The sequence below is a fragment of the Rhinolophus sinicus genome, chromosome 13, assembly GCF_057876585.1.
Source record: "Rhinolophus sinicus isolate RSI-liver-muscle chromosome 13, RSI-T2T, whole genome shotgun sequence".
Taxonomy (NCBI): domain Eukaryota; kingdom Metazoa; phylum Chordata; class Mammalia; order Chiroptera; family Rhinolophidae; genus Rhinolophus; species Rhinolophus sinicus.
Genome location: NC_142513.1, coordinates 41,991,882 through 42,136,060, shown reverse-complemented (window position 1 = coordinate 42,136,060; position 144,179 = coordinate 41,991,882). Strand labels below are relative to the sequence as shown.

General features: G+C 37.6%; 2 protein-coding genes and 1 long non-coding RNA gene across 4 annotated transcripts; 1 reads left to right on the top strand and 2 right to left on the bottom strand.

The window, feature by feature from the left end:
* Positions 1 to 40,976: 40,976 nt before the first annotated feature.
* Positions 40,977 to 50,190, bottom strand: LOC141568131 (uncharacterized). The gene is made up of 3 exons (XR_012491159.2): positions 49,396 to 50,190; positions 49,081 to 49,240; positions 40,977 to 41,269 (listed from the first exon to the last, which is right to left on the bottom strand). It is a non-coding gene; the product is annotated as an uncharacterized LOC141568131 (long non-coding RNA).
* Positions 50,118 to 53,370, top strand: NKX2-4 (NK2 homeobox 4). Its single transcript, XM_019717478.3, has 2 exons — positions 50,118 to 50,698; positions 51,041 to 53,370. The coding sequence occupies exons 1-2, from the start codon at positions 50,233 to 50,235 to the stop codon at positions 51,649 to 51,651; spliced, it is 1,077 nt and encodes a 358-aa protein (XP_019573037.3). The 5' UTR covers positions 50,118 to 50,232; the 3' UTR covers positions 51,652 to 53,370.
* Positions 53,371 to 57,987: 4,617 nt separating this feature from the next.
* Positions 57,988 to 143,781, bottom strand: XRN2 (5'-3' exoribonuclease 2). 2 transcript variants are annotated; one of them, XM_019717479.3, is made up of 30 exons: positions 143,605 to 143,781; positions 125,313 to 125,440; positions 125,117 to 125,228; positions 123,114 to 123,225; positions 121,549 to 121,607; positions 121,383 to 121,472; positions 120,158 to 120,230; positions 119,962 to 120,012; positions 119,318 to 119,475; positions 118,409 to 118,483; positions 118,189 to 118,322; positions 118,033 to 118,090; positions 117,845 to 117,952; positions 113,389 to 113,433; positions 111,821 to 111,952; positions 108,341 to 108,459; positions 104,969 to 105,104; positions 103,143 to 103,250; positions 102,967 to 103,056; positions 102,247 to 102,319; positions 98,101 to 98,184; positions 96,872 to 96,969; positions 96,139 to 96,218; positions 94,835 to 94,891; positions 87,007 to 87,075; positions 86,781 to 86,912; positions 84,618 to 84,745; positions 67,891 to 67,954; positions 63,069 to 63,207; positions 57,988 to 58,531 (listed from the first exon to the last, which is right to left on the bottom strand). In XM_019717479.3, exons 1-30 carry the CDS (start codon positions 143,677 to 143,679, stop codon positions 58,466 to 58,468), a joined length of 2,853 nt encoding a protein of 950 aa, XP_019573038.3. In that variant the 5' UTR covers positions 143,680 to 143,781; the 3' UTR covers positions 57,988 to 58,465. The 2 variants fall into 2 exon arrangements, with proteins under 2 accessions (XP_019573038.3, XP_074174105.2); XM_074318004.2 differs by lacking the exon at positions 117,845 to 117,952.
* Between the last annotated feature and the right edge of the window lie 398 nt (positions 143,782 to 144,179).

Genomic DNA, 144,179 nt, shown 5'->3' with positions numbered 1-144,179 from the left:
TTATCACACCTTGTATATCTTTGGAAAAATATTCATTTTTTAATCAGATTGATTTTTTTTTCATGTTGAGTTGTTTGAGTTCTTTATGTATTTTGGATATTTACACCTTATCAGATATGCAATTTGCAAATATTTTCTCCCAGGCTATAGGTTTCTAGTCACTTTTTTTTTGAGATACCTTGAGATTTTCTACATACACAATTCTGTAGTCTGCAAATACATACAGTTTTATTTCTTCCTTTGTAAGACATATGCATATTTCTTTTTCTTGCCATATTGCACTGTTTAGGATCTCCACTACAATGCTGAATAGGAGTAGTAAGAGTGGACTTCTTTACCTTGTTCCTAATATTAGGGAACAAGGAAATCTTGCAGTCTTACCAAGTTTGATGTTAGCTGTAGGTTTTTTGTATATACCCCTTTTCAGGTTGGGGAGAGTTTTTATCATGTTTTTGAGAGGTTTGGGGTGTTTTGTTTGTTTGTTTGTTTGTTCGTTTTTGTTTTTTTTTTAATCATGAATGGATATTGAATTTTGTCAAATGCTTTTTCTGTATCTATTGAATTACCTGCTTTTTCTTCTTTCAATTGTTGATAGTGAGTTCATTAGGTCGACTGGACAAAATAATTCTCCAGGTAGTCCACCAAAAGAGCAGTTTATTCAGGAAAACAAAAAGAAACAAAACCACCACAGCAGTGTAGGAATGCAAAACTCTGGCCGGGGCTCTAATCGGCCACACAAAAAGAGAGAGAGAGTTCCCAAGATGACCTCCCTATATATAAATCCCTCCCCTGGAAGTTACCACACAGTTTAACAAGAAGTCAGGACAAGAGAGTTAACAAGGGGCCCAGCTCCACCTATAGTTCTCCCAGCTCTATGATTAGTCATCCTAAGATGCCAGTTCGCTTTTATCATTTCCCCCTTTTGATAATCATTTTTCTCTAAAAGCATCATTGATAAACAGTCAGGTCTTCTAGTCTCAGGTTTTCCAGTGTCCAGCCTTTTGTCCCTCAATGTCTGTTCAGGCTTTTGTCCCTCAATGTCAGAAGGGCCTCCTCTGACCCTTACATCAAGGGAAGAGTGCATGGATTGGGAAACAGCTGGAGTCCAGTGTCAACTGGCATCAAAAGCAGAGCTTAAATAGATCAACGTTAAAGGAAGAATTAGAACAACATAGTAACCTAGCTTATGTATCAAGGGCTAAATGCATAGGACGTCCTGTAATTATCTCAAAAGGTGAGAGCTTATGGATCCCAAAAGTGATACACCTGAGATTTAAAAGGACTAATGGCAATGCTTCTGGCCAAGGTATTTGAAGAGTTTCTGTAAATTTTGCCAATTGAGTCTTAATAACACTACCATGTTTCCCCGAAAATAAGACCTAACCGGAAAATAAGCCCTAGCATGATTTTTCAGGATGACATCCCCTGAACATAAGCCCTAATGCATCTTTTGGAGCAAAACTTAATTTAAGACCTGGTCCTGTTTTCTGGGAAACACAGTATTAGTGCCTTGAACCAATCCTGAAGATTGAGGATGGTAAGCTCAGTGAAAATGTTGTAGGACTAGCCAACAGCACAGACTTACTTTAGTCCCTGACCAGTGAAATGGGTTCTTTGATCACTGTGGAGTTCAAGAGGAGTTCCCCAAGTAGGAATAAGCTTCTCTAATAGTGCTTTAGCTACTGCAGATGCATTAGCTTGTCTGCAAGGGAAAGCTTTAGTCCAGCGAGAAAACATACATATCATAACTAAAACATACTTGCATGCTTGAGATCGGGGAAGCTGTATAAAGTCTTGTTGTCAAACCTTAAATGGTCCATTTGGCAATTTAAAATGTCCAATGGCAGTGTAAATAGGCTTCCCTGAGTTATACTTTGGACAGGTGGGACATCTGAGGTAGGCAGTTTTTGCAGCCTTATTAATATTTCCCCACCAATATTGGTGCATGAAAGCTACCATTTTTTCAGTTGACCAATGGTTCAATACATGTACAGTGGTTAAGAGAGGGAATTTTAGAGTTTCTGGTAGGACTGGGTTGTTATTTGGTCCGAACCAGAGTCTCTTCTCCTTATTAAACCAATAATTGTTGGATTTCCAGTTACATTTTTCTTCTTCAGAAGGTCATTGTTAGGCTTCTCTGGCCAGTTTTTCGAAGTTATCAGCTGGAGAAGATTCTCTCTGGACCATGACAGAGGTCTGATCACTGCTGAGGATTTAAGGGCAACATTTTTAGCAGAAATGTCATACAGGTGATTCCCTTTGTCTTCCAGGGAGTCAAGTTTAGAATGCTCTGGAATCTTAATAATGGCTAAGGCATCAGGTAAAAGTATAACATCCAATAATATCTGTACATATGGACCATTCTTAATTTTATCTCCATTGGTGGTAAGGAAACCACGTTGTTTCCACAGCATCCCAAAGTTATGAGCCACCCCAAAGGCATATCTGTTATCAGTATAAATGTTGACAGATTTACCCTTTACTAAAATGCAAGCTCCTGTGAGGGCATACATTAGGTTGGTGCAAAAGTAATTGCAGTTTAAACAGTTGAAAATAATTGCAAAAACCACTATTACTTTTGCACCAACTTAGTAATTCAGCCTGCTGTGCTGATGAAGTGGCCAGAGGCAAAGGTGTTGCCTTGATGACTTCAAAGGGAGTTACAACAGCATAACCAGCTAAGTACTCACCATTGTTGTTTTTTTAAGTACAAACCATTTGGTAAACCATGAGAAATCAGCTTTACCAGAGGAGTTTTCTGCAAATTGTCATGAGGAGTCAGGAGGTGAACTGTTAATGTCAGGCAGTCATGAGGGGCTTCCTCAGTCTCAGAAGGAAGAAAAGTAGCTGGATTAAGGTTATTACAATGTGAAAGGGTTATATGGGAAGCAGTTAACAAAAGGATTTCATAGGAAGTAAGGCAGCTGACTGAAAGATGCTGGGTATGACGAGAATTCAGGAGAGGCAAAAAGATGGTTAGAGATCCCACAACAATCTTCTCTGTGGCCTTAACTAAGAGGGCAGTAGCAGCTACAGCTCTGAGGCAAGGTGGGTATCCCTGAGCCATGGGGTCCAGTTGCTGACTATATTTCCTGGGGTTTACGTTGATCCCCATGTTCCTGAGTAAGCACCCTGAGGGCATTTCCTGCCTTTTCATGCAGAAAAGGGAAGAAGGGAATCTGGTAGTTAGGATGCCCAAGAGAAGGTGGGTTTATTAAACTCTCCTTCAAGGCTTTGAAGGCCATGTCATCTTCTTCCTATGAAATTGGGTCAGGACTGTCATTCCTTAATAGGACATATAGGGGTTTTGCCAATGGAGAGAGATTTGGGATCCAGTTCTGGCAATAGCCAACTAGCCCAAGAAAACTTCCCAATTGGCACTTAGTCTTGGGCCTTGGGAAACTTAGGATGCCATTGTGCTTGTCTGGATCCAGGTACAGACCTTGTTCCAATACTAGATGTTCCAAGTATTGAACCTGAGCTTGGGCAAATTGTAATTTCTCTTTAGAGACCTTATGTCTCTTTAAGGCCAATAGTGTCAACAAATGCATGCTATCATCCTGCAAGAAATCCGAGAAGAAGAGCAAAGAAGTAAGTCATCCACATATTGTAACAAATTGGAGCCTTTAGGGAAAACTATATCATCCAAATTGGTCTTCAGAATCTGTGAGAAATAAGAAGGGCTGTCAGTTAATCCCTGAGACAAGGTAAATTACATTGTTTTCCTTCCCAAGTGAAAGGATGCACTGCATACATCAATTACTGTAAAGAATTGCTTTACAGTTGGGATGGATGCCAGCAGTGTACGAAGGTCAGGAACGACAAGATGTCGAAGGATAACAATAGGGCTTATTGCTCAGAGGTCCTGGACAAACCTCCACCCTCATCCCTTTGGCTTTCTCACAGGTAGACTAGGAGTGTTACAAGACTAGTGCAAGGAATAATAAGACCCTGAGTTACATAATCTTCTGTTATGGGCTTTATACCTTGGAAGGCCTCCTTACTGATAGGATATTGATTAATTCTGGGCAGAGGATTTGAAGGATCAATTTGAACCTTGATAGGAGGTGCACTGTGAATCTTGCCAATATCAGTTGAAGATTTTGCTCATACAGAAGATGGTAGTTAGTCCAACAAGGACCACTGATCAGTATTTTCAGATTCAGCTACTGTACCATCAGAGACAACACAAATAAAAGATGCTGAAAGGTCATGTACTTCACCTGATTGGTGATTCTGACGGTTACCATTCAAACTCTAACATTATTTCTCCTTTTCAAGAAAAGGGTATTTCAGCATGCTACTTCTCTAAGAAGTCTCTGCCTAATAAATGGGTAGGGGCAGAAGAGCTAAGAAGAAAACAATGTTCATCTCTTAAGGGACCTAGACAAAAGGGAATAGGTTCAGATATGTGAACCTGTTAAGGTTTATTTGAAATCTCCACTATGTGAAATGTCTTATTAATCTGAGGCAGGGGCCAGTTTATAACCACGGGGTTGAGCACTGAGAGTGTAGCACTGGTGTCAATAAGAACAGAAATAATTTCCTTCCCAATTTGAAGAGAAGTTTCTCCAAGATGATTAAGGGGAAGGACTGGAAACAGCCCCCATATTTCCTTGGAGCCCCTTCACTGGGAATTAGGAAGGCCTGAAAGAGGTTGGTCAGATGGCAGAGAACATCTTGTATGCTTACAGTTACGGCAATCCCCTTTCCAGTGTCTTTGCTCCTTGCAGTAATGGCAAAAAGCTGGAGTTCTCTGGTTTTCCACAGGACCTCTCATTTGCCTCTGCTGAAAATCAAATGTCTTGGCAATCTTACTTCTAGGCGACCTGCCTATGGTATTAGCGAGCTCATCAGCCAAATTTCTCAAGTCTAATTAGGCATTTTTTCCCCATCTCATCCTGGATCTCTTAACCAGGAGGGAAAGGTCTTCATTCAGCCCACTGACAAACAAAGAATTAAAAGCTACCCGTGTGTAGCCAACATCTGAAGGAAGATCAGAACTTTTCTTAAAAATGAACTGAAATCTTTCTTTCTTTCCTTTTTTTTGATATCTTTCATAATAGTCATGAAGAGATTAATCAGGCTTTTGTGAGCAATCCTCAATTTTGCTCCAATTGACAGCCTTTGGAAAAGCCTCAGGAATTGCTTGATGTAGTTTCTGAGCAAGTTCCCTGGCTTCCTCCCAATAATTGGGGGTTTGCTTTTCTAAATCACTTTCAGGATGCTCCCATCCGCAATCCTCATCCAATGTCTAGCTTAGCCTTCACCAATCAATATATGGATTATCTGGTACAAATCAGAAAACCCAGGTTGATAAGCTGGAATAGTAATATCAAATTCCTCAACAAACTTACTAGAATCCCTAGTTACTTTAGGAAATTCCTTTACAATAGCTTGAAACTCAGCTTTGGTCCAGACATGGGGTTTATTAAGATCTCCACAGAGTTTAATCTTAAATGGAAAAGTACTGATAGGTTCCAAGGAAGGAGAGAGTGGAGAAGATTCAGGAGAAGGTGTCACTGGGGGCTGAGTTGAAAGCGGAGGCGGTGGCAATGAGGATCAAGATGGCATCAGAGGTGGAGTTTGAGACAAAGGAGCAGTGGGCGAGGGCAAGGCAGTGCTGTAGAGGGATGACAAGAGGTTTCAGGTGCCATTTTTGTCTCTTTTAGAATTTTTTTTTGAACTTTTATTTATTTAAGTGTGTTTTTCCAGGGCCCATCAGCTCTAAGTCAAGTAATTGTTTCAATCTAGTTGTGGAGGGTGCAGTTCACAGTGGGGATCAAACTGGCAACCTTGTTGTTAAGAGGACTTTGCTCTAACCAACTGAGCTAACCAGCTGCCCCCTCTTTTAGTATTTTTAACAATCTCTATTAACTTTGAGACTTTTCTTTGTAAAAAGACAACTTTAGATTTACAGTCTTGTTTAGAAACCTCAATATACCACTCCAAATAGGCATGCCCCTCCTATTTCTTAGTTACAGCGCTGTTACTATCCAATTTCATTTTCAGAAAATCAAGTTTGGGAATCTCAAAAGTTCCCAAAAGTGGCCACTGAGTTTTTAAATTACTCTCAGTCAGATCTGTCCATTTAGTTAAATACATTCACGAAAATTCCCTGTGGGTTTTAAACATATACTAGGCTCGTGTCCCTGGAGGAGGGTCAGTTTTAGAAGGCTTAGACAGCAGGGATCTCATTTTCAATACTGAGCCCCAAACAATTAACTACTTCAACAACCTGCAGGCCTTCAGCTCGCCTTACTCTCACTTTGGAACAGTCTGATCACTACGACCAAGCCCAAAGGCTAGAGCCAGTTTCAGGCAAATAACCAAATCTTAGGAAGTAAAATTACAGGCAGAGCTGGCACCAGACCCAAACCACTTCACAATTCACAACCCATAGGTCTTCAGCCCGCCTCCCTCTGAAACAATCTGATCACTGAGAATCAGGCCGAATGGTAAAAGCCAGTTCCAGGGAAATAGGCAACTCTCAGGGAGTTAACCTATAGGCTGAGCTGGGTGGCACTCTTCTCACTTTCTCAATGAGATGGCACAGTCTAACACCAGCCAAGACTGACCAATTTCAGTAGAAATAACCTCTAACCCCAAAGGGACTTTAGGCGAAGGCCAGTCTTTGTCTCAATTTTTCAGAACAATTCAAGCTGACGTGCCACAAGCTGAAGTACTCAGACAACACAGACAAACAAATAGGCCTTTAACGCATTCACACACATGCACAGCAACAAATGAACAAACAAAAATTTAAAACAATTCCTGAATAAAGCCTGGAGAGCTCCAGACTCAACGGTCCTTTGGCTCAGATCTAGGAAAGAGCTTTCCTGAGGCTTCGAAGCCAGGTAGCAAAGAATCGAGCCTGAACAGCTCAGTTAGGTGCCATAGTTTGCTCACCGGTCAGAAGCCACCAGAGTTCTGTCCTCCTCTGGATCCCAGACAAGCGCCCAAAATTTCAACTGGACAAACTAATTCACCAGGTAGTCCACCAAAAGAGTGCTTTATTCAGGAAAAGAAAAAGAAACAAAACAACCACAGCAGTGTGGGAATGCACACCTCTGGCCGGAGCTCCAACCGGCCATACACATGCAAAATGAGAGAAAGAGAGTTCCCAAGATGACCTCCATATATAAAAATCCCTCCCCTGGAAGTTACCATAAAGTTTAACAAGAAATCAGGACTAGAGAGTTAACAAGGGGGACCAGCTCCACAAAGTCTTTCTAGCCTGCTTTGTCATGAGGTATTATAACGATGGAAAAGGAAGAATTAAAACTGTCCATATTCACAGACAATATGATTTTGTGTAGAAAGTTCAAAATAATCTGCAAATAAATTACTAAAATAATTGTATTCAGCAATTTTCTGTATTTAAAGTATTTCTATTCAGCTATAGTTCTATAAATGAGCAGCCATTAGAAAATGAAAAATTTTAGACTTCCGGAAAAATGGCGGCGTGAGATGAGCCTCTGTAAAGCTCCCCTGGAATTTACAAAGAATCGAACAACAAAAACTCCACAAAGGACTCCCTGCACAGCAGACAGGCAAGACGAAGAGGCCCACTACCAACTGAAATCACCTACAGGTGGGAGATTCGCGCGAGTGGAGGGAGGAGGAAAGGGAGAAGTGCGCGGAGACGGAGCCGCGCGGGTGCAGGACGCAGACCTGGCTCAGTGCTCTGAGCTCGCTGCTTCCCGAAACTACCGCAGCTGCGAGTGAGGGAAGAACTCGAACTGCTAGGGCTCCGCCAGGGCTCCACAGGGCTGAGGGGACAGCATATAACACGGCAGAACCCAACGCTCACGGCAGAGACCTCGGAGAAAAGACTGAGAGAAAAAGGCTGAAAACGGTAGTTTAAGCCCGCACTGCCGAGCAGAGAACGGAGCCTTAGGCACTGAGACTAGCCGCCCCCTCCCTACCCTCCCAGAGCTCGCCCCGCCCCCACCTTCCCGGTGCTAGAAGTGAAACAGTAGCAGTGTCAGATCAAAACAACAGAAAATTTGCCATTTTGAAAACTGTGGACCGCAGACACAAATTCACAGCCCAACTAGTTCCGGCAAAGGGGAGAGAGCTGTGGAAGCAGGACCGCTGTGGTGGTGGTTGCCGCCATTGCTCTGGGCCACCTCTCACAACTCACCCCGCCCCTGACCCCACATATCTGGGCGGATCCCTGCAGGAGTAAACAGAACTGCTGAAACATACGGGCTCTGAATCAGGAGCTGGAAGAGCTTTGGAACATCAAAAGCTCTCTGCATACCCACCGGGACACTGCGCCCTGTGACCTAGATGAACTATTAACACAGGAGAAGCCCGTCTCCCAGGGAATCCCCCCATTGTGTGAGAAGTTGGAATAGTGCAGAGAAAACATAGCACTACTGTGTGGGAGAAGAAAAATAAGTTGCAGTTGGAGAAATAATAAAACATTCTACCAACAAGTACTGACAAACAAAAGAAAGACCGCTTTCTATCAACCTGTTGCAGAAGTCACTCCTGTAGATGTCTAGGAAGAGAAATAGTAAACCAGTAATTGCCATGAATAACCAAGGCAACAAGATAGCTCAGAAAGAAAGTGAAAAATCTCCAGAGAAGGCACTTAAAGATACAGAAACATGCGACTTAAATGACAGAGAATTCATGATTGCAGTTCTATAAAAACTCAACACGATGCAAGAAAACACAGAAAGGCAGTTTAATGAACTCAGAAACACAATCAAAGAACAACATGAGCATTTTACGAAAGAGATTGAAATTTTAAAAAAGAACCAAATAGAATTTCTGGAGATTAAGAACTCAATAGAAGAAATTAAGAATGAAATAACCAGCTTAGGTAGTAGAGTTGACCAGATGGAGGAAAGAATCAGTGACATCGAAGATAGAAACCTGGAAATTACACAGATGGATGAAGAAAGAGACTTGAGACTTAAAAGAAATGAAAGAACTCTACAAGAACTTTCTGACTCCATCAGAAAGAGCAATATAAGAATAATGGGCATACCAGAAGGAGAAGAAAGAGAGAAGGGAACAGAGAATATATTCAAACAAATTGTCGATGAGAACTTCCCAAATTTGTGGACAGAACTGGACCCTCGAAGCCAAGAAGGAAATAGAACACCTAGTTACCTCAATCCCAACAGGCCTTCTCCAAGGCACATTGCATTGAAGCCGTCTAAAATCGATGACAAAGAAAGAATCCTCAAGGCAGCCAGGGAAAAGAAGACGGTAACTTACAAAGGAAAGCCCATTAGATTATCATCAGATTTTTCAGCAGAAACTCTACAAGCCAGGAGGGAGTGGAACCAAATATTCAAACTATTGAAAGAGAGAAATCATGAGCCAAGAATAATATATCCAGCAAAGATATCCTTTAGATATGAAGGAGGAATAAAGACCTTTCCAGACATACAGAAGCTGAAGGAATTTTCTAATACACGACCTGCACTACAAGAAATACTAAAGGAGGCTATTCGACCACCATCAACCTGGACAATTTGTGGCACCCAAAACTCAAAAAGGGGGAGAGTAAAGGCCTGAACCGGAATATGGGAATGGAGAAAGTAAGCGTGCTGAAGAAAATGGAATACTCTAAATATCAAACTTTATTTTACATAAACTTAAGAGTAACCACTCAAAAAAACATCCAGAACTGAAATATATACTGTAATAAAAGAAGAAACAGAGGGAAACATCATAGAATACCACCACACAGAACTAATAGACAACAACAAAAAGGCAAAGAAACAATGGAGACACAGCCTTACCAGAAAACTAAAGATAGAATGACAGGAAATCCTCACATATCAATAATCACCCTAAATGTAAATGGACTGAACTCACCAATAAAAAGGCACAGAGTAGCAGATTGGATCAAAAAACTAAACCCAACCATATGCTGTCTCCAAGAGACACATCTCAGCTACAAGGCCAAGCATAGACTCAAAGTGAAAGGGTGGAAATTGACACTCCAAGCAAATGGTACCCAGAGAAAATCAGGTGTAGCCATAATGATATCACATGAAACAGACTTCAGGGTGAAAAAGATAACAAGAGACAAAGACGGACATTTCATAATGGTGAAGGGGACTGTACAACAAGAAGACATAACAGTCATCAATATTTATGCCCCCAATCAAGGAGCACCGAAATATACCAAGCAACTACTAACAGAACTCAAGGGAGAAATTGACCAAAACACAATTATACTAGGGGACTTAAATACATCATTGACAGCTATGGATAGAGCATCCAAACAGAAAATAAATAACGAAATAGCAGCCCTAAATGACACATTAGATGAAATGGACATAATTGACATATATAGAGCACTTCATCCTAAAACATCAGACTATACATTCTTTTTTAGTGTCCATGGAACATTCTCAAGGATAGACCATATATTGGGACATAAAATCATCCTCAGCAAATTTAAGAAGATTGAAATCATACCAAGCATATTCTCTGATCACAAGGCTTTGAAATTAGATATCAACTGCAAAAAGAAAGCAGGGAAAACCACAAGTACATGGAGATTAAACAACATACTTTTAAAGAATGACTGGGTCAAAGAAGAAATTAGAGGAGAGATCAAAAGACACATAGAAACAAATGACAATGAAAGTACATCCTACCAAAATTTTGGGGATGCAGAGAAAGCAGTTTTAAGAGGGGAATTTATATCATTACAGACCTAGCTCAAGAAAAAAGAAAAATCCCAAATAAATAACCTCATGTTACACCTTAAAGAACTAGAAAAAGAAGAACAAGTGAAACCCAAGGTCAGCAGAAGAAAGGAAATAACAAAAATCACAGCCAAACTAAATGAAATAGAGAACAAAAAGACAATAGAAAAAATTAATGTGACATAGAGCTGGTTCTTTGAAAAGATTAACAAAATTGACAAACCCTTGGCTAGACTCACTAAGATAAAAAGAGAGAAGACACTGAGTAACAAAATCAGAAACGTAAAAGGGGAAGTTATCACGGACACCACAGAAATACAAAGGATCATCCAAGAATACTATGAAGGACTATATGCCACCAAATTCAACAACCTAGAAGAAATGGACAAGTTCTTAGAAACATATAGCCTTCCAAGGCTGAACCATGAAGAACTGGAAAATCTAAACAGACCGATCACCAGTAACGAAATTGAATCAGTCATCCAAAAACTTCCCAAAAGCAAAAGTCTGGGACCAGATGGCTTCACTAGTGAATTCTACCAAACCTTCTAAGAGGGTCTAACATCAATCCTGTTCAAACTCTTCCAAAAAAATTGAAGAAGAGACAATACTCCCTAACTCATTTTATGAGGCCAACGTTATCCTGATACCAAAAACTGGTAAGGACAACACAAAAAAGAAAACTACAGACCAATATCTCTGATGAATACAGATGCAAAAATCCTTAACAAAAATTCTAGCAAATCTAATACAACAATGCATTAAAAAGATTATTCATCATGACCTAGTGGGGTTCATCCCCGGGCACAAGGATGGTTCAACATCCGCAAATCCATCAACGTGATACATCACATAAACAAAATAAAGGACAAAAATCATATGATTATATCAATTGATGCAGAAAAAGCATTTGACAGGATACAAAATCCATTTATGATTAAAACACTTAATAAAATAGGTATAGAAGGAAAATACCTTAACATAATACAGGCCATATATGACAAGCCCTCTGCTAATCTCATAATTAATGGTGAAAAACTGAAGCCCTTTGCTCTACATTCAGGAACACGACAGGGCTGTCCCCTATCACCTCTGCTTTTTAACATAGTGTTGGAAGTCCTTGCCAGAGCAATGAGGCAAGAGAAAGAAAAAAAAGGCATCCAAATTGGGAATGAAGAAGTTAAATTATCACTCTTTGCAGATGACATGATGCTATATATAGAAAACCCTAAAGATTCCACCAAAAAGCTATTAGAAACAGTCAACGAATATAGTAAAGTTGCTGGCTACAAAATCAATCTACAAAAGTCCATTTCTTTCCTATATACTAACAATGAAAGCTCAGAAAAAAATATAAAAAACAATTCCTTTTGCAATTGCAGCAAAAAAATAAAATACCTAGGAATAAACTTAACCAAGGATGTGAAGGATCTATATGCTGAAAACTATAAGACATTTTTGAAAGAAATTGAAGAAGACACCAAGAAATGGAAAGACATTCCGTGCTCATGGATTGGAAGAATCAACATAGTTAAAATGGCCATATTACCCAAAGCAATATACAGATTTAATGCAATCCCCATCAAAATCCCAATGGCATTTTTTAAAGAAATAGAACAAAAAATCATCAGATTTGTTTGGAACCATAAAAGATCCCGAATAGCCAAAGCAATCTTAAGAAAAAAAGAACAATAATGGAGGTATCACACTCCCTGACTTTAGCTTGTACTACAGGGCTACAATAATCAAAACAGCATGGTATTGGCAGAAAAACAGACACATAGACCAATGGAATAGAATTGAGAACCCAGAAATAAAACCACATAAATATGGACAGATAATTTTTGACAAAGAAGCTAAAAACATACAATGGAGCAAAAACAGCCTCTTCAATAAATGGTGCTGGGAGAATTGGAAAACCACGTGCAAAAGAATGAAACTGGACTGCTATCTGTCACCCTGTATCCAAATTAATTCAAAATGGATCAAAGACTTAAGCATAAGACCTGAAACAATAAACTGCATAGAAGAAAACATAGGTACTCAACTTATGGACCTTGAGTTCAAAGAGCACTTTATGAATTTGACTCCAAAGGCAATGGAAGTAAAAGCTAAAATAAACGAATGGGACTATGTGAAAGTTAAAAGCTTCTGCACAGCAAAAGAAACCATCAACAAAATAAAGAGGCAACCAACTGAATGGGAGAAGATTTTTGCAAACAGTGCCTCCGATAATGGGCTAATATCCAAAATATACAAGGAAGTCATGAAACTCAACAACAAAAAAACAAACAACCCAATTGAAATATGGGCAGAGGACCTAAAGAGACAGTTCTCCAAAGAGGACATACAAATGGCAAATAGACATATGAAAAAATGCTCAACATCACTAATCATCAGAGAAGTGCAAATAAAAACCACAATAAGATATCACCGCACCCCAGTCAGAATGGCTATCATCAACAAGACAAATAGTAACAAGTTTTGGATAGGCTGTGGAGAAAAAGGAACCCTCATAGACTGTTGGTGGGAATGCAGACTGGTGCAGCCGTTATGGAAGGCAGTGTGGAGGTTCCTCAAAAATTCACGAATAGAATTACCATATGACCTAGCAATCCCTCTCCTGGGTATCTACCCAAAAAATCTGAAAACATTTATACACGAAGACACGTGTGCTCCAATGTTCATTGTAGCTTTGTTTACGGTGGCCAAGACATGGAAATAACCAAAATGCCCTTCGATAGATGAATGGATAAAGAAGTTGTGGTATATGTACATAATGGAATACTATTCGGCGGTAAGAAAAGATGACATAGGACCATTTGTGACAACATGGGTGGATCTTCAGAGTATGATGCTAAGCAAAATAAGTCAGACAGAAAAAGCAGAGAACCATGTGATTTCACTGATATGTGGTATATAAACCAAAAACAACAAAAGAACAAGACAAACAAATGAGAAACAAAAACTCATAGACACAGACAATAGTTTAGTGGTTACCAGAGGGTAAAGGGGGTGGGGTTTGGGAGATGAGAGTATGGGGGATCAAATATATGGTGATCGAAGGAGAACTGACTTTGGGTGGTGAACACAGAATGGGATTTATAGATTATGTAATACAGAATTGTACACCTGAAATCTATGTAATTTTACTAACAATTGTCACCCCAATAAATTTAAAAGAAATGCTGGGAGATCCAAGATGGCAGAGTAAATGCTGTGCTTGCCTCATCCCATGAACAGATCAAAATTACAACTAAATTATAGAACAACCAACCTGGAGAACTATCTGAAGACTAGCTGAACAGAAGTTTTATAACTAAGAATATAAAGAAGAATCCATGTTGAGACTGGTAGAAGGGTAAAAAATGTGAAATGCGCTGCCCCAAACCTCCATGTGGTGGTTAAAAATCAAGAGGGATATCTCAGCCACAGAGATTCCCCTTGGAGTAGTGAGGGACTTCAGCACCACATCACGCTCCCCAGCCCAGAGTTCCAGTGTCAGGAAGAGGAGCACCCACTCACCCTGGGCACTCAACCTGGGCTCTGGCAGAGGGATGGTGACTCAGAGGGCATCAGAGGCTTATGGGGGCAGACTGACGTATGTGGCTTTGGGACAAGGGCTGGAGGACAGTTGTCATTTTCCCTGTCTGTGGTCCTACTCCTGTACAGCCAGCAGGCAGATGCCATCTTTCCTGTGTTGAGCCCTATCCCTAGGACCACGGCCAAATCTGAATCTGACTTGGTCTTGTAGCTCTGCTTGCTCCACCCTGGTGATTCATTGAAACCCCACCACACCCAACACCTTACTGTAGGAGGCTTTATCAGTAGCTGAACCTTATGGCAGCCAGCATATGGCAACAAGCATCAGAGTGTCCTGGATTTTTGTGGTTCTACCTCAGACCTGGTATTGGTGGCAGCCATCTTTAGTTCATAGCATGGCCTCTCCCATGGGACCCCAGGTTCGGCACAGGCAGTGACCACCAACCATTAATTGCTTTGTGGCACCTACCAGATAGTCTGTGGCTGGTCACAGGCAGTGGTTGATCTGGGCATGCACTGAAGTCCCTCCTCAAAGGCCCCATAACCAACATACTTGGAGGATGGCTTCAGACCCCAGCAAAGCACAAACAAATTAGCCCCAAACATGGCACACACAAAGGGTGGTCTCAATAGGCACCAGGCCCACAGGGGTGAATCCCACTCCATGGGGTAAGGCCCCCACACAGAGGCCCTTAAGCTGTAGATGTGGCCAAACTGCACAACCAATCATTCTGAGGGTCAATCCCACCCACTGATGTGCAAGTAGCACTCAGGCTCAAATATAACAGGAGGACACACAATCCACACAAGGGATACTCCTGGATCACATGGCACAGGTGACTAGGGAGACAGTGCCACTGGGCCCCACAGGGCACCTACAATATAAGGCCTCCCAGCCAAGACTGAGACATAGTGGGTATATATAATACAGAGAAACAACACACAGAGGCAGCCAAAATGAGGCAACAAAAAAAAAACATCCCAAATGAAAGAACAGGAAAACTCTAGAAGAAGAACTAAACAAAATGGAAGCAAGCAACCTACCAGAGACAGAGCTCAAAACACTGGTTATAAGGATGCTTAAGGAACTTAATGAGAACTTCAACAAAGAGATGGGAAACATAAAAATAGGCACAGAAACCATAAAAAAGAACCAGTCAGAAGTGAAGAATAACCGAAATGAAGAAGGTACTAGAAGGAATAATCAGAAGACTACATGAAGCAGAGGATCAAATCAGCTATGTGGACGACAAGGTAGCAGAAAACACACAATTCAAACAGCAAAAAGCAAAAAGAATTCCAAAAAAATGAGGATAGTTAAAGAGAACTCTGAAACAACCACAAGTGTAACAACATTCACATCATAGGGGTACTAGAATGAAAAGAGAGAAAGCAAGGGACTGAGAACTTATTTGAAAAAATAATGACTGAAAACTTTTCTAACCTTGCAAAGAGAAGAGACATATTAGCCCAGGAAGTGCAGAGTCCCAAACAAGATGAACCCAAACAGGTTCACACCAAGACACATTATAATTAAAATGGCAAAGGTTAAAGACAAAGAGATTCTAAAAGCAGCAAGGATTCTAAAAGCAGCAAGAGAAGGTAACTAGTTACTTACAAGCAAGCTCCCATAAGATTGTCTGCTAATTTCTCAACAGAAATTTTGGAGGCCAGAAGGGATTGGCGTGAGACATTCAAAGTGATGAAAGCAAGGACTTACAACTAAGACTACTCTATCCAGTAAGGTATCATTTAAAATCAAAAGACAGATAAAGAGTTTTCCAGACAAGAAAAAAGCCACCAAACCAGTATTACAAAGAATGTTAGAGGGACTTCTTTAAAACAGAATAAATAAATAAATAAATAAATAAATAAATAAATAAATAATAAAATGCCAATAACTACATATTTATCAACAATTACTTTCAATGTAACTGGATTAAATGTTCGAATCAAAAATGTAGGGTGGCTGAATAGATAAGAAAACAAAACCCTTGCATATGCTGCCTACAAGAGACTCACTTCTGCTTGAAAGACACACAGTGACTGAAAGTAAAGGGATGGAAGCAGTTATTCCTGAAAATGGAAACAAACAAAAGCTTGGGTAGCAATACTTACACCACACAAAGTAGGCTTTAAAACAAAGGGTGTAGCAAGAGACAAAGAGGGATCCAGTAATCCTACTTCTGAGTATTTGAAGAAACCCAAAATGCTACTTCAAGGGGATGTGTGCATCCATATGTTCATTGCAGCACTGTTTACAATGGCCAAGATGTGGAGGCAGCCTGGGTATCCGTCAATGGATGAATGGATAAAGAGGAGATGGTACATATATACAAAGGAATATGGCTCGGCCATAGAAGTGAATGAGTTTTTGCCATCTGTGGAGACATGGATGGACCTGGAAGATGCTGTGCTAAGTGGAGATGTAAGGCAGAGAAAGACAGATGCAATGTGATTTTGCTTACATGTGAAATCTAAAGACCAAAATAAACAAACAAACAAAATAGAAACAAACTTATAGATACAGAGAACATTTTGAAGGTTGCCAGATGGGAGGGGGGTTCAGGGTGCAGGTGAAAGGGGGGAAGGGATTTAGAAGTACAAATTGGTTGTTACAAAGTAGTCATGGGGATGTAGGTTATAGCATAAGAAATATAGTCAATAATATTGCATAACTATGTATCATGTCAGATGGGTACTAGATTCAGGGTGATAGACAGGTGGGGAGTTGGGGGACAAGGGTGAAAAAGGTGAAGGGATTAAGAAGTACAAATTGTTAGTTACAAAATAGTACTGGGCATGTAAAGTAAAACATAGAGAATATAGTCAGTCATATGATAATAACTATGCATAGTGTTAGGTGAGTACTTGACTAGACAGGGAGATCACTTCTTGTATTATACAAATGTCTAACTACTATGCTGTACACCTGAAATTAATATAAAATAACATGGAATATCATCTGTAATTGAAAAATTTTAAAAGAGGGGGGAAGGTGAAGGAAATTAGTAGTCCAAATTTTCATGTATAACAAAAAAGTCATAGGGAGGTAATGTACAACATAGGGAATATAGTCAATAATATTATGATAGTGTGGTATGGTGTCAGATGGTTATTGGACTTATGGTGATCACTTCTTCAGGTACATAAATGTTGAACAACTATGGTGTATATGAGGTGTGATTAAGCAATACAGTGAATGTTTAAATTTAAAAAATTATTACAGTAAAAGACACATTGCCATTAATCCCCCTCAACATATTCCCCCTCACTTCGAATATATTCATCCCATTGTTCTTGCCACTTTCTGAAGCAGTTCTGGAAGTCTTCTTTCGTGAGTGTCTTTAGTTGTGCTGTCATGGCTGCTTTGATGTCCTGAATCATTTTGACTTTGGGGAAGAACCAGAAGTCACATGGTGCCAGATCTGGTGAATAAGGTGGATGAGGACACACCATAATGTTTTTATTTGACAGAAATTGTTGTATACCAGAAACAATGTGTGACACGGAGGATTGTCATGATGGAGGATGATTTATAGCACACTTTAAATCACACCTTCTCTCAACCATTGCTCACACCCGCCTGACTGCACCGAACAAGTTGAAACTTGTCACTCACTGTTACTAAGGTTCAACGTGCTGCATCCTGTATTGAAGATACCTGCCTTTCCATTGGATGGTACTTGGCAGCAGCATTCACCAGATCTTTTGATCACAATGCAAAGGCTCCATGTCACACATCACTCCTGGTACTGCAATTTCTATCAAATAAAAATATTACAGTGTGTCCTCATCCACCTTATTCACCAGATCTGTCACCGTGTGACTTCTGGCTCCTTCCCCAAAGTCAAAATGACCGTGAAAGGTAAACATTTTGAATCAATTCAGGACATCCAGACAGCCATGACTGTGCAACTAGAGACACTCACAAAAGAAGACTTCCAGAACTGCTTCAGAAAGTGGCAAGAATGATGGGATAAGTGTGTTTGAAGTGAGGGGAAGTATTCTGAGGGGGATTAATGGCAATGTGTCTTTTACTGTAATATTTTTTTTAAATTTAAACATTCACCATATGTTTTGATCATTATATGCATACACACACACACACACACACACACACACACATATATGTATGTATGTATTATATGCAGAGAGAGAGAGAGATTCTAAGGAATTGACTCACATGATTGAGGGAGGCTGGCAAATCTGAAATCTTTAGAGCAGGTTGCATGCTGGAGACCCAAGAAAGAGTTGATGTTGCAGTCTTGAGTCCATAGGCAGTGTGAAGGCAGAATTCCTTCTTTTGGGGACCTCAGTCTTTATTCTTAAGGCCTCCAACTGATTAGATGAGGCTCAGCCACATTATGGAGGGTGAAATGCTTACCTCAAACTATTGATTTAAACGTTAATCACATCTAAAAAATACCTTTTCAACAATACCTTGAGTAGTGTTTAACCAAACAATGAGCACCATAGCCTAGCCAAATAGACACATAAAATTAACCGTCACACCAGTGGAGTTTTAGAATTCTTAGTATGGATTTAAATACTAGAAACATACAAACATCATGTTACTCCTAATTCCAGCCTCTCCTAATGATTTAAGATTCCACAGCATCATAAGCCAGAATCTGATTCACTGACAAGTGGAATATGTAATTATTCACTAAGATAGCAGCCCCTGAAAAATGCTCCACGATTTATTCAGACTTCTTAAAAGACAATATGAATGTTCTAATGGTGAATGATTTGACAATATTTGTTGTTGCCATACTACCTTACAATTTAGGCATCAATAAGAACATTTAATAGTAATGTTGGACAATAATCATATTGTATTAAAGTTTAACATTTTAGACAACTTTTCTTAGAAGCTATTTCTGATAACATCATGATTATACCTTTATAGCATTATTTCATCATCATATTAGTAGTATGTTTATTTTCATAGGGAACAATCCAGTTATCTTTCAGTAATTAATGTGTAGGTAATTTTGATATCAAATTATAATGATCATGTTGGTCCTATTATAGTGTAGGTTCTGTTAGGATTGCCCTTGCTGAAATTTTTGCTGAAATTTTTCTGAGCTCTGAGTTTAGTGATTTAATTTCATTTGATTTAAGAAACAAATCTAATCCATGTTAATGCTGGTACCACAATCTCTTTGTATTTCATTACTGAGTTTCTAGTTTTAAATATAGGGAACCAACATTTAACCAATTTTCTAATAGGATTAGAAAATTACTGTCCCTATTTTAAATGAAAACTTGTTCAACATTTTTCAGGAAAGCTGGACCAAGGACTGTTACTTCCCTATTTTTAATTTTTGAGGTTTCTATATTAACACTTTTTATAATTGTCAAATACGTCTAGTATAGAAATTCCTCAACCCCATGAACTTGATCTAAGTGTGAAATTCCTGTTGATCTCTCAGAAATCTCTGGTTTGGAATTCCAACAAGCAGAAAAATGGAATAAAAGGATCTGTGCAGTGAAAGACACAAGTACTACCTTGCAAAAGAAAGCAGATCATTTGTAATTCAATAAAAACCTATATAGGAAGCATGGATCAAAGGATTAAAAAAGATGTAGTACAAAAACAACAGGGCAGAATACAATTCTTTAAAAACAAATAACTACAAATGGAATTTATGACTCAAGAGCCTGGCATATGATAGCTTTTACAGAATGCAAAATTTAATCACATAGCATAGCATTAAGTGGTGAAAAAAATGAGTAATATTTGATTCTTCAGTTTTCCCAACCAATCGTTCAGGCCTTGGAAATTATTATTGAAGATGAAGCCCAAGTTATCTCAGAACTAAATATGTTCACAAAGATACGTGTAACTAATCTAAGTCGAAGAGCCCACCGAAATCAAATGGCCATTTACACTCTCAACAAAAACAGGAATATCTAAAAAATAAATGCTCCACTATGTCAGTTTGTACTATTGAAAGTGGCTATAGAAAATCTGAAAAGCAAGCAGTCAAGGACAGTAACTGCTGCCTAAAGAGAGAGAATAAAATTACTGACAATGATGGAATGATTTCAGAAGGAAATGAGAAAATCACATATCAATGAATAAAATTTTCACAACGGAAAACAGCCACAGTTACTCAATCTTTGATACTCAGCATTCTAGAAAAAATGCATTGCTCACATCTGATTCATACGACATTAATAACTAATTCACCATGCAATGGAAAAACTCAGGACTAAGGCATTATTTTTAGAAAAGTATAAGGTCATATACACCCATGTGGCTGAGGCGTAATTTAAAATCTGTCTCAACATAAATGTCTGGGCTATCAAGGGGCCTCAGGTTAGGGGTGGTGAACATCCACATCACGATTATTTGGAGTTCCTGACACAAATATATATATTTTTAAGGTGTTTGGTTGGTTGTCTCTGGCTATTAGCAACTACATAAACACCGTTGGGTGTAAACTAGCATATTGGGAAAGTGAACTCTTCAACATCCTGGGTGCTCCCACCTTTCAATACTTCCAGGAGCCCAAGGATATGTAAGTGTAACTGTTCAGTGATTCATGGTTAATAAGGACTCTGACTGCTATTACTTTTTAAGTCACAACCCTTCCTCTGCCTTCCAATTCCACATCTGGGCAAGCTGATAAGAAAGCCTGTGTGCTCCCTCTTTTGATACCAGAACATTTAAAGTAGGAAAGTCCCTGCCCACACATACGACCCCTCTCCTACCCCAACCACAATAACAATGCCAGTCTCTTTTTGTCACTCTCTCAAGCCACTTCACACTGACTTCCTTGGATGCCTACCCTTCTCTCCCTAGAGACCTCTATTATGGACATAGTTAACCTTTTCATACCTTCTTGGTGTATATGTGGCATCATCAATCTCAACATCTGAAACAAATTTTGAGAGGGTGTTCATTCTGTTTCTCAGAATGGCTACAATAGTAATTAATAACATATTGCTTAATCAGTCTTCTTTCTCCTTATACAGAAAAATTTAGGTCAACTGGTTAGTGTTCTAAAAAGTACAAAGCTGGCATATATTTGGTCAAGTCTGGAAACCAAAGATTTATTCAACTTAATAACAAGAGAATCATTCTAGCTTTCTTTTACATATGAAACATTTGGGGCAATTATGTAAACAACTGCATAGACACAACCAACATCATCAAACTGGACTCTTGGTTCTACTCAACTTCTATGGTGCTCATAAGATTACATTTCACCAGACCTATCAAGTGACTTCACAGTACCCTTCTCCATTCGGCATGGAAGTCATCCTACAATATTCCGTCCCTTAACAAAACAGATTTCTATGCTTAGAAGATTTTTAAAAATCATTAGAAGCAATAAGTACATTTAAATATTTTCATAATCTTTGATTGGAAAAAGAGTGAAAAATAAGAAGACACAAAGGAAAATACCAACACATTTGACTACGTAAAAATTTTAAAGTTCATTTGGCAAAAGACACTAGAATCAAAATTAAAAGACCAACAACAAACTGGGGGAAATATCTGCAATATACACATAAGACAGAGTTAATATCTTTACTATATAAAGAACTCTTACAAACCAATATGGAAAAAGATGAACACTGCAGTAGAAAAAAGATATGAATAGGCAATTTATAGAAAAATCCAAATGATACTCAACTCCACTAATAATCAAAGAGATGCAAACTGAAATAATAAAATACAATGTTTCCCGTGGTATGGGAATGGTCTGAGATAGATGAAAAGAAGTGGTGAAGCCCAATGCTGGCAAGAGTGCAGGAAAAAGGTGGCTCTTACATACTGCTGGTAGCATCATAAATAGTGCTGCTTTTCTGAAGGATAGTGTGTATCAAAATATAAACTCCACCAATTCCACTTCTAAGGTTGCAGCCTAAGTACGAAGTATGACAATTAAGTTCGTGAACTTGTTGCAATGATATTGCTAACCTTTTTTTTGATAACAGAGGGATTATTCATTATGAATTGTACCAACTGGACAGTTAACCAAGTTTACTATTTGGAAGTGCTGAAAAGACTGCGTGAAAAGTTAGATGACCTGAACTTTTCGCCAACAATTCCTGGCTCTTGCATCACAACAATGTACCAGCTCACATGGCATTGTCTGTGTGGGAGTTTTTAGCCAGTAAACAAATAACTGTATTGGAACACCCTCCCTACTCACCTGAGCTGGCCCCCAGTGACTTCTTTCTTTATCCAAAGATAAAGGAAATACTGAAAGGAAGTCATTTTGATGACATTCAGGACATCAAGGGTAATATGATGACAGCTCTGATGGCCATTCCAGAAAGAGTTCCAAAATTGCTTTGAAGGGTGGACTAGGCACTGGCAGTGGTGCACAGCTTCCCAAGGGGAGTACTTCAAAGATGACCATAATGATTTTCAGCAATGAGGTATGGAGCACTTTTTCTAGGATGAGTTCACGAACTTAATTGTCTGACCTCATAAATCATTGTTCAGGTGCACAAAGATGTATAAATATGGATGTTCATGGGACCATTGTTCACAATATCTGAAAATTGAAGCAACATGAACATCAGTCAGTAAGGGACTGGTGAAGTAAACCATGCTGTAACTATACAATGGAATTTCATGCAGCTGAGAGCATGGAAAATGCTATCAACGTAGGAGTAAATAAAGAAGACTACAATCTGTGTATATCACCCCATGTATGTTTTTTTAAAATGCATAAAAGAATCTAGGGGCGGCTGGTTAGCTCCATTGGTTAGAGCGTGGTGCTTTTAATAACTGTTTGCCAGTTTGATCCCCATGTGGGTCACTGTGAGCTGTGCCCTCCTCAAATAGATTGAAACAACTACTTGACTTGGAGCTGATGCGTCCTGGAAAAACATACTTAAATAAATTCAAGTTAGAAGAAGAAGGAGAAGGAGAAGGAGAAGGAGGAGGAGGAGGAGGAGGAGGAGGAGGAAGAGGAGGAAGAGGAGGAGGAGGAGGAGGAAGAGGAGGAAGAGGAGGAGGAGGAGCAGGAGAAGGAGAAGGGGAAGGGAAAGGGGAAGGAGAAGGAGAAGAAGGAGAAGAAGAACCTAGACAACATACCAAATTTTTAAATGGCTGTCTCTGGGAGTTACATCTTGAAAAAGAGAGCAAAGGGAGACGTGACCAAAGGCCCTGGGATCATTTGCACAGGTGCCTCCCTAAAAATCTGAAATTTGGAAAGAAAAATGGGGTGATTAAGCCTGCAGATAAAAATCAGCTTCTCCTCTGGCCCCAGCTGGCTGCTGCTCCAATTGTTGGGTCATTAAGGCTACCGGGAGATATCCTCCAATTACAGCAGTCCCTATAAATAAGGTTCCATGAGAACAATGAGGGCGGGTGGCTCAATCAGGAGACTTAGAATACATTTTCATGTTAGCAACACCCAGCTAGTTATTCCTGGCTTTAAAAAAGGACGATGAAGGGTCTGTTGTAATACTGGGGTTGGGTAGGGGTGGAAGAATATTGCAAAGTGCTGAGGAACTCTGTTATCCCTGAAGGCTGGCTTACTGAGTTTTGCTGTGAATTAGACAGAGGAGATGGTAAGGAGGGCTACTCACTTTATCAGGGAGGGAGGGGAATGACATCAAGAAAAGGGCAGTGGCCTGATTTCTGGGAGCTGTCAAAGCATATTGGGGCAGAGGCCCTTCAGAGGCACACTCTGCATGCTGTCAGTTGGAAGAGAGGGAGCCAGAGCTTTGGCAAGGAGGAAACCCCACAGTATAGTAAAGGCAGCCTAGTGCAATCCTTAACAGTTGCTGTGACTGTCTGTATCTGCAAGCCCAGCTGCAATTTTCTGGAATCTGGTGCTCAGTCATGTGCATGATATGGGGTAGTAGGGAGCTGTAACTTCTGAGTGACCATGCTCATATAGTGAACATTTCCAGGGCTAACCCAGTGGTAGTTAGAGAATAAGAGTCACTGGGGAAGAGAATAGACTAGATCAGTTCTCTGAGTCACAGTAAAAAATCTTCCCCCTCATTCCTTTCCCTTCCACAGTCATTGCTATCCACAGGAGTGAGAGAATAATTTAGAAGTGAAGACCCTAGGTGTAGGGAGGAGCACAGTTTTTTACTGGTTGGTACTCCATCCCTTGTTCCCTGTACCCCCACCCCACCCCAACAAGAGAAACAAAATGTACCTACAGAGAAATTTGGGCTTGGAGAGAGAACCAGAACATTTAGTGGAACATTAGAACCAGAACATTTAGTGGAATACAGCTATTGTCAAAGGAACTAAAGAAGTCTTGTTTGGATGTAGGCAAGGGAGAAGCTGGGGTTCCCCCAGTCTTGATGTACACTCTGTAACTCAAACTCAGGCCAAGTAAGATGAACTTAGACAAAAACAGACTTTTACTAGGAGTTCACAGAAAGAAATATCTCAACTTCCTTAGTAATGTTTTACTCTTGAATAAGTTTAATATTGAAATAGATTTTCTAGAAAATAGAAAGTAATTATGGGACCCGATACAACCAGGATGGCATAAATTGTTTCATCACCATATTTGAAAATTTTTCACATGACAGGTTTAAACATGTTAACATTTTCATTTCATTATACTGGCAACATAATTACTTTCATAATATAAGTACCAAAGGTGTTGATCCAAATGTAATCTCTATATTTTAGCTCTGAAATATAAATGTCTATGAATTACAGTTGCCTAAGACATTTTTTAAAGTAAAAAGAAAAATACAGAGAGAGAGAGAGAGAGAGAGAGAGAGAGAGAGAGAGAGAGAGAGAGAGAGAGAAGAGAGAGTGTGCTTTGTACTTTTTGGCATGTCACAGCTTAAGTAATGAGATAATGATGGCAGTAAGCATTAGATCTTAACCACACTGCTGAATTTAAAATTTGAGTATTACAGATGTATAGATCAATGAAATAGAAGTGAGAGCTCAGACATTTTAGATATACACATATATGGTAAATTGATTTTCCACAAAAACAAAAAGGCAATTCAACAATTGGTTCTAGAATAATTGGATATTCATTTGCAAACAGAGGAGGGACGAAAGGAGGAGGGAAGGACAGAGGAAAAGGAATTTTAAAAAGTAAAATAACTAGATCCATACTCCCTCACAGCCTGACTGAAATGGGTCATAGACCTAAAAGTAAAATCTAAAACTTTGAAAGGCACAGTTGAATTTTTTGAGTTAATGGAAATATTCCATGTTTTGACTGTGGTGGTGGTTACATAACTGTATGCATGTCTGAAAGCTCACAGAACTGAACAATATATAGGGTGAACTTCAATATATGTAAATTACACCTTAGTTTAATTATTCTTTTTTAAATGTGTGCTAAGAAAGATGACTTTAGTGGGGATAAGGGGAAGGTGAGAGGTTTTGAAAAATAGTCGGTAACCACAAGATGGTCATGGGGGTTTGAAAATTAATTTGGGGATCGTACAGAGGGATAGTGGATGGGGGGAGGGGGGTTCACACAGTGTGAGGGATATAAATGATAAACGTCTAAGTTTTGCTTTGTCTTGTGCACCTGAAACTAATAATAAAAAAATAAAAAAAGAAAAAAAAAGAAAGATGACTTTACATAAAATCTATCAACTCTGCCACTAACCATCATATGTCACTTGGACAAAACCTAAATTTTCTGGGCTCAGCTCTTTAATAAGAAGTCAGTATAAGTGGTTCCTGGAACACATAAAAATATATTCACAAATACAGCTTGGGTTGACCTGAGTGGGGAAAAAAAACAATAAATTGTACAAAGTTCAGAAACCATGAATTATAAAATTAAGAAATACTGTTATTTCAAAATAGTATTTCTTAGTGCTTGAAAACAACGTTTAAGAGACTTGGTTTATTTTTTAACCTTTGGGAACATAAATATTTCTTTAAAAAAAAAACCAGTCAGATGTAAAACAACGAACCAAGGTCTTTCTCTCTTTTACATTAGCAATAAAGTTTTTAGTGTAAAAGCAATACAACGTAGTCATTCCACACACAAGCTTTATATTTTCAGCAAGCTTGCCATATATAGCAGTTTTCCAGCAATGGAGATAAATCCTAAAACATTTTGAACCCATCTCAGACAAGAACTTTAAAAAAAAATAAAAATAATTGTGAGTAGTATGTTAAGAGCACTAAAGGAAAAAAAATAGACAACAAGAATGGGTAACGTAAGCATAGAGATGGAAACTCTAAAAAATACTCCAAAGGAAATGTTAGAAGTCAAAACCATGTAGAGGGTTTAAAGAGATTTCAACAGAAACTTCCAAACTGAAACGCAAAGAACAAAAGAGAATGAAGAAGACATGAGCATACAAGAACTATGGGATAATTTCAAAAGGTATAACATTCACATAATTGGAATACAAGAGAGTGAAGAAAGAGAGAACAAAAGAGAAACATTTGAAGTAATAATGGCCAAAAATATTCCAAAATTAATTACAGACATCAAACTAAAGATCCAGAAATCTCAGAGAATTCCGGTAGGATAAATACAAAAAAATCTACACTTAAGCATATAATATTCAAACTGTAGAAAACCAAAGATGAAGAGAAAATTTTAAAGAAGATGGCGGGGCAGGTTGAGGTGGGGGCTGATGGGGAGAACCTTACTATAGAGGAATTAGGATAAAAATTACAGCAGACTACTCATCGGAAACCATACAAGCAAGAAGAGAGTAAAATCAAGTATTTGTATGACCAGTATTATGATGAGGAAGAGATGACGTTATCCACAGCCAAAAAGTTAACTAATTGGGGAGATAAGAGTAATGTATTAAAAGCAGATAATCCCTAACAATCACAGCCATGTTTAAAAAGTAAAAATTCCTCCCTTCCTTCCCCTATTCCTGCGCCCTAGGGGTAGATCTTTGTAACTGGTGTGACTCCTTCTAAATAATATTCTAGACACACAAACAGATTAATGAAGTTTTAAGTATATATTTAAATACAAGATACTTTCTCTCTCTCTCTCTCTTTTTTTTTTTTTTTTTTACAAAATCAGATCATACTGTATGGTTTTGCAACTTGCAAAATCACTGATATCAATACATGTTCATGGCTATGAATGCAGCTGAATGCAGCCCTCCCTCTCTTTTTGGTAACTACTTAGATTTTCCTATTGATGGGAATTCACATTATTTGTAATACTACAAATTGTGCTATCAGAAATTTATATATATAGAGGGTGCCAAATAAAATATACAAATATTTTAAGAAAGGGAAAAACTGTATTAAAATTATGCTGCTGGTAACCACTTTGAGCACCTCTTGTAATTGCAAAAGTCAAATGTGACTTTTATTCATCTTTTATTATTGGTACATATTGAGTATTACAATTTTAATACAGTTTTTTCTGTTCTTAAAATGTGTATACATTTATTTGGCACCCTGTATATGTCTGTATGAGGTCTGTCAATTAAATTAGAGAATTTGTTGCAACGATGTTGCTAACCTTTTTTTGATATCAGAGGGATTATTCATTATGAACTTGTACCAACTGGACAAATAGTTAACCAAGTTTACTACTTGGAAGTGCTGAAAGGCTGCATGAAAAAGTTAGATGAAAATGACCTGAACTTTTCACCAACAATTCATGGCTCTTGCATCACAACAATGCACCAGCTCACATGGCACTGTCTGTGCGGGAGTTTTTAGCCAGTAAACAAATAACTGTAGTGGAACACCCTCTCTACTCACCTGATCTGGCCTCCAATGACTTCTTCCTTTACCCAAAGATAACGGAAATATTGAAAAGAAGACATTTTGATGACATTCAGGACATCAAGAGTAATATGACGACAGCTCTGATGGCCATTCCAGAAAAAGAGTTCCAAAATTGCTATGAAGGGTGGACTAGGAACTGGTGTCAGTGCATGACTTCCCAAGGGGAGTACTTCAAAGGTGACTATAGTGATATTCAGCAATGAAGTATGTAGCACTTTTTCTAGAATGAGTTCGTGAACTTCATTGTTGGACCTTATATATGATCCAAGTACGAGTATTTCTGCAGAATACAGTTCTGGATATGAATTTGATAAATCAAATGTATGGACATTTCAGGCCAAAGAGGCTGTATCACTTTATACTCTAATCAACAATGTGTCCTGGTGGTCCTATGTTCTCCAAATTTAGATAGAATGTATATCTTCCTGGGGGAGAGGAAAGCCTCCTCATGGCTATTTTAATTTGCAAGTCCCTAATATTACTGGGGACTTTTACTGGTGTGTTATTTCTTTTGTGAACTGTCCATTCTTTACTGGCTTATTTGTTTGAAGGCCCTTTTATAACAGCAATGTTAATCTTTCGCATAAATGGAAAGGCTCTGTGTCACACACAGGTACTGGTATAATAAAAGCATTTCTACCAGTCAAATAAAAACATTACAGTGTGCCCTCATCCACCTTATTCACCAGATCAGGCACCCTGTGACTTCAGTTTCTTCCCCAAAGTCAAAATGACCATGAAAGGTAAACATTTTGAATCGATTCAGGACATGGAGGCAGCCATGACAGCACAACTAAAGACACTCACGAAAGAGGACTTTCAGAACTTCTTCAGAAAGTGGCAAGAATGATGGGATAAGTGTGTTTGAAGCAAGGGTGATTAATGGCAATGTGTCTTTTACTGTAATAATTTTTTTGGGGGATGAAGGGCAACAGGAATTTTATTGGGGAACAGTCAAGTTGTTGTCCTTTCAATCTTAGTTGTGGAGGGCGCAGCTCAGCTCCAGGTCCAGTTACTATTGTTAGTTGCAGGGGACACAGCCCACCATCCCTTGAAGGAGTCGAACCGGGAACCTTGTGGTTGAGAGGACACACTCCAACCAACTGAGTCATCCGGGAATTCAGCGGCAGCTCAGCTCAAGGTGCCATGTTCAATCTTAGTTGCAGGGGGCAGAGCCCACCATCCCTTGAGGGAGTTGAGGAGTCTAACCAGCAACCTTGTGGTTGAGAGCCCGCACTGGTCCATGTGGGAATCCAACTGGCAGCCTTCGGCATTAGGAGCATCGAGCTCCAACCACCTGAGCCACCAGACCGGCCCCTGCAATAATTTTTTAAATTTAAACGTTCACTGTATTTGATCATTCCTCATATGTTATATACATTGTCCCCAGTCATGCATCTTTTAGCCATGCTTGTGATGTCTTTTGCCTCACAGGATTTTGAATCTCTATGGAATTAAATCTATAACATTTTCCTTTGTTTTTCAGAACCAAGTCAGTGCCCTTCATTCTACACATGTATAAGCCAATTCAAAGAGGTCAAGTTACCTGTGCAATTTTATATTCTTAGCTACTATTAGAGCTGGCATTAGACTTCAGCTCTTTCCACGTAATGCTCACCAACAATGACAAAATAACAACAAAAATGCAGTTGATAAATGTAATCATGTAATGGAAACTTTAAATTGGCAAGATCAAAAGTGCTGGAGTAGCTGGGAAAATCTTTATGGAAGAGAGAATTTAAACTGGGCCTTGATGCATGGCTAGTATGTAGATTGTTGGGAGAAGGACAGGAACAAAGGCAGAAGGTAGGACTATGGTTGGAGACCATGGAATAAGACAAACAGCCTGACTAGATCACAACATGTATCCTAGAAGTAGAATGGTTAGGAAATAGTCTTCACAAAGAGATGTTACTGAAGCCATAAGAACAATGAATTTTGGAATGCAAAGCAATGGGATAGAGTTCTACTGTAAAATATTGGCTCTTTACATCCCTCCTCCCATGACAGCAACAGAGATATGCGCTGCGCTGGTGGGAGTGTCCAGTGGGGTCTGGAGGAGAAGTGGCACAGCCAACTGCACTCTTCCTCTCCCTGCTGGAATATTCAGAATGAGTGAACAGAGGTGAATATGGTAACATCAACCAGTTGGAGGTAAACAACCCAAACTTTGAGATCTGTTAATCAGAATAGCAAGGACTGAGTTTTAAATATCATTAACTGTGAGGAGCAAGAAGAGGAAAGGGAGCCAGTATAGGAGTCATAGAATGTCGCGTCCAGCGCAACACAGGCAGTGAGAGAACAAGAAGGGGTGGCGAAGGGTTAAGAAAGAAACAGAAATCAAAAAAGTTATGAAACGGGGCCAAGGGTTTCCCAGCCTTAAAGGAATGAGTCCCCCGAATCGGGCCACCTTGTGGCTTTTATTGACGTACACACAAGGAAGTAGCATTGTTTTCTCTACGCTCTGTGAGTCTCATGCATCATACCAGAAAACTGATTCAAACCAATCACCCTTGCCTGCAAACAGGCAGAATCGAAAGTCCCATGATGTCTTAACAATTATGGTATGTGCCTCCCCAGGACAAATCTTTCATGTTGAAACTTATTGATAAGAATGGAAGGAGAACTGAGTGACGTCATAGGAATGGCGGCAGCGGGGCACACTTTTTGAGTTCTCCTCCGGATCTTGTCACAAACGGGACATCTATAACCCATCTGTGGGGATAGAGCCCCAGAAAGTAGTTTACAGGCTCTTGGCCTCACGTGGAAGGGTGCTAGCTCCGGTGGTGGATGGCCGTCAGTTGTGGCTGATTGGCCATTGGCTGTGGCCGGTTAGCAGATTGACTGCTGGTATAACTGCTGCAGCTACAGAGGAGAGCCGAGGACTGCCGAGGACTGCTGAGGAGCTGAGCAGAGCCGAGCAGAGCCGAGGAGAGTGGAAGAGGACAGCCGAGGAGAGCGGAAGAGAGAGGAGAGGAACAGAGTCGAGAGAGTGGAGGAGAGTCATCGGTCGGTCAGCGGAAAGGCGGATGGCAGGTCGCGCGTCAGTCCGGTAAACCCAGCCTCCAGTGAGACCGTGGTGGTATGGCTCCCCTACCTATGGCTCCGTGGGTGTTCCTTTTTGGCCTCACCATATCCTGCGTTCTTGTGTGGGGAGCGGGAGCAGAGACCCTGCAGGCCGCCCCGCATGACAAATGGCGTGGCGAGCAGGGTCTCCCGCACGACAAATGGTGCAGCGAGCAGGGTCTCCCGCATGACACCATCAAAGGACTCTCTGCTCACCAAACAGAGAAGCTAAGAGACTCCTACGAGGATTATTTGAAGGTGGGTAAATTGGGAGAGCAGGAGAAGAGGGAAGGGAGGTGAGTAGCGACGAGGCCTGCATCTGCGGCTGTGGTAACGCGGCCCGCATCTGCGGTTGTGGAAACGTGGCTGGCATCCGCACCTGCAGAGACGCAGGGGACCCCAGGACAGAACAGAGAACACAAAAGCCAGGAGGTGGGCTCTTTCCCTGCATCCCACAACTGATCTCTCCCGCCGAGGGGGCATCATATCCAGCATTTGAGGCAATAACCTCAGTGAAACCTCCAGTTGGGCCCTAGGCCGCACAAAGGACACAAACACCATACCTGGGCCTCTCCCCCTGCTCTTCCAATCCTACCCCTGCCCTTCCAGAGACTTAAACTGGCCCCTGAACTGAGGAGTAGTGTCAGATTACAGAGGAGCCTTAGTGCTCAGGCTCTGGGAAGACTGGCATGCAGCTCTGACCCAGGGAAGAGGCTGGGAAGAGTGTGATTTTTGATGGGCTAGGAGAGAAGAGACGCCTCCACCCCCAGCCCCCACCTTTTCTGGCCTGTGGGAAGAGTGTGATGTGGCTGGGCTGGGAGAGAGAAGACCCCTCCATCCCCAGCCCCGTCCCTTTCTGGCCTGCCTAGGGCAGGGCAGTTACAACTGCAGAGGCACTCCCAGGCATCAGCAGTAAGCGGCAGATGCAGCTCTGGGCTTTCAGCAGCTCAGAAATCTCCCACCCGCCACACAGACACACACACACACGGAAGAAGTGCCCTAAGACTCAGGAGAACTGGACACAGGGCTGGTGGTGCTACTCTCAGTGTGCATATGTGCAGGCAAGGGCAGAAACTGCACTGACTTTGTAGATACTACCATCCAGACCACTCAGCACCACGCATCAAAATCTGCAGTTCCAACTCCATTTTGAGCACCAGGTGACCGGCTCTGCCTGCACAATACGCAGAGGACTCTTTGGTAGAGCAGAGAACAACCTGGAGATTACTTGATGGGCTTAAGCCAAGACTGGCGCGCTTTTTGTTTTGTTTTGTTTTGTCTTTATATCTTTGATATCTTTGCCTGTGTTGAGTGGGGGTTTTCGGTTGTTTTTATGTGAAGGTATTTGATTTTTTCTTTGTTGTTTTTGTTGTTGTGGTTGGTGACTTGCTTTGCTCTGAAATTGCCCTATATCAGGGACCAGCTTAAGAGGCACATGACTCAACATACCCAGAGGCCAACTCCAGACCAAACCAGAGTACTATCGGGTTTGACCTACAAGTGACACACCAGAGGGAATTCTCTACAGGCACAAGAACCCATAGAGGCCAAACCACATTTAAGTGGTCAACCCTCACGCACCAGAACACCCTGTGGTGGGCAGAGCCAAGTCTCACAACTAATCAGCCTAGGAGTTAACCCCACCTACTCACAAGCGAAGAGCAATTAAAGATCTTCTTTAACAGGACAATATACACAACACAAGTGTCACCTTTGGAGCACACGCAGAGGAGAAGAACGAAGTGGTGCAAGTCAAATGTAAAGGACACATACTACATAAGATAACCCAGCAAGAACTAAGAACTCTAGGGGATCTACCTAATACATCAAGAGACATAGGGTGGCTGAGTGGATAAGAAAGCAAGACCCTTGTATATGCTGTATACAAGAGACTCACCTCAGATCAAAAGACACACACAAGCTGAAAGTGAAGGGTTGGAGTAAGATATTTCATGCAAATGGAAATGAGAAAAAAGCTGAAGTTGCAATACTTACATCAGATAAAATAGACTTTAAAATGAAGAACATATTAAACGACAAAATGGGCACTATATAAAAATAAAGGGATTGATCCAACAAGAGGACATAACCCTAGTAAACATTTATGCACCAAACATAGGAGCACCTAAATATATAAAACAGATATTGACTGACATAAAGACAGAGATCAACAGTAACACTATCATAGTAGGGGACTTCAACACACCTCTGACAACTAGGGACAGGTCTTCCAGACAGAAAATTAATATGGAAACAACAGCCTTAAATGATACATTGAACCACTTGGATTTAATCGATATTTTCAGAGCATTTCACCCCAAAGGTGCAGAATAAACGTTCTTCTCAAGCGCACATGGAATATTTTCCAAGATACACCATATGTTAGGCCACAAAATAAGTCTTGATAAATTTAAGAAAATTGAAATCATACCAATTGTCTTCCCTGACCTCAGTGCTATGAAATTAGAAATGAACTACAGGAAAAAACTGGAAGACACACCAATTCATGGAGGCTGAATAATATGTTACTAAATAATGAGTGGGTCAACCAGGAGATCAAGGAAGAAATGAAAAGATATCTAGAGACAAACGAAAATGAAAACACGACGACCCAAAAATCTATGGGATGCTGCAAAAGCAGTCCTAAGAGGAAAATTCATAGCATTGCAGGCCTACCTAAAGAAAAAAGAAACATCACTAATCAACAGTTTATCTTCACACTTAAGGGATCTGGAAAAAGAACAGCAAAATAAGCCCAAAGGGAATACAAGGAAGGAGATAATAAAGATCAGAGCGGAAATAAATGAAATAGAAACCAGAGAAACAATACAAAAGATCAATGAATCCAAGAGTTGGTTATTAGAGAAGATAAACAAAATTGACAAACCTTTAGCGAGACTCATTAAAAAAAAGAGAGGACCCAAATTAATAAAATCAGAAATGGAAGAGGAGAAGTGACAACAGACGTCACAGAAATGCAAAAAAATTTAAGAAATTACTACGAGCAACTATATGCCAACAAATTTGACAATCTGGAAGAAACGGACAATTTTCTAGAGGCGTACAACCTTCCAAGGCTATCTCAAGAAGAAACAGAAAACCTGAATAGACTGATTACCACCAGGGAAATTGAATCAGTAATCAACAGTCTCCCAACAAACAAAAGCCCTGAACCAGATGGCTTTACAGGTGAATTTTACAAAACGTTCAGAAAAGAATTATCACCTATTCTCCTCAAACTCTTCCAAAAAATCCAGGAGGGAAGACTCCCAAACACTTTTTACGAAGCCACTAACACACTGATCCCAAAATCAGACAAAGACACCACAAAAAAAGAAAACTACAGGCCGATATCGCTAATGAATGTAGATGCAAAAATCCTCAACAAAATATTAGTGAACAGAATTCAGCAATACATTAAAAAGATCATACACCACGATCAAGTGGGACTCATCCCTGGTATGCAAGGGTGGTTCAACATCCGCAAATCAATTAATGTGATACACCACATTAATAAAATGAAAAATAAAAATCACATGATCATATCAATAGACACAGAAAAAGCATTTGATAAAATCCAGCATCCGGGGCCGGCCCGGTGGCTCAGGCGGTTAGAGCTCCATGCTCCTAATTCCGAAGGCTGCCGGTTCAATTCCCACATGGGCCAGTGGGCTCTCAACCACAAGGTTGCCAGTTCAACTCCTCGAGTCCCGCAAGGGATGGTGGGCAGCGCCCCCTGCAACTAAGATTGAACATGGCACCTTGAGCTGAGCTGCCGCTGAGCTCCCGGATGACTCAGTTGGTTGGAGTGCGTCCTCTCAACCACAAGGTTGCTGGTTCGACTCCTTCAAGGGATGGTGGGCTGTGCCCCCTGCAACTAGAAAACGGCAGCTGGACCTGAAGCTGAGCTGTGCCCTCCACAACTAAGACTGAAAGGACAACAACTTGAAGCTGAATGGCACCCTCCACACGTAAGATTGAAAGGACAACAACTTGACTTGGAAAAAAAAGGCCTGGAGGTACACAGTGTTCCCCAATAGAGTCCTGTTCCCCTTCCCCAATAAAATCCTTAAAAAAAAAAAAAAAATCCAGAAGCCATTTATAATAAAAACCCTTAAGAAAGTGCGAATAGAGGGATCATATCTTAACATAATAAAGGCCATATATGATAAACCCACAGCTAGCATACTCAATGGGGAAAAGTTAAAATCATTCCCCTTAAGATCAGGAACAAAGCAAGGTTGCCCACTTTCTCCACTTCTATTCAACATAGTGCTGGAAGCTCTAGCCACAGCAATCAGACAAGAAAAAGAAATAAAAGGCATCCAAATCGGGAAGGAGGAAGTAAAATTGTCATTATATGCAGATGACATGATACTGTATATAGAGAACCCTAAAGACTCCACCAAGAAACTATTAGAGCTGATAGACGAATTTAGTAAAGTAGCAGGATACAAAATTAATATTCAGAAATCAGCTGCATTTGTATATACCAATAATAAAACATTAGAAGGAAAAATTAAAAAAACAATCACATTAATAATTGCTCCAAAGACTATAAAATACCTGGGAATAAATTTAACCGAAGAAGTAAAACATCTGTACTCAGAAAATTATAAGACACTGAAGAAATGAAAGAAGATACAAATAGATGGAAACACATACCATGTTCATGGATAGGAAGAATTAATATAGTTAAAATGTCCATACTGCCTAAGGCAATATACAGATTCAATGCAATTCCAATGACATTTTTCACAGAAATAGAACATATAATCCTAAAAATTATATGGGACCACAAAAGACACTGGATAGCCTCAGCAATCTTGAGAAATAAGAACAAAGTGGGAGGTATAACAATACCTGACAACAAATTATACTACAAGGCTACAGTAATCAAAACAGCATGGTGCTGGCATAAAAACAGACACATAGATCAATGGAACAGAATAGAGAGTCCAGAAATAAATCCATGCCTATATGGCCATTTAATCTACGACAATGGAAGCAAGAATGTACGGTGGGGTAAAGACTGTCATTCAATAAATGGTGCTGGGAAACCTGGACAGACACATGCAAAAAAATGAAGCTGGACCACCTCCTTACACTATATACAAAAATAAATTCAAAATAGCTTAAAGACTTAAATGTAAGATCTGAAACCATAAAATTCCTAGAAGAAAATATAGGAAGAAACTTCACAGACATTACCCGGAGTAAGATTTTTACTGATATATGCCCTCGTGCAAGGGAAGTAAGAGAAAAAATAAACATGTGGGATTACATCAAACTAAAAAGTTTTTTCACAGCAAAGGAAACCATGAATAAAACAAAAAGGGATCCTACTGAATGGGAAAAGATATTTGCCAATGATATATCTGATAAGGGGTTAATATCACAAATTTATAAAAAACTCACTCAACTCAACTTCAAAAAAACAAACAACCCAATTAAAAAAGGGGCAGAGGACATGAAGAGACATTTTTCTGAAAAGGACATACAGATGGCAAACAGACATATGAAGAAATGCTCAACCTCACTAACCATCAGAGAAACGCAAATAAAAACCACAATGAGATACCACCTCACCCCAGTCAAAATGGCTATCATCAATAAATCAACAAACAAGTGCTGGTGCGGATGTGGAGAAAAGGGAACTCTTGCTTGTGCACTGTTGGTGGGATTGCAGATTGGTGTAGCCACTATGGAAAACAGTATGGAGGTATCTCAAAAATCTGAAAATGGAACTACCTTATGATCCAGCAATTCCACTCCTAGGTGTCTATCCGGAGAAATCCAAAACTCTAATTCAAAAATCTTTATGCACTCCTATGTTTATTGCAGCACTATACACAATAGCCAAGGAATGGAAACAACCGAAATGCCCATCAGTAGATGACTGGATTAAGAAACTGTGGTACATTTATACAATGGAGTATTACGCAGCCATAAAGAAGAAAGAAATCTTACCATTTCCAACAACATGGATGGACCTAGAGAACATTATGTGAAGTGAAATAAGGCAGACAGAGAAAGACAAATACCATATGATCTCACTTATATGTGGAATCTAAAGGAAAGAGTAAGTGAATGAACTAATCACTAATCAGAAACAGTTTTGGAGACATAGAGGAAAAACTGAGGGCTGCTAGATGTGAGGGAGGTGGGGATAAGCAGGAAGTTGAGGGGATTAGAAAGCAGTCAGTAACCACAAGATGGCCACGGGGTTCTGAAAATTAATTTGGGGAACGTAATAAATAATGTTGTAAAGATTTTGTAGGGTATCCGATGGACACGTGTCCCATTTGGGAGACCACTTCAGGGATGATGTAGATGCCTGATCACTGCACTGTACACCTGAAGCTGAACAATAATGAATGCCAACTATAATTTTATATATATATATGTATATATTTGTATGTATATACTTACAAGAAGCAGAGTACAGCATTAGGAATAGAGACAGTGGAAATGTAATGGTTCTGTGCGATGTCAGAGGGATAGTGGATGGGGGGAGGGGGGTTCACACAGTGTGAGGGATATAAATGATAAACGTCTAAGTATTACTTTGTCTTGTGTACCTGAAACTAATAAAAAAAAATTTAAAAAAAGAGAATGAAATCTTGCCATTTGCAACAACATGAATGGATCTAAACAGTATTACGTTAAGTGAAATAAGTCGAACAAAGAAACATACCATATGATTTCACTTATATGTGTCATATATATATAAAAAAAAAGACAAAACAAATGAACAAATGAAATAAAACAGAAGCAAACTCATAGGTACAGAGAACAAAGTGATATCAGCCAGAGGGAGTGGGATGGGGGATGGTCGGAAAAGAAGGGGAATGAGAGATACAAAACTTCCAGGTGTAAAATAAGTCATGACGATGTAGTGTACAGCATAGAGAATATAGTCAATATCATAACTGTGTATGGTGACAGATGGTTACTGACTTACGGTGATCACACCGGTACATAAATGTTGAATCACTATGTTGCACACCTGAAACTAATATAATTATTGTATGACAACTATAATTAAAAATAAGTTTAAAAAAAAAGAAACAAAAAAGAATGGAAGAACTGATGTTATCACACTGACTTACTTCCCAAGCAGTTTGTGGGAAGGAATATAGCCACATAGGCAAAAGCTCTCCTTAGCAGGGGGAAGATGGGGGGCTGTGCCCACCTCTATCGACCCCGTGAATTCTTCTGGTGGTCCCCACTCAGCTGCGCCTGGCTTGGGTTGTTCCTTCCGTGGGGAATCTTACCCGTCATAGGCTGATCAGCCATCCCCTGGGGCCAAACAGAGAGACATGAGGTGTAAGCACAAAGGTGAAGCAAAGTCCCTGAAAGGATTAGTCTCACAGACTCTCCTTTCTTTAGGGATAGGCACGAGGGGACAGATGGTTAGGCTGCTGTGTGACAACAATAGAACGAAGGGAAGGAGTAACAGAAACTAAGGAAGTTTTCCAGAAGGCAAAAATGGTCAGTAGCATCAGTTGTAGCACAGAAGTCAAATAAAAAGTACTGGATGAAAACTATTGGGTTTGATAACAGAGTTTTGGTGGCCATGTTTTATTTTCTCTATACTGACCCTCCCTGTTAGGGATGTTCTATCCAGCTCCTCTTAAATACACACATAGCTTGACTCCAATGGTTCTAGTGGTAACTTCCTATCATGGAACTGTGACCACAGTGGGTGAGCCAATCAGTGCTTTTTAGGATTAGAGAGGAAGTCACTCTCTAAGGAGGGAACCACAGAATGGGAGGCCCAGAAACTGTTGCAGGCCACTTCTTGCCACATAAAGGAAGTGAAGAAAAACTACAAATATGCACAGACACGTCAGGAGATGAGTGTCCTGATGACATTTGAGTTTCTGGGTCCGTTTGTCCCTGACATCAAGCTGCATGCTTATCCTTCTCTGGTCTATGAGACCAAACCCAATATCACTTAAATAAGTCCCCCTCTTCACACAAACTACTTCAAGTCACGTTCCTGTAATCTGCAACCAAAAATAGCTATGAATAATATAATACAGGTTTAAATGTAAAACAGTGCCCTGAATTTCTACCTGGGACTGTGTGCGTGCATGTGTGTATTAACATATTAATAGAACTAAAACTTCTAAAGGGGATTAAGGGAGAGAGATTAATACATGATAACTCCTAGGTTTCTAGACCTACCTATTCCACCTCTTGAATCTCTCTCAGATCTGTCCTCCATTTCCATGGCTGCTGCTTTAGTTTAAGCCTTCATTCTTGCATGTGTTTTTATAATAGCCTCTTCATTGGATGCTCTGCCACCAATATTAGTATTCCTGACTTCATTCCCTGTACTGATGCTAGTATGGCTCTCCAGAACAAAAATCTAGTCTTGCTCTCTACAGATAAAATCCAAGTTATTTAGCGTGGTATACAAGGCTTTTGATGATCTGGCTCCTACTGAATTTTCCAATCTCACCTTCTACTAACTCCCAGTTTGTATCTTATGCTCCAGTCACATGTGGCCACTTGCCCTTTCCTGCACACGCCGTGCTTTCTTGGGCTTGGCACATGGTAGACATTCAGTAAATGTTCATTCACTTGAATTACTTCTGTGCATTTGAACTTGCTCTTCCATCTGGAATACGTTTTCCATCTTCTAACTCCCTGATTTATAAAATTCATCCGTATCACTTCAACTAGGTTATCTTCCTTGATGCTCCACATCCCACATCCTCTCCTCAGACTGGGTTAGGGGCCCCTCCTTCGCACTTCCACAGTTCCTCATGCTACTATAGCAACTTTTTAAAATAAATGGTAAATGTTAGCTCACTTATCTCTCTTTTCTTCCTCCTTCCTTGCTCCCACCAGGTGTGTGTGTGGGGGGGCGGGGGGCTTCATTGAGGACAGAGCCTGTCTTGTCTCTCTGTATCTATAGCTTGGCATGTGGTGGACAGTCCACAAATGTTTATTGGATGAGGGATTGAGTGGATAGAGCACATATTCATGTTGATGTTTTCTCCAAGGACTAAAAGCCACTCCATCTCTAGACACAGATTCTGCAGTGGTTAGTTTAGCAGTCAAACAATACTGGAATAAACTTATATGCAAAATATTGTGCTAGTTGCAGAGGTGTCCTTCAGTAACATACAGTATGTTAAACATTGAAGAGTTCCCATTAGGATTTTCCAAGACATAACCTTCAAGATGTTTCTATCTTGGCATAGAACTTTCAAAAGCAAATTATCTGCCTGAGAAACTTTTCTGTTTGGTTGATTCCAGAATTATCCAGTTGATTTTCTTCCAAAAGAGAAAGGTTCTTCCTTTATGCCTGAAGATTCATCTTTTCCCAAAAGGGAGGGGTTGTAGAATGTCATGGGACAAGAGGACATTAAGTGAAGGGGAGGTGTCGGGATGGTGAGGAGAGGACTCAGTCCTCAAAGGAATAAATCTTTCTCTGCACAACTCCAGATCCATTACTATATTAGCAATACTTCTTAGCTAACTCCTTTGACATATTGTGGGGCACCAACTTCTGCAATAAAACATGGTATTTTAGGAAATATGTCCTTTTGTTGTTCTCAGAAAAAAAGCAGTGAGAGCAAAAGAAAGGAACAATAAACAAACATTTTATGGAACAGCAATCATAGGTGATTTCATCTATTACTGAAACCTATTTAATATAACCTTCACAGTTTTACAGATGAGAAAACAGAGATTCTGAAAGGTGAAGTAAAATTTACCTCAAATATATAGTGATGGGAGAACTGACTTTGGGTGGTGAACACATAATGCGATATATAGATGATATATTATAGAATTGAACACTTGAAACCTATGTAGTTTTGTTGACCATTGTCACCCCAATAAATTTTAATTAGAAAAAATAAAATTTGCCACCAAATAACAAATGCTTAGTACAAAAAAAAAAAAAAAACCCAGTAATTTTTATGTTGGTTATATATTGAAATATTTTAATATACTGGGTTAAAGTATATTTTTATTTATTTTCACTTTTTTTTTAAATTTGTCTAATGTAGCCACTAGAGATTTATTTTTATTTTTATTGGAGAATATTGGGTAACAGTGTGTTTCTCCAGGGCCCATCAGCTCCAAGTCATTGTCCTTCAATCTAGTTGTGGAGGGCACAGCTTAGCTCCAAGTCCAATCGCCGTTTTCAATCTTCAGTTGCAGGGGGCACAGTCCACCATCCTATGTGGGAATCGAGCCGGCAACCCTGTTGTTCAGAGATCACGCTCTAACCAACTGAGCCATCTGGCCACCCCTAGAAAATTTTAAATTACATATGTGACTCAATTGTATTTCTACTGAACAGCATTGCTCTACATACTTCCACGTGAGTTTGAATTGTTTTGCAAGAAGCTTCTATTTATTACTTCAATAATTTTAATATTGAGCTGATATCTATAATTAATGTCTATGATATACAAATGAAAATATTTATATTCATTATGACCTGAGAAATTATAGTTTCTCTAAGGAAATTATTTTACTACTGTAGTAAGTATAGGAAAGAAACATCTTTTAATTTTACTTATTGCCACTTGAAACTTCCAAACTTTCTGATGTCTCTATAAAGAAAATGTATGCAAAACAAATATCCAGTTGAATAGTAAGTTTGTAAACTTTGTCTAGATAACCATCAGAATAGTCTAACAATGTAACAATAGTTTCATTAACAGTAACTACTTAAATACCCCTTAAATCCTGATTTATCAACTTTGTAGAGATGCAGGAAAGCAGTACATATAAACAATTTTGGGATCTCCTTCCCACTCCTTTTCAGAATATTTTTGTCACTTGAATTCACTGTCAATGTCGATCACACTTTAAATTCTCTTCTATTGTAACTATTAAATGAGATACACACCTAAAGCTCATGAATGTTCCTAGTACATTAGTAAAAGATTAATAAATGTTTGCAGGTTTTAGGATTTTAGCCTTATCTCCATATTACAAATGGAATATGTTCTAAAAAGTTCATTACTAAGTCAATTATTTAGAACCTGGCATGCATTTTCAGATAGATAGATGACAGATGAAAAGAAATATTCATATACATTCACATGCATATATATACACACATACACGATTTTAAATAATACATAAAGTAATACACATACATACAATTTTCAAGATCAGGATATAGATGCCAAGAATAAATTTATTCTCTCTGGTATCAGAGGGGCTCCCTTCCCAATTTTCTAAAGCACTTAGGATACTCTGAAGCATATAATAATCACTCGATAATCAATTCTTGGTTCATACAATTGTATGTGTTCATTCCAGGTCTTTTTGTTCTGGAGGTTTTTTATATGAAAAGGAGAAAACACAAGTAGGATAACATAATCTTTTTATATTACCGTGTTCCCCTGAAAATAAGACCTAGCTGGACAATCAGCTCTAATGTATCTTTTTGGGGCAGAAATTAACATAAAACCCAATCTTATTTTATTATAAGACCGGGTATAATATAAGATGGTCTTATACAAGACCGGGTCTTAGATTAACTTTTGCTCCAAAAGACGCATTAGAGCTGATTGTCCGACTAGATCTTATTTTCAGGGAAACAGGGTAGGTTGGTGCAAAAGTAATTGCGGTTTAAAAGGTTAAAAATAATTGCAAAAACCACAATTACTTTGCACCAACCTATTTAGAGAGTTTTATGGGAAGGGACTAAACTTATAATTTGGCATCAAAGGACTGAACAAGTACTAATACCTGCAAATTACAGTGACATATTTAGCCTCAGTATAAGAACTTTCTAATAGTTTAGACTGCAGAATAATGTGGCATTTATGAAGTCTTTGAAATGTATGCTGTTTTCATTCCTGGAATCAGCAGGCTACATACCTGGACGCTATTATTTTGCTCCCACCCCCAGAATTACCTTAATCGAGCTGATTTGGTGTTAGGTCTCAAGTTTTTGAGGAATGGCCACTATAATGAGCCAACTTTAGGAAATAACTTCATCTGCTATAAAACTATTGCGAAGTTTACATTCAGTCCTCACTATGTGAAGCCCCCCAACCCACCATGAGAAATTTCTTTTAGAGCCAAGTGTTAGGAAATGCTTCTTTCCCTGAGGAATCAGGGTTTTTTTTCCTTCCTAAAAATAAGGAAAGTGTTCAACAGTTTTCAATTGACCATTAGGAAGCTTAGAACTAATTTGAGGTTCATCTATAGCAATTTGGTAGGCTTTGTGGTCTGTATAGTTGATGTTTTGTTAACCCATATCTTAACTTCCTACTCTTTTAATAAAATCTTTATTTATGAGGTCCTGATTCTTACTAAATGTTTAATGTCCACACATATATTTATTTATAAACTGCTGTATATCCTTTATGGATCAAGTTAGAGGAAGAACAAATGTATAATTAAGCTATTCTTTTTTGCTTCACATATGCGTAATTATTTCCTCATGAGTCTCTATTTCAAAATATCTATGTGAGATACAACTTACTTGCTTGAACACAGGAAATGTGGCAGTTGCTACGTAGAAAACTAAAGACAATTCATGATTAGACTTTCTTAGGTATCGAAAGTGTTTGATTTTCATGAGTATTTATCTATATTCATTTATTGCCTGTGCAGTTCAAAGCAACCACATATGGCATATTGAATATTCAGAACGTTCTCCATTTCTCTTTTGAAACGGGTATAAGAATTGACACTCCAGTTTGTTCATTTAAGACCCATGACCAAATAATTTCTTTATGCCACATAATTTTTTTTTTTTTTTTTTTGTCATGAGCAAAGCACTTAAGCAACACTTGTACCTACTAAACATGGGTTTTCTGTTAAAATGATTTCAGAGGGCACTGGAAATCCCAGATTTCTTTTTGATCCTCTAGTGTCTTTAGAAAGCAATTCCTGAACCACATTTCCACCACCCTTTTAATCTCTGGAAACTGTTGATAAGAGCTGTATCAAGGCAGTCTGCCATCAATTATGTTCACAATGGTAGCTCAATCATATATGCATTATCACTGATTATCTAAAGAAATACTTCATTAAAGAGAATCAATTCTAGAAGAAATCATCATACATACCAGACTATTTATAGAAAAACAAAATTTAATATGTGTAATGATTTTTACTCAGATCTTTCAGAGTACTTTATAAGTTTATAATAGTAAACGTATGAAGTATATAATGAACATATTAAAACCATTACCTTGCAAAGTATTCCATTATCTAATTCCGAACAACTTATGCATAACATTCAACCTTAATATACCCTTCACAGTCCAAGATTTACTTATCTCATTAAAGAGTGAACTTTAAACAATCATAAATTCGATTTCAAATCTTTTTTTTTTACTGTGTAATTTTTAAAAATATTTCACACATTGAGGTTTTCCATTTATTCTTATGGTTAATTTTTTTAAACTTATTTTGGATATGTATGCTTCTTATTTTGGAAGAGATGATCTCCAAATGGTATATATTATTTCTTCTGTTAGATGATTACATATTTTTTAAGACAGATTGTATACCAATGATAAGCTGCTTTCATTCAAGCTGGTATTGATTTTCTCAAGCAATTCTTATTTCCCCAGCTTGATGTTTTTGGCTCAATTCTAATAGCTTGTAGCTTGTCGCACTTTTGTGAAATTTCCTTTATTTCTAAAAGCAAAAAACCAGTTTGAATTACTATTCCAGTATGACCCTTGCATAATTCCCTATACAGTGACAAGATCAAACTACCTTTGAAATTTAGAACTTCATTTTCAAGAATTTAATAAACACTCGATTTACTGATGAGTCAGATCCCATTATTAGTTTACTTCACAAACTGGATACTTGAAGGGCTAATTAGTAATTTTCAAGTCCATCTGACAGGTTTGTTGTGGTTTAAGACTCATTAGATTTTGTTTTTGTCTTTTTTTTAAGGAAACTTTATGAGGCAACTTTTATCAGTCATGTTCTCCTTATGACACTCAATGTCTGTATAAAGTGGACTAATGAAGTTATTTCATATTAAGCTTTTTAATGCAAAATATTGAATCAGTAATTAAATTGTTTAAAATCTACCACAACTGATATTCATTTATGAGGTGAACACTAACTAGCCAACTGTTTCAAACACAATTCTCAACCTGAAATGCAGACAGATACATACATATATCTGTCAAATATCTCAACATTAGCAGTACACAGTAGAATAAAGGACAAAATTGTGCAAATTATTCTTTATATTATTATCATAGTTATTTATTTTTAAATATATAATTTATTAATAAATGCAACAAATGATCCATTTATCAAAATGTCAAAAATTGGAGTTTCTCCTTTAAGTGATGAAGTGATGGCAATGAATAACCTAATTAACTGACTCAGGTGTAAAGACTGATACCTCCTTGATAATTACAAATTAATCTGTAAATGTAAGGTAATACATGGAACTTGTAGGAGAGGAAGAGGCTTTACATTAAATTAACTGAACCTCTTAGATTTGGAAAAATTTAGAGCATGTGAAAAATTTATAAATATATATATATATATATATATATATATATATATATATATATATATACATATATTTTTTTTTAAAGCTGTAATGTATGTATTCACTCTAATCAGGTATGTGTAGAGATATGGTAGAACCTTAAGAATGACTAGCTCCTCACACAAAATAATAGAAATACGGTTTTGCCTAAAATTCAAAGAATTGTTTTCCTATAAGTCATTTAATGACATTCCAAAACATGTGAAAAATGTCAAAGATATTGCTCAATGGAAATGCCATTATATTCTAAAAAGTTTTAAACTTTCTGTGTAAGCAAGAAAGATAATACAAGTAAACGTGTTCAGAAATAAAAAAAATTATTTCAATATTGCCATTGTTTTCCCATGTCATGTATTTTATTACTCTAAAAAACAATTTTCAAAACAGAAAAATTAAATTTCTAGTTCAAGCTCACAATCCTAGGGTGAGAGAGTTGTAACATAACAGGTAATTTTCATAGTTTTAGGCCTCTGCTATATAGCCTAATATTATTCTTTACCTTGACTGTAAAAACTAGTATTACATCTTGACTCTAGAAAGGGAAGCTTCTAGTTGCTTCTGTCTTATAGGAATCATTTAATTGGACCTCATTATTATGATGACTTCAACAATAATACTGTCTTTAATACCTACCATTCATTTTCACAGTGTACTAATCATGTTAATTTAAAATAAATTCATTGGTCCAAAATGAGAAAACTACTTTCAGTCTACAACATCTGAATCTCAGGAAAGGATGACTTCAGAGTTTTTTTAAATAGGAGTTCAGTTACAAGGAGAGAATTGCATTTTGTGAAGAAAATATAAAAGGATGACTGTGTCACACAGAAATAACAAAATCATATAAATAAAAGTATGAAATTATCATAAGAGAGTCAAAAATAATTGAAATGAAAAAACAAAAAGCTTTTAGGAGGAATAAAAAGACATGAGAACCAGATTTTAGGAACTGGTGAAATTAGCAAAAATTTAAAAAACAAACTTTCTTCTCTATAGCAGTTTTATTTCCTCTTTATAACCTTAAAATTTGCTACAAAACACTACTATCCTGACGTATTTTTTTATTCCTTCCCAAATGCAAAAATGACATTTTAAAGCTACGTCCACAAAATGAAGATTTTATTAATCAAATTATGCAACTATTTTAAACTAATCACAACTGCATCAAGTCTCTCATTTCATCAAGCAGAAAGTTGTATTTTCAAACACAGTTTGTTTTTATAAAGAAATTTGTTACACATTAGAAATCTGTTTGCCACCCTAGAAAAACGGTATTTCCCATAAGTACTGGCTGGATATGTTAGAAGGTTTCTCAACATCTCTCAGGCCCCTTTCTCTGAGTTTCTGTCTGACAACAGCAAATCCCAAATCTAGGGAAGGCTCCTACTTCAGAATTTTTCTGCCAAATATCTTTGGCCCTAAGGTTAACTAACACATCAGAAATTTTTAACAAATACCACATTTTCTGATTGAGAGCCAAGAAATTTTACTGAATCTCTTTGTCTAGGAAAATTTTCTGTATCTGCCACCGCCCATTTATTAAGTTTTCAAAGCTAAGTGTGCTATGTAAACTACAAAAGCCTAAACTATGAAAAAAGCAAGGTACCAAACCACGTAGAATATGCTACCCGTAGTGTGTAAAATGGTAGTATTCTTCCAGATGTATATCCATCCCAGAAGAAACAGGTAATGATGCCTCTGAGGAGGGAAATTGGGAGGATAGAAGATGGAATGGGAGGGACATCTCTTTTCTCTGTATTCTGTATTTCTTTTGGTAGTAGTAGTAGTTGCTTTTTATTTATTTATTTACGCATATTTATTTATTTATTTATTTATTTGCTAAGTGGCAGTACTGCTTTTAAGAAAACATTCCTTAGGAAAACATTTCCTGTGAAATCCAATTTAGTCAATAGTATAAATTTCCATACATAATTTAGGCAGACAATAATCAGATAAAATTAATTTAAATGTAATGAAAAGCTTTAATGAAATATCAGTTGAATTATTTTAATCTGTATCTGTACATAAATGTACATAGGCATCCTCCAGACTACATCTGTGTTCAGAATCATCTGCACACATCCAAATAGTGTTTCCAACATGGAAAAAGATAATTTTCAGAATGAAACCCAAATAATTGATAGGGAGAAATTGTTGAAGGTTGTGGATTTTTTTTTTTTTTCCAGAACTGCCCACCCACAGTGAAGGAGTACTATTTAGGGTATCAAGTTCCCAAGCAGTTAGAAAGTGACTCTCTGGAGAGCCTCCAGATATGATAAAATGCTATTTTATTTAAAGATGGGAGCCTTCTAGATGTAAATGCACCGGTAGCAGGACTAAATACAGTTGAAAAACAAAATAAGCAACGACTTGATGTGAACTGCTACCTCGAAGTTGTAAAAAAAAAAAAAATTATATGAGATGAAATGTATAGCCTGAAAACACAGTAAATAATAATAGTCTGGGGGGGAAAACTATATTTTTCAATTTGGATAACTAATTTTGAAATATGATAAACATATTTTCAATTTGGATAACTAATTGACATGAAGATTATGATAATGGGTTTCATTTCTGAAACATGTTTGAACTTGAAAAATGTAATGGTTTGTAAGTGACTTTTATATCCACAGATATTATAACAACTATTTTTACTTACCCTGTTATCTCTGAGGAAAGTTTGAAATGAAAGATTTTCTAGTATTTTTTTTATTTAAGCTAACACAAGTAAATAATACAATTTGAATTAACCCAAAACTTAGAAGCCAAACTACTGTTTTCAGGATTCCAGCAACTACTTAAATACATTTGTAAATGCTTCTTTGTGTATTACTAATATAAAAAAATAAGTAGGCAGTTCCAGTGCAGGTGAGAATGAAGAACTAACTAGCCCGCCTGTTTCAAGCTCAGGAAAGACCTGTAAAAGTAACATCATGTTAAAATTGTAGCAATACTAATCTTGCTAAGTCAATAAATGATGTTTGCAAACAATTCACATAATCTTGTTTTGTTCTTTTAGTATTCTAAAATTCAACTCTACACACTTGCCTTGTTGATACGTTCTTCCCATAGGTGACCATATTAGTCCCACCCCCACACCCCAAGGGTAGATTCTTTGCAAAAGTACACTGAAATGAACAAAACAATGGTTAAAACAATAAGAACAAAATCACGGAGGACATTCCAACCAAAGGACTGAAACCAAGCAGGAAATGGAATAGGTAACATTGTCTTGCCTTCAAGACATGTACTGTTAGGTTAAACTGAAATGACTTGTACACATCCTTTCCTTCTTTTTAAATAAAATCTTGCTTTAGAAAGCAGTTTCCTTGTTTTTCTTCTCTTGCCCAGTCTCCAGAAAAAGTTAAAAACTCTATCTTCATTTCCCCTTTATCATTTTTTTAACTGTTTGTTTTAAAATTTTAGTTAATATGCTTTGCACACTTCTTTTGTCTTATTCTTTGTCACGTTCAGCATTTGGTGGAGAGATCACAATGTCTAAATTCTTCTTGGCTATGCAGGTAAATTTGCAAATTGATAACATTTTTTATAAATCAATTTACCATTTTCACCTGATTTCTGCATCCACTTCATATTCCTTCCTTGAACAGATTATATTTTTCCAACAACAAAAGACCCATTTTGAACAACCAGAAATATCTGTATTTTCGGGTTTTTTTTTCCTTTCTCTTCTCTTTTACCATGGTTATGATAGAATAACTCCTAAATTGGATGAGAGAGAGAGAGAGAGAGAGGAGGAAAAGAAAGTGTAAAGAATTTTGCAGGTGCAAATTGAAAAGTAACATTCTAGCAAATAAAAATTACCCTCTTTCCCTTAACCAATCTCCATCCCCACAGAGTAAAAGCAGAATACTTACAGGTTAGCATCTGTGTATTTGTGAGTGTCTCTCTGCGTGAGTTTTCTATCTTCTTTGGATGTGGATACTTTGAGCTAATTTGGAAGTGCCCGTTTGGTTGCCCACAAAACGATGCTTAAGGGTCTAAAGATGCATAAATTAGGAACCCTACAATGGCAGAGGACGGTCATTGTACCTCTTCTCTTTATGCGCTCTTATGGTGGGACCCAAGAGCCGTTTCTTTCTTTCTTTTTTTTAACACTTTAGATGATCAAGCGAGTGAGGAGCTGGTAACTGGAGAGGAGGAAGCGAGCCCTGCACGCTCTCCCCCTTTACCCCCCAATTTAGCACCACATCTCCCCTCTACAATTATACTGGACTTTGTTACTAAGTCACTTTAGGAAAATGGGAGTTTGGATGGGGAGAAGCTCCGAGTCCTTCACTTGAAGCCTAGACGCGGCCTTGGAGTTTCTGTTTCTGGTGCTCGAGGATTGGGGTAACTGCCTCGGACAGAGGCAGGAAGGATGGAGAAAGCAAAGGCGGGGGGTGGGGTGTGATTGTTCAAAACAATCCAACTGCCCCCGTTACCATTTTTGCCTCCGTTATGGGGAGGAGGGCGAGAGAAAAAGAAGTCAATGACCATTGTTTGCTCGTTTAGGATGTTGCTCCGCCCCCCGAGTCTGTCGTAAACCTGGCGCCGGACTAAAACAAACCCCAGATCCACAGCCCTGGGGGCTCGCCGCGCCTCCGAGTCCTCCTCACAGGCGTTGCGGCCGCGGTCGAGGAGGCGGTGACGAGCGGCCGCCGCGTCCGGCCTGTGCCCGCCCCGGGCCCCCCTACCTGGCAGTCCGCCGCGCCATGTCGTTGAGCCCCAAGCACACGACGCCCTTCTCCGTGTCCGACATCCTGAGCCCCATCGAGGAGACCTACAAAAAGTTCGGCGGCGGCGCTATGGACGGCGCGCCGCCCGGCCTGGGGGCGTCCCTGGGCGCCGCCGCCGCCGCCGCTTACCGCGCGCCGCCGCCCGGCCCTTCCTCGCAGGGGGCGCCCGCGGCGGGCACGCAGCCGCCGCACACCATGGCGGGGCACAACGCGGCGGCGGCGGCGGCGGCGGCGGCGGCGGCGGCGGCGGCGGCGGCGGCCGCCACCTACCACATGCCCCCGGGCGTCTCGCAGTTCCCGCACAGCGCCATGGGCAGCTACTGCAACGGCGGCCTGGCCAACATGGGCGACCTGCCGGCCTACACAGACGGCATGCGGGGCGGCACGGCCGCCGCGGCCACCGGCTGGTACAGCGCCAACCCGGACCCGCGCTACTCCTCAAGTGAGCGGGGCCAGGAGCGCGGGGCCGAGGGCAGGAGGAACCCGAGGCTCCTCCCGTGACGGCGCGGGGGCGGCTTGCTGGAACCCCGTTTTGGGGCGCGCGCGGGGCGTCCTGGGACGCGACTGCGACTGGGTGGAGGGTCCCGGGTCCCGGGACCCGGCTGGGGGCGCGCGCGCAGTGCTGGGACCCGGCTGGGGGCGCGCGGTGGGGGTGCTGGAACCCAGCCGCGGTCCCGTCGGCGTCGCAGTCGCCTCGGTGTGAAGCAAACGGGGCGGCGGTGGTGCGAGCGGGCTCCCAGGAGGCTTGGCGTTCACCGGGTTTCCCCTTTGGGCTCCTTCCCAGTTTCCAGGTTCATGGGGCCGTCGGCGGGCGTCAACGTGGCCGGCATGGGGTCGCTGACCGGCATCGCGGACGCCGCGAAGTCGCTGGCGCCGTTGCACACGACGGCGGCGGCGCCGCGAAGAAAGCGCCGCGTGCTCTTCTCGCAAGCGCAGGTCTACGAGCTGGAGCGGCGCTTCAAGCAGCAGAAGTACCTGTCGGCGCCCGAGCGTGAGCACCTGGCCAGCATGATCCACCTGACGCCGACGCAGGTCAAGATCTGGTTCCAGAACCACCGCTACAAGATGAAGCGGCAGGCCAAGGACAAGGCGGCGCAGCAGCTGCAGCAGGAGGGTGGCCTGGCCCCGCCGCCGCCGCCGTCCCCGCGCCGAGTGGCCGTGCCGGTGCTGGTCAAGGACGGCAAGCCGTGCCAGAACGGCGCTGGCACGCCGACGCCCGGACAGGCCGGTCCGCAGCCGTCAGCCCCGACGCCCGCGCCCGAGCTCGAGGAGCTATCGCCCAGCCCGCCCGCGCTGCACGGTCCGGGGGGCGGACTGGCTGCCCTGGACGCAGCCGCTGGGGACTACGGCGGCGGCGTGCTCGGCGCCAACCTGCTCTATGGCAGGACGTGGTGACCGCGCGGATGCCCCGGGGCGGGGTCCTGCCTACCTACCGCCCGTAGGGTTTGCAAAAAACTGCCAGAGTAGATGGGGCAAACGTACCCAAGCTGACTGTTGTGTATACGGCGATCAAAACGAACGGGTCATGGAGAAGGGCAGGCTCTGAACCTCTTTACTGGGGGCGGTAGACAGCAACAGCCCCAGGACCGAACCATGTAACATCATGCCAGGCAGAAGGCTTTGAGGTGGTGATTTCCTTCTTCCAGAAGTTCCAAATTATGCGAAAAGCTAGCTAGCTAAGTCCCCATCTACCGGTACCAAGTTCCAAGCCAAAGCTCTCAGAGTTTTAAACGTTGGAAACTTTGTTGGTGTTTGTAGCTCTAAAAGTCAACCCAGCTTTAACAATGAATCTGTGAAAAGTGGAATTTATCTTGGGAGATTAATTTTCAAAGAGCCCCCCCTTAAGTGCAATTTCATTAATGTTTGATTGGAAGTAAATTGAATTGTAGCTGAAGATGGATCATGCACATAGCAACATTATTGCAGAGGAATTATTGCCATTTAGGTAATAAATATAATAAAAATAATCAAAACTGCTTATATGGATTGACATACCTTTTTAAATTTAATGCTGATTTTAAAATGTTTGATCGTTATTTGGCAAATGAGTGTTTGTATATTACCCTAAAAGAGGATACCCCCCCACCTCACCAAGCAGTTCATTATAAGAAGGGTTGTAAACTAATTTCTATAAGGAATCTGGTCTCCCAAATCAACTGATAAAATACACCCCGTCCTTCTGTAGACATGTTATTTACTCTTTCTAAAGTATTTACTTGTCTGATTTTGAATACCTTGATGATATACTAGAACGAGCAAGCAAAATTGCAAAAACTGACATCAATCTATATTTCAAAGCATGTCAGGAAGAAAGAATAAGGTGATTTATTGAATTGTAATCAGGATGTAAAGAATAAACTAAAATATAATTTTTCATCATATTTAGAACTTAATGGGGGCTGCACACCGATTTGTTGGTGTTTTATTGTACAAATAATGTATTTACTTTTTAATATGCCAATTTATATTTCCTATGTTTCAAATGGATATTTAAATATAACTTAAAAGAAACTTAAGTACTTTTTTTGTGAAAGTCAAGTGGTCATTTCTTTTTCACTAAGTTGTATAGATTTTGTTTTGGTTTGTTGTGACAATACAGCTCAGTTTACTCATGATTTGAAATAGCTGGCATTGGAGTAAAAATACTAAAAGCTAAAGAACGTGAATTTATAAAATTAATGAAAATTAAAGACATAACATGGGTAAAGCGTGATTTATATAAATGATCAAAAGTTGCCAGAGATCCTAAACCTCTTCTACTTTTGAAGTTTTAGAATTACAGTTTGAGGCTGAACCATTTTATTTTACTTACTTTTTGTTGGGTGTTTTTCTGAATGTGTAAAGTGAATCCTTAGGAAGGTGTTTTAGAAATTAAACTTTCATTTTCTCTAAACTGTATTTTATATAGTAAGTAACAATAAACTTCAGACACTTTCACAGAGGAAATAAAAACACTAAAGAAGCAAGGGAATCAACCTTAATTATTAAGGGGCTGTGAATGCATTTTTGAAAAATGAGAACTAATTTTTAAAACATTTTACATAAAAAATAATTTGACCTGAAAAGTTAGTATAAAATGGTGCAATACCTATAGAAAATTCTCCCAATTTGGGTTTTTGCATGTTAATGAATTGACTTTCAAAATTTTAACCAAGCAAGCATAACTATTACTGATGTGCCAAATTTCAAAATGCTTGTTTATATTGAATTAATTCCCTCATAGTGTACCAGAATTCTAAAATTTTATTCTAGAAAACATTCCAAAAATCTTTATAGTTTTATATGTATATACATACATATATATACACATATATATGTGTGTGTGTGTGTGTGTGTATATATATATATATATATATATATATATATATATATATATATATATTTATTTATTTTTTTTTTTTAACAGCCCAACACTCAACAAGAACAATAATAGCTTATGGACCAAGGGCTCCAAGTAACATAAGAAAATAAATCTTCATGAACAGTTTTTCCCTTTGTAATTATTTCCAGAACAAAGGATCCCTTAGACTAAGTAAACTATCAAAAAGATCATTAAGACGAAACAGCTTTCTTTATACACTATTTTCTGAAAGTATATTTGGTACAGGCATGTCTTTTTTCCTTTCAGCATTCTTTTAAGTAAAGGACCCAAGCCAGAAGTAATTGTTGCAGAGGGCTTAACATTCTATACCCAGAAATTACTGAGTTTATGTGTGCACATCCTGAAATTAGGATAAGGTTTAATTCTTGAAACATGAAAATAAAAAATTTACTATAGAAGTCCACATTCTGATTAATGCAAAACAAGAACTTTTTTTCTTCTTTTGCAATTAGTGTTTTGCAGATCTTTTGTAAAAACACAAATGGCCAGACTAGGTGAAACTCATTAACTGAAGAGGAGGATAAGTGTCTTCACAACCAAGAGGGAGGGCTGGCACAGGGTCTGAGTGGAACAAAGCCCCCTCAAAGTTTAGCAGAGGCCACAGCCAAACTCGGTTTCAGAAATGCTAACTGCAGATGTAACATTTTCCTAAATGTTTTCGGGTTTTATCAGTCTAACTTATCCTTTCCAATTGAGACACAGAAACCAAAATCCAGAATCAAAGTTGCAGAGAGGAATGACAGGGATTACAGGTACTTTTCTGTAATCTGTTGGGGTGTAGATTAAAGTGATGTATGTGTGAGTGTGCAATGTTGAAGAACACAGGAAGGGTGTTTTGTATATGGAAGGGTGGGGGTGTAACCCAGTTGTCTTCTATTTAAGGCTTTGCTTAGAACTAAAAAGCTAATGGTCAGAACAAGTAGTCAGACTTATCAACAGATGTTGTGTTCAAACTCCATTCTGCTAGAGACTGTTTAAATTTAAAGCAAATCAGAGACTCAATCCTGTTTACTAAATGCCAAGCACCTTCCAAACACTTGCTTTGTTAGTTCCATTGAATACTGATGAGTTAGAAAGACTCTTACAATAAATTTGTGAATCATAATCACATAAAAACCCATTGATTGCGTTTTTAGATATGAATTTGTACATAAGAGAAAACAATGAATTATAGTGGCAATATAAATTTCAGATGTAGTTCAAAGTATGAATGATATTGACCAAATACTTAACGTTAACACTAACGTGTGGATAAAACCCTGTACGCTGATCATTTCACGGCTACTTGCCATGCCCAAAACCAGCAAGACAGGGAACTAGGATACATTTTATTAAAAAACTTTTACTGCTAGAATTGATGAGCATCTGGAGATTCAAAAACTATACTCAGACTATTCACATTTAGTCAGTGACTCCATCCCTCCAGTAAATATTGAGATAAATTTATGATTTCAAGATCACTTGCATTTTATTATTTTTAAGTTAGGAGGTAGTGGAATCTTCTGGGAGTGGTATTTTTGGTTTCATTTGTTTTTGCTTTAGAAGTTTACCTCCAATTGAATGAAATGCTTTTTATTTCAGTTTTATTTTAAATTCCATGTAACCTCCTTTCAGTAATTGTTTGGATGACTTCTAATAAGAGTTTAACCACAAATTCGCCTAACTAAGTTGTGCAAACTATTTTGTAATAGTGAATGGCATCATTCCCATGTTACACAAATCAAAGCATGTTGTCTCTTGGCCCTCATTCCATCAATGCGGTAATGGGGGAACAAGCAGCACAAGCATTCATTCAACTTAACCCTGAGTAGTAGGATGTTATTTTATTGTTATTTTATTAGTTTGTTGACTTTTTTTTTCTGGTTAGAATTAGTAGAGCTGTCAATCGTCAGGAATTGTCTGGCATCTCAGCTCCACGACTTCAGGGTGGGCAGGAAGAGTCGTCCGACGAGCACGATGGAGCCAGGCAGTCACACTCTGCCGGCTGGGAATGGGAAATCTTAGTAGACTCTCCGGAGAATGTCTACATTTTAGATCTTTAAGCATAACTAAATTCGTTTACGTCCAGGCTCAGAACTTAAAAGAGCAGCCTCAGAAGACAGAACATTTCCGCTCTTCCCTTACAGTTTCGGTGCCTTGGTGCAGGGAGTTGAGATGATGAAACTGGGCAGGTTGAGAAGCTGCGGCACCGCGTCCGGGGAACCGAGGGATGACGCTGCAATGTTCCGGCTTGCACACGACCACCCAAGGAGCCGGAGGTCGGAGCTTTCCCGCGCCCATCCTGCTCGACGCCCGCAGCTCGCAAGGCTCCGGGGCGGTCAAGCGGTGGGGGCTGTGACGGGACTCGCGGAGCGCGGGCCGCGCCCGGCAGCAGACGCGCGAGGAGCTGGAGCCCCGGCGCAGGGTACGCCCCACGTGCACCGAAGGCCTAGCGCTTCCGGGCTCTGCGGGACGGTGACCGGCAGTTGGCTGGGCCCGCGGACCCAGAACCTTACCTCTGAAAAGCAGCACGTAAGTCCCCGCCGCGCCAGGCCCGAGGCTCCCGGGCATCGCCACTACCAAGCCCCCTCTGCGAAGTCGCCGCGCCCCGGGGCCCGACTAGGTAGCGGTGAGCCCGACCTCCAATGCGCCCCAAGGAAAACGCAAGCTCGGGACCCCCAGCCCCACCCCAGCCTGTCCCCGACGTGCCGCGTCATCGCGCAAAAGTTAACCTACCCGTCTTTATCCCCAATTTGCCTAAGGCTAAATGGCAATCTAATAGTCATCTGTAGATGACTTTGCACTTTAACGTGCATTATCTCATTTGATCTTTAAAGAAAAGACAACTGCTCATTAAGAGCCCTTAGCACCACAATAAAATCCTGCTGTTTCCAGGTTCTAAGATTTTTTAAAGATTAATCTTTAATACGAGACCCTCAAAAACTTTGCCCTACTTAAAGATAACATAATACAGTTATTTTAAATTGGCCCCTTAACTATTTAATCTGAATATAGAGGAGTATTTGTAGCCTTGAACATTCCACTTAAAGTTCTAAAAATCTTTTGCTTGTTGAAATAACAGGACATTTCTGGAACACTCAGACATGCGGACAAGTTGGAAAGAGATGGAGGTAGAATAGAGAGAGATGGAAGCAAGGGTGAAGGAACGGAGGCCCAGAAGTAAGGGTTCAGCTAGCTGGCAGATGTCCTTTAGAGCACACCACCTGTTAGAGGGAATCCAGCTGTCTTAATTTTTCCATCAGGATTTTTGTTTAGGCTTCTTCAAAACACTTTAAACATCAATTTTCAAATTCAATTTGAACAGTTACATGTAATTGTGAAAAAAAGCCAAGTCAAAACGGAAATATTTTACAGACACACTCATGACAGCTTAAAACAAAACTAAAGGTCTGACAAAATACAGGTTCTGTAGAAGTGTGCGCTTTGGGTACCTAAGAAGCTATACACAGTTAAGATATTTATATGGGCTTTGGAGTTTGCAGTACTTGATTAGGTGGCAATATACATTTTTAATATTTTGGAAGATAAATTAGAAAAATTTAGCAGAAGGCATTATCAGTTTAATGTTATTGTGAAGATAACATGTAATGGTTGTGTAATTCCCAGTGGAGACTGTCTTAATAAAGGACCCTGCTCTATTCACCCATTACCAGCAATGAACCTAATAGCTTCAAAATACCTTCCTATTTAAGGTTAAGGTGGGATCCCCCACCCCCACATATACTATTATTAACAAGTGTGCTTTACTTGAATATTAAAGCAAAAATGTCCTAAGTCAAAAGGTCAAAGAGAAATCTTATTTTATAGTCTTAGGCTAGAATAGAAAGAAGGAAACAAAGCAGCAAGAGTCTTTATATGTGTGTCTACATTTGTTGTGGTAATCAAATGAAAATGCATATGGAAGTGGTGTGTGTGAACTCCAAGCATAAATTTAAGGAATTATAGTGTGCTTAGTAGCAATGAAAAAAATGAGTACAAATTGGAATCTGTTATGAAACAATGCAAAACATATGCTAAGGAACTATGAATTCAACTTTTCTTAATAATTTTTTAAAAAGTCCTTAAAACTGGAGCAGGAGTCTACATGAAATTTGTAAAATGTAAATAATTTATTCTCACAAATAAATAAAAGTTAGCCAAATCAGTAGCTGACATACATACTAACATATGGGTTGGCTGGGTTATCTTGCTGAGCATATTCTCTTAACATCTACTTATTCACTGATTTTCTTTTGACATCTATTTGTAGAAATGAATTGTTTCCTGAAAAATTGATTAAAAAACCCAACATGTTTGGCCAAGATTTTCAAAGTTGAAATACTGTAAAAGAAGAACACAAGAGACCATAGTTTTAAGTTGTTGTTTTTTTAATAAAGTCCAGAAATTTCCATTAAGACAAGTACATTAATGAAATGTTTCCAAAGAAATACTGAACAATATACTCTAGTTGGCTGAAGGTTTCAGCTCAAGAGTTCATACCTAATTCTTGTGCATTAAAAATCAGCATGGATCTTAGATGATCTAGAATACACTGTGTTTTGAAATCCACAGCTGGTTTGATTTTCAACCATAATGAAAAACCAGTATTCCTATTCCATCAAAGTGTTTTACAAGCAATAATAAATTCAGATCCACTGTATTATGCAACACACATCTTTGGAAAGCAACATAAAACAGTGAGATCATATCAGTAGAAATATACACAGTTAAAAGAAATACACAAAGTACTGTAGTTTTCTTAAAAACTACTACTTGAGAAAGAAATCTTTCCACAAATAGCATAAAATTGTAGAATGATGAAAGGATTTGGGAAATTTTTACAAAAGCCTAATTCCAACTGTATCTTCCTGAGGGTGGTGGCAAAGGGTATTTCCTTCCTTCTCTGGGATATCCCTGAAAATAAGCAAAAGAAAGACTTTATTTTCTGGATTAATACCCCTGCAAAGAAATTAATTTTACATCTCTAGAGGAAAACACACCATAAAGAAGGTAAATATGTCTTAAAGGTGTATCACATGAAACATCTCCATAAATACATAGATGCTTTTGGTCTGCAGCTTTATATGTACAAAACCTGTTGCAAAGTGAGACGTTAGTACAAGTGCTACTACTGACAACTAACAAAACAGCCTTAACAAACAATTAAGAAGTTTCTTAACATGAACACAAATGAACTGTAGTTAGGTGTTTTGTGTAAAACACTTGCGGGTCTCAATCATCTCTATCAACCCCAGCAATAATTCAATCCATATTGTAATAAGGTGCCCACATTATCTTTAGACATATTACACTATGAAAGTCAGTTTGCTTAACCAACGCAGAGCTTGCTAAGTCAGTAAAGGCCTACTTAACTATTAATTTTAGGGATTTTTTGTTTGTTTGTTTAGCTATAAATAGTACAGCATTAAGTAGCACATTAGGTTATTACATATCAATTACTGGTGACATTCATAACATGTCCTAGTATACTTGCAAATAACATTTCTGTACAACGTAAGAGAAATGTAACATTTCTTCCATCTCAATACTGTTTCTAGGCCTCCAGGATTCTGAAATGGACCCTGTCCCTGCCCCCTTGGTGTCACTCAGAGCAGTACAGTAAATTATAATATGAATATGTGTAGACCATTCAAGGACACAATGTAGGCTAAGGCCTTGTTTAGTCATATAAACTTCACTAAAGATATAGTGAAGTCATAATCATACTGTTTTTTAACAATGAACTACTACAACAGTGCTTCAAAAATTGCGATTTAATAAAAATCAGTGGAAAAGAGACTGAGAAAAAAATGTATTTCCAAAAGATCCTAAAAGAATTATAAATTTACCAATTGGTTTTTATCTCCTAAGTGAATAAGAATTTCACCTCCTGTAACAGCAGAGAGCTTCTTCAAAGGGAAGAGCTCCTCTGAAGGAGGAAGGAAAGATGATGATGAACTGGGGTCAGAAATACTGAAGTCCCAGCTCTGCTGCCGAACTGCAAATGTTTTAGGGTTTTAGTTCCTGACTGTGAAAATGAGGTGACTGAACTAAACAATCTCTGAGATGTCTTCTAGTTATAAGTATATCCTCATTTCAATAATACTCATTATTTAGATTGCCTAGTATCATCCACTCTAGTAACATAAAGTCTTAATCTGATAGTTAAAGAGTTCTTGGGCTGATAGTATTCAGGCCTGCAGGCAACACCAGGTAAGCAATTTAAAACCAGTTCATAGCACTGCAGGTACCAAACTCCACAAACACCACACACTCTGCATCACAGCATTCCGATCCTGTTCTCTGGCAAGGATTTTGATTAAAAGGCATATAAATACGGAACAGGGTGTCAAATGTCTGAGGGACAAACAGAATGAAGCAAACAGACCTCAGTCTTACATACTGCTAAAACCGGATGCTATAAAGAGAAGGAATGAAGCTTACATCAAACTAAATTTGTCTAGGAATTATTATACTCATTCAATGTTCAGCTGTTTAAATTTGGTAGAAAAACATGTAGAAAATTTTTTGATGAAGGAGAGATTTCTTTCCATAAGAGAGATCAGATGAATCAAGACAGGAGACTTCTCATTATATGCAGATGACATGATACTACCGTGGTTCCCTGAAAATAAGACCTAACTGGAAAATAAGCCCTAGCATGATTTTTCAGGATGACATCCCCTGAACATAAGCAAGCCCTAATGCGTTTTTTGGAGCAAAAATTAATATAAGACCTGGTCTTATTTTCGGGGAAACCCGGTATATAGAGAGAACCCCAAAGACTCCACCAAAAAACTATTAGAACTGATAAATTAATTTAGTACAGTAGCAGAGTACAAAATTAATATTCAGAAATCAATTGCACTTGTATACACCAATAATAAACTGTCAAAAGGAGAAATTAAGAAAACAGTCTCATTTACAGTTGCTTCAAAAACTATAAAATACTTAGGAATAAATTTAACCAAAGAAGTAAAAGATCTGTACTCAGAAAATTATAAGACACTGACGTGAAAAATTAAAGAAGATACATATAAATGGAAACACATACCATGCTCATGGATAGGAAGAACTAATATAGTTAAAATGTCCATACTGCCTAAGGCAAAATATAGATTCAACGCAATTCCTATCAAACTACCAAGTACATTTTTCACAGAAATAGAACATATAATCCTAAAATTTATATGGAACCATAAAAGACCTCGAATAGCCACAGTAATCTTGAGAAATAAGAACAAAGTGGGAGATATCACAATACCTGACATCAAATCATACTACAAGCCTACAGTAATCAAAACAGCTTGGTACTGGCATAAAAACAGACACATAGATCAATGGAACAGAATAGAGAGCCCAGAAATAAATCCATGCCTATATGTCATTTAATCTACGACAGTGGAAGCAAGAATTTACAATGGGGTAAAGACAGTCTACTCAAGACAGTCTACTCAATAAATAGTGCTGGGAAAATGGACAGACACATGCAAAAAAATGAAGCTGTATCACCTCCTTACACCATATACAAGAATAAATTCAAAATGGATTAAAGACTTAAATGTAAGATCTGAAACCATAAAACTCCTAGAAGAAAATATAGGAAGTAAATTTGCAGACATTACCCTTTGTAATATTTTTACTGAGATAGCCCCTTGGTAAGTGAAAAAATAAACATATGGTATTACATCAAACTAAAGGTTTTTCACAGCAAAGGAAACCATCAATAAAACAAAAACACATCCTACTGAGGGGAAGAAGATAATTGTCAATGATACATCTGATAAGGGGTTAATATCCAAAATTTATAAAAAACTCATTCAATTCAACACCAAAAAAACAAACAACTCAATTAAAAAATGGGCAGAGGACATGAAGAGACATTTCTCTAAAGAGGACATGCAGATGGCCAACATACATATGAAAAAATGCTCAACCTCACTAATCATTAGAGAAATGCAAATAAAAACCACAATGAGATACCACCTCACTCCAGTCAGAATGGCTATCATCAATAAATCAACAAACAACAAATGCTGGCGAGGATGTGCAGAAAGGGATCGCTGGTGCTGGTAGGATTGCAGATTGGTGCAGCCACTATGGAAATCAGTATGGCGGTATCTCAAAAAACTGGAAATGAAACTACCTTCCGACTCAGAATTCCACCCTTAGGTATCTATCCAGAGAAATCCAAAACACTAATTAGAAAAAAAATATGGACCCCTGTCTATTGCAGCACAATTCACAATAGCCAAGACATGGAAACAACCAAAATGCTCATCAGTAGATGACTGGATTAAGAAACTGTGGTACATTTATACAATGGAGTATTACTCGGCCATAAAGAATGAAATTAAATCTTAGAATTTGCAACAATATGGATGGAACTAGAGAACATTATGCTAAGTGAAATAAGTCAGACGGAGAAAGACAAATACCTTATGATCTCACTTATATGTAGAATCTAAGAATAGAATAAACGTACAAACTAATCAGAAACAGTCTCAGAGATATAGAGAAAAAACTGTGGGTTGCTAGATGAGAGGGGGTAGGGATGAGGGAGAAGGTGAGGGGATTAGAAAGCACAATTGGCAATCACAAGATTGCCACGGGGATAAGAAAGACAGTTTGGGGAATATAATCAATAATGTTGCAAAGATTTTTTAGGGTACCCGATGGACACATGTCTTATTAGGGAGACCACTTTATGGCCGGCGTAGGTACTGGACCACTGTAGTGTACACCTGAAGTTGAATAATAATGAATGTCAACTATAATTATATATATGTGGTCAGGATATGGAGTACAGCATAAGGATAGAGTCAGTGGAACTGTAACAACTACATATGATGTCAGAATGGTAGTAGATTGGGGGGGGTTATCACTTTGTGAGGATGTCTAACTATTACATTGTTTTGTACACCTGAAACTAACAAAAAAATTAAAATTAAAATAAAATAAAAAAGGACAGGAGACTTCTAAGATGAATAAAGCTAACAACTGAAAAGGTAGATTCCTGCTTTCAGCTTCTAGGAAATTATCATATATTATGTGAGATCTAGTTCATATTAAAATAAAAAGCAATGTCCTTAAAGGATAAACAATGTGTTCTGGTGACTGACCACATTCGTGCTAAATACCACTGAGTGCTGTTACTAAAAGGGCTTTTGGTCTGGAAATTCTTCAGCATCTTCAATGTATATAACCTATTTAATGAAGCAGATATTTACCCCATCGATACACATTTTTCTTCTCTCTATCGTTCCAATTTTAGTATATGTGCTGCTGAAGCGAGCACCGATATACACTTTTAATGAGGGACCAATGTTTAGCTGAGCTACCAATCAATAGCTTATCCAGAAATATTTTTCAGAAGTATGGAGTCCTGAGAGGCATGGTTAAGTACAAAGTGAGCAGTACGCTTTTCATCCTACAGCCCACAGAGCATCACCTGTCTCCCTCCACGATCATCACGTCTGGGTGGGTACCCGCCGGGTCCGGCTAGCATCTGATACTGGTTTGGCTGGAAGGCTGCATTTTGGGTTTGGAGCATCCGGTTCCATGGCAGCAGAGGTTCAGCCCCAACGCCTCTGTGGAAAAGCATCATGTATGCATTACAAGTCAGGCATCTTATACAGCCAAAAGCCTAAAACTGGCAGGTATCAACTCAATTTTAGGACAATTTTGCTGTATTTGTCATATGGGATATATAGTATCAGAGTGGCCTTTATGTCCCGCATATCACGCATAATCTGTTTCATGACGTATGAGCATTTATTAAATAGGGTGTTTAAAACGCAATTTAGAAAAGTCTGACTTAAAAAAATATTTTGTTCATTTTTCAACTGCGAAATTTCCTTTTTAGTCACATAAAGATTTAGACCCAAGACCTCCAAGTTGCCTACATTTAAGATGCTATCCAAAGAGTAAACATGTGCAAGACAAGAGGAGGAGGCTTTATTTTAAAAAATGTCCAGACTCGTTCTTGGAGTCCATTCTTTCTAGTTAATTGCAGGTTGCAAATGAATTCTTACTGCTGAGTATTTTGAATCTAGGGTAGGGGACTTCGCTGTTTTTTCCCATCCATTATTCTGCTCAATATGTCAGAAGGTCTGATCGGGAAGAAACCTTTTCAAGTTCTATTGATGCAGCTTTCAATTGACCATGGTGACCTAGCAACATGAGCACTAATTGGCATGGGCTGACTGGCATTTGGTGTACAGTTTACATGGGAACACAGATTCAACAGCTATTATAACCCAGTTTGCCAGCCCACATTACTAGTCAAAAGAAATGTTTTAATTGTCTTCAAGTGCCTATTTTAACTTTGCAGATACAAAGCAACAGGTATGATGTATAGAAATCATAACGTAATTTAAAACTGTCACATAAACAACATAGCAAAGATATATCTTCTAAAGGCAATCACCATTTACAATATACCTTTCTCCTTGATGCATTTTCCTCAACTTCAATTTTATAGAACAGTCAGTACAAATGATAAACGGAAAAAAATTCTCCAGTATATTTTAACATTAGAAGCTTTGGGACTATTAAAAATGTTAGGGGGAATTACAATAAAACTTTAAATTTGATACAGCATTGACTAGCTGGTATTAGTTATATATGTATCGGCGTATGAATTTCACTTTCTAGGTCTTAGGGGGGCAAAGCCCAAAGTTGGGCTCATTGGGTAATGCATTCTTCTCAGTTATTCAAGCCAAATCCATTCTCTCTACCCCCCGCTCTTCTCCTTTCATTTGGAACTTTTTGTTTTTTTAAATACCAAAGATGATTATTTTTCTGTGATGGCTTGAAGAACAGCTCTCTGAAGCTCTCTAGAAAGGCCAATGCTATTCGTCAGTTCATGGTGAAATTAGAGCTCTAATAATATAATTTGCTGTACGTAAATCAATAAAATAAAAAAATAAATCTATATTTCAGAAAGAATATGCATATACTCAGAACTTTTCATTATTTTCCAGGCTATTAACACAAATATATTTTAGCAGGAATGCCTGATCTGTTTAGCAATAACAGCTCTGTGCACAAAGTCAGGAATGGTCGGTCTCTTCTGGTCACTGAAGAGTAAGGGTTAAGGTGTGTGCTGTGACCAAAGAGGTTCATTAAAACTGGGCCACTAATGCAAAACCCACATGCCAAAAATGCAACTCACACATTGCAACTCATGTATTAACTGTGATCAATTTTTCTTTTCAATTTTATAATGATAAAACTCACTCAACTGAGTTATAGGAAAATCTGCTAAGTATGGATAATATACATTATAAATGTAATTTTATAATATTTTATGTCCTAGAATTAGGTTAGGAATAAAGCCACAGTTTAAAAACACAAAGTTCTCCTTTTTGTTTGAAGTTATTACTTAAAATGTTTTCAACAGATAATTTTCATTAAATAATTTAATTAAAATTAAACAGAAAGAACAAAGTAAGAGGGGCATATACTTTTTTTCCCCCTTTACTGGCAGAAAGGCCTTTGTTTTCCACAAGTCGATCAGATTTCTATACTTATTAATTTGTAAATGCAAACTGAAATTTGCCTTGGAAAATACATTTTAAATCTGGGAAAGAGGAATTGAGGTTAACACATTTTAACTTTTTTAAAATCAGTAGCCATCGATTGAGGCAAATCATCTGAGGCATTTGGCATCATGGATGGCAACAATATTCTTCAGTTTCTAAATTACTGTTTTGGAAAGTAGCTGGCAATATGAAGTTACTACTACCAATCTAGATGTTTTTAATTTATAATATGGCAAATCAGAATTTTTAAAGATTTTTCAATGCTAACTGAGTGTAACACCCAGTAAGTTAAAAATGAAATAGCCACCATGAATATGGCCAGAAAAGAGAAGCCTCCACTGGCAAGAACACAAATCATGGGACAGCGCTCAAGTGATGCAGAGAATTCAAATGTTGGACTTCTGTGCGTAACATTAGCACTAGGTTGTCTTTGTGTGGAGAAGCAAGGGGGAGGTGTTCCTGTTGTATTTTTAAGTTAAATAAATACATGAATTATATATACTATCTCAAAGTAGGAAATAATTTAAGAAACAGTGTAATTTAGAAAAAAGGTACACTCAAAATTTTTTTTGCTAAAGGATTCTCAACCAATCATTCTAAATTGTACAGTGGAAAAGTATTGAACTGAGGAGCAGTAATACCTGGTTCTGGTTAGAATCCTACTACTTACTAGTTGTGACATCTCAGCAAAGTCAAAGGGACTAAGATGGTTAGAATGAAAAGTGTACAGAAATGAGTGATGTACTGTATTTGCTAAGAGGCTAATGGAGAAATTTAGGATGGCTAAACTGAAACTTTGTTTTCTTTATGAATAAGTGGTGTATTTTTTAAATGACCATGATTTAAGACATATTACAGTATTCTACTATGCACACATTGAACTTTTGTTTTAAAGCATGACTTTAAATTTCTGACTAAAACTAAACCAAAAATCTCCCACAAAACTTGTTCCTAATTAGCTGGGTTCACAAAGTCAGTCAGGATAATACCAATACTTGGCCAGGGCAGAAGAACAAAGAAACGATGGACATCAGGACAATGGTGATGATCTTAGGAAAACTTCTAATGTGTAGAGGGAAGGAAAGCTATTGGGAAAGAGTGGCCCTGAAGTGGAAATAGATCCTTTATGTCCTTTGAAGTCCCTATGGCTTTACTATAATGTTATGCTCCAAGTATTCTGATGAGTTCTGTTCGAGTGAAAGTTTCTTAGTAAAGAATAACACAGATGAGAAACCTTAGTTAAGCTACTGAACTTTTGAGTGCCTCAGTTTCCTCATCTGTAAAAATAATATCTACTTTAAAGGGTTGCTAGGAGCAATAAATGATGTTTGTAGAAGCATGTTAACACAGTGCTGACACTTTGTAAGCAAATAATAAATGTTAGCAATTATTAATAATGTAGGAAAGAAGAAAGCAACACAGTGGGGAAACCAAGTCTTAAAATCAAACTTGACAGAAGTAATGCAGAAAGACAGTTGTTTAAAAAAGAGATCAGCTGTAACGTGATAGTAATATGTAACTTAGAAAAAAATCTGCCCTTTACTCATTTAATTTCTGTTTGGAAATGGTGCTACTCTGATGATGTTGAAGGAATACATACAGTGTGCCCTGAGCACTTATATTGACAAGCAAATACAGGCATTATCAGTTGTCAAATGCAGCTTGCACTAAGTAGTTGATACTATTAATAAACAACTGAACATGATTTCTTTTATCTTTCTGAAGAAAATAATGAAGTTTTGGAGTCTCTAAATAAAGAGTTTTCTTAAAAGGGGAAAAGCATTTATTACTCTGTTCATAACACTTTATTCATTTCAGATGTTAACAGATCAGAGTGCTAAAACACCAGAGGAAAGGGGACAAAACAGATTAGAACTGGGAATGCAAAGTAGGAAACCTTACTATGACTGGGGCTTAATTCATCTTAATACTAACTGAGGTTGGCAAAACCAGCATGAAGCGATAGATTTTAAAGCTGTCCTTTAAAAAATTATTCTACAGAAGTTAATATAATTATTCATAACATGCCTAGCTGTCTTGTTGTGTAGAGACCATCTGACTTAGAAGCACACAACTTATCAATGAAAGAACACATGTCAAACATCCCTTGTTATTAAACCATGTCACATTCTTCCTAGTCTGTGGTACTTATTAGACTGCAGATCCCATAATCCTCTTCTGAGTCCCTTCTGCGTTTAATTCAGTTCAATCTTAAGTAGTTAAAGAAACTGTTTTCAGTGGCAACTAATAACTACTGACCTACAGTGACACTGCCCTACAATAGACTTGTCAGCTCTGAAAAGTTGTACCAAAGACGCTGATTAGGACTTCAAGAGGTTTGTAGCAAGAATCAATGGTTGGTCTGTATTAATGCTGTGTTGCCTGCACAGAAATGATGAAAGTGGAACACCATTAGTTATGCCTCATTAAGCTACACAACCCTTCTAAAAAGAAATTTGTTTAGCCTTACCAAAACCTTGTACAATTTTAAGCTTTCTGTGTTGCATTTTTCAGGGCACCTCAAAAGCTTCAATAACAAAAGGCTAAGAACCAAGAAAAGTAAGAAAGTATATAAACATGAAACTTTTACTTCTGCATGTTAACCGTCTATTTTCCTAAAGGACAGGCACAAGAGACACTGTTTAGAAGGGGAAAGTATATTTCAAACCATAGAGAAAACCCAAACCTTAAGTGTTGATATGGAAAAATATTTAAAAGTGATGTTACCTGTCAAATCTCTGCTGTTGGAAAAGGGGAGGAGGACCTCGCCAAGAATCCTGGGGCCTCATATCTGGAAAATAAACAGCAGATTTAAAAAAGTAATCACTTTTCAACTACCTAGATATTTTATAATTAAAAATTCTTGAAAAAATATTGAGACAGAATATAAACTAAATAAACTAGCATAATCATACACATGGGAAATGTAAAAAGATACAAAACTAAGAGGGTCAGTAAATTTGTTCGTTTTATTATTTTTCTTTTGGTAAACAGTTTTATAACCTTGGTCATTAAACTCACACATTTCTCTTTCTCTCAGCTATGTATGTATATATGTATGTGTATAAAGGTATATATACTTTTTATATTTATGTTTCAAATGCTGTGCAAAAAGAAGGGATTTAGGTTTTTTTCCATAAATACAAACTTAATGTATAGTAACTTTAATAGAAATCCTGAAATTATTTCCCTAAACATGTAAGAAAAGGAACCCTAACTTACCTAGCTATCACAACAAAAAAACAGAGAGCACCAGGAAGATGAGTTAATAAAGGGGACCCCCCCACACTTTTCTATTGTTTTCTTATAGTCAAACCTCTTCCCATAAGACAAAACTGAATTAGCAACATCTAACTATAAGAAACAATTAAATGGCTGATTCTCCTCTATGTAAGCAGGATTAAAGGAACACCCCACAACACCAGTCAGTAGGGCGTTTAGTAGCTCAGTAGATTGGTATCAATCAACTGCCACTCTGGTCTCGTCTTGTCTACCACAGCCCTTTGCCCCGAAGTCACCGGTAACCAAACCCACGAGATGCCTCTCTTGGAAAGGAACGGGGAAGCCACCGTTAATTCCAAGAAGAATCCCATTTTGAAGTGAAAGAAAGGTGGCATCTCCAGTTGACTTAAGTCCCTTCTTTATCTCTTAAAAACCAAATTAGTGCAAACTGATAAGAATGCTGAGGAAATTTCATGGTGGTTATCAGATATTCAAAACCTGAATGGAAACTCAGGAAACTAATCACCAAAGAATTCACAGAAACAGGGCAAGAAGGATCACTAGTCTAGGCCCAGAATAACTTCTGAATTTCTACTACAGACTGTACACTATCAGACAAATCATAATTAGAGGATATAAAACCAGAAATTCTTAGAAAACAGTCATCATTTCATCTGTGTGACTTCTATGGAAAAACTCAAGATACATTTACCTTAACACATTTTGGTTTTTCAATGAGTTACCATTTATGAGAAAGCAATACATTGAAAAGTAAAATCAACATTTGGGTTACTTTTTCTGATCATTATTTTGTTAAACTTGAAGTTCAAATAGATATTGCATAAAAATTAGGTTAGTGAAAACTTGTTCAAGTGTTCCCAGAAGTACTTTGTTTTAGTTTCTTACATATATAAAATTAGCTAATATAACAAAAGTCAAAAGAAATATAGTGAATTTCATTCAGACTCCTGTCTAGCTCTGTACTTCACATGTTCCAGAGGCATTGTGGTCACCCTGGAAACATGCCCCCTTTTACCATTAAGGCTTAATTCCGTGATTCTAGTTCCATGGTGTCTCTTTATATATGGTATCATCAAAGAATACATACACTTCATGGTACACACAGAAGCTTCCACCCAGGATCCCTAATAAATTTAAAATTAAATGAAAATAATAAAAAAGACACATCTGCACTAAGAAAAGGCTTCAGAAGTGCTTATCTTAATGTTTTATGAAAAATATAGAAAGAAAGCTTGTATATTCAGAGAATGTCATCACCATCAGGAATACATCATTAGATTCAAATATACTACATGTTAGATTAAGCACAACAATATTTCTAAGTAGAATGAGGATGTAAAGTTAATTAAGTATAAATGATTTTTTGGAGGGGCAACCCTTCAATAGTCTTACTTATACACTAACAAGTGCCCAGAAAAATGACATAAGTTCCTATTACATCATTCTAATATACTAGGTACTTCCCACTCTATTTGCTTTTTCTTTCTATTTCTCACCTCCAGAACAATTTTTTTTTCACATAGACTTAACACATGCAAAAACTATAGTTTTGTTAAAACCTAACCAAATTTTGCAAGACTTAAAAATTGTCAAACAATTATTAAAACATCTCTTGCTTTCAATCCATAAAAGAAAAACATAAGGGATCAAAGACAAACTTCAAGGCTACCTTTAAACAAATCTTTTCATGTGGCTCTGAGCAAAACATATACAGCCCTTAAGTATACATAAAGCAAAAACATTTCCTGGCTGATAAGTAATGAAGTAGAAGGTAAAACAAACTTATTATCATTCATTTAAATGGCTCTAACAGAAGATCCATTCGAGAGGGAGCAAAAAGAATTCTGAGATAGTGAATTGCATTTCCAAAAGGTATAGGTAGAGGAAAAATGAGTTAATTTTTCCTTTGGTCTTTAAAAACATATCCCTTTTCTAGAGCTCTAAGGTCACACAAACCAAGGCTTCGCCAATAACTCCTCAAATGACAATTTACCTAATCAGCGTGGTAATCACAGAAAAGATTCCATGTTTACTAATTGCATTAATCAAAAATCACTTTTCAAATGCCGCTAATTGACAAGTTTACTGACTGAAATTAAGTGAAGTGACATATCAGACTCTCCAGGTTGTAGAAACAAAATGCTTTATTCACACCGAGTGTTCAGGGCTGCACTTGACTCCAAGAAGTTATCAGTAACCAGACAATTACTCATCAGCCAAAAACTGACACACTAAACACAAATCAAAGACCAACAGTAAGAAACACCTACAGCAGATACTTGACAGAGTTTGCAGTTTGACAGAATGGCCTTTCTTGAGTGTAATTTTGCAGCACCATATGAAGGAAATAGTAGCTATGATACTAAAAATATTTTAAGAGATTGATAAAATGGGTTTAGATGTTTATTTTACTAAAACAAACTATTTCTGACTAAATTTTAAGTTCAAAATTCTATAAAAAAGGAAACCAATCTTTTAATCATTTAATACTCTCATAGTACTCACTATGCGTCAGGCACTGTTTCAAGTGCTTGATAACTTAAACTCATTTATTGTAAATATTCTGTGAGATGGGTATTCTCTGTACCATTTTAGAAATGAGGAAACGGCAGTACTGACAAAAATCTTCCTAAGGTCGCAAGGCTATTAAGGGGCAGAGTGAAAGCCACAGGATAGGTAAGTTCTCTTAACCACTCCCCACTACACTATGCTACTCCAAGTTTCACATACACTTGTGCTGTTGGTTGAGGTGACTCTTCATGTTATTTTATTTCAGAAGGATCAGAGGAGAACCACCTCCTCAACCAGGAGGCTCAGAAGAGGCTTAGGACTTTTCAAGAAGGCAGTTTAGGAATTTGAAATTTTCCAACATTTCGAAAGTTTAGAATTAACATTACACATATCTAATTAAAAGAGGGAGGAAAAATAAATGTAATTAACACATGCACTTTGGTAGTAATTATCTTGACAAACATGGATTCATGGAGAAAAAGTAAGAAAAGGTCTTGGTTAAAATCAATGAAATCACTGCCCCTTTAAAAAGGGTAATACTACCATAAAAGATTCAGTATTCAAAAAAATATATGGCCTTTGAGCGGCTTTTCTTTGTGCTCAGGCTCAATCCTAATTCTTTGGAGTGTACTATCTCTTCTAATAAACATCTCTTTCACCACTTTAAAAAAATATATATATATATTATATATATATGATCAGATAAAAATTACAACAGGATACAGAGATACAGATGGATGGATGGATGATAGACTGAGCTATGTATGAAGAGTATTGGGGAAACATCACAGAACATGGGATTTCATTTCTTGATAGTTGGCAGCCATTTGTCTGGGCTTATCATACAACTGTGACCATTTACTATCGGGCAATGACCATTCTAGATTAGGTCAATTATTTACCCAACACATCTCTCACAAAGGTTATCAGGGACTAATTTGTGATATGACATGGCTATACGCTAGGAAGTCCAACCTCATATAAGTTCTCTTATAACCAAGGGCAATTAAAATTAATCTATCCAAATCCTCTTGAACTTTTACATCTCTGGCTTATCTGCAGATACTTCCCAATTTTCTCTCTCCAACCATCTTCGCTCTCCAGCAACTATCAGATCCATATTACTAACTCCTGACAGATGACTTAAATGTCTTCAGCACTTCAACCTCCACCAATGTTACATTCATCATATTCTTCCATAGTCCTTCACCCTCCTGGGTTTCCAAATTCTGTTAAAGGCATCATTAGTCACCCAGGTATCCACAGTGTACACGTGAGCCTCATCTTGAACCTTCTCTCTCCCTCACTTGTCACATTCAATTATACAGCCCTTCAGTTTCTCCTCTCCCACTTCCTCCACTTTGAACCTACTTTGCCAAAAATCACTTTGAACCTTCATTATCTCTTCCTAACTAGAATCACCACCAAGTCTTTTCCATAGCCAACAGAGTTGTGGTTCGAGAAAGGAGATGTAATTATGCATTCCTCTGGTTTAAAAAACTCTTACAAATAAAGAAACTCATACACAAATTAATAAATCAGCAAGGGACAAGAACAGAAAATTTATGAAAGAAAAACTGGTTAGTAAAAATATGATCAGGCAGCAATTTAAAAAAAATCATACCTTAAAACAAAAATACATTCTTCCTTGCTTATCATGTTATAAAGAACTTTTAAAAAACGGTAACACCTGGGATCGGTGGAAGCTGGGATATTAGAAATTCTCACCTGCTGCTATCATAAGTGTAAACTGGTATGCGTTTACTTGGAGGTTAATGTAGGGATATTAACCAAAAGTCCATTCAACATACCTTTTCATCCAGCAATACCACTTGTAGAAATTTAGTTTATAATTAAGAAAGAAATCTATTTTAAAAGATTAGAAGCAACATAAGTTTAAAAGTTAAGCAATATACTTATAAGTTATCCATGACTATATAATTAAAAAGAATTGAAATCCAGAAACATATTATGAAGTGAATGACAATGAACATATGACACATAACAAAAGGAATGTGTGACAAAGCTAAAGTTATGAGAGGAAAATTTATTATAATCAAGTGCATATATTAGGTAAGAAAGACTGAAAATAAATTACCTAAGTCTTCATCTCCAAAAATGATTAAAAAAGAACACCACTTTAATTCTAAAGAAACTAGAAGAATGAAGGCAAAAGCAGAAATCAACAGAAAACAAGAGAGGAAGGAAAAATAAATGTACTTAAATGGGGCTGGGGGGTGGGTGGGTGAAGGTGGGGAACAACCACAAAGCTAAAAGTTAATTCAATGAAAAAACAAACAAAAAACTAACAAAATTAAACAGGCCCTAATAACACGAATCAAGAAAAGGGGCACAGCACACATTACCAACACCAGGCATTAACTTTAAAGTCTTATAGTCATTAAAAAGATATTAATAGTGTATCATGAGACAAAGGAGGCAAGAATATACAATGGGGTAAAGACAGCCACTTCAAAAAATAGTGTTGGGAAAACTGGACAGACACATGCAAAAAAATGAAACTGGACCACCTTCTTACACCATATATAAAAATAAACTGAAAATGGATTAAAGTCTTAAATGTTAAGACCTGAAACCATGAAACTCCTAAAAGAAAACATATGCAGTCAACTCTTTGACATCGGACTTAGCAATATTTTTTTGGATATGCCTTCCTAGGCAAGGGAAACAAAAGAAAAAAATAAACAAATGGGACTACATGAAACAAAAAGTTTTTGCATGGTTAAGACCATCAACAAAATGAAGAGACAACCTACTGAATGGGAGAAGATATTTGCCATTAATATAATACACAACAATAAGGGGTTAGTATCCAAAATATATAAGGAACTCATAGAGCTCAACATCAAAAATACAAACAATCCAATTAAATCATAGGTAGAGGATCTGAACAACTATTTCTCCAAAGAGGACATATAGATGGCCAACATACACATGAAAAGATGCTCAACGTCACAAATCATCAGGGAAATGCAAATCAAAACCACAATGAGGTATCACCTCTCACCTATCAGAATGGCTATCATCAATGAATCACTAAACAACAAGTGTTGGTGAGGATGTGGAGAAAGAGGGCCTGCACATATGGTTGGTAGGATTGTAAATTGGTGCAGCCACTAGGAAAACAGTATTTAACATCCTCAAAAAATTAAAAATAGAACGACTATATGTCCCAGCAATTCCACTGCTGGGTATTTATTTAAAGAAATCTAAAACTCTAATTTGAAGTTGAGATGGCAGAGTAGGTAAATGCTGTGCTTGCCTCCTCCCATGACCACATCTAAATTACAACTAAATCATAGAACCACCATCCTTGAGGACCAAACGAAGACTAGCTGAACAGAACTCCTCTAAGAATATAAAGAAAAGCCACAATGAGACTGGCAGGAGGGGTGGAGACGTTAAACAGGCTGGTCCCACACCCATGTGTGGCAGCTAAGAATCAGGAGGGATAGCTCTGCTGTGGAGGTCCACCCTGAGGAGCAAGGGGTCCCAGCTCCCCACTAAACTCCACAATCTGGACCACCAGTACCAGGAAGAGAAGTCTCTACAACATTAGGCTGTGAAAATCAGTAAGGATTCTGTTTAGGTGAGATAGAGGGCTGCTGGAGTTGCAGTATTCCTCATAAAGGGCCTGCGCATGGACTTCCTCGCTGATGGACTCACTCCCTCTGAGTTCTAGTGCAGCACCTATAACAGCACTAGGAACATACGAGGAGGAACTGAAGTATCTAGCTTCAGGGCGAGAACTGGAGGGGCAGCTCTGGCCAGGATAGAAGTGCTGGCAGGCAGGTACAGGTGGGTGGCAATGCTAAGCCTCCAGCAAACTGGCTAAACACTGCTCAACACACCCTAGTAATTCCCTGAGAACCCACCCCACCCAACTCGCACACAGGCCCAAAGCTCTTTCAGTAGCTGTAATTCACTAGTAGGCAGCCCTGGTCCACGTTCCTGACTTCCCTAAAATCTCTGAAAGATCTATAAACTCCAAAGAAGCAGCTACTGGCCTTAGCATGCCCTGTAACACTTGGTAAGTGGTTGCCATCATAGTACTAGTGGCAGCCAGCCTCGTTTCTCAGCATAGCTAATCCCAGGAGCCTCCAAGCTCAGCACAGGCAGCTACCAACCTTGGCCAGCACCAGAGCTCCTCCCAAGAGGTCCCAGAACTAACACACCCTGTGACTGGCTTCAGACCACACTAGAACACTACTCGATTAGCTCCACAAAAAACAAACCCAAGTGGTGGACTCAACAAGCACCAGAGCCCCACTACAGAGAAACCAATAGGTTAGGTCAGCCCCTACTAACAGTTCATCTACTGTAGTCACAGCCACTCCTAACAGTCAGCCTGAGGGTCAATCTCACTCACTGATGTACCAAGAGCAAATAAGGCTCAACTATAACAGGAAGGGACACACAACCCACACAAGGGACAACCCTGGAGCATTTCGTTCAGGTGACTCAGAGAGACTACACCACTGGCACCACAAGCCACCGACTACATGAGGCCACCCTACCAAGACTGGGAGACGTAGCAGATTTACCTAATACATAGAAACAAACACAAGGATGCAGCCAAAATGAGGAGACAAAGAAACATGCCCAAAATGAAAGAACAGGACAAAAGTGCAGAAAAAGAAACAAACAAAAGAGAGGCAAGCAATCTACCAGATACACAATTCAAAACACTGGTTATAAATATGCTCAATTAAACTAGGTGAAGAATAGATGAATTCAATGAGAACTTACACAAAAAGATAGAAACCATAAAAAAGAACTAGTCAGAAATGAAGAACGCAATAACTGAAATAAAGAATACATTAATTAGACAGAATCAATAGCAGATTAGATGAAACAGAAGATTAAATTAGTGATTCGGAAGACAAGGTAGCAGAAAACACCCAAAAACAAACAAACAAAAATAAAAACAATTAAAACATGAGAACAGTTTAATGGATCTCTGAAACAATATAAAGTGCAATAATATTAGCATCATAGGGATACCAAATGGAGGAGAGAGAAAGCAAGGAACTAAAACCTATTTGAAAATATAAAGACTGAAAACTTGTTAACCTGGCAAAGGAAATAGACATACAAGCCCAGGAAGTGCACAGTCCCAAACAAGATGAAGCCAAACAGGTCCACATCAAGACACATTATAATTAAAATGGCAAAGGTTAAAGACAGAATCCACAAAGCAGCAAGAGAAAGGCAATTAGTAAATATAAGGAAGCTCCCATAAGACTGTCAGCTAATTTCTCAACCAGAAGGGATTGGCAGGAAATATTCAAAGTGATGTCAAGCTAGGACCTACAACCAAAATTATTCTACAAAGTAAGGACAGATAAAGAGCTTCCCAGACAAGAAAAAGCTAAAGAAGTTCATCACTACCAAACCAGTATTACAGGAAACGTAAAAGGGACTTCTTTAAGAAGGAAAAAAAAAAAGACCAAAAATATGAATAATAAAATGGCAATACCTACAACGTGTGATCAAACAATACAGTGAATGCTTGAATAAGGAAAAAAAATTTATTACAGTAAAAGACACATTGCCATTAATCCCCCTCAAAATACTACCCTCGCTTTGAATACACTTATGCCATCATTCTTGACACTTTCTGAAGCAGTTCTGGAAGTCCTCTTTCATGAGTCTTTTGCTGTGCTGTCTTGGCTGCCTCAATGTCCTGAATTATTCTGACTTCGGGTAAGGCCCAGAAGTTGCACAGTGCCAGATCTGGTAAATAAGGTGGGTGAGCACACACCGTGATGTTTTTATTTGACAGAAATTGCTGTACCAGAAGCGATGTGTGACATGGAGTGTTGTCATGATGGAGGATGACTTACCGCACACTTTAAAACATACCTTCTCTCACCCATAGCTCACACCTGACTGACTGCACCAAACAAGTTGAAATTTGTCACACGTTGTTACTAAGGTTCAACGTGCTGCATCCCATACTGAAGAACCCTTCCTTTCCGTTGGATGGCACTCAGCAGCAGTATTCACCATATTTTGTGATCACAACAGAAAGGCTCCATGTCACAAATTGCTTCTGGTATGGCAATTTCTGTCAATTAAAAACATTACAATGTGTCCTCATCCACCTTATTCACCAGATCTGGCACCGTGCAACTTCTGGCTCTTCCCCAAAGTCAAAATGATTCAGGACATCGAGGAAGCCACGACAGTGCAACTCATGAAAGAGGACTTCCAGAACTGCTTCAGAAAGTGGCAAGAACGATGGGGTGTGTTCAAAGTGAGGGGGAGTATTTTGAGGGGTATTAATGGCAATTTTTTTTTTTTTTTTTTTTAAGATTTTATTGGGGAAGGGGAACAGGACTTTATTGGGGAACAGTGTGTACTTCCAGTCCTTTTCTTTTTTCCCCCAAGTCAAGTTGTTGTCCTTTCAGTCTTAGTTGTGGAGAGCGCAGCTCAGCTCCAGGTCCAGTTACGTTGCTAGTTGCAGGGGGCACAGCCCACCATCCCTTGTGGGAGTCAAACCGGCAACCTTGTGGTTGAGAGGACGCGCTCCAACCAACTGAGCCATCCGTGAGGCAGCTCAAGGTGCCGTGTTCAATCTTAGATGCAGGGGGCGGAGCCCACCATCCCTTGCGGGACTCAAGGAGTTGAACCGGCAACCTGTGGTTGAGAGCCCACTGGCCCATGTGGGAATCGAACCGGCAGCCTTCGGAGTTAGGAGCATGGAGCTCTAACCACCTGAGCCACCGGGCCGGCCCCAGCAATGTATCTTTTACTGTAATAATTTTTTTAAAATTTAAACATTCACCATATTGATTGATCACACCTCATATAAAGACCGATAGCACTATGTTATGCATCCTTAGCAGCAATAGCTTTTCCAGGCTCTGCAGTCATCTAAACAAAATTATAGACATGCTGCACACTCCATTAAAAACAAAAAACAAAAATAGGATTATCTTTTCATTAGTGGCACAGTTCTAAGTACTCATTGTTCTTCTAACTATCAGCTAAAAACCGTTTTAAAAAGACAAAACAAAACAAACATAAAACCACCCCTTTGGATTCATACAAAAATGACTGAGTGGAAGTAAGCAAAAGTCAACCTAACTATTATTTTACCAAATCTGTGGTGTTTGAATGGTAAGAGCTCCGTGGAAGAAAAGAGATACCAAGCTGCACTTCAAAGCTTCAGGCCACAACCAAAACACAGCATCACTTCAAACAGAAGCTGTAGTCAACACTGCGCTCTTAGATATGTTCAAGGATGCTGACATCACTATTTCATCATCCGCTCACTCATGCAGTAAGGAGGAGAGATCAAGTACTGTACTTTGATTGTGGTCAACTCAATTACCATGTTACCAAAATAGCAAGCTGCCAGAATCAAAAATAAGATTCCTCTATCCAGCACTAGTTATCTTCAGTTCTTTACCACCAAGCTTACAAAAGCTATCACCATTTCCAAAGGACATTAAGGGAGCAAAGAAACCACATCTGATGGCTTAGCTGGGATCACCACATTGTTCAGGCTGAGCTATTCCACAGCAGTGTGATTTTCTTATTTCTGGTGTTTGATCTCACCACAAGGATTCTTTTACCTTATATCCACTAAAGGAATGTGTGCACATTTGTGTATAAATTTGGACTGAAGACGCATGGCCATTGACAGAGTGTGTGTTGTATTTAGTGGTGCAGTAGCTGTGTCAGTGTAAATTGCCCCTATGTCCCTGTGCACCTCCAAGCTCTGGACAGGGTAACGTCATAGACCATTTTACCCCTTTGGCTGCTGGCATTATCTGACTTAATTCTTCCTCTCCCCTCCCCTAACCCCCTGCAATAAACCACAGTCTTTTAAGATTTTGTTTCTTCAGTTTTGTTCACCTGAGGTTTGGTTGGTCCAGTTCTAAAAGTTTTGGGGGCTATGGTGGCTACAGGGGATAGCTTTTCTTCTACTTTTTCCTGACAGACACCAGGAGTGTTGGTCAGTGGTCAGTCTGGAAGCTGTGATACCATTATGGACAGAAGTAAATGTCCAAGAGCCATAAGAAAAAAGGAACTGATAAGAATGTGTCAATAAACAGCTTGCTTTAACAATAACCTGGATGTGCTTTCACCATTTACTGGTAAAAATCTCAGGGCATTCATAGCGCTTTCAAAGTGATAGATCCTTCTGTTTTATGCGTATGGCTGGATACATATTCCACATATACTGTATATATAGAAATACTCAGAAATGTTGTTTACTAAATATTAGAGGAAAAGCAGATAAGTAACTACTGCACCAAGCAGTTCTCCAACAGGCCCATTAAACTCTGTGCCTTTTCTGTGCTTCACTAAATAGAATAAAACTGCAGAAGTCCATAGATTTCATGATGGAGTCTAACAATGCTCCATTCAATGTCGTTAAGCCAGCTTCCAAGATGGCAGTGTAGGACTTGCCCCTGGGACTCCCCATAGCTTGAACCCACTCCAGCTATAGCTCTAATTTGACTATCAAGGCAGCTCCAGAGTAGCTTACCCCCAGGACACCCCACGGCCTAAGTCATCTCCAACTACAGCTCTATCTGGCCTGCCAAGGTGGTTCCAGCACAGCATGCCCCCAGGTCTCCATGAGGCCTGTGCCCATCCCAGCTCCAGCCCCAAGTGGCATGCCAAAGAAACTCAGCCCATATAGTCCACAAAGGGAAAGCTACTACACAAAACCACTCCTTCAAAATCAGGAGAGACTGCTGTTTCACATATTCATAAAAACAAATACAGAGACATTCAAAATGAGGATACAGAGAAATACGTTCCCAATAAATGAATAGAAAAAAAACAACAACAACAGAAAAAGAACTAAATAAAATGGAGACAAGCAATACATGACTAAGACTGCAAAACAATGGTTATAAAGATGCTCAATGAACTTGGAGAAGAATAGATGAACTCAGTGGGAACGTTAATAAAGAGAGAAAATATAAAAAGAACCAATCAGAACTGAATAGAGTAACTGAAATGAAAGACAAACTAAAGGAAATCAATAGCAGATTAGCTAAAGCAGAAAAACGAATCACCAAGCTGGAAGACAAGGTGGTGGAAATCATCCAATCTGAAGAGCAAAAAAAAAGAAAGAAAAAGAGGACAGTTTAAGGGACCTCTGGAACAATATCAAATACACAAATATTTGAATCACAGGGGTCCCAGAAGGAGAAAAGAAAAAAAGGGACAGAAAACCTACTATGTTTCCTCAAAAATAAGACCTAACCAGAAAAGAAGCCCTAGCATGATTTTTCAGGATGCTCGTAATATAAAATAAGCCCTACCATATTTCCCTGAAAGTAAGACCAGGTCTTATATTAATTTTTGCTCCAAAAGACGCATTAGGGCTTATTTTATATTATGAGCATCCTGAAAAATCATGCTACAGCTTCTTTTCCATTTGGTCTTATTTTCGGGGAAACACGGTACTTGAAAAAAATAATGCCTGAAAACTTCCCTAACCTGGTGAAGGAAACAGACATCCAAGTGAAGCAGAGAGTCCCAAACAAGATGAACCTAAAAAGTCCCACATAGACACATAATTAAAACACCAAAAGTTAGAGTCTTAAAACAATAAAAAAAACCAGCTGGTTATGTACAAAAGACTATAAGCTGGTTTTTCAGCAAAAACTTTGCAGGTCAGAAGGGAGTAATAGCATGATATACAAGGTCAGACAAATAAGTTCGTGAACTTGTTGCAACGACGTTGCTAACCTTTTTTTTTTTTTTTTTTTTTTTTAATATGAGAAGGATTATTCATTATGAATTTGTAACAACTGGACAAACAGTTAACCAAGTTTACTGTTTGGAAGTGCTAAAAAGGCTGTGTGAAAAAGTCGACCTGAACTTTTCATCAACAATTCATGGCACTTGCATCACGACAATGTGCCAGCTCACAAGGCACTGTCTATAAGGGCGTTTTCAGCCAATAAACAAATAACTGCACTGGAACACCCTCCCTACTCACCTGATCTGGCCCCCAATGACTTCTTTCTTTACCCAAAGATAAAGGAAATATTGAAAGGAAGACATTTTGATGACATTCAGGACATCAAGAATAATACAATGACAGCTCTGATGGCCATTCCAGAAAAAGAGTTCCCAAACTGCTTTGAAGGGTGGACTAGACACTGGCATCAGTGCACAGCTTCCCAAGGGGAGTACTTCGAAGGTGACTATAGTGATACTCAGCAATGAGATATTTAGCACTTTTTCTAGGATGAATTCACAAACTTAATTGTCAGACTTTGTATGACAAACCCATAGCTAACGTCATACTCAAGGATGAAAAGATGGAAGTTTTTTCTCTAAGATCAGGAATAAGATAAGGATGCCCACTGTCACCACTCTTATTCAACACAGTATTGGAAGTCCTAGCCACAGCAGTCAAACAAGAAAAAAACACAAAAGGTGTACAAATTGGAAGGGAAGAAGTAAAACTGTCACTATTTGCAGATGGTATGATACTATTTATAGTCCAACAAAAACTATTAGAATAAATTAAATCAGCGATGTTGCAATTAATATGCAGAAATCTGTTGCAATTCTAAACACTAATAATGAACCACCAGGAAACGAAATTAAGACAGCAATCCCATTTACAACTGATTGTAAAAACAAGATACCTATGAAGAAATTTAACCAAGGAGGTAAAAAACCTGTACTTGGAAATCTGTAAGACATCGATGAAAGAAATGAAGAAGACAAATAAATGAAAGGATATAATATATACTGTACTCATGGATTAGAAGAATTAATATCATTAAAATGTCCATATTATCCAAAGCAACCTAGAGATTCAATGGAATATTCTCAAAATATCAATGACATTTTTCACAGAACTAGAACAAATAATCCTAATATTTATATAGAACCACAAAAAAAACCCCAAATAACCAAAGCAATCTTGAAAAAGAAGAAGACAAGTTGGAGGTATCACACCCCCTGATTTCAAACTATATTACAAAGCTATAGTAATCAAAACAGTATGGCACCGGCACAAAAACAGATATAGAGATCAAAGAATAGAAAGCCTAGAAATAAGCAAATGCTATAGTGGTCAATTCATCTATGAAAAAGGAGGCAAAAATATATAATGGAGCAAAAGACAGTCTTTTCAATGAATGGTGTTAAAAAAAGTGGACAGATACATGCAAACAAAAAAATTAGACCACATTCTTATCCCATATACAAAAATAAACTCAAAATGGATTGAAGACTTAAATATAAGACCCAAAACTGTAAAGACTCCTAGAAGAAATGACAGGCAGTAAACTCTTTGACATTTAACGTAACAATATTTTTTGGGGTATGTCTCCTCAGGCAAAGGCAACAAAAGCAAAAATAAACACATGGGACTACATCAAACAAAAAGCTTTCACATAGCGAAGGAGAGTTATCAACAAGACAAAAAGGAAACCTACTGAATGGGAGAATATATTTACAAATGATATATCCAATAAGGGGTTAATATCCAAAATATATAAAGAACTCATACAACTCAACATCACAAACCAAACAATCTAATTAGGAAATGGACACAGGACCTCAATACATGTTTCTTCAAAGAAGACATACAGATGGCCAACAGGCACATTAAAAGATGCTCAAGATTGCCAATCATCAGGGCAATGAAAACCAAAAGCACAAGGAGATATCACATCATACCTGTCAGAATGACTACTATGAAAAAGACAACAAATAAGTATCGATGAGGATGTGGAGAAAAGGGAACCCTCATGCACTGTTGGTGGTATTGGAAACTAGAACAGCCACTATGGAAAACAGTATGGTAATTCCTCAATAGATTAAAAATAGAGCTACCATACCACCCAGCAACTCCACTTCTGGGTATTTATCAGATGAAAACAAAAACAATGATTCGAAAAGATATATGTACCCTTAAGGTCATTATAGCATTATTTACAATAGCCAAAGTATAAAAGCAACCTACGTCCATCGACAGGATAAAGAAGATGTGGTATATAATACTCAGCCATAAAAAAAGAACAAAACTGGGCCAGCCTGGTGGCTCAGGCAGTTGGAGCTCCGTGCTCCTAACTCTGAAGGCAGCCAGTTCGATTCCCACATGGGCCAGTGGGCTCTCAACCACAAGGCTGCCGGTTCAACTCCTCGAGTCCCGCAAGGGATGGTGGGCTCCACTCCCGGCAACTAAGATTGAACACAGCACCTTGACCTGAGCTGCCTCCTGGATGGTTCAGCTGATTGGAGCGTGTCCTCTCAACCACAAAGTTGACGGTTCGATTCCTCCAGTCCCGCAAGGGATGGTGGGCTGTGCCCCCTGCAACTAGCAATGGCAACTGGACCTGGAGCTGAGCTGCGCCCTCCACAACTAAGACTGAAAGGACAACAACTTGAATTGGGAAAAAAAAGTCCTGTAAGTACACACTGTTCCCCAATGAAGTCCTGTTCCCCTTCCCCAATAAAATCTTAAAAAGAGAAGAAAAAAAAAAGAACAAAACCTTACCATTTGCAACAACATAGATGGACTTTGAGAGCAGTATGCTATGTATAAGTCAGACAGAGAAAGACAAATACCATTAAGATTTCACTTATATGTTCAACCAAAAAACAAATGAACAAACAAAACGAAACAGAAACAACAGAAACAAATTCATAGACACAGAGAACAATCTGTTGGTTGCCAGAGAAGGGGGTGGGGGTGGAGGGGATGAGCAGGAAAGGAGAAGAGATTAAGATATACAAAATTCCAGTTACAAAATAAGTCACAGGGATGTAATATACAATGTAGGGAATAATCCCTATCTCTTTTTAATTTAATTTTTATGAAATATTTCAAACATTCAGAAAAATATTTGAAATGATGACACTTAGATTTAACAAATGTTAGCATCTTGCCCCACTCTCTTTCCCTGACATTCTGACATTGCCTGGTTGGGTAGCAACCAAACAACCAGGAATGAAGAAGCAAGGACTTCATGAAGAAAGAGGTTTTGAAAACTTGGCACAACTTAGACTTTCTTGATAAATGAGCACAGCCATGGAACTCAAAAACAACATCAAATGGGGATACAATTTAAAAATAATGCAAAATCTATGAAGCCTAACATTCAACTATTTTCTCCCTTTTCCACTGCAATCCAAATACCATACAACTATTCTACTGGTTAACATTTCTGAAACATTTTTGCCCATAAAACAAGTTATAAGGGGTCAGAAAAAGGCAAAGTCTTTAGAGAACCACCGGGTAAAAGGCATATTCCTACCGAAAGCAATGGCTGGCTTCATCTTTGGTGGTAATGAGATACAATTTGTTCAAGAAAGGGATATTGTTATCTTCCTATTAAGTGGTTGTAATTCCACATCTACTGCATGTGATTTAATTGCCCCACTACTTGGATTAATGGAATAAATAGCAGTGTATTCCACATACCTCTTTTTGCATATGTTCACTCAAAAGAAGATTTACAAATGAAAATAGGAAATCTAATTCATATATTTAATTAACTATATAAAGAAAAATATCTGAACACTGCAAGGAGTATTCTCTTCTAATTCTTCTGAATTGTATGTTTTTAAGTCTACTATCTCTGCACTGATACAATAAATCTTTTTAGCAATGAAGATTAGAAACCAACCTTTGTTGTAATATTTAATTTAGCATGTAAAGTAACCAATTAGTAAAAACTTACTTGACATAAGTTTTGGAATCTGCGCTTGTCCTCTCAACAGCGGCCTGTATAAGTTACCCTGGTAAGTCACAGGTGGTGGTGCAGCATTACTGTAAACGCCAGTTCCTGAGCCTCTTGGCATAACATGGCTGCAAAAGGACCCCCCACCCAAATCAGAAAACAATTATATCTAGATATATCCATCACATCACAGCTGACACAAATTAATCAAGTGCTAGTAGCCATCTCTTTACTACTAGATCTGATTAAGATAACAGATTTAAAGATTAACAAAGTTCAAAACAGTACCTGGTATTAATGGTGACAGCAAATGTTACTTGTCATACCAAGATTCTTAATGATAATCATTTAAATATTTATTAATTACTTTAAGCAAAAATATTATGTCTATTTTTCTTTTTTTGGGTTACATTTCAGTTTTGTCTATCACTACAGTTGTCTGTTGGTATCTATGGGAGATCCATTCCAGGATGCCTTGGAGATGATAAAATCTGATGATAAAATCTGAGGAGTCCCTTATATAACATGGTATAGTACCTACATGTAACCTAGATTTGCATATAAGCTACAACAGGATATGCTGACAAATTACATCATTTGCGTAGATTCAGTGTAGTACTCAGCACGTGACAAATTCAAGTTTTGCTTTTTGGAACTGTTAGGGATTTTTCCCTCCCCAATATTTTTGATCCACAGTTGGTTGAATCTGCAGATGCAAAACCTGTGGCTACAAAGGGCCATCTGTCTACACTACTACTCTATATTTTACTATTTTCAATTTACTATATCAAACATTTCCCGATATCTTTCATAGGCTTCATAATTGTAATATGTATAACTATAGAACAATTTACCATGTAGATGTCTCATATTCAACTAAATCACCTCTCATTTAGTACTATTAATAGTATTATAGATGACAATGTACTAGAGACATTTAGACATAAAACTTTATGGTCCTCTAAAATTCCAAGAAGTAGGAATTTGGATCAAAGTTAAGAGCATCTTCAGAAGTCAGAACTCAAATTAAAGGTACTTCTACGTTGCATTCCAAAACAGTTGAAATAATGCAAAAAGATATCTTAAGAATATTTTAAATTCGTATTTCTTTTACTATTAGGAATAAAGACTTCCAAAAGAACCAACCACAATAACAGCTAATGCTTCCAGTGTTGAGGAACTATCATAAGCACTTCATAGGCATTAGCTCACTTCATCCTAACAACTTCATGAGGTAGGTAAAATTATTATTCCCATTTCACACACAGAAAAGGGAGGCATAGAGCAGTTCAGTAGCTTGCACAAAAGTATTAAGTGGTAAAAAGGCATCTGCATCCAGACATTTAGGATCCAAAGCCCATGCTCTTAACGATCATGCCACGCTGTCCCTTACTGTATATAAAGTACATGCTGAAGGCAACCTAATGACGAAATCCATTTTGAATCCTAAGGTTTTCCTATGAATTGGAAATATCTAAATGTGAGTTATTATTATTAATTAATAAACAATAACTCATTAAAATTTCCCCCAGCCCATTGCTCTTTTTATCCCAGCTTTTTACCTGTTATTGTTTCAATAAAGTCCCCTCTCTATATATAGTTCTCTCTGTAGCTAGGAAAAAGATAATTCAATAGCTAATAAGAGCAAAGGATAAAAATCAGAAATTCACAGAAGAAATACAAATTAACAGTAAACATATTAAAAGAGACTCAATCTAACTAATAGGCAAAGAAATGAAAAATTCAAGCAACAATGAGATATAACTGCTTGAATATTGGTTAAGTAAAAATCTAGGAAACTGGGGGCTTTGTGTACTAATGTATTGGTTAACACTTTAAACAGATTCTATTGTACATTAATTCAGCTAAAACTTTCTTGAGAGTAAAGGGAACGTTTTCTTTTTAAATAATTGTCAGAAAGATAGCAAAATCTCAAGAGAAAACAGTGGAATTCTCAAGCAACACATAAAGTAAAACATAAATCAAAGAAACAAAAGTGAATTTTAAAATGGAAGAAAAGCCAGAAAAGTATAAAATCATTAAAATATCTGTAAAAAGTTGTATTTAATACTCTCTTAAATATCTGTGGCATAAATACTGACAGTGCTTTGTGGATGCTTCAGAAAAAGCAAACTATACAAAGGATAGAAACCTACCACTCACCCCAAAGTCCTGAATGCTGCCTGATCCAGGTGGACAGGCCGCCGGTCCCGATTAAAGCCAAGCTGGGGCTTCCACTGCCGTCCATTGCTGGATTTTTCCCAGTCACTAGGTTTCAGTACTGGTGCTGGTTTTCTGACCATTTGAAAATATAAGAGTTACAGAGATGAACATCGTTTATATAAAACAAATTCAGGTAGTCCATATTTTATAACTACATTGTTGTTACCTTGCTCCCGGAAGCATTACAGCTTTAAAAACATAATCTTCAGCAAACTGCGGGTCTTTAAAATCAATACTAGAAGAGAATAATACACAATTTAATGATTTATTAGCCTGGCTCAACTATCACATACACTGAAGTAATATTCATGTTTAAACAGAATAAAATCCAAAAGTCTTCTCGAAAAATTATTTTCAGTCAATAGTTTTGCAAAATGTCTAAATATCTTCCTCACCAAACTGCCGCTAATTACTAATACATAGCCTTCATGTAACTCTCTGGGGGAGGAGCCACGTTCTAGCAGTTCTAGCTCTGACCACAGAGAAATAGTAGACATTGTTTCGCCTCAGCTCTTGAGAAATTCTAGTATATTAGAGACAAGTTGAAGAGGTTTAGAACAACAAAAAATAAAAAAAAACACCTTTCATTTTGTTCAGTCCCTGGCAAAGACTCTCCCTATAGCATTCTAAGGAAGATCAGCTCCTCTTGCAATAAGGAAAAGATGAAAACAACAATACAAACATTTGCAAAATAAAAAAATGCACACAGGGCAGTCGGTTAGCTCAGTTGGTTAAAGCGAGGTGTTCTTAACAAGAAGGTTGCCAGTTTGATTCCCCACATGGGCCACTGTGAGCTATGCCCTCTACAACTAGATTGAAACAACTACTTGACTTGGAGCTGATGGGTCCTGGAAAAACACACTTAAGTAAACACAAGTTAAAAAAAAAAAAAGAACACAATCTCTGGGGGGAAAAAAACACTAAACAACCCAGTTGTAATCCTGTATCCTGTTCTACTAATGTGTGTTTCTTCGATAAATGAAACAGTCACAATTTGAAAACTACACAAAAGCTTATTTTATAAGGCTGTACATTTCAGACTTTGAGTATAATAAGCTAGGTCAAACTTCCTTTCTGGTGGTATGTGTATGTATCTATCCCAAAGGTTGGTAAGTACAGAAGACTTTCTTCTGACACAGCAATGCCTCTCTAGGACTCTGGACAGATGTCTGATTTAGACAGAGGGTGTCAAAAAAATGTACATACATTTTAAGAACGGAAAATCTATTAAAATTGTTTAATACTCAATATATACTGATAATGAAGGCTGAATACATGTCACGTGTGACTTGTGCAATTACAAGAGATACTCAAAGTGGTTACCATCAGCCTCCAGACACTTCTGATTAGTCGACCAGAGTCCACTTGTACACATTTTTTTTGGCACCCCCAGTACTTAAGAATGCTCATAATGTCAGTATTTATAATGTAGAAAACCATAAAACCTAAGTGTATGAATAACAGTGGACTGGTTAAAAAAACTACAGTTTTTCCTATAAATGGAATATTCAGCTGATATTTTGAACATTTTGGTAATGGAATAATGGCATGAGAATATATATATATATATATTTTGGTTACCAAAAGGTTACCAATGATATTCTCTATACAATCAACCATCTCTTTTCTTTCTTTGTGCTTTTTAAATATTTTCTAAAATTCTTCCAGTGATTACAAATTACAGTTGCAATCAGTTTTAAAAAGTTTCATTGAACTAGTTAACCTTTTAGATAGCTAACTTTTTTCTCTTCAAATACTGCTACTTTAAATTATTAGGGCCCATTTGTAATAGAGAAATTTTCATTGCAGTAGGATTTAACTGTGTATTTTAAGTACACAAAAAGATTCGTTTATAATAAAAATGCTATGATCTCAACAACAGCTGAGTAACATTTCATTCACTCCTTCTGTTCCTCTTACAACTCATTCTTCACTAGCAACTGTTTTTATTTCAAATGTTCTCTATTGGGCAAGGTGGCTTAAGCAGGGCAAGTCAGGACAGGCAGTGTTAAAGGTTTAAGAGGTTAACAGGGAAAACAGTAGTTAAGTATTTGGGCTCATACAAAGTAAAGAGAAAACTGGTAATAAAGCAAGACTTGCAATAAAAGTGTCTCAAAGCAGTTATCTCTGTGTCTGCAGGGCTTTTCAGCAGTTTACCGAACTCTTAAGAGTGCCCAACTGCATACATGGCTCATGGTAGGAGTAGAGGTACAAACACATCGAACCTGCCTCCCTTTCTAATAAGGGAAAATGTTTAATAACAGTTTTATAAGGAGTAAAGTAGAAAAGACAACAACAGGCACAGAAAAAAAGCTGAGTCAAAGCATGTGCACACACACATCTTCCACATACAAGTCTTTGTGAGTGTGTAAGCTAAAAGCATGGTGGAAGAAGAAGGTGATTCTTTCACCTGGGACCAAGGAAAACATCATCTATTAGGTTGGTGCAAAAGTAATTGTGGTTTAAAAGGTTAAAAACAATTGCAAAAACCGCAATTTGTGCACCAACCTAAAAAAAACTATGGTTTAAGATGGGACAGAATTGGTTATAGGATGATAGAGGAAATAAATAGAACAGACAAGAAAAGGGGTCTCAGGACCAAGGAATAGTTGTTTAAAGCAGCCTTCTCAATGGGGATCTGGGAGAGAAGTAAGCCTTCAAAAAAATGATTTGAGTGACTACATTCTCAATTCTCCCAAGGAAGATACATAACTAGTATCGCTCTAAATGCACAAGACACAGATTGATTCATTACATGCAATGAATGCTTTAAGTTCTCAGATTTAATTCTCAGGTGGCACCATAGCTGAAAAGGGCAAGATTGGAGTGCAAAAGTATGTCAACAGAAGTGGACAGTAGACAGGCTGGTTGAACAGGTATACTGTTGTGAAGGGCTTGTTACGACTGTAACATGGAAGCCACTACAAGTTGTCAGTAAGGGAGTAAAAGCAATCAAACATCCAATTCAAAAAGAACCACCCAGCAGCAGTGTGTAAGAGAGCAGGGGGAGCAAACCAAAAGGAGCCTGCAACATGTACTTGAGGTGGAAATGTACGGCAAGCAAAAGAAATGGCAGGGGTGGAAATGGAATGAAGAGCCCATTCAGGTGAGGGCTCAAGATGAAGATCTGCAAGTCATACAGTGAAAGAGCTGAAACTAAGAAAATGAAGGGGACAGCCAAAGTAAGACACTTCAGGGAAAAGAGATAATCATGGGGTACAGGGATAATCTCTCCTGACGGACAATGGTTATAAACAAGAGATTTGATAGCTGAAACAAATGTTTAGAAAAACAAATTCATTTATTCGTCAAATATGTGCAGTTTACTATATGTCAATTATTCCTCAATAAAATTGTTTGAAAAATTCCATTATTCATGCTCATGCTCTGAAAGGGAAAATATTGCTCATGCTCTGAAAAGGAGTATTTAAAATAAGTTTGGAGGTCCCTAGTAAAGGGACAAGGAACACTATTTATAATCTCAAAGATTAAAACACTCTTTTCCATTGGATCTTTGAAAACAATTTAAAGACAACTCTCCTAAAGCGGTTTCAATGGTTGAGAGATTTTCAGTATTTTAATTTGTTCCCAAAAATATATACGAAGAACTATTATGTTTTTAGAAACTAAATAAAAGAAGCTGGAGCACAACTCAACTGTACTTTTACAGTGTGATAATATAAACCACAACGTAAACAAATCTCCTAAAAGTGAAACAGACAGACGAGGCAGGCACCCATTAGACAAAGACCATAGGGTAATTTTCATTTGGATCCAAACTTTGGAAGTTTCTTCGTTTTCTTCAGACTTATGCAATTCAAATTCTTATAGGTAGAGGATTAAAAATAATGGAAATAATATTATAATAAAATATGGAAACAATACTGGGAATAATAAATGGAAAAAAATACAGATTACTCATTGACAAATTTCCATCACCAGAACCAAAAGGGATTAATTGTGGAGTTTATCAGGGGAGGGAAAGCAGTAACACTGAGATAAGAAAGAAGCACTCTCAGGGAGGAAATGAGTTAACAGTAAAGCTTATGGATTCAACAGGCTGCCCAGCTGAGGTAAAAAAAATTGTGTTTTTATTTATATTGTTTCATCTAATTTGGTAAACAGAAGTGTTTTGAACCATTTCTTCCAGGTGGAATAGTGCTGACTAACCCAGCATAACCTTCTATGAACCAGACCAACTCTGACCCAGGAGTAGCATAATAGATCCCTTCCTTGGCAGGTAACCTCCCTATTTTAATCACCTAAGTGTCTTCATAAACACACCAGGGACCCCCTTCCCCCCAAAAAAAGTAAACCTAAACATGGCTGAAAGTAAGGAAACTGAACAGTGTTTTTATTTGTATCATAAGTAGCACTTTAAAACTATTTGTAAGAAAAAACTGTAGCAAAGTCTCAACAGAAAAGTAATAGAATATACACCTTTTTTGGATTCAATTCACTTTAAGAATTACCCTTAGAAATGTTTTTTATTAGAAACAGTATTTTAAGTACTATTATTGTTTGAGAGTGCTAGCACACTTCACAAAGAAAGCAGAGAACTCCAAATATCAAGTTTAATTTTTACTCTACCTTTCCCTAATACATTCCATAATTAATGATAAATCAGCATATCAATGCGAACTGTTCTTGCAGGGAAAATTGGGTGATTCATATACTTGACATTTTAAAACACTTAAAGAGTTTATAGGACTTAGGACGTCTTCTCTGACATTTTCTCAGAAGAGGTTAACCAGTTCAGTGTCCTATGAAGTATCACAGGCGGTGAAAGTTAAACCCTCCCAAGTGTTTTCAACCCATTAAGTCTGTTACTGACTGCTTGCACTCTATTTCCTTCAGGCTTTGGATTTCAAGGTATCTGCTTGCCAACCATGAGCTTTATAATCACTGCAGCAATGGTTACATTAAAAATTTCATCTTCATACACATTTGCGTTTTCAAAAAATCTCCTTGAAGATAAAACATTCTATCCCTTGCCTGATCCATCCACAGGTGAATACAGGAAGTTTCAGAAACACTCCTCTGAAGGAATAAGTTTGAACTCTTAGAAGACTTTGGTAAACACCGGTTCCAACATTATGAACAACTGAGCTTTTACATAAGTTTAGAACTATGCTAGATGCTATGAGAGAAAAAGAAAAACCTGACAATGCTACTGATGAAAAGAATATATGTAATAGGTTATATATTTTATAGATGACCTTTTAGAAGAGAAGAAAAGTAATGAAGGGTAGGTTACAAAGGGAAGAGCATTCCAAACAATGGGAGGAAAGCACAAAGCTCAATGGGATACTGAAGGGATAAGCCTGGTTAAGGAGGTGTCCTTGAAGAACTGTAGGGATTCAGGCACAGAACTACAGCTCTGCCAAATTATGACAGCCTTGAAAAAGCAAAGGAATGTAATTCTACTGGCACTACAGAGTAATCAAAGATTTCTGAGGTGTGGCAGTGTTTAAAAAAGATAAGCCTTATATCACATGCCAATGCCAATAGATTCAGTGGGAAGGTGGAATCGAATAAATTAGCTGGGAGATCACTACAGTAATCCAGGAGAAGAGAATAAAAAAATAGGCTCACTGGGAATAGCTAGATATAAAAAATAATTGGAAAGAAAAATATTTTCAGAATAGTGGTGCAGACATAGGGAGCAATAATGTAAAGTAAGAAGCCAAAGCATATAATGGGCTCCTAAGTCTGGGCAACTGGGGAAACAGGAGGTCCAGGGACAGAAATGAGAGATCAGCAAGGAGAACTGGTGAGGGACATAGGATAAAGTAGCTTTATCCAAGTCTGAGGTAAAACAAAGGTATGTATGTGTATATCTACTCCTCCAGATGGATAGAAAATTGTGCTGCTGCAACAGGAAAATTATTTTTCTGTAATTCAAAATCATATGCAGGATTTATATATTTAAAGTTGACAAAGAATTACTATAAAAATAAATACTAGGTCAAAACAAATTACAATGGTGAAGAGCAGGATGAGTTAAATTAAGGGAGATACTTCAGTTCTATTCAAAGTTAAGCTGCTGATAGGTTGAATGATTTACGGAATCAGAATTGGACAAATAAAATTTCCTAGGTCACAGCTAACCATATTTTCTTCGGGTCCATCTATGACTTTTAAGACACTTCAATAACCTCTATAGTATACTTCCTCAACACTACAGATTAAGATCTAATGTGATGGGAAGAACCCACCTAAACTCAACGAGGAAACAACTTTTCAAATATGGAATGTAATGCTGGATGTATCCAAGTAGAGAAAGGGGAAAAAATGCCAGGAATCAAAATAAAGAGCAATAACTGAGAACCAGCACTGAAAGCTGCATTTTCAGATTCTCGTTTGTAAAGCAAAAACGACACTGGGATACATCTGAAACAAACACATAAAAACTGCAGTAAACTGGATTTTGCCCTCAACACTACCCCTCAAAGAAAATATTGAAACACTGAGAATTACCTCAGAGACTAGGAAGGTAAAAGGTAACTGGTCTTTCATGACTCGCTAGGATATTAACTCAATCAAATCAATTTTATTTTGAAGTTATTTCAACATACACCGGAATAAGCACCTGGATCGAGATTTGTTTTGTAAATTTAATAATCTTGTGAATACAGAGGATACCAAATAATACCAAAGGACCTTTCAGGATCAGAAACAATCAACGACATCTAACAAAAACTCCAGGATTTGTCGATTTTGTACTTTTCCCTTGGGCAAGACACTCTAACCTAATTAGAAAGTTAAGTAGAATTAACTATTTCTAAAGGGCTGGGCAGAAAGGACCTTGAAAACATGCAGAAAAATTGAGGAGCACAAGCAAACATGTGACAATCCAAAGAGAGAACTGGTGAGATTAACTGGCCTGAAGTATCACGGCAAGCCAGAGACCCTAAGGGTTAATGTGCAGTGTCCACAGCAGACCTGTGGGAGCCAGACTGTGATGGGCATAAGGAGCATGGCTTACAATTCTGAACTCCACACTTAACAAAAGAGCCCAAAGACAAAGAGCCAGGACAAATTATGTGTAAAGATAAACAAAAGCAACTAATCTAGGAAGATTTTCCAAATTCACAATGGTTTTCTTTAAATAAAAGTCTTTTTAGAACGGCAGTTGCTACCTAAATCCATTAAAGATAGGAAAATAAACGTGCTTATACTTCACAATGAGAAATCTAAGTAAACACTAAAATATTTCCTGAGAGTGAGAGAAATAACGAGTGGGAAAGGAGGATTTAGGAAGAGCTTTTGCAAAATCCTTGAATTACTAGGATGTGTCCGTCTTACTCTCATCTAAAGATTGAAGAAAGTGACAACACAAACCCTGTCATCAATATTGGTAATTATATACAACAATTATACAAATGAGTAGTAAATTAGTTGATTTTTATTCTAAACAGTCATATTATATTTTACATTATTCTTAATAGAAAATGTCACCATTGAAGAAATGAGGTATAGGTTTTCTAGGTAGCAGAAATTAGCGCTGTAAGTTTCTAACAATTGCTGATTGAAATTACTACAAATTATTCTATCTCATCTTGGGCAAAATAAAGTATACAAGTTTTGTTTTTAAACTCTACAGGGCTACAATTAAAAACATAATTAAGATAATCTGTTACTTTACAGTGAGGCTGTATGGGCCTCTAGTATGCAAAGCTCTGTTTGCTCCAATACAACAAACTACTCCCAGAAACTCCTACTTTCTACCTCCCACTTTCTTAATCTGGGAAGAATTAGAGGTTGTCAGGGGAAACCAGAAAGCAGAGACTCAAGTTTGTTAAACCAGTAACCTTAACAATATACATAATTTAAAGTCAAGAGGCTCTGCTCTGAGGTATGCAACATATGGGCTTTTCCAACTCAAAGTATTGGTGGAATAATAGCTGCCATTTCCTTGTGAATCAGTCCTCTTAAACTTATTTGCAAGTTCAGAGTTGTGTTCTGAATGCCATGAATTCTGGAAAACTTACCTGATTGCAGTGTTCTGTGTCAGATCCCGTAACATGGGAACAGGAGAACATACTATTCTAAAGAGAAACAAGAGAAGAAGCATTTATTTGTAAAGTATAACCTTTTAGATAAATGGAAGTAAGAAGGTGCTGTGTTTGTCATGCTTTAGAAAACAGCAATCATTAAAATACAAAAACAATATGATCATTTTTTATCTTTAAAAAAGGACCCTGTCTCCCTTGTTTATAATCTCATTAACAGAAACAATTATGGGCAATGGGCTTATATCAGATTTTGTAAAGAATACCTACAAACCAAAAAGGGGGGTAAGGGAACAGATAAATGAGTAGAAAAATAGAACAGGTATTTTATAAATGAGGAAAACCAAATAAATATGGCTTAATTATCATTAGTAATCAGAGAAATGCCAATTGTAAACCACAGTAAGATGACAATAAGCACCCATCAGATTTGACAAAAATAAAGGTTGTAACAATTCCAAGGGTTTTGCAAGAATACAGAGTAACAAGATCTCTCATAAACTACTGTTGAGATTATAAAATAAGTGTAATTACTTTGGAAAATCACCCGAAATTATCTAGAAAAAAAGAAGATACACATACTCTATGACCAGCAATTCTATTCCTGGATATATAACCTGGAGCAGTAGTTTTCAAACTGTGAGGATCTTAAAAATTGAGGATCCTAAAGAGATTTATGTTTAGATCTATCAATATGTACCCATTAAAAATTAAACCTAAGAAATTTTAAAAATAACAATTTAAAAATACCAGTGATAAACCTATATTACATGTTAATGTAAATAACATTTTTATGAAAAACTATATTTTACAAAGCAAAACAAAGATAAACGAGAAGAACATCATTGTTTTACATTTTGAAAATTTCTTTAATATCTATCTTAATAGCTGGATTCTCTTATCTGCTTTGATTCAATCTCTAGAGTTATCACACTACACTTGCCTCTGGAAAACTCCACTGTACACTCAAGAGAGAAAGAGAGTGACAAAAGCAAATAATATCATCATAACATCTTAGTATTATTATGAAAATAGTTTTAATGTTGTGGATCTCCTAAAAGGGTCTTAGGGATGCCTTGGGCTCCCCGCATAAAGTAACACAGGTATTATGTTGAAGAGCTGGGCTTTGACCCAAGTCGTTTTTTAATCCAACAGGTTTTCTGTTGTTGTTTTGTTTTCTATTTTCTCACTATTACTAGAAAATAAAACATTTAGGCAAAAAGGTAACAATGCTAACTAAACTTCGTCCCAGTCACCCCAATTATACACAAATGAACACTTACTGATCTGGAAGGATGGCTTCTTCATCCAAAGAAAATTTTCCTTGAATCCCATGACATAGTTCAGGTGGTACATCCACTGCCTGTGGAAAAATGCATTCCTGATCATATATCCAAAAGAATGGAAAGCAGGGATTCAAACATATACTCCTACATCAATGCTCATAGTAGCATTATGAATAAACAAAAAGTGGAAACAACTCAGTTCCCATCGACAGATGAGTGGATAAACAAAACGTGGCATATGCATACAATGTACTATTTATTATTCAGCCATAAAAGGAGTGAAATTCCATCCAATATGCGACAAAATGGATAAACCTTGAAAACATGCTAAGTGAAATGAGGCAGACACAAAAGGACACATATTATATGACTCCATTTATGTGAGGTACAAGGACAGATACATTTATAGAGACAGAAAGTAAAAGAGAGGTTACCAGAGGTTGAGGGAGGGGAGAATGGAGTGTTACTGTTTAATATTGTTTAATGCAGAGTTTCTGATTGGAAAAATGAAAAAGTTCTAGAAATGGATAGTGGCAATGGTTGCACAATATTGTGTATGGTCTTAATGCCACAAAATTATACACTTAAAAATGGTTAAAATGGTAACTTTTTATATTTTTATATTTATATAAAATGTTTATATTTTACGAAAATTTAAAAAAATGCATTGCTGATTAACAAAATAAATATATTATCTAAAAATACTTCATGTTTGAAAAAGAGACCATACCTCTGTGGAACCTGTCTGGTACAACTCTAAAATGAAGTCGTGAAGTGGGTGATGTTTCCCTACAAATAAGACATCGCCTCCAAGACTGTTTCTTCTAGCTGGGGGAAAAGAAAGAAAAGAATAAAGATCAAGCAATTACATCTGCAACAGCAATTTTTATGAGAATAAAATGAGCATCTAAATTTTAAAAACTTTAATTACAAAGTTTATGAAAAATACTTTAAAATAGACCTGCATGTGTGATGTGTCTCTGTAGAGGAAAAAAACTTTGACAATAAGGTTTCAAAGATCAATGACTATCAGAAAAAACTGTAACTAAAAGATATCTGAATATAGTATTGCAAGATAAAGGACAAAGTTTTCTTATTTATAAAGAACTCAATTTCTTTCTTTCTTTTTTTAATATTGGGGAAGAGTGTGTTTTTCCAGGATCCATCAACTCCAAGTCAAGTCGTTGTTTTCAATCTAGTTGTGGAGGGCGCAGCTCACTGGCCCAAGTGGGAAGCGAACACGTGACCTTGGTGTTATGAGCAATGTGCTCTAACCAACTGAGCCAATGGGCCGCCCCAAGAACTCAGTTTCTTACTGTAAGAAATACATAAAAATTCCCTGAGGAAACAAATTGTATCATCTAATAACAAAGATTATTCTAAGGGTGGTTGATAGAGAAATTATTTCTATAGGTTTATTATACTGGTATTGAATAAATTTTCCAACAGAGTCCAGCTTTGCAATTTCCCTATACTTTTAACTATCAGTAGTAATGACAAAATACCCCTTTTTATGCAAAATAACATTTCAAAGTTAGCACAGAGGGTAAATGCTTCTGTTTCAACCTAACCTTTCAAGCAAAGTTAGTGTTATTTGGGGCAGATGATGGGAAGAAGAGAGGCGGGAAATTTATGATACCCTCCCAACGCACAAACTACTTTTGTGTGTGCATGTCATATAAGAATCAAAAAGTTAAAGGATATTCTTGAAGTGTTGCTTTTTTATAAATTTAACAAATACATGTAACTTAAACTTAAATTTTTTAATTTAATTACTACTCAATTTATGGATAATACATTTTAAGAAGCAAAGTCACCTTTTGTTATAAAGTAGAATCAATTATTTACGCTTCCTTTACGGGAAATTTGACAAACGAAAAAAGGGTCGAGCTTTGTAAGAAAATGTAAAGTCTATATTACACAAACTCAATGTTGACCAAGTGGAAGTATAATTCTTACTCTCTTCTGGAGTGAGGTCTGGGTATACTTCTTCTAGGGCAGCTCGCAGCCTTCGCTCATCCACAAATGGCAACAGAGCAACACCTAGGGAAACAAATGCACACCACCCACCCCAGCTATTAGGATCACCTAAATTCCAACTTACCATTGATCCAAATAAACACTTCTAATAGAGTATTCTTGCTAATATCAAAATATTTTGGAACTGAACTCTATTTACCCAAAATTGAGGTGTGAAAACTTTCTACATGGTAGTGGAAGAAAAAACTCTCTGTATTTTCCACCCTTAAAATAGCTCATATGGAAAGCCATGTTTGCTGAATCTTAACTCTCTGATGATAAAGTTTTAGAATTAAATGAACAAGTGGCCACCTGGACATCAGTCTATGTTCTGGCCTTACTTACTAGGATACCCTTGGGCAAGCCAGTTAATCTCCCAAGAGCTTGAGCTTATCCTTTGATCTTTCTAAGTCTTGGTTTCTTCTTTTGTAAAAAGAGATCATACAACTAAAATACTCAGAGGATCTGTTCAACTAGAATACTTGGAATGTCTTTTCCAGTTCTAAAACTGCACAGTATTCTGTTTATATTTTAAAACCTAATAATTTATATGCAAAAAATGTTTTAGAAACTTGCTCAAATAACTTTAGGGGGATTGAATAGTGGATGTTCACTTCTAGGCTGAAAATTTTTCTCTTCAGTGTGCTGGAATTAAGGTCACTGTTTTACTTACACATACATGCATAATTTTCAAAGAAGCACAGAATACAGTATTACTAGAAAAATACACAAAATTATTGAAGCTATATACATTGTTATAAACAGTATAAATAGTATTTTAGCTAAATGAAAATTTTAAGATAGACAGGAAAGAGGTATGCTAAATAGAGCGAAATAATTTTGAAACTAATTGTTACTCAAAACTGCTGTCTTTGTGATTACTGTCTTGAAAAATGACGAAAAATGAAAGGTTTCCAAAGTTATCATTAATTATTTAGCTACTGTATTTTCAAAGTTAGACAATGTTCAATTTTACTACCTAGGAGGATATTTTTTAAAGTTAAAAAGAAATTAAGTTCTAGTGTGAATTTTGAAGAGCATAAAAAGTGATTTCAAGAGTATGAACATCCATCATCTGAGTCAGGGTATTTCAATTACTGGTAAACACTTAAATGGAAAAAACCTAGGGAGTTACTCAAGTTTTCTTTAGTCACACGCTTAAGAAAATTTGTATCATGAAAACTACATTATTATCTAGCTTTTGTTTACTACCTACTAGATAGAGGATATAAACAAATTATCAGAAAGACTTTCCTACCGTATCAATTCCAGAAGCTAATTCCAAATAGTAAGCAATTTGCAGTGCTAATGACAGCAATAAGGTTACCAAGAAAGAAAGCAGCCCTATTGGCCAGGGTAGGAAGGAATGCCTTACACCCAGATGTTGTAATGGTAGTGCCTGCTAGTGAGTTGATAGGAAAAATGCAGCTACTTTTTTCTGAGCATTTATTTTCTTTGTTACATGTGTTAGCTCATTTAATCCTCTCAACAACCTAGAGGTAGCCCAAGTAGTGCAATACCAAAGTAAATATAGTGATCAGACTCTCTGGGTTCAGATCTCAGTTCTGCCACTGTGTGACTGATCAAATTACTTAAATTCTGTTTGTGTATGAAATACATAGCATTCCAAATAACTATGCCACATTCCTCTTATATATACTAAGCAAATACTATGAAAACACATTGCTATTATTACATATAATGTTGATAAGTACACATCTTCAATAAATATTGAAAAAGTATCCAAACACATTTTATCTTCTACCGTTTTAAGATGTGCTCAACTTAGGCAAGAACTTAAAGTATTATCATTACTTTCGATAAGTTTAAAGAAATGTGTACATGGAGAAATAACTATATTTCCTAATAGAATTAATTTTACCTCAAGAAAGGTACATTCTTATTATAGTCTAATAAATAAAAATATTTATATAAAATATTATAGGTCTGGGTTGAAACCCATCTTAAAATTAATTTGGAATCTCAAGGGACCCCAAATAGCAAAAACAATCTTGGAAAAGAAAAATCAAGTTGGAAGACTCACACCTCCTGATTTAAAAACTTACTACAAAGCTATAGTAATTAATTAGTAAGATACTGGCAAATGGACTAATTAAAATAGTATAGTACTGGAATAAGAACAGACATATAGACCAACGGAACAGAGAGCCCAGAAATAAACCCTCACATATACAGTCAGACAATTTTCAACAAGAGGGCCAAGACCATTCAATGAAGGAAAGGGCAGTCTTTTCAACAAAGGTACTGAGGAAATGGATGCACGAGAATGAAGTTGGACCCTTACCTTACACCATACACAAAAATTAACTCAAAATGGATCAAAGACCTAAATGTAAAAGCTGGAACTATAAAATTCTTAGAAGAAAGCATAGTGAGGAAGCTTCATCATGACAATGGATTTGACAGTGATTTCTTGGCTATGACACCAAAAGTACAGGCAATAAGAACAAAATAGTCCAACAAAAATTGGACTTCATCAAAATTAAAATATTTTATGCATCAAAGGACAGTATCAATTGTGAAAAGACAACACACAGAATGGCAGAAAATATATGCAAACCATATATCTGGTAAGAGATTAGTAACCAGAATATATAAAATATTCCTACAATACAACAAAAACCCAATTCAAAAATGGGCAAAGGATCTGAATAAACATTTTTCCAAAGAAGACACAGAAATAGCCAATAAGCACATGAAAAAATGCTCACCATCACCAATCTTTAAGAAAATGAAAATCAAAAACACAGTAAGATAATCATTTCACACCCATCGGGGTGGCTATTATCAAAAAAACAGAAATTAACAAATGTTGGAGAGGATGTAGAGAAACTGCAACCATTGTGCATTGCCTTACTTTTCCTCTCTGGACAATTTATACTACAACGATATAGTGAGCAAGTCATCTGCATGCTTATATATTTACTTATGTAACAAATTCAAGCAAGGGTTTATTTAACACTTACGTAAATATATTTACGTTTATTTTACTTTACCATCTCCCATTCTCCCATGTGTCCTTTCCCTCTATTTTAATCAAAAGATCTTCCACAAAGCACCTTCAAAAACCATCTAAGACCCCAATTCATTTGCATATAACAAAATATGGCCACAGAGCACAACGCTTACATTACCCCAGTCAATGAGTTGCATTTCCCATTATCATCCCATTAAAGTAATATGAAATTTCAGTTACTACATAAACCAAAAGTCAACCCTGAAAATCTCACAAAATGATTTTCAATTTGTAAGTTATTATTTATCTCCCTTTGCTACATAATTTTCTTTAAGTCATTTTACTGGTCATTGATGGGTACCACAGGGAATAGTCAAGGAAAAAGTGAAAACATGATTTTAACAAACATGTTTATTATCCTAGAAAATATATGGTGGACGACAAGGTTAAAATGACTTGCTGAAAGGGGCTTTGGTGTGAATATTTGGCTTATGGTGTGAGAGACTCTTTATTGTGTTTTACAACCAATCATCACCACACATTTGCTGAGTGGTAAACAGCACCTTGAATTTAGTACTAATTTTATATTGCCATTCTTACAAAATCTGTGAACAAAAGGAATGAGAAAATAAACAAACAAAAAACAAACAAATAAATAAGAAAGAAATAAACTCTAAGTAATGATTAATGCCTAGTATTTAAACTAAATTTCTAATACATTTTTCAAAAGTCTCCATGGAGTCTAAGTCATTCTCCACACGAACACCATCATGTTTTTATATCTCTCAGCAACCTAACAAGGTATCAATGAGCTGCTAACTAGAAGGTCCCAAGTCCCAAGTTTCATGAATTAATCACAAAGGAAACAAAAGATATAATGATTAATGTATTTCAACTCAGTTTTCTGTTTATCAGAATATTACTATTTAAATTACTATTAATCATTGGTAATCCCAGGTTAAATGGAAAAACATATCAAATTTTCACATATAATTTTTAAAATACTTATCTTTTACAGGGATTTTTTTTCATTTATAAATCATGTTTGCTCACTTTTACCAAAAAGAAAACAATTATTTTAACAAAAACGAATGATGTCTAAATTTTACCTTGCCATGCATATTTCTTCCCATTCAAATCAATAGCAAAGTCTTCAGGGTAGAAGTCAATTATACTAGAATCCTACATCAGGGAGAAAAGTAAAGATTCAAAACAAAAGTCACGTTTCTGTTATACAGAATTTGATATAATTTTCGTTCAAGTTATGAAGTCTGATGAGAAAATCAGGTTTTATTCCTTTTAAAAGCTGTTATTAAGGTATCAGGTCATTAATCCCAGGTCCAGTAAAACAAAAAATCAACAATTTTATTTTAAATGATGGAAAAAAGGATTATAGAATCATAGAGTTGACAACTGTGGGCCCAAGACAGTGAGTGAAGAGTTCACTGACTGTAATAATTCCTATTTCCTGGCTGGGTCTCACTCTTTCTAGCTAGCACACAAAAGCTCAGAGGTGATTTTGGGTAAGTCAGTCTTCTGAGCTCTGGTAGCCACCACCAGGGCTGGAACAAGTAAAAATAATAGGCTGAGAACAAAATGACTATTATAAGAATTTCCCCAAAACACAAATCAATTTTATTTACTGGGTAGGGTACTGATGACAAGGAAAGCGGGGGGGGGGGGGGGAAGTAGTGAAAAACATACAAATACTTTTACTTTGTTTCTGCACTTCACTGTTTCAACTGAGATGCAAAAGCAACTGCGATTAATGTTAGTAAAACATATGACAAAAACCCTGTTACCAACACACTCAAAATACTAAGACTCACAGGATCACTCATGAGTTTCCGCCATGATGGAGGTAGAAAATTACCACTTGCAGCTGGAAAAACTCCCATAAGTTGTTCCAGTGGTTTAAACTGCAAGAAGAAGAAAAGTTTAAGATAAGACACATAATTTTTATCTAAGCCAAAATTCTATTATGGCTCTAAACAACCAAGCTTACCGGTTTAGTGCCCTTCTCAAAATCAGAAGGCATGTCTGCAATACCTTCAAAGTCTGAAGCAAATGGGGCATAATGGAATGGATAATACCACTTCCAGGAAGCACAGCCCTGAAATCATTAAAAACAACAAAAACAAAAATCTGTGTTAATGATAATCACAGAAAAACAAATAAAAGTTAGGACTATTAATCTATGATATTCTATTTATAAAACATATGACTTCTACTATATATCCTATATATTAATTTTTTTTCACAAGTCCTAAAAGTTGTTTGGATTATATCTGAACTTTTTATATCAATGGATCCTTGATTTAAAAAACACTGCTGGGCGGCCGATTGGCTCAGTTGGTTAGAGTGCAGTGCTCATAACACCAAGGTTGCCAGTTCGATTCTCACATGGGCCAGTGAGGTGGGCCCTCCATAACTAGATCGAAAACAACGACTTGACTTGGAGCTGATGGGCCCTGGAAAAACACAATGCCCCAATAAAATTAAAAAAAAAAAAAAAAAAAAAAATACTGCTAAGCATCTTTAATATAATCAGTTAACACCAAACTTTATATTTACAGACATAACTTGGTCAAGATTTTTTATCCTTAAAATGTGTTTAGTGACATTTCTCTACAACTCTGGAGCTGCTATTATCAAATAAAATGAAGAGAAATTGCAGCTGACACTTAACTACTTACCCTGTTTCCCCGAAAATAAGACCTAGCTAGACAATCAGCTCTAATGCGTCTTTTGGAGCAAAAATTAATATAAGACCCGGTCTTATTTTACTATAATATAAGACTAAGTCTTATATAATATAATACAATACCATATAATATAATATATAATACAATACCAGGTCTTATATTAATTTTTGCTCCAAAAGACACGAGCTGATTGTCCAGCTAGGTCCTATTTTCGGGGAAACACGGTACTTGAGCCTATAGGTGGATAAGGGACATCACTGAAACAGTAACTGAAAGTAAAACAGCCGAAAGTCTCATTTTTACAATTCCCTATTATATTTTCATGTAACAAATTTCTCTACTATAAAAGTATTTAAGTTAATCCATCAAAATGAAAACAAGAGCAAGTTATACCCATAGAAAACAAGAGTCTCTCGTACATGTTTAATTGTATGCCTAGGGAATTAAAATCTTGAGGGTAGGAGTAAAACATAAAATTAGAGTATTTTACAATCAATACTCTATTGCTGTTTAGGACATTAAATTACTTTCTACTTACCTACAAACTTCATCTATTCCCAAGTCACACCAAACCTAACTTACTTCTCTCCAAGCACAAAACCAGATATTATCAGTGTTAAATCCCCTATATGTCTACCTAATCTCTCACCAGTCTGACATCTCAATTATCAAAGGCTTTAAGTCACACAGGGATTGCTCCAATTAGAATGCACTTCATGTAATATCGCTACATTACATGGAGAAAATGGCATCATTCAAATTCCTTTCAAATTCTTACCAGCTTTGTCCTTTGTTCAGTCATTTAGTGACTGTCTATTATCAGTTATTTTTTATTCCAATTAAAAAAACACCAAACTTTAAGCATTGGAAAGACAAAGTACACTCAACCACATACTTAATGCTGAAATCCTTTAACACAACAAAAATTAGCTTTGTTTATATATTAACATCAAAGAAGTTTTACAAATATTATTTAAATAATTAAGGTAATGAACGTCTAAATAAGAAGCTTTAAAAAGTGAGTCTGGGCTTAATTTCCAAATATAGCTCAATAATACACATTATTATAGAAATGACTTCCTAAAATGATTAGCTAGAGATTTAGAGGAAAATGTTCCTTTTGTACCTGGTAATAATATCGAAGAACCCAGCAGAGCCCTTCAACGTAAGATTGTACAACTTTACGACGAAATTTCTCATCAGCTGCATCAACATCAAATTTGTTCTTGTAGTACCGCTGCTTCCAACCAGCTTCCCATAGCCTAAACACCAGGCAAAGCCAGTTTATGTTAAATAAATACTTTCAGTAACTGTCTACCAATTTATCACCCCAATGAATTTATATTTAATATCCAGGTAAAATGTAAATGAGTTAAACAGTAATGCTAACATTACTGTTAGCATTTAATTATTTCTAAATTCATTTAATTATTTCTAAAAAGTCCACTTTCACAGGATTCATTATCAAATTAAAGATAGCTAAACATCAAAAACCCAAACACTGATTCTAGTAAGCCATTATAAAACTACATATATATTTTTTAAGTTTATTGGGGTGACAATTGTTAGTAAATTTACATAGATTTCAAAACTACATTTTAAAAAGAGATGAACCATTAAAGTAGGTACAGAACATTTGTTTGCTCAAATTTTCATACTGTTTTACATGTTTTTGATTGTGAACAATTCTAAACCTACATTTTAAGATTCAAATACTGAGGGGCCAGCCCAGTGGCTCAGGGGGTTGGGGGGCCAGCCCAGTGGCTCAGGTGGTTGGAGCACCATGCTCCTAACACCGAGGTCGCCGGTTTGATTCCCACATGGGCCAGTGAGCTGTGCCCTCCACAGCTAAGACTGTGAACAACAGCTCTCCCTGGAACTGGGCTGCCATGAGCAGCCAGAGGTCGGCGTGTGCAGCCGTGGGCTGCCATGGGCTGCTGTGTGCTGCAATGGGCTACTGCCAGGAGCAGCCGGTGGCCAGTGTGAGTGGCTGGCAGCCGGCGTGAACTGCTGTGAGCAGCCAACCGACGACTGGCGACCGACTGCCTCAGCCGGGGGGAGTGAAAGGCTCATAATACCAGCATGGGCCAGGGAGCTGTGTCCTACACAACTAGACTGAGAAACAACGGCTTGAACCAGAATGGGGGAGGGGGAGGCGGAAGAAGGGGGAAGAAACAAAGATTCAAATACTGAAGATATTTTATATATATCAAGTTCCTCAGTTTATTTATATTTAAACTATACAAAGAAAATCAAATTACTTTTTAAAATAATGACTTGCATGGGTAAGTTTTTAAAAGGTAATAAATGGTTTATAAAAGAATAATCTAGGAGCCAAGCAGAAATTATGTGTATACCTACTCTCTCTATCCTTAACTCTTTCAGATAAGAGTTGTTTTGGCTTAAGGGAAGGACACACACAGATGAGGTGTAATAAAAAAATATGGTGAATGTTTAAAGGAAAAAAAATTATTATAGTGCAAGACATATTGCCATCAATCCCCTCAAAAACTCCCCCTCGCTTCAAACACATTTATCCCATTGTTCTTGCCATTTTCTGAAGCAGTTCTGGAAGTCTTCTTTCACGTCTTTAGTTGAGCTGTCGTGGCTGCCTCGGTGTTGTGAATCGCTTCAAAACGTTTACCTTTCATGGTCATTTTGACTTTGGGAAAGAGACAGAAGTCTCACAATGCGAGACCTGATGAATAAGGTGGATGAGGACACACCATAATGTTTTTATTTGACAGAAATTGTCATACCAGAAGCGATGTGTGACATGGAGCGTTGTTATGATAGAGGATGAAGTAAAGACACACGAAAGAGGACTTCCAGAACTGCTTCAGAAAAGTTCGATGGGGTAAGTGTGTTTGAAGTGAGGGAGAGTATTTTGAGGGGAATTAATGGGAATGTGTCTTTTACTGTAATACATTTTTAAAATTTAAACATTCATTGTAATTGTTCTATCACACCTGGTACATATGTATATTCTGCTAAAACTGAGAAGCAAGTCAATCAATTCACTAAATTATCACTAATCACCGAAAATACAGTGTGAAGAACCACATTTTCATCCAAAGTATATGTTTTTGTAAGTACTCATTTCTCATTCTCTAAAACATTTAAATATTTTATTGAAGGAACACAAAAAAGCAAAGAACACTAAAAAACCCCCAAAAACATTAGGACAGATGAAAATCATCAAGATGATTATCCATTAAACGGCTATTTTCTACCATATACCAGATCTTATTTATTGCAGTTATGTTTCAGAATATACCACACAAATTTTAATTTCATACACATACACACAAAGAATTCATAGAACATCAAGTAGAAGAAATATCCACTATGCGTAATATGGATTAGCACTATTTAATAGAAAATATCAATGAAATACATGCTAAGAACCCCAAATATTTCTTGATAGAAGCATTTTTACCTTGATTATCCTCAGCAACAGGATTAAACAATAAAGTACTAAATAAATCAAGTTAACTATTAAGCTGGTATTGATCATAATGGCTACACAGTTAAAAAAAAAAAAAAAAGAAAATACTCTAGGAAAAAAGTTCAGTTACAGAGAATAAAAACTCAGACCAGGTAACTGTTCAATCACAAGTCACCACAGATCTCAGAATCTCACATTAAAGAATGTTCAGAAAATGCAGGCTATATATGACACTTACGAAGTTTCTAATCATAAATACAAATACGTCATCCATGTCCTATAAATGCAGCATGAGCTGCTTTTAATGATACTACAACTACCACTATTGTTTGTTTAACTTTGAAATATGCCATTTTTCCAAATTCTTAATGAGTTATAATTATTTAGATTGTTGGTCTTCTGTACTTGGAGCCCAGGCTTCAAAGCTGGATTTAATTACAAGAGGCTATTGATTTAATGACTTCAAACTTCTGGATAAATTAAAGAGTCAAAGTTTCCTATTATAAATAGGAAATATACAGTGAAGGGAAACTTCTCTGCCATGAAATATAATTGTGCATATTCAAGTTTGTGGTTTTTAAAAATATACATATTTATCTCTTAACCAAATGACTTTTGCATATTTAATTTTGAGGAATAACCTTTTCAATTGAGAAGATGAAAGCAAACTATACTAAGTATCCAAGTGTAACTGAACTTTCTAGTTTAAGCTGCTTGAAAATTTAATCTCAAAACAGTAACATTCAGATCACATAGCCAGAGCTAAACACCTCATGTCTAGCCCATGCAGTGCCTGGTCTCAGAGGGAAAAGTGGTTTGGAGGACAAAAACCTGCATGCATACTAATCTAGATACTTAGGTTTAACAGCTATAGCTTACACATCTCACTGGAATTCACTGACTAGTCTAACCCTCCACATTAATTACTAGTGGATAAAAAGATCACAGGAAAGTATCTGAAGACACTGCTGTTCTAAGCTAAATAGCATTAATTAGGTCACATCTATTTCAGCAATTTGCTAACAAAATGCTATCAAAAAATGGCTTCACCTGACGTTATCCTCTGGCTCAGGATCACTGTCACTGTCTTCTGCTTTTCTCTTAATTCCTCCTAATGGAGATGGGGAGCCATCAGAAGTGAAACTCGTATTAGGAGATACTGAAGGACTCTGCAGACAATTACAACATTAAGAGGAAGGATTTAATGATTCATTTCACATAAGAAGTTATACCCAACTTCACTGTTAATACTTTTTTTAAAGCTATCAAATAGATATGGTAAATAAATTTAGAAAGCACAAAGACTGATCTTGGCCTACTCCACCTCCTCCCAAAAGAGTACTAAGCTTCCTATGCTTAAAATAAAAAATTAATTTGAATACTTAGGGTAAAAACTGCTTCAGAAGTAAAAAGAAATATTTAATTTCATAGACTTTAAAATATAGGATTTGAATTATTTTTTCCTTTGGTGGTTCCCTGTTATAAATTCACGATTACTTTCTACCAGTCAAATAACAAAGTTGTAAATGGAATATATATATATATATATATATATGTAATATATAAATAATACATTAAAAAGTCAATGCTGCTGAGAATGAAGTTAAATGGTAAGTGTTCAGCCTAGTACAACCACTCTGGAAAACAATAGTTTAATGAGACTCTGCCAGATAACTGTTAAATTATTTTACATATACTGTTTTAAAATTTAAGGTACAAATAAAAATCTATCAGTCATCTTAGAAAAATGCAGATTTTATTATTATTTCAGACTTGGATACCATTTTGAAGTATTATCCTAAAGTAGTTATCAGTATTATCTTCCCTTTGTACCTAATTCAATGAACGTAATAGCACCCTGAAGTATTTTAACATATAAGTAAAAAATTACAAACTTCTACAACTTTAGTTTTATGTTAAATGACCAAATACACAAGTGGCAGAAAAGGTTTCCATGGTAAAGGTTTTCTTCTTGTCATTCATATTATATGAGATATTTTGAGTAAATTGAATTATTTTTAAATTGAGAGCTGAGGGGGCTCTTAATGCTACTGTAACTAAAACCACACCATAGTCCAAGAAAAGTTACCACACAGCAAAATTATATTTCATTGAGCTTATGACACTTTCCTTTGTAAAATGTATAATATAAATTTTATTCATGATACTACATGGCCAATACTGTCAAAAAACAAAACAATAAAAATAAACCCAGGAAGGCACTGTTGTACTTGGAAAATGAGGTGGGTGTTTTAAGTTATACAGATCTGAATTTAAAATACCAAGTCCAATCTTACTGGCTGTATGGCCCTGGGCAATTTATTTAACCTCTGTCAGCCTGGACTTCAAATAGGATGATAATATTCTATGTCCTTATAGGATATTACAAGGATTAAATAAAAAAATATGTGCGAAAGATCAATAGCATACGACCTGCCTGGTACATGGTGACTAATCATTCAGTAGGTCATCACTATTATTTTATTTTTTAAACCCATCCTTAATCCATTTGGATCAAATTATGAGAATGATATACCTAAGTACAGAGAAGTTGTAAAAAGCAAACTTTCCCAAAATGACAAAGAAGATATACACTCTATCTTTAGATAACAAAAATAATATACCTCCAAGGGAAAAAAAAAGGTGTATGCTCTTTAATACTAAATCTCCACTTATCCTTTCTGCTCTCTCTCTACCAACAAAAGTATTCTTTCCTGAACATAAAAGATTCATACCAATTCAAATTTCTTCATAAAAAGCTGTTTTTTGCGATCAAATTTTACTAAATTGAGAATGGCTGCAGATGTAATGAAACAGTATTTCAGAATGTAACATTTAAAAACACACATGTATGAGGAAACAAAAGCTAACAAAACATTAACAATGCTGACCATCAGTAGACACTTGTCAACCACTAGAGAATAACATACCCAAACATTTAGAAAAAATAAAACATAACCTTAAAGGCTCCCTTTAAATTAACTGGTAATTTGGCTTCATGATTTCCTTAAATTGGGAATATTCTAGAAGAAAATCCCTCTATGCAAAGCCTCCAATAGAAATAATTATGTCAAGAGGAATTAAGACAGGATAAAGTAAGCAACTAATCATCAATCTCACGACTCCTACTCCCGTGGCAGACCTTATTAATCAACAGTGGGTCTAGTCCTGTGGAGCCTGAATATAACATTGGAATCCTTCTCAAAGCATCGTAGCTAGCAAAGTTTAAACCTATCTGCCTCCCTAAGATCAAAAGTATTCTATTATCGTGGTGGCTGGTTAGCTCAGTTGGTTACAGCATGGTCCTAATAACACCAAGGTTGCCGGTTCGATCCCCACATGAGCCACTGTGAGCTGCGCCCTCCTTAAAAAAAAAAAAAAAAAAGATTAAAAAAAAAAAAGTATTCTATTATCAATGCTGTGTTTGAAAATACCAGTCACTCTCAGCTCCACTCTGAGGGGACTACAGTCATTATAATATTCAATGACGGATATGAGTTTTTTCTATTCTACTTAAGTGTCTCACTATAATCCCCTTCACTGACCCTCCACATCCCATTCCATTAATGGTGTAAGGACTAAGGCGAGAGAAAAAAATTAAACATTACAAAACACACAACAGAAACCCAGGCTGCTTCTCTCATGAGGTGCAAAATCTCAGTTTTCAAATTCCAAATCTACGGTCTTAAACTTCTAGGTGTGGATTTATGGGAATATAAATCCAATCAATCTCGTGATATGGCAACAATTCTGCATATACGATTACCTTGTAATAGGGATTTGACATCAATAGGATAACTATTAGAATGAAATGTAAATATCCAAACTTATGCAATTACTTTGGCTATATCATAGTAATAGTTTGCATAAGATACCAAGCCTTACATGATATCTTGCCTCCCTCTACAACACATTCTCTCTCATGCCTACTGGCCCTAAATAAGCAATAACTTTGCTTATCTGCTATCTGTGAATTTTAGCTGACAAACTGTTTCCATGCTCTGCCATATGCTCTGAGCTCATGGTCTGTTGCCACTATTACAGGAAGCTGAGTTGGCAGGTGAGAGTGTAGGCAGTAAAAAGTACCTATATATGATAGACTGAGGAATACTACTCTGCAAAATGATCATGACTGATCCCTGGAAGGAAAGGGGAAATAGGCAGCAAAACCCACCCTCCTCTCTTGCCCCAGTTATGAGACATTTGGATGTCCCTATCATGTTTCTACCACCATCGCCATCCAGTATCTTTGGGGGAAGAGGGAAACACTGTGGCCCATTTGCATTATAGAATCACTGTAGCCACTTAGCTACCTATATTTACACGTCTTTTCATTTCTTTTACATCATTTAGATATTTTCATATTTATCAAAATGTATTTAACAGAATTAAAAATATCTCAAGGCAAAATAAATTGAAAAAACCTGTAAAACAAAACAACTCCAGGCTAAGAGATAAAATTCACACACAATTGCAAGGGGCATCTGGTCGTCACCACTCTTCAATGCTACATAAAAGTAAGTCACTTACAGAGTTATTCTGCATCCTCATTTCATAGGCTGCTTGTCTCGGATTACTGGCTACTTGAGAACCTGGTGAATTTCTTGAACCCAAGGCATGAGGGGTTAATATTCCACCAGGAGTGAAAGCTGGTTGATCTCTCTAACATAAATAGAAATGAATGTAGAAATTAAAATTAAATCACAACACAGTTAGACGATAGGAAGAAGAGAGGGCAATGAAATAGAGTCCCCACTATAAGTACTTAAAAGATGAAACAGATAGCCATTAACATTACAGGGTTTTCGACACTTTGATTTGATGGTAACTTGCCCTGTAAACAATGGCCTGTAATATTTAATAACTTGCATATAATTCACTGTTCTGATATACACAGAAATTCTATTCAAGTTTCATTAGGCTATTTTGTTTACTTACAATTTCAGAACACATGCAAGACAGTTTTAAGCAAATAAATATAACTATTACGGTAAAAAAGTAAGTTAACATCTTGATTTACACTTAGGAATATGACGTTTATTTACCTTTCCCCTTGCTAGAATTTAACTCTTTCTAATTAATCAGAGCTATGATTATAGCTATAACAGGACAATCATGGCTGACTGGTAAAACAAATACTTTTTAAAACAGATAATGACTGAAAGAAAATAATTATATATAAGGTAGAAAACAAATATGCCCCTCCCAATCTAAGTGTTTTTGAACCTACCTGCAATAATAAACAACTCTACTTTCTCCCTTTTAGGTTCCTGAATTGCTCAATTCCAATAAAATATAATAATAAAAGGCAGTCCCTAAACTCCATGAGTTTAAAATCTAGTAAGGAAGACAAGAAAAACAAGAACTAAAAAAGTTAAGTGACCATAAAGCATGCAATTAAGTATGAAAACAAATATCACAGCAAGAAGCACCAGAGTTAAAAGAGAGGACTGCTCAACCTGGACTATAAGCAGAAGCAACAAGGAGGCCTTGCGGAAAAGATAAGATGTGAGGGAGTAGTGAAGTCAAAAATCCATTTGGAGGTACCAAATGAAAGCAGTGCTCTGAGTCTGGGGGGACATCGTATATTTAGAAGACACCAGTGGAAAAGCTGGGCAGCTAGAATTCAACCAGAGCATAGAGCGCTCTGCATGCCAGACTAAGACAGAAATGGGTTCTGAGAGAACTAAGGAATCTCTGGTGATTTCCGAGCAGAGAAACAAGTTTCAAGTGTCATGTTCTGGGGAAGACTAACTTGACAAAGATGTAGACAGAATGTAGTCATTTTCAAGAGAATACAAAGGGTTAACTCTTTTGATTACAAAAACAATGCCTGATTAGTGCAAAAAATTCAAATAGCTAAGTGCCCCCTGCCCCCTCCTGTCCATCAAGTATATCCCTTCAGACTCCAGACCTGAGAAAGGACTTGTTGAAAACCCACCCAGCATTCTTTCTCCTGGTAAGAAGGCAGCTGATAAACATTATGTCCCTAAACAACTCCTACTAAATAAGGAATAAAAACCTATTATAATGAACATCTTCCTCCAAAATTGTAAACTTTTGCTATTGCCAATCTTATGACATTAATTAAAACTCACCTTCATTCTCTTTCTTTTTTCTTTCTGTCGTCTTCTAAAACTGTCCTAAAAGTATAAAATCCACATATTCTGTCAAATAATTACACAAAAATGTAAGAGTTAAACATTACCAGGAATGATTCGGAAGACAATTAAAGTTTTAAAGGAAGACCCCAGAAACCTAGGTACATAATTAAACTAGGCAAGGGACTATATACATTTAAAGCTGCTATCAGAACTTTAGATGGCTAGAACATTCTATACTCAGTTTAGATACAATTTAATTGTTCCTCTTAATTTTTTTCAGATAGTTTTTGACATCATTTCAGGAAAGAATGAAAGAGTCATGACAAAGACCATTGGTTTTATCCTGGAGCAAACAGGCTGCCATTATGGAGAAGATACAAACAAGTAAGAAAACAAACAATTCTTCAGTTGTAGCTGAACACAGTTAATAATCAAGATTTCAATCTTTAAAAATCAACAGGACAATTTAATAACAAGCCTCTGTTACCTAAAAAGGGTTTGACAGTTCCTAACTCTGTAACATGTATAACACAGTGGGTAAAGAGAGAAGTGGGCTCTATGTAAATACTACCCTCACCTCCAGGTTCCAAAAAAGTCAATCTTATGAAAGGAAGGAAATTCAGATATCTGCGCTGCTTATTCTGGGCCGTTTTAACTCACAGGAAAGAGTCCATCCAGTCTGCATTGATTCTTCCCCTCCACTCATTTTCAAAATGTGGCCATGGTTTAAACTGCACAAGATTTGGGGGTGATCTTGCTCCCCACTACCTATTTGGGCTATTCTTCAAAGGCCTCCTTCACCTGGAAGACACTCCTCCCATGCTCAAGTTTCTGTGACTATCAAGGCACTGAAACGACAGTTAAGGCATCCGTGGCTGCTGCTATGGCCTAAATCAGGGGCCACCTGGTACTGTACTGACCATCAGCCTGCTAGCTGCACTTCTATCCCTTCCCTGTACTGCCAACTACAATATAACATCTTAACAAATTGAAATTTGTGCTTTCTGTGGGAGAGGGACTGAACGTGGGATGCATGGTGACTGACTACCTTAAAACCACCTAAGATATGAAAACCACCAATTTCTTTAATCAAGCTTTTACCTCCATCTTTAATGGAGGTAACTTCTCTTATCTAGGTCACCAATGACTTATAGACTGAAATCCATTACTCAGTTTTCAGTCCTTATCTATGACTCTTTCCTTCTTGAATCATCCTCTTCACTTGGCTTCTAGGACACTATACTCACCTGGTTCTCCTTTCACTCTTGCTGTCTGCCCTCACTTCTCAACTCCCCAACCTCTTGACGTTGGTCTTCTGAGCCCACTACTTGGACCTCTTCATTTCTCTTCTCTGATGGCAGTAATCTAGTCTCATGGCTTTAAATACCATCTATATGTTTATGACCATTCAACTGGGATCTCCCTCCACTCAGCATCTCCACCTGGGTATCTCAAACTCAGTATCTTCCAAACGGAATCCCCACACTAGCTTCACACCTCCCAGGCTTCCTCATCACAGTTGCTCACACCATTTTTTCAACTGCTGAGATAAAAAGCCTTGGAGACATTCTTGATCACTTTCCTTCTCCCACGCCTTGCATTTAATCTATCAGTCAACCCCATTGGTTCTATCTTCAAATCATTCAGAATCCAACTACCTCTTGTTATCTCCACTGTGACCATATTGGCTCCCTTGGATTGCGCCCGCTGCTTCCATCTCTGCCTCCAGACAGTTAGTCTCAACATGGCAGCATCAGTGATCCTTTGACAGTATGTGTCAGATTTTGTCACTTTTATACTCAAAACCCTCCCGAATGAAAGTTAAAGTCCTCATAGTGACTTACAGGGTCCTATCAGATCTGGCCCTCCATCATCTTTCTGACCTCTTCTCCTACTACCTCCCGTTTACTTCCTCTGCTCCTACCACACTGCTCACTGTTCTGTGAAGATCCTGGGTATGCTCCTACCCCAGAGCCTTTCCACTGGCTATTCCCTCTATCTGAAATGCTCTCCCTGCAAATAATCTGCATGGTTTATTTCCTCACATCCTTCAGGTCTTCATTTAAAGTCATCTGTTAGTGCAGCCCTCTCTAGTCACCTTTTCTGGAATTGCAAACTCCCCCTCTCCACCTGCCCAGATATTTCCTCACCTGCTTTAATTTTCTTCATGGCACTTATCACTAACACACTACAGAGCTTACTTAGTTTTTGTGTTTGTCATTCATCTCCCCAGAAGAATGTCAGCTCTTTGAGATCAGGAATTTTTGTCTGTTTTTTTTGTTGTTGTTGTTGCTGTTATCAGTAACACTCAGAATACTATCTGGCACATAACACTTAATAAATACTCTTGAATAAATGAACAACATTTACAAGATAGGCAAACATCATAAAATAAAAAGCATCCCATTTCTAACCTAACTGTTCAATTTTAATAACAAATATTGATCTATTCCTTTTCTACTATCTATTCTGCTGGTCAGTTAAATACCTATTCTACGGGTAGTAGTCACACAAGGACAGGCCCATCTGGGTGGACCTTACTGATCTTTAATCTTTTTGTGCTATCAACTCCTTTAAAAATCTGTCAAAAGTGGACACACTTCCCAGGAAAATATATACCCCCATATACTTTTATACTGAATTTCTGAGGGTTCATAAATCCCCCACCCCACCCTGGATGCCCAACCATGCTGACAGACGTCATATGATGTCAAGGGCACCAAAAAATATACAAAGTTTTAAAACGCCCTCTCTGCTAGGCCAGCTAGAAACCATATTGCCTAAATCTGAAGCACTCTGCTATCTATGAAATCCCATACATCCTAACCTAATACCAAATATCACCAAGTATTAAGAGTCTGCTAAAGCCACATAAAAAGACTGTTCTAACATGAGGTTCTTATACCAAGTAGTATACAGCATATACAGTTTTTTCTTAAGCATAAATGGCAGCAGGTCAAGTGGAGCCACTGTAATTGTTGAAGACTTACTTAAAAATGGTTGTTCTAGTAGATATTTGATATCCCAGAGAAAGTTGTTATTTGAATTTTACATATGAAAAATTCTTGCCATCACATAAGATTACCAAGTACCAAAGTCTTTGGAAAGAATGCTTACAGTTCACTCACTCTTTTACTTAAATAAGAGATCACTAGCTACAGTATTTAAAATTGAAGAAAATATGAAATCTTGTCAGATACGATGATATGTATTAATCTGTAAGGAGGTCATGAAGCAATACAGCAATGTTATTTTGTGGCTATTTGCTCAAAACAAGCATATGACTTTTTATAGTCAGTTTTCAAAAGGATTTCCTTCAGTAAGAAACTACTACTATTCGCTCATTTTACCCATTGCTTATCTCCCTTGCCATTCCCCCACAATCACCCTCCAACCCACTCTGTGAACCCTGGCAGAGGACGAGGGGCCTGTCCATCTCACCCTGACATCTCAGGCAGTACCAATGGCTCATTCTCTCTCTCTAGTACTGGCTCCTCTTTCTCAAGTGTCCACACTTCTCAAGATTTCTGCTGGAGGCCCTTTCACTCCATACAAGTTCCTAGGGATTTCAAGTTCACATTCATGACTTTAAGTACCTCCCAGATAATAGTTCTAAAATCTCCTTTCAAAAAACTTTTGCCCCACAGAATCGTACACCTGAAACCTATGTAACTTTACTAACAATTGTCACTTCAATAAACTTTAATTAAAAAACAAACAAACAAAAAAAAACTTCTGCCCTAAGCTTTACACACTTCGATCAAATTGCTTCATGGATTTTTTCTCCTCTCAGGTGTCCTGAGTACTTAAAGTGTCCCTCAAACTCAGTATCTCCAAAATGAAACTCGATTTCTACCTTGTCGCCACCCTAACCCTCAGTGAATGGCAGCAGAAAACTCCCAATTGCCCAAGCCAAAAACTTGGAATTCTCACCTAAGACCTCAGCCTATCATATGTAATACATTTCCAGGCACTTTTTTATTTCCTTCTTTTATGTTTACATTTCTTACTCAGAGCTGCAACCATCTGCCTTGGCTGATGCAATCCAACCCACACCCCCTACGTTTTATTACTAAAGTACAGAGTTCCTATCTCTTAACCTATCTTCCAGAGCATAAAGATTTAGTACAAACATGGCATTTGTGTAGCATGGAACCCTCATTTCACATCCTATTGAGTAGACAGGCATTTGGGTTTATATCTTAACCAAAATTATGAAGAGTGAAAAAATTATAATGCAACTCACACAGTGTGCAATACATAGTTCCGCATAGCAAGTATCATAACCTTTATAAAATAATGAAAGCACTGACTACTCATGATTACATTGGTATTTTATATTCTGTAACGATATTACAACGCTCTCAAAGAGGTTAAAAGTACAATCACAGGATCATCATAGCCTATTAGAGATAGGAGCAATTTAGCTACTGCAATAGAAACACTTTACCTCATCATCCTTTCTCTTTTTAAAAATGCTATCCTCAACTTCACCAACTGCTAACATGATCATCTGTACTCTTTGCAGATTGACATAACCACTTTCTGTAAGGTAACCCTGTAAGTGATAAAATACATGTAAAATGATCTTATAAAAGCAAATATCTCTGTTTTGAAATTATTCAAGAGTGAACTTACCCCAGTTTTGTGTACCACATTTTTGTATATGTTAACCAAACGGTCAATTGCACCTTCCCTGCCACCAGGAAACAAACATCATGCATTAGGACCAGCATGGGCTATAAAGGCAAAGAGGCTAACACATAACTTGAAAAACTACAGGAACACACATACCTAATCTCTAACGATGGCAGGTGAGGAAGGAAGTCATTTCCCACAAAGAAGCACATGAAGACCCAGTCATCAATGCTCCTTTCAACATCAAATGTGAATGGTAGGCTGGCCATGGTGAGTTCTCTTTCCAAATACTACAACCAAAAAGGAATACTACTATTAAAGCTATCAAAAGACACCCTGTTTTAGAGTGCCAATTCCAATGATTATTGCTACGTACCTCACGAAGAACATTAAGACGAAGGAAGATAAACTCTCCCTCTGAGCAAGGAAAACTATCTGCAAGTTCATCATGCTGCAAGAAGGGGAGTAAAGGTTAAACAAGTCTACTCTAAATCCTGTACATTTTTTTCCAACCAAAAAAATATGGCTTATTCTAAAGTAAGATTCATTTTAAATTACAATTATTAAATAAGAAAAGAACTCATCAAACCATTTTAAAAATAAAAATTACCCATAATCCCAATCACCTACAAAGGGGATCAGCATTTTTTTGTTTTGTTTTGTTTTAACAAAGGCGTAGACAGCAAAGTTTAGCCTGTGGGGGTCGCATATGGTCTCTGCTGCATAATGTTTTATGTTTCATTTTGTTTTTACAACCCTTTAAATATGTAAAAAAATCAGTCTTAGCTCATAGGCCAAATATGAAGGGCTGTAGTTTGCCAACTCCTGACCCATACCCAACCAGTATTAATATTTTGATGCAAATGCCTCTAGATCCTTCTCTGTGAACATATATTTCCTACCTGTTTTTTAAGAATAACCATTTGAAACAAATGACTTCTACAATCAAATCATGTTCAATGGGCATTATTACCTATAATATCTAAGCTATATGTAGATATGTTAGAAAAAGTGGAGAATAGAAAGAATGAGTGTTCTTTTAAATGTATGTTTACTTTAAAGAGGTTTTAAAAATACATCTCTGTGAGGGGTAACAGAGTAGGTAAAAATCCAACCACAGTGTGTTCTTTATCCATTTAAAAAATGAGGTGACCTGAATATACTTGCCATTGAACTGTACACTTAAAAATGGCTAACACTGTATATTTTGTGTTATATATATTTTATCACAATTTAAAAAAATTAAAATTTTAAAATAAGGCAACTACCATCTCAAAGTTCTTACCTTTCCCTTCTTTTCTCTCGGCAAACCTTCACAATCCTTGACCTCATGTCCAAACTGATTACAAAGACCACATGGCTTGGGTTTGTTTGGTTTGAATTCTTCTCTAATAATGGTAAAGTTGGGTTCATGTGTAGCAAGGCCGAGCATGATGAGATCAGCTATCGATCAATAATGACAAAATGCAGCACAGTGAGCACTTTGAGATAATCCTTACCATAAGCAAAGACACAGGACATTACCATAACACAAGACACCAGCACAAAGAAAAATCCAAAGGAGTACACAGAGACGGCAAAGCCAAAGAGCCGAACACTTCCTAGCAGTTGTCAGCCAACAAAATGTCCTCCAAATAACCTCATGTGGCTAGAATTTAGACTACCACTCAGGAGTCAACACTTGGGAAATTTTCCATTTTATAGGTATGTGTAGCAATATCAAAAGATTTTAATGTAAAAAAAGTTAAAGATAGGTGAATTAATAATTATAGATTAAACAACAACTCAATACTAGTTCCCTCTCAAACATAAAATAAGCAAGGGATTTCAGAATTTCCAGGCAACCATGGGTAATCCATTACTACACACCAACCCACCGACTTACTATGGTTTAATCCAAGAGAATTAAATCCCAAAAAAGAAACTTACCATCTGCTCCACATAAGCAATGATGAGTGTTTGGGTCATGGTTAGGCTGAGCTAAAGAGGGGGAAAACATATATATTTATATAAATATATTTTATACCACAGGAATATCACATTTTACCAAATATTTTCTATGTAATGGCTTATCTTTTTTTTTTCCAGTAGAACATATAATCAAATATTTACAAGTGAGTTTTACCTCTTTGTCTTCTAATGTAATCCATGATTTTATGTTCTCCTTCACCAGGAGCACTAGCATCAGATAAAATAACCTATAAGAAAGTTTTTAACACTTTCAGGTCATCCCAATTTTCTCGTACAAAGATCAATAGAATTGAATATCTTAAAAGTAAATTGAGATAATTCTATTCAGATAGTGTTATTTATTAGCAATTTTTCTTAATGAGCTATGTGTGTGAGAGCGTGTGTGTATTAAATACCCACTGTTTCACTGCTTAACTTACCACATAGAATAGGAAAAAATGAAACGTTTGGGTCAAACTTATCCATTAGAAAACCTGACCAGTTCACAAGTTTCTACTATTTTCACAACTATCAAAGGATGTAGCACTGAACCATACATATTAAACCCTGGGAGTAACCGATAAGACACCCATTAAATACAAATTGCCATATCTAATTAATAGGGAAAAAAGCTTGTAAACCTAAAATTACATAAAAGCTCATTCAAATTTTACTTAAACACTTGAGAACAAAGCCATTTTTTTTAAAGGCAGACCCACAACTTTAATCTTGTTGTAAATTTCTACCGTGTTTCCCTGAAAATAAGACCTACCTGAACCATCAGCTCTAATGCGTCTTTTGGAGCAAAAATTAATATTAAGACCCGGCATTATATTATATTTTATATTATATTTATTATATTATTATTACATTATATTATGTAAGACCCGGTCTTATATTAACATAAGACCGGGTCTTATATTAATTTTTGCTCCAAAAGATGCATTACAGCCTATGGACCGGCTAGGTCTTATTTTCGGGGAAATATGGTAATAAAAGAAATTTTCATGTATATATATATATTTTCTTTTCTTAATTTACATATATAATACAAATTAAATATATAATACATACATATTTTTAAAGATGACGTATGTGTATATGTGTATATATACATGTATAGCGTATGTGTATATATGTATATATACACATACATATATATTTTTTAAATCATAAGTCCCAGTAAGAGGACAAAATTGGCACTGAGAGAAAATTCAGCTATCTAAAACTGGACTACGCAAGGCATCCCATTTCCAATAACCCTGGAAACTTCTCTTTCTTCTGACAGTCAACTAACATTTTATGGGGGGAGGGGGGTGAACGGACAAATAGCATCAGTCATACCAAAGTACAGCTATGATCACCCTATTCTTCCTTAAGTATCAAAATGCAAAACTTACTGTCAAATTTTTCCACCCGGGGTCATTATTTAAACGATCAGCTATGTAATAGCGAAGGCATTTAGCAAGATTGTCCATGAACTCAGTTCCCTAAAATGATAGAAGGAAATAAATTAACATATCATTTAAGAGTTAACAATAGGTAGCAATGTTTGAGACTACTTACTGGTGTAATACAGTTGCTATCAAATCTTTCTTTTATTTCTTCTGGAGGAAGAAAGCCACCTAGAGAAAAAGAGGCAATGCTTTGTTCTCCCCATAAAAAGGAAGGTAAATTATTCAATATCAAGGCAGATAAACAATAACAAGAAGTTCAAATACAAAAGAAAGAAATGTTGTCACTTGAGGAACAACGTTCTCCCTTTTGGGAGGAAAATAAGATTCCTCCCCTCAAAATTTAAATGAAGCTTTAACATGACTGTCAAACAACATATGATACACAAAAGATACTATACCATTACATAAAAATATAAAAATTATGACATGCTTCCCAATGCCTTCTGCAGCAGCAGCGCACGCACACACACGGGGTAGGGGTTCTAATTTTCATAAGCTCTTAAGATAAAGCTGCCTTAGAAAAACAAAATTAAAATGCTGAGTTTATCACAGCTTTATTTGATAAATAAAATTGTCAGCTAGATGGTAATAATAATCCTTTTTTTCCTCTATCACTGATTAGTTTTTTCTCAAGATACAAATATATTCCATAACATCTTCAAGAAAGACATCCTCAAAATCAAAGACAATCTGTTATAAATACAAACAGGTTTTAGAATATTACAAGCTGCAACTAAATAACTATATACTTGCATACATCCATCAAATTAAATAACATAAAAATTTATCATAATCGCTGGCCTGAGCTGATTACACTATGGTATCTTTTTTTCCAACTGCCAAGTACAATATCTAAAGCCAATAAATAAGGTTTTCCTGATCTATCATATTGCCTTATGTAACAAAACACCCAACAAATCATCCTGTTACAATCACACCCCATCTCACCCACAAGGTATCTTGGGAGAGAACCAGTCCCAGTGAGCATCAGGACCCCTGACCTTCCTCCTGAGACTTAGTCAACTCCTACCCATGTACCCATCAGGAATTTCAAGACTTTGGGGAATTGCAAAGATTACCTCATTCCATTTAACCCCCACCCCTCCCCGCAATGAGGAAACTCTGGGTACCTCACGGCCTCAGCACCTGCTGCATCAGCCTATATTCAAAGTGTGCATGGCTTGATGAAAGCCTATAAATATGAATCTCATCATCCCAGGCCTCCTCATATAGACCTGAGTTCTAAGGGGAAGCAATAAGCAAGCCATCAAGACTATTTGAGGAAAATGTTTACGGGAATGTAGCTTTCTAACAGCCCCTCATAGAAAAAAGAAGAAGCAATCCTAGTGTATTTCTATTTTATAGATACATAAAAGTTAGCGGAAGAGCTGCACTCGCCTTAAAAGGTATTGACAATGTGCCCTCCCTACCAGAATTCCCTCCTTTTATTCCTAAGTTTCCCTTTGACTATAGGATGTGGAAATGAACAGGCTTATTAATGGGAGTAAAGGGTCCATGAACTACTTTTCCTCAACAGTGAACATAAATTTTCCTTGGATATTCTGGGATCCTTGTTAAATGAAAACTTCACCTATTCTTTAAAAAAAGCTGCCACCCCATCCCCTTCTCCATACAGCATGTAAAAAGTCTAACTTCAAGAAACATATTCTTTACCTTTTGCCAATATTTCTTCCCTGACTCGCTGCTTCTCTACTGCTGCTTCCATTCCTTCTTTTGATGCTCTGAACCTCCTTGAACGCTGTTGGTTCATTTTAGCACGCGGTGCCTGAAAACATGTATTTCATATTCAAGTAATAATATTCAAAATATTCACTAAATCTGTACATTATTTTGAATCAGTTGTTCTGATAAAAATAGTACACTAAGATAGAAAAAGTAAACAGTATGTCTAACAATCCTTTTGTCACAGACAGTAGATCCAGAGAACTTAATTTGGACCAAGAACCTAAAAGCTGAACTCATTCAGGAGGGTGAGTAGCACGTCAAATGGACAAACATCCTATGAAGCCACAACACTTACCATTGCAGAGCCTACAACCTAACACCAGTGCCACTGGTTTATCGTTTCCCAACAAGGAAAGCTCATTCTACTAAGACCCAGCCTGCGTGTAACGAGTAGTTTGCACAGAACCAGGATCAGGAAGAACTTCCCTATGTCTAAGTCTAAAAAGAAGGACCGTCTCCAAATGGGATTTACAATAGCCCATAAAAGCAACAGAAAGCTACTTCTTGATACGTATGGCACTTCTATTTTGTATTTCCCACAGTGAGGCTCATAATTACTACTCTGTCTCTATAGTAAGGCACAGCAGTTAGAAAGGGAACAAAGTTTTAACCAAAAGTACTTTTAAATCACTCTAACCAAATATAATTTAAATTGCTGGATAAGTTTGAACAAAGTGAATTGGACTGTAAGGCTGTGAAATTATTGAACCGAGTTTTGTGGTTGGAAGGGACTCTGAAGTATCCTATCTACATCTAAAATAAGTTATTTTGTATTCTCTTTAAATAGCATCCTTTCCTATAAAATGAGACCACCTAATCACAAATGCCAAGTTCTAAGATGTACATTTATATCTTTAAAAAAATGTGTTATAGGCATATGCATGTACATATGCATCCAAATTTGCACACATTTTATGCTTGATCTAGCAGTAAGGGCACACTGGAGTAAAGTTAAAGATTTCCTTCGAGAATGTGAATTGGAACATCCTACAAATAAGACATATTCCTGTTCCCTGTATTCTTTATTTTAACTGCAACTTAACAAGTTATCAGGCATCTAAGATTTTTCACTGAGTAAATAGAACCCCACAGAAAAGTTAACCTTCTTGGACCCAAAACTTTCTGGATTTTCAAAATCATTCCATTAGTCACTAGGGTTACTAAATCTAAAAGAAAGAAAATCTATTTGCATATGGCTAAATAAATTTACGGTTATGATTTACCTTATTTTTCCTTAAACCCTGATATGTAGTTTGCTGATCGTTTATAACAGAAGCTACTTGGTACCGTTATCACAGGTCACCAAGTTATTCCCCGCTTAAATCATTTTGATGACTACTCACTGCCTATAGGATGAAATCCAAACTCCTCGTGTGGCAGGTAAGGCTTTCTCAAGTCATTGCTCTACTTCCCTTTCCAATCTAAAACACCTGCAGTTGCCCATGTGTCAGTGTGGTCAAAGGCATGGAAGTGTGTTAACCTGGCACATCTGAGAAATCTGGAAGGTCCTCCTTCCCTACATCTGTCCCATCCATTCCCCTCCACTGCCCACCAATCTCCAATTCTTCTTTATCCTTCAACGATTAGGACAGAAGTCACCTCCTCTCTGTCTCTTAACTTCCTGAGTAGCACTGACTCCGTCTTCCTTCAATACCTCGCATGGGTTATAAAGCCCATTAATTAATTAATAACCTCACTCGTTTACTTATGTCTCTGTCCCTTTAGTGGTAAACCCTTCAAAAGCAATATCCCCAGCATCTCACAGTATCTGGCACAAACCATATTTGAATGAAGGACTGAAGGATGAGGCTTTCTTTCTTAAATTTACCACAGTCAACATTTTTCACTATTTAGCTGACTTTCATTCTAGACACTGGGAGCACAGCAAAAACAAAAATGAAGGATTCTAAGTTAATTATTTTAGCACTTACCACACCATCTATTGCCATGTAGAGAAGTCGTCTTGGTCTTACAATATTGAAAAGTCTGTCAATGTACTCAAAAATTGCAACCATCATTTCATCCTCATTTTTTGGTGCTGGTCTATAATAACAAGCAAACAATGTAATATACAATACAGTACTCCTCTGTAACCTGTGGTATCCGTGACAAAAACGGGTTACGTACTTGTCTTCAGGATGAGTACAGGGATGGATGATTCCATTCATATCCAAATACAGATTATCAAACTCCACATCATTTGGATTAGGTTTACTGGCATCAACAGGAATCTTTACACCATTGCATTCTTTTGGCTATGAGGAAGTGATAATTAGTAGTAGTTTGATTGTTCAAGTCTAAATTTGAAGCTTCCCAGGCTTAGTTCTGAGTTGGATTATAAAATAAGAAGTTATTTCACTCCTTAAAGCAAACTAAAACAGATATTTCATCTATAGAAAGTGATAGCTTTCAACAAATTAATTTTGTGGGGCATATTTATCAAATTCTCAATTCATTTAGTTGTTCAAGTGAGAAACCATGGGAATCATCTTAGTATTCTTTTCCCTCACCACCCATTATCAATTTAATCTAAAAATGCCCCTCAACTTCATCTCCTCTTATTCCCATTACCATTGTCAACATCAGTGTATCATCTCTCACCTAAAAGATTAGAACAGTCTTCATATGGACTGCCCCACCTCTAGACTCTCCTGTCGCCAGCCCACCCTCAATGCTGTCAGTTGTCTTTCTAAAATACAAATGTGGCTTAATCTTGCCTAATTTGTCCAATGTACCCCATAGCAGGCACACACTAAGGAGCCTGGACCCTTACTAGTCTCCTATCCTGCCTCAATATCCATCAGGCCACCTCCTCTTGTAAGCTGCCTGAAAACGCTGTTTCATTTCTCCATGCCTTTGCACACTGCTTCTCCTCCTTCCTCCCAGCCAATACCCACTTCCTGAAATAATTTTCCATGACTGAGATTGAATGTCACTCATTTTATAACACTTTTCACACATCTCCCAAAAAACTAACTGCTCATCCTGCATTTCCTCAGAATTTTGCTTATTCACTTGAAGCACTTCCATGGTTTTCTAATTAATTTGTCATTCTAACCCAACTACACTGTGAGTTCTTCAAAGGGTAAGGACTGTGCCTTACTCACTCCTGGAGGCCCTCTGTTGTATTTCTTTATTGAACATTATACCTTTTTTTTTTCTTCCAGAGCTTCAGCAAATGATAAGAATATGAGATCAGATTTTTACTATTCCTAACACTAGAAGTCATTTTAAAAATAACAGTTCCCCAATAAATACAAAGCATCACTTGTAATAGTAAAACTTTTTGAATAATTTAAAAGCTCATCATGTATGTGCTACATCATGGATGAACCTCACAAACATCCTGCTAAGTGAAATCTAGTCACAAAAGACCATAAAAGACCCCATTTATATGTTTCAGAAGATAAATCTAGACAAATAGATTAGCCTCAATCTCAGGGCAGGGCAAGGGTGAGGGAGATAGGAAGTGACTGCAAATGTGTACATTATTTCTTTTGGGAGTGATGAAAATGTTCTAAAATTAGATAGTGGTAATTGTTGTACAACTCTATATATACTAAAAATCACTGAAATGTATACTTCAAATGGGTGAACTTTATGATATATAAATTACAGCTCAATAACACTTAAAAAATAAAAAAAGCTTAGGAAAAAAAGAGCTCACGGAGTGAATTAAACTATGGTATGTTCATATACTGGAATGCCAGATACAAATGATATTCAAAGAAATAGAGCAGGATAATCACAAACATATTGCTGAGCCAAAAAAGCAAGCTGCAGAATAAAACACACAGTATACCACTTATAGAAAGTTATAAAGTAGACAAAACAATATTAGTTATTGTTCATGTATGAATACACATACAAGGCATAGAGAAAAGCAAGGGAATGATAAATACCAATGTCAGAACAGTGGTTATCTTTGACAGAGAGAAGGAATGAGACAGGGCTTCAATTCGTATTTATAACTGGGAGAAACGGATATCAAAAGGTCAAAGTAAGAAAGAAGCTACCAGACAGGGCTCTACACGTACATGCTGTGAATCAGGAAAAAAGAGGCTTGATCAAAAACAGTGAATGGGATTAATGGGAAGGAAAGCAGGTCAATTTTTGGGTTCTATCAAAGAAGATAACTTGATGACTCCTAAACAAAAACAAACTCTATGAAGGGAGGAGGCCCTCTACCTCACCATCTAACTAACCTCTACACTCCAAAGTCCACATTTTCCTTTCTCCTACACCAAGTGGACACCATACTCAGGAGAATCAAGACCTACTTTCTTTATGCTCCCTGGAAACCAGAAAATAAGTGTATTAGACTTGTTGGCCACATGATTTCAGTTACGACTCATATCTGCCTTTGTAGAGTAAAAACAGCCATAAACAAAATGGACATGAATGGGTATGGCTGGGTTCCCATAAACCTTTATTTATAAAAATTGGGGGTCACTGGCTTGCTAACCTATGTCTCAGTGCATAGTGCAGCACTAGGCACACTGTAGCTATTCAATGAATGTTGTGTGTAGCTGCATGAGGATTTCTACTTCTACTACCTAGAAAGCATAGCACGAGGAAAGAGGAAAGGTGGGTCCTTTAAGAAGTCACACACACACACACACACACACACACACACTCTCAACACATTATTTAACTTTACAAAATTCTTTGAGAAGATTTTGATGCTCTCAACAAAGGAACTCACTCAAATACAATGCCAGTGTGTCTCGAGCTGGGTTAAAGACAGATCTTTAATCAGCCGAAGGGCAGTTTAAAGGAAAGCCACTCTGAACCCTAAGACCAATTCATTTCAAGTTTTTCACTATTTGGGGTGTTTTCCAGATGATAAACTGAGCACACACTGCAGCCTTCCCTTTCTACCCCAAGTCCACAAGACTGAAAACAAACACAGACCTACAACTGAGTTAACTGTGCTGGAAAACAAGAACCCTCTGTGGCTGAGAAATCATGAGAAATGCCTGAAATGTGGAAAACTAGTAGATCTGACAAGATAGAACACACAGCCTAAAACATGCAGAGAGGAGCTCTGCTGCCAAGAAGAGAGAGAATACAAGAGGGCCCCAGTCTCAGAGAGGGTGGTGAAGGGACAGCCTCTGGATGATCCATCAACTCCAGCAGCAGGAGAGCCGGGTGGGTCAATCCCTGCGCTCTGCTCTTCCCTTACCCGCCTTGGACTCCATGTGGATAAGACATTCCCAGAGAATATGGGTGCTGAGTACGAAGGGCAGTGCAGTAACGCTGGCAGTGCAGTTCCCCAGAGGAACAGGGAGCATGCCTACCCAGAAAACTGGCAGTCAGGGCTGGCAGCCTGGCAGGTAGCCCACTCCTCCCTCACTTCATAGAAATAAAGAAAGGATATATAGATATAGATATCTCAAACAAGCAGTTGGAAAATTACACTACTTGTGTATAAAAATGGCAAGGAATCAAGATAAAGAAGGTATTTTAAAAAATAAAGATGGTATACAAATACAAAAATAGTGAGCCTGTATTTAAAAAAAGCAAAAGGACAACCAAGATGGCACAGGAGATAAATGCTGTATTTACCTTCTCTCACAACCACATCAAAATTACAACTAATTTATAAAACAACTATTATTGAGAACCGCCTAAAATCAAGCTGAACTGAAGCCTTTCAACTAAGGACGTGCAGAATAAGCCAACTCAAGACTGGTAGGGAGAGCAGAGATGCAGAACCGACTGATCCCACACCCATGTATGACCATTACAGATGGGGAGGGCTATTTCGGCTGTGGGGGTCCTCCCATCTCCTAGAGGAGAGAGAGCTCTCAGTCCCACCCCAGCCCAGGGTTCCAATGCTGGGGAGAGAAGTCCCCATAATTTCTGGTTGTGAAAACCAGTGTAGATTATAACTGAGTGAGACAGTGCAGCTGCACTCACAGGCACTCCTCTTCCAGGGCCTGTGCACGGACTTATCAACTCACCGACAGAATCACTGGCTCTGAGCTCCAGCGCAGGGGGAGCAGTTGGAAAGGCAGCAGGGACAAATGGTGGGGAATTGAGTTGTCTGGCTTGAGACAGGGGCTGGACAGGTGGCCTTCCCCTGGACGGGGGAGCTGGCAGAGGCCATTGTTTCTTGTTGAGCCCTCCCCCTTCCTGGAATGCGCACACAGGTGGCTGCCATATCTGAGGCTGGGCTGTTAGTTCCTCATGCCCTGGTGATTGGAGACCCGGCCCTGCCCAACTTTCAGGCACACCCAAGTCGCTTTCAGTGGGTTTTCATGCAGACCGCCTGCCTTGGCTCAAGCTGCAGACTTTCCTAGGGTCCCTCAAAGGTTTGCAGAACCCAGACAAGCAGCATCTGGCTTGAGTGTGTCCTGTACTTCTGGCTGAGCAGCCCTAAGCCGGCATTAGTGGCAGCTGGCCTTGGTTCACGGCTTGGCCTCTCACAGTGCTTCCAAGCACAGCACGGGCAGCAGCCAAAGTAGAATCCCCTCCAAGGTGGTCCTGGGGCTGGCACCCCCAATGTCCAGCTTCAAAATGAGCTGGAGCACCACCCAGCCCCCTCCAAGGATGATACACCCAAGGGACAGATTGGGCAGGCACCAACGTCCTGCTGAGACAGATCCTGCTTTGTAGGACCAGCCCCTGCACAACAACTATTCCACTATAGTCAAGGCCAGTCAGTCCTCACAACCAGTGAGCCTAAGGGTCAGTCCCTCCCATTGATGTGCAGTTATCAACCAAGGCTCAACACCAAGGAGCACACACAACCCACACAAGGGACACACCTGGAGTGCATGGCTCAGGTCACCAGAATGACTGCACCACTAAACCCCACAGCACACCTACTACATAAGGCCACTCTACTAAGACCAGAAGATATAGCAACCCTACCTAACACATAGAAACAAACACAGGGAGGCAGCCAAAATGGGGAGACAAAGAGACATGTCCCAAATAAAAGAACAGAAGAAAGCTCCAGAGAAAGAACTAAGCGAAATGGAGATAAGCAAATTATCAGATGCAGCGTTCCAAACACTGGTTATAAGAATGCTCAGTGATCTCAGGGAGAACTTCAACACAGAGCTAGGAAGCATCAAAATGGAGATGGAAACCATAAAAAAGCACCAGTCAGAAATAAAGGATACAATAATGAAAATGAAGACTATATTACAGGGAATTAACAGCAGATTAGATAAAGCAGAGGATCCAATCAGCAATGTAGAAGTGGCAGAAAACACCCAATCAGAACAGCAAAAAGAAACCAAAAAACTGAGGAGAGTTTAAGGGGCCTCTGGGACAATATCAAGCATACTAACATTCACATTATAGGGGTACCAGAAGGAGAAGAGAAAGAGCAAGGAATTGAAAACCTATTTGAAGAAATAAGGATTGAAAACTTCCCTAACCTGGTGAAGGAAATTGATATACAAGCCCAGAAAGTGCAGAGGCACAAACAAGATAAGCCCAAAAAGACCAACACCAAGACACATCATAATTAAAATGCCAAAGCTTAAAGACAAAGAGAGAATCTTAAAAGCAGCAAGAGAAAAGCAGTTAGTTACCTACAAGGGCGCCCCCATAAGACTGTCAACTGATTTCTCAACAGAAACTTTGCAGACAAGATGGGAGTGGCAGGAAATATTCCAAGTGATGAAAAGCAACAACATACAACCAAGATTGCTCTACCCAGCAAGGCTGTCGCTTGGAATTGAAGGACAGATAAGGAGCTTCCCAGACAAGCAAAAGCTGAAGGAGTTCATCACCACCAAACCAGTATTACAAGAAATCTTAGAGGGACTTCTTTAAGATGGGAGGGGGTTAAGGAGAGGTGAAAGGGGAAAGGATTAAGAAGTACAAATTGGTTGCTACACAGTAGTCATGGGGATGTAGGATATAGCATAAGGAATATAGTCAATAATATTGTAATAACTAGGTTGGTGCCAGATAGGTGTTAGATCTATCAGGGTGATAGATGGGAATGGGGTTGGGGGCAGGGTGAAAAAGGTGAAGGCAATAAGAAATACAAATTGGTAGTTAATACAGTATTGGGAATATAATCAACAATGTTGTAAAGATCATGTAAGATGCCAGATGGGCACTGGACTTATCGGGGGATCACGTCATAGACTGTGTAGATGCCTGACCAATGCACTATACACCTGAAGAGCTGAAGTAGAATAATATTGAATGTCAACTATAACTAAATACATAGTCACGGGATGTGGAGTACAACATAGGGAAGATAGTTGATGATACTGTAACAGCTATACAAGATATCAGATGGGTAGTTGTTTGGGGGGTGGGTTATCACGTTATGAGGGGTTGGAATGTCTACTACGTTGCTTTATGCACCTGAAACTAACAAAACATAAATTAATTAAAAACTCCCCAGGTTTTGAAGTAAAGCACCCCAAATGAATTTCACATCAACCTACCTTTCAAGTCAAATTTATAAGGCTTTCTGGCTCCTCAAACATGAGGCAGACACCACTACTATTACTAATAGCTAAGTAGATGCATTTTTGTTTAAGCCTGCATAGTACTTAACAGTAGCCATAGAAAAATCATGAATCATGCCTTAGGTTCCACTGGAACAAGAGTTTCTACAGTTGGAAGTCAGACACCAAATTAAAGAACTTGGTGTTTAAGATTTCCCTTAAACCTAACTTTCCACCTTAAGACACTAGAAAAATTAGAACTAAACCAAGCAGAAGGAAGGAAACAACAAATATTAAAACAAATTAATAAAACAGATAATAAAAAAAAGTCTATGAAACCAAAATCTGGTTCTTTGAAAATGCTGACCAATCTTTGGTCAGTTTGACAAAGAAAAGATTCAAGTTACTAGAATCAGAAACAAAAGAGAGGACATTACTGCCAACCTTACAGAAACAGGATTACAAAAAAACACTAGGAATAATAGTACACCAACAAATTAGCTACTTAGATGAAATAGACAAATTACTAGAAAGACACAAACTAAAGACTCAAGAGATAATCTGAATAAAACTGCAAAAAGTAAAGAGACTGAAGTGGTAATCAAAAAACTACCCACATAGAAAATTCCAGGCTTAGATGATGTCACTATTAAATTCTACTAAACATTTAAGAAAAAATTAACACCAATTCTTCACAAATCTTCTAAAAAACACAAGAGGAAGAAACATCTTCCAGCACATATTATGAGGCCAATGTTACCCTGATACCAAAACCAGACAAAGATGTCACAAGAAAACAAAAGTGCAAATTAATCTCTCTCCAACATGTGGATATAAAGGTCCTCAACAAAATACTAACTAAATCCAGCACTGTATAAAAAGAATTATATACCATGACCACGACCAGTGGGATTTGTCCTAGAGATGCAAAGTTGGTTTAACACCCAAAAAACAAATAAAATGATACACTCGAAGAATAGAATGAAAAACAAAAATCACACAACCATCTCAATGGATGTAGAAAAAGCATTTGACAAAATCCAACATCCTTTCCTGATTAAGGAAAAGAAACTAGGAATAAAAGGGTAGTTCCTCAATGTAAAGGGCACCTACAAAAAAACAAACAAAAACAACAGCTAATATACTTGATGACATAGTGGATGGTTTCCCTTTAAGATCAGGAATGAGACAAGGATGTCCACTCTTGCTATTTTTATTCTAACCCGTAGTGGAGATTCTAGCCAAGTCAATGAAGCAAAAAAAAAAAAAAAAGAAAGAAAGAAAGAAAAAAGAAAAAAGAAAGAAAGAAGAAGCATCCATATCAGAATGGAGAAAGTGAAACTATCTCTATTTTGCTTGACATGACCTTATACCATCTTTCCCCAAAAATAAGACCTAGCTGGACCATCAGCTCTAACGCATCTTTTGGAGCAAAAATTAATATAAGACTTGGCCTTATTTTACTTTAAGACCAGGTATAATATAATAATGTAATGTAATACAATATGATTAATGTAATGTAATACTGGGTCTTACATTACTTTTTGCTCCAAAAGATGCATCAGAGCTGATTGTCTGGCTAGGTAGGTCTCCTTTTCAGGGAAACACGGTATGTAGAAAATCCTAAGTAATTCTATTAGAATATGAGTTCCCCAAGGTTGCAGGATACAAGATCAATATAAAAAAAATTTAATTTCTTGCTATGAACAATCCAAAAATAAAATTAAGAAAATTAAGTTGTATCCTAAAAACAGGAATAAATAATTAAAATAATTAACCAAGAAAATGCAAAACCTACACTCTGAAGCTGATTCAAAAATTCATATGGAATTGCAAGGGAGCCAGAATTGATAAAATAATCCTGAAAAAGAAGACTAAACAGGAAGACATACTTTCCAATTTCAAAACTTACAACATTGCAACAGTAATCAAAACAGTGTGGTACTGATACAAGGATAAACATACAGATCAATGAACAGAACTAAAAGACCAGAAATAAACCCATACACCTATGGTCAACTGATTTTTGACAAGGTTACCGAGGCCATTCAATGAGGAAAGAAAAGTTTTCAACAAATGGTACTGTGAAAATTGGAGCGGTACACCCAAAAGAATAAAGTTAGCCTCTAACCTTACACCATAAGTAACAGTTTATTCAAAATAGATGATCATATGACTGAATTTAAGAGCTTAAACTGTTAAACTTTTTGAAGAAAACACAGGTATAAATTTAGCAATGGACACCAAAAGCACAAGCAACAAAAAAATAAATTAGACTTCATCAAAATTAAGAACTTTTGTTTCAAATGACACTGTCAAGAAAGTGGAAAGATTATCCAGAATGGCAAAAAAAACAAACTTGCAAGTCATGTATCTAATAAAGGACTTGTACTCCATGTATATAAAACGCTCACAATTCAATAATAAAAAGACAACCCAATTTAAAAATAGGCAAAGAATCTGAAAAGACATTTCTCCAAAGAAGATAACACAAATAGCTAATAAGCACATGAAAAGATGCTCAGTATCATTAGCCATGAGAGAAACGCAAATCAAAACCAGTGAGCTACCACTGCATGGGCAATAGGATGACTAAAATAAAAACGTCTGATAATAAATGTTAGCAATTGTGTAGAGAAACTGGAACCCTCAAATACTGCTGGTGGGAAGGTAAAATGTTGCAGTCACTTTGGAAAACAGTCTGGCAATTCCTCAAACAATTAAACATAGTTACCATGTGACCCAGCAATTCCACTCCTAGGCATATACGCACTAAAATGAAAACATGTCCACACAGAAACTTGTACATAAATGTAGCAGCATTATTCATAATAGTCAAAAGGTAGAAACTACCCAAATAGCCATGGATACACAAATGCATAAACAAAAAATGGTATATCCATATAATGAAACATTATTTGGTCATTAAAAAAAAAAGAAGTACTGATACAGGCTACAATATAGATGTAACCGTGAAAATAAAATGTTTTCAAGTGAAAGAAGCCAGATAAAAAAACCCATATGCTATATGATTCCATTCATGAGAGTCAGAATAGGGAAATCTATAGAGACAGAAAGTAGATTAGTGGTTGCTTAGGGATGGAGGAAATAGGGACAGAGGATAAAGGAATGATAGCTAAAGGGTACAAGTTTCTTTCCTAGGTGATGAAAATGTTCTAAAATTGACTGTGGTGATGGTTGTATACATCTGTGAACATACAGAAATAAAAAAAAAAAGAATTATAGACTTTAAATGGGTGAATTGTATGGTATGTGAATCATATCTCAATAAAACTGCCAAAAAATAGCCAGCTTTAAAAATATACCATGTTGAATAAAATAAAATGTAGGGTCAGAGACCAACACTCCCCACTCCATCCCCGGTTATTATTATACTCCCTGCCCTTAGAGCAGTGCCTGTCATTAAAAAAACAACACTCAGTTAAATAGAAGGGTGAGAGAAAAAAATCGGGGTAGGAAACCCGGATTTCACTACATGAAAACAGCACAACTCTACACTATCCAATGATACCAAGAGTTAGATACAAAAACATTCCCACTTTTACTTGGATAGATAAACTACTGAAAATTAACCTACCAAATAACATTCTGAAGTATCAAGTGCTTCTGTGCAAGGCACTGTTGGAAGCACTTAACTTGTATTCATATTGATTTAATCCACACAAGCACCCTATATAGTACATATACACCTGACAGTCATTATTCACAAATTCCAGATTTGAGAATTCACCTATTCACGGAAATTTTTTTGTAACCTCCAAATCAATATTTGTGGCTTTCTCGAGGTCATTCACAAACATTAGCACAACAGTAAAAGAGTTGTGTCCGCCAACACGCACATTACCAGCTTATGTCAAACAAAGTGACACTCTGCCTTATTTCAACTCTCATACAGAGATGACCAGAGAATAGAGACTAGGGAGCAGAGCAGTGCAATGCAAGAAGCTCCAGTTCTTTTGAGTTTAGAAGAGTTTAAGTCATTTTCCAAGATTAGAAAGCTAATGAATAAATGGAAGACTGTATGAGCCAAGAACACAGAGTGAAGGAATTGATGGTTGAATGAATTAAAACTAGTTAAAAAAGCAAAAAAGAGATAAAGTAGGATCATAAAAAACACTCAATCCACTAGAATCAGAAGAACTGGAAAATGGAAACAAAGAACAGATGAGACACAGAAGGAAACAAATAGTAATACCTCAGATTTCAATCTCACCATATTGATAATCAAATTACATGTTCTAAATGCCCCAATTACAAGGGAGAGACGGGGAAAACAGTTTGGCAGTTCCTCAAAAAAGTAAACACAGAATTACCATATGATCCAGCAATTCCACTCATACGTATACACACAAAAGAAGTAAAAGAATGGACCGGTCATCAGTACATACCCAAAGCACTGATCTGGTGTTCATAGCAATATTATTCACAATAGCCAAAAAGTAAAAATAACCAAAGTGTCCAAACAAAATGTGATATATGCATATAACATTATTCAGCTTTAAAAAGGAATGAAACTCTGAAACATGCTAAACATTGATGAATCTTAAAAACATTATGCTATGTGAAATAAGCCAGACCAAAATGACAAATATTATATGATTCCACTTATACTGGGGATGCCAAAAAAATGTATACACATGACTTGTATTCATCTTTTGTTATTGGTATATTTATTACAATTTTAATACAGCTTTTTCCTTTCTTAAAATGTGCATACATTTTTTTTGCACCCTCTGTATTAGGTACCTAGAATAGGCAAATTCCTAAGACAGAAAGTACGGGGGAAGGGAAAACAGAGAATTATTGTTTAATGGGTACAGAGTTTCTACTTGGGATAAATGTAAAAGTTCTAGAAATGAATAATGGTGATGTTTTCACATATTGTGAATGTACTTAATGCCACTGAATTCTACAATTAAAATGACAAATTTTACATTATGTATATTTTGCCACAAAAAAGGGCAGAGATCACCAAATTGTACATATAAAAAAGCAAAACCCAACTGTATGTTGCCTACCAAAAAAAACCAAACAAACAAAAAACACCCCAATACTTTGACTATAAAGACACAGGCTAGAAGTATATAGATGAAAATAGACCATGCTAACACTAGGCAAGAGATTTGGATATACTAATATTGGACAAAGTAAATTTCAGAGCAAAGATTACCAGGGATAAAGTCATTTCATAATGATAAAATGTACATTCATTAAGAAGACAAAACACTCCTAAGTGTTCACACATCTAATAAGAGAGCTTCAAAATGCAAGGAGCAAAAACCAAAACAACTGAAAGAAGAAACAGACAAACCCAAACTACTATAATAGACTCCCACATACCCATCAATAACTGATAGAACAAGGGGACAGAAAATCAGTAAGTACTGTTCAAGTCTTCCATATTCTATCAACTAGCGTAGTGACGTTTATAGAACATTCTACACAAAAACAGAACTTGCATCTTTTTCAGGTCAAAAGGAGACATTTACCAAGACTATATCCTGGACCATAAAATAAATCAGGTAAGTTTTAAAAAGATTCAAATTAAGCAAGGTATGTTCTCTGACAAGGGAACTAAATTAGGTATCAATCACAGAAAAAAAAGTCTGAAAAATCCCCAAAATATTTGAAAATTATAGAACACTCCTTTAATTAACCAATGGGCCAAAGAAGAAGTTAATTAGAAAGTATTTGTTGGGGCTGGCCCGGTGGCTCAGGCGGTTGGAGCTCCATGCTCCTAACTCCGAAGGCTGCCAGTTCGATTCCCACATGGGCCAGTGGGCTCTCAACCACAAGGCTGCCAGTTCAATGCCTCGAGTTATGCAAGGGATGGTGGGCTGCGCCCCCTGCAACTAAGATTGAACACAGCACCTTGAGCTGAGCTGCCGCTGAGCTCCCGGATGGCTCAGTTGGTTGGAGCGCATCCTCTCAACCACAAGGTTGCGGTTCGACTCCCACAAGGGATGGTGGGCTGCGCCCCCTGCAACTAGCAACGGCAACTGGACCTGGAGCTGAGCTGCACCCTCCACAACTAAGATTGAAAGGACAACAACTTGACTTGGAAAAAAGTCCTGGAAGTACACACTGTTCCCCAATAAAGTGCTGTACCCCTTCCCCATATTTGTTACTGAATGAAAATGAAAACACAACATGTCAATATATGTGGCATGTAGCTGAAACAGTACCTAGAAGGCAGTTTATGGCACTCAAAGAAGCAGCAATGTACCAAAGCAATGACCTCAGCTTTCAGATTAAAAAACAAGAAGAAACAAGCTAAACTAAAAGTGAACATAAGAAATAAATAACAGCAGAAATCAATGAAAAAGAAAACAAGACAAAACAAAAATAGAGAAAAATCAAAGTTCTTTGAGATCAGTCTAGCTAGACTGATAATGGAAAATATACATAACAAACAAAAGAGAAAAGACAAAATTAGTGTCAGGAATGAGAGAGATGACGTCACTGTATTTTCTATTAATATTAAAAGAATAGTAATAAAATACTATAAACAACTTTGTCAACAAATTTGACTACTTAGATGAAACAAACAAAACTTGTGAAAGATATAAACTACAAAAGGTCATTAAAAAGGACACAGATAATCTGAATAGCTCTATGTCTACTGAAGGAGGTGAATTTATAGCTAAAATCCTTCCCCCTGAATTTCATGTCCAGATGTCTTCACTGGTGAATTCTATTAAATACTGAAGGAAGAAATAAAACCAATTCTATCCAAACTCAGAAAACTGAAGAGGGTCAAAAACTGAAACTCAAGGTGAGGTCAACATTACTGATACCAAAACTAAACAAAGATATTACAGGAATACCATAGACAAATATCCTCTCTCAACATAAATGTAAAAATTTTCAAGAAAACGTTACCAAATTGAATCCAACAGTATATAAAAATAATACACTATAATCAATTGGGATTTACCCAAAAAATACAAGGTGGGTTCAACATTTAAAAATCTATGTAATATGTAAAGTAATTCACCATATTAAAAAACTAAAAACAGGAACCATAGGATGAACTAAAATACCTCTAAGAAAACACAAAAGAAAATCTTAGTGACCTTGGCTTTGGCAAAGATTTCTTAAATACAACACATAAAGCAGGAATATAAAAGACAAAATAAATCAGACTTCATTAAAATTAAAAAATTTTGCTCTTCTTTGCACTAAGAAGTAAAAAGGCAAACCACAAGTTAAGAAAAAATACTTGCAAAAGGTATCTTAATATGTAACATACAGTTCAATAAAACCCAGCTTAAAAATGGGCAAAAGCATAAGAAAAAATGAAATACTGCCATTTGTGACAACATGGATAGATCTTGAGATTTTTATGCTGTCAAATAAATCAGATAGAAAAAGTCAAGAACCATATGACTTCACTCATACATGGGATATAAAACTGAAAGCAACAAAGGAACAAGACAAAGAAACAAAAACTCATGGACACAGACAACAGTTTAGTAGTTACCAGAGAGTAAGGGGGGAGGAGAGGGTGGTAGATGAGGGTAAAAGGTGTCAAATATATCGTGACAGGAGAAATGACTCTGGGTGGTGAGCACATAATGCAATATATAGATGATGTATATAGAAACGTATACTTGCAACCTATGTAATTTTACTAACCATTGTCACAACAATAAATTTAATTTTTTAAAAAAGTTGAAATATTGTTATCCCTTATAAGGGAGGGATTTTGGAGAGGGCCATACTTAGTTTATAGCAGTAACTTCCTATGATAGGATTTCAAACAATAAGATCAAATGGGAGATGGCAGAGAGAATGGTTTTTCTGCTGTATCTTGGAATGTACCATTTGATGTTTACTGCACGGGATGGCGAATAGGATGCACAGTGACACACTCATATTCTTTTGAAAAAGAGTTGGGGTTCTCCAATTAAGGAACTATGGAAGATGTCAGAGATGAGATAAAAAGCAAATATTCACATTTAGGAGCAGTGACATTTAATAAAGTGATTAAGCAGTGACATTAAATAAATTCTCAGGCCACTTCAAAGTGATTAATGTCGGTGGATGGAAGCCACGATTTATTGGGGAAGGAACATAGAAAAAAAAAATGGGCAAATGATCTGAGGAGACACCTCACTCAAGAAGATACATGGAAGACAAATAAAAAGCCCAAAAGATGCTCAACATCATTTGTCACTAGAGAAATGCTACACTGTTTCCCCGAAAATAAGACCTAAGCTGGAAAATCAGCTCTTAATACATCTTTTGGAGCAAAAATTACTATATTTTACTATAAGACCGGGTCTTATATAATATAATACCAGGTCTCATATTAATTTTTGCTCCAAAAGATGCATTAGAGCTGACTGTCCAGCCAGGTCTTATTTTCAGGGAAACACAGTAAGTAAAACCACGACACTACACTGGAATGGCTAAACTAAAAAGGCTAACCATACTAAGTGTTGACAAGGAAGTGGATCAACTAGAACTCTAATACACTGCTGGGGGCAATGTAAAATGGCACAACCACTTCGGAAAACAGGAAAACAATCTGGCAAGTTTTTCTTTTTAAATAATCACACACACTTACCATACAATTCAACCATTTCACACTTATGTATTTTCTCTAAAGAAATGAAAGCATATGTACACACAAAGATGTACACTAATGTTCATAGTTTTTTTTTTTTTAAAAAATAGCCAAAAACTGGGAAACAATCCAAATTTTCGTCAATCTGGTAAACGAATAAACGAAATGTGATATATGCATATGTGCAACATAGAATACTATTCACAAATTGAAAGAAATGAAGTACTAATATATGTAACAACGTGGATAAATTTCAAAATTGAATGAAAAGTGAGCAAAGTTAAAAATAATATTGTATAATTCGTTTACATAAAATTGTAGAAAATAAAAACGTATTTATAGAATCAGAAATAAATCAGTGGTTGACTAAAGATAGGTAGCAGGAAGAGGTGTTAGAAAGAAATAAGAAAGGGGCAGGATGAATGTTTTACCGGCGATATTCATTATCTTGACTGTGGTAATGTTCTCATGAATATACACATACACTGAATGTATTAAATTGTACACTTTAAATATGTGCAATTTATTGTAGGTCAATTATACCCCAATCAAGCTGGGAAAGGGAAAGAAGTGGGTTTGGGGAGAGAGAACAGAGAGAAAAAAGAAAAATAAATCAATTTAGGAGGACCAGAATCCAGAGTTCAGAGAGGGCAGAAAAAAAGGAGGTAAAAAAATACATAAAATAATCAAAGAACATTCCCTACAACTAAAGAAGACAGGTCTCCAAACTCTCAGAGAGTCAGCAAAGTACTGATGTAAGTGAATTTAAATTTTAGGGTCCAGCCTGGTGGCTCAGGCGGTTGGAGCTCCATGCTCCTAACGCTGAAGGCTGCCGGTTCGATTCCCACATGGGCCAGTGGGCTCTCAACCACAAGGATGCAGGTTCAACTCCTGCAGTTTGGCAAGGGATGGTGGGCTGCGCCCCCTGCAACTAACAACGGCAACTGGACCTGGAGCTGAGCAGCGACCTCCACAACCAAGATTGAAAGGACAACAACTTGACTTGGAAAAAGTCCTGCAAGTACACACGGTTCCCCAATAAAGTCCTGTCCCCCTTCCCTAATAAAATCTTTTAAAAATAAATAAATAAATTTAAATTTTAAAAATCTACACTTAAATACAAAATCATGAAAGCTTACACTACCAAGGATAAAGATCTCTTTAAAATTAGAAAAATGGATCAACTACAAAAGAATGAAATCAGAACATAGAAATTAAGAGCATGTTCTTCCTGGATTTGACACTAGCTCTAACATGTATTAGCCGAATGACCTTGAGTACATTACTTAACCCCTCTGTGTTTCAGTTTTCTCAATAATAACACAAGAATAATAATAATGTCATGTGGTTGTTACAAAGATTTAATAATTGTAAAGTGCCTAGAACAGTGCTTGGTATATGGTAAACACCACCTAAGTGTTGGTTAAATAAATAAATCACATTAACATTCAACTTCTCATCAACAATACTGGATGATAATAGCAAAAAAAATAATGCTTCCAAACTTTTGAGGGAAACTAATTTTCGAATTCAAACTCTATGCTTAGCTAATGACTGTTCATGTGTACATGAATGTAGAATGGACTCAAAAGCTCACATCCCACACAGCATCCCTTGAGAATTCAACTGAGAAGAAAAACCAAGGAAGGATTTAAGCCCAGAAAGATCATGATTAGAAAACAGTACCTCCAACTGCGGAAAGGGATTTTCAAAAATCTCACGAAGCTTTCCAGAAAGCCTAAAACCCAGGTGTGACAGAACAGAAATAAAGACCTCAAGGAGTCTCTAAGAAGAAAAGAGGATTTGAGAGAATATCTGATAAAATATGGTTTGGAAGGGGAGTCATGTAAAAAGAAAGGTAACACCAAGAAAAAGGCAAAAGTAGCACAAGAAGCAGAATCACAGTACATAAACTGCATCTGCACAATGACAATAATCAACAATACCATTTGATTTTTCACCTTTTAAAACAAACCCGTATAGCCAAAGCCCTAACAATTTAGTATTGGATGCCAACAGGACAAAAGTACAGTTGACAAGCTTGGGGTGAGGAATAAGGGCAGCAGAGCTAGAAAAGATAATACCTAACCCCAGAAAGTGAAATATATGAGAGGAAATTTTTTTAAGAAAAGCATATTACTTAAAGTTACAAAGTTGACCAACAGAAGAAATAAAGATGTGACTTACTATTATTAGGAGGACGGGGAAGGGGAGGCAGGGCTGCCTAAGTGACCAAAACCTCTTTTAACGTAGCTAGAATTCAACAGATAGCTTCAAAACCAAGGACTCAGATATAAGCATGACATTTAGAGCAAGAACCAAAACAGTTAAAAGTGGTTATCACTGGAGAGTAAAAATGTGAATGCGATTCAAGTAAAGTTAATAAAGTTTGATAAAAGTTTTAAAAACAAAGGAAACGAGCATTGAGTTAAACAGTTTATTTTTGAGAAAAACGCAAGGAAATCTCATGTCATCAAAACAATGCTTTTGGTTCCTCCCTCCTTGGATAGGGCCTAAAACAAAAATCAGTATCTCACCAACCAACCTAAGCAAAAGAAATCCGTTCACAGTGACAGACGGGCACTTCCTTCAAAAAACGAAGGGGTGGGGACCATGATGTGGCTCTTACCCTTCTCGATCCATAAATTCTAATTAAGAGTACAAAATCGAACTTGGACGGAATCACGGAAAATATAAATACAAAACTCAAGAATGGCCATAAGTCTACACACACATTAACAAACTAACCACAGAAAGCGTCGTTCAAGTATATCCAGGAATTCTGAAAATTTCAACGAGCATGCCATCCAGCAGTCGGGGAACCTTAAGGAATGGGCACTGATCAGACTTCTATCGTGCCCTAGACTTTTTAAAGCGCTGCTTTCACCGCAGGATCTAACAACAGCAACAAACGGTCTCTCACACTATGCGCAAACCTTTCAGGTACGGCCAGTAAACAACAAAAAACTCGCTGCCGTTACTTTACAAGGTTGTTAAAGGCTGGGATCAGCATCCGCGCAACCCGAACTAGCTAACTGAACGGAACAGCGGAGTGTGGCCCAACAACCTCCCAACCTCTTTCGAAACCCAAACTGCGCGGTGCCCGGAGGAAACAAAGCCGTGGGCGGGGCCTCCCGGGCCGGGAAAAAGCGGGCAGGAGAGGAGTGCCTCCCGTGCCGTTCAGATCCCGCTCGGCCCTAGCCCCGCCCAGGCCGCTGTCCGGGAACCCCGAAGAATGCCGGCGCCCTACCGCGCGTCGGACCGCGGCTGTCCGCGAGGCCGACAGAGCGGCGCAGACGGGCACCGCGCCCTAGGCAGGCAGCTGGCCCGGAGGCCCGCGGCCTAGGCAAGCAGGCGCTCTCGTAGTTTCTAGCGTGGCAGTCCAGGCTCTGCCCCTCACCTTCTCTTCCACGCAGTTGACAATGATGGACGGGTATTTGCGGCTGAGCCAGCGAAAGAACGCCGGGACTCCCATAGCTGCGGTCCAGCTGGAAGCAGCAGCCGGGTCCGCGGACGAACGTAACCTGAGAAACAGGCAGGAGCGGCGGTAGCGGACTCCGGCACTTCCTCCCACGTGCGCGCCAGCGACAGGAAGTGATGTCACTAGCACCGCCGGGGAAGCCGGGAAAGCGGCTCAAAACCGGCTGAGGCCGCTCGCGACCGAGCGGGGCGGGGCCAGGCGCGGCCGAATTTGTTGTCAGAGGTGGGGTTCGGCGGCGTAGCGTGTGGTGAGGGCTGCGGCCTGTGTTGTTTGGTACGGTCGCTCTTGGTGGCGCCATTCTCCGAGCCCGAGGTCGAGCTCACCTTCGCCACGTCTCCCCTGGGATCTCGCTTCCCCAGCCCTCGGGCTCCCCTGGGACGGAATCTCCGCGCTCCGCAGCCTTCTGGGGTACCTCTTCCTAGCGGGTTTGATTACCTCTTTCTCACCCATCTCAATTCAGAGTAGAATCAAGCCATTTAAACTAACTCGTTATT

Excerpts from the sequence above, each read along its gene's own strand:
- NKX2-4 (XM_019717478.3), top strand. The coding sequence starts at position 50,233 with ATGTCGTTGAGCCCCAAGCACACGACGCCCTTCTCCGTGTCCGACATC. Across the intron at positions 50,699-51,040 it reads GGACCCGCGCTACTCCTCAA|TTTCCAGGTTCATGGGGCCG; the intron begins GTGAGCGGGGCC and ends GCTCCTTCCCAG.
- XRN2 (XM_019717479.3), bottom strand. The coding sequence starts at position 143,679 with ATGGGAGTCCCGGCGTTCTTTCGCTGGCTCAGCCGCAAATACCCGTCC. Across the intron at positions 118,091-118,188 it reads CTGCCATCGTTAGAGATTAG|GGAAGGTGCAATTGACCGTT; the intron begins GTATGTGTGTTC and ends TCCTGGTGGCAG. Across the intron at positions 102,320-102,966 it reads GGAAACTCATGAGTGATCCT|GATTCTAGTATAATTGACTT; the intron begins GTGAGTCTTAGT and ends TCCCTGATGTAG.